Source organism: Myotis myotis, unplaced genomic scaffold, assembly GCF_014108235.1.
Source record: "Myotis myotis isolate mMyoMyo1 unplaced genomic scaffold, mMyoMyo1.p scaffold_m19_p_1, whole genome shotgun sequence".
In the NCBI taxonomy this organism is placed as follows: Eukaryota; Metazoa; Chordata; class Mammalia; order Chiroptera; family Vespertilionidae; genus Myotis; species Myotis myotis.
The window spans coordinates 79,791,327-79,934,737 of record NW_023416313.1 but is presented as its reverse complement, the minus strand read 5'-3'; the positions used below and the strand labels follow the sequence as shown (position 1 = coordinate 79,934,737).

At 47.5% G+C, this 143,411-nt stretch overlaps 2 protein-coding genes and 1 pseudogene across 6 annotated transcripts; 1 reads left to right on the top strand and 2 right to left on the bottom strand.

The window, feature by feature from the left end:
• The first annotated feature begins 23,927 nt into the window (after positions 1 to 23,927).
• Positions 23,928 to 87,083, top strand: LOC118672725 (phosphofructokinase, platelet). Of its 3 annotated transcripts, XM_036342429.1 has the most exons (22): positions 23,930 to 24,123; positions 37,678 to 37,751; positions 56,741 to 56,818; positions 60,362 to 60,551; positions 61,397 to 61,562; positions 62,186 to 62,230; positions 62,426 to 62,534; positions 63,872 to 63,967; positions 66,185 to 66,277; positions 67,009 to 67,134; positions 68,863 to 68,927; positions 69,432 to 69,501; positions 69,688 to 69,834; positions 71,612 to 71,682; positions 72,823 to 72,910; positions 73,700 to 73,852; positions 80,884 to 81,048; positions 83,049 to 83,110; positions 83,479 to 83,590; positions 84,480 to 84,579; positions 86,484 to 86,586; positions 86,692 to 87,083. In XM_036342429.1, the coding sequence occupies exons 1-22, from the start codon at positions 24,009 to 24,011 to the stop codon at positions 86,834 to 86,836; spliced, it is 2,373 nt and encodes a 790-aa protein (XP_036198322.1). In that variant the 5' UTR covers positions 23,930 to 24,008; the 3' UTR covers positions 86,837 to 87,083. The 3 variants fall into 3 exon arrangements, 2 of the variants coding, with proteins under 2 accessions (XP_036198322.1, XP_036198332.1); XR_004973198.1 differs by lacking the exons at positions 86,484 to 86,586; positions 86,692 to 87,083 and adding an exon at positions 84,062 to 84,330 and having other exon boundaries at positions 23,928 to 24,123; XM_036342439.1 differs by lacking the exon at positions 37,678 to 37,751 and having other exon boundaries at positions 23,980 to 24,123.
• Positions 87,084 to 88,210: 1,127 nt separating this feature from the next.
• PITRM1 (pitrilysin metallopeptidase 1) lies at positions 88,211 to 122,664 on the bottom strand. Of its 3 annotated transcripts, none has more exons than XM_036342396.1 (26): positions 122,552 to 122,664; positions 118,759 to 118,861; positions 117,490 to 117,596; positions 116,494 to 116,645; positions 115,592 to 115,803; positions 114,242 to 114,402; positions 111,691 to 111,817; positions 110,501 to 110,589; positions 109,637 to 109,765; positions 108,626 to 108,739; positions 106,069 to 106,165; positions 105,406 to 105,540; positions 104,099 to 104,237; positions 97,952 to 98,068; positions 96,451 to 96,583; positions 95,093 to 95,213; positions 94,919 to 94,995; positions 94,514 to 94,679; positions 94,082 to 94,182; positions 92,676 to 92,796; positions 91,664 to 91,735; positions 91,030 to 91,142; positions 90,223 to 90,348; positions 89,173 to 89,318; positions 88,696 to 88,798; positions 88,211 to 88,617 (listed from the first exon to the last, which is right to left on the bottom strand). In XM_036342396.1, the coding sequence occupies exons 1-26, from the start codon at positions 122,599 to 122,601 to the stop codon at positions 88,524 to 88,526; spliced, it is 3,105 nt and encodes a 1,034-aa protein (XP_036198289.1). In that variant the 5' UTR covers positions 122,602 to 122,664; the 3' UTR covers positions 88,211 to 88,523. The 3 variants fall into 3 exon arrangements, with proteins under 3 accessions (XP_036198289.1, XP_036198298.1, XP_036198308.1); XM_036342405.1 differs by having other exon boundaries at positions 118,759 to 118,858; positions 122,552 to 122,639; XM_036342415.1 differs by lacking the exon at positions 97,952 to 98,068.
• Positions 122,665 to 129,652: 6,988 nt separating this feature from the next.
• Positions 129,653 to 130,979, bottom strand: LOC118664979 (annotated as a pseudogene).
• Between the last annotated feature and the right edge of the window lie 12,432 nt (positions 130,980 to 143,411).

The window sequence follows — 143,411 nt, the reverse complement described above, 5'->3', positions numbered from 1 at the left end:
CTCCCTCTCTTCAGCACAGGTGAGTGTCTGTATCTGAAATGTCCCATGAACAGGATTCAGTGAAAACAAACAAACAAACGCCGGCCGCGGAAACGGGGAAGGCTTGGTTTCTGTAAGCTTCTTCTCTTACCGGGACTGCATGGTCTGGTCAGCTCTTCAGGCTGCCCCCTTTAGGCTCAGTCCTCTGTGATCACAGAACCCAGCTCTCAATTCCCCCGGCGGCGCCAGGAATCCCGCGGTTCTCCTTTCGCCCCGTCAGGGGCTGTGCCTGTCCCAAGGGACGCGGCTGTCTGCCACGCGGTCTCCCTCCGACTCTCTGGGCTCCTTTGTTTGTTTTTTAAAACATATTTTTTATTTATTTCAGAGAGGAAGGGAGAGGGAGAGATAGAAACATCAATGATGAGAGAAAATCATTGGTCAGCTGCCTCCTGCATGCCCCACACTGGGGATTGAGCCTGCACTTCATTACTGCTGTGCATGTGCTCCATGTGAGTGACATAGGTGCTTATGTAGGTGGGTTCCAACTTATGGTGAAAATCACGTTACGTTGCGCTATAGGAACGGATCTCCGACGTAACCCAAGGACCTACTGTATTTGCATATTAGGGTGTTATATATATAGATTATTTGCAGAAGAAAGAGAAAGCTTAAATTAAAAGTAATTTTATATGTTCAATAATTAAATGTTAGTTACTTACAAAAATTTTCTTCTAGCAAAATGTGCTGACTTGAAATTTCAAAGGCATCATGACTGTGTGACCCAAGTACTGCACTAGGACCCAGGACGTCTGGACTTGGAGCTGCCCGCCCCCCCCCCCCCTCCAGTGTTCACCCTTTCCTCACCCTGAGAATTACAGAGCCATTGATCTTGGCAGTTTCCTAGCTCTAACCATCATAATCCTTCTAAAAAAGTGCTGCTGTGTCAGAAAGGAGCTTTTGCTGTCTGTGCTTGAAAAAAATAGACATGCATTTTATGTTATTTAAATTAAAGTCTTCAAAACAATTAAGTGAAAACATAGAATTAATAAAATTTTGGTTTGGATACACTTAGAAAACATTACACTGAGTGAAATTAGCCAGGCATAAAGGACAAATACCGTATGATTTCACTTCGATGAGGTCCCTACCGTCGTCAAATTTATAGAGACAGAAAGTAGAATGTGGGTGCCAGGGGCTGTGGGAGGAGCACGGGGAGTTGGTGTTTAATGGAGACAGTTTCAGTGTGGGAAGATGAGAAAGTTCAGCAGATGGATGGTGATGATGGTGAATGTGTTCAATACCACTGAACTGAACACTCAAAAGTGGTTACAATTTTTAAAATCTCTCTTTGCTGGAAAAAAATGGTTAAAATGATAACTTTTATGTTACATGTATTTTCCCACTATTTTAAAAGCCTGTTTGAAAATTACACACACACACACACACACACACACACACACACACACACACCACATTTTAGCTACATAAACAGGGTTTCCCAAATTCCCATAGCAAGCCCCATGTCAGGTGTCTGCAGTAGGGGGCGGGCTACAGGGTGTCCTGCAGGGGCCCACTCTCCAGCCTGAGAAGCCCTGCTCACTCTTTTTCTGTCCATAAGAAATGCAACTATTGCACCCGAATGCATCATGTGACAAGTAGGAATTCCGTTAAGAAACCGTTCCCGGGAAGTGTCCATGACCCCTTCTCCTGCTGCAATGCTCCTCCCCCCAGTTTCTTAGCAGCAACTTCCCAACACCAAATGAGACCTTAAGTCTGCAGGCACATGTCCCTGGAGGATAGTCAGAGCATCAGTCTGCACAAACTCATCAGTGCTGCTCAGACAGAAGCCAAGAAATCAAAGATTCATACATGCTGCCACCCGTATTTAAAATGCCCTGTGCGTCTGCACAGCAATTATCAAAGTGGCCTTTGGTGCCATCCCCTCCCTCCATTCCTTCTCACCCTGGCAGGGCCCAAAGTTAACACCTGCCCATCCCATGTGCTGCTCGTTCCATGATTTCATTCTCTGGCAGGGAGGAATGATGGGTCAGGGACTGAATTCCTGCTATTAAATTAGGGAGAAAATCTGGTGCACCTTTCAGGTAACCACATGGATTAGCTCTGTGCATGTCACACAGCGCTGTCACATGCCATGAAGAACAAAGTTGTTTGTTGTTTTTTATCCTGATGAAGTGTAATTTATTTATGTTATTTTCTTGCATATGCTTTTGGTGTCATATCTAAGAATTCTTAGAAAACTCCAATGTCATAAAGATTACCTTCTCTATTTGCTATGACAAGTTTTGGGGGTTTTTTGTTGTTTTTGTTTTGTTTTGTTTTGCTCTTACATTTTGGTCTTTGGCCCATTTTGAGTTAATGTAAGGTAGGAGTCCAACTTTATGTTTTACCATGTAACTATTCAGTTGTCTCCACACCATTTGCTGAAAAGACTATTTAGTCCCCACTGATGTGGAAAATCAATTGACCAGAGATGTGAGCATTGATTTATCGACTCTCAGTTCTATTTCACTGACCAATCGGTCTACCCTTACGCTGATACTAGTGTCTTGACCACCATTGATTCTTAGTAAGTGTTGAAATCGGCAAATGTGCATCTTCCAATTTGGTTTTTTTAAAGGGTGGGATTTGTTTGGTTATTCCAGGCATCTTTCAATTTCATGTGAACTTTTTAATCAGCTTATCCATTTCTACAGAGAAGAGAACAGGATTCTGATAGGAATGGCATTGAGTCTGTAGGTCAATTTAAGGACTATTGCCTTTTTAACAATGTTAAGTCTTCCAATCCATACATATGGGAACTTTTCAAATTTTGTTATTTATTTACATTTTCTTGAATGTCTTTCAGCATTGTTTTCTAGTTTTCAAATCATAAGTTTTGCATTTTTTTTGGTTAATTTGTTCCCAATATCTTATTCTTTTTAAAAAAAAAAAATATATATTTTATTGATTTCTTACAGAGAGGAAGGGAGAGGGATAGAGAGCCAGAAACATCCATGAGAGAGAAACATGGATCAGCTGCCTCCTGCACGCCCCGCACTGGGGATGTGCCCGCAACCAAGGTACATGCCCTTGACCGGAATCAAACCCGGGACCCTTGAGTCCGCAGGCCGAAGCTTTATCCACTGAGCTAAACCGGTTCTGGCCCAATATCTTATTCTTTAATGCTATTATGATGCAATTGTTTTCTTAATTTCCTTTTCAGATTGTTCGTTGCAAATGCCTAGAAACCCAATTGATTTTTAAATATTGATCTTGTCTTTTCCAACCTTGCTGATCTCATTTATTACTTCTAGTAATTTTTAGTGGATTCCCTGGGATTTTCTATACACAAATCGTTGATTTTATTATTTTTTTATTTGAACAAGCCTTTCTATTGTGTATATGTTTACCAGGCAGTGCTTTAAGCGCTCTGCAAATCTGAACGCATTTAATCCCCTTTGCAAGCATCCAAGCAGGATTATTTTTATCCTTTCTTCGCAGATGAGGAAGCTATCTCTGCCCATCTGAGGCCAGGGCGCGGGACCGAGAAGCTAATTTCCAGCCCACCCTCTCCTTCAGCCCTGTGCTCACTCACCATCCAGGGCCTCCAGCTTTTGTTCATCTCCCTCCCGCCCTCCCGTGGTTGAAAAGTCTGCTCCCTGGCTCTGCAAGATTTAGCCTCCTCTAGAAAAACAAGCCCTGCACAGCTCGCTGAGAAGAGCTTCCTTCGTGCTCCCAGTGGGGTGTGAGCTCGGGAAGAGGCGGGGTTATTTGCTGCATCATTTTGGGGCCCTTACTTCTGGGAGACTCTCTGCCTTGGCCTGTAAACCAGCATCGCTGTTCTGCGATCACTGAGCCCTGGTGTGAGCTGCCCTGGCACACGGCCAAGCAGTCTAGAAGGTGCCCCGGCCATGTACCCGCGTGCGCAAACCACAGTAGGACCCCTCTTCTGGCCCATCGGGGGCACACATTTTCAAGCTGAATCAACATGTCTGGAGATGTTCGGAAACCTCCCCAGGGCTGCCCAGCTTGGCTTGACAAAGCCAGGCGTGGACTCGCAGGTCTGTGTCATTACAGCTCATGGAAGCTTTTAGCTGCAGGGTGACGCTTTCTCCCACACCCGTGGTGAAATATGTATGATTCTTGTCCGTCATTCATTTGCATTTCCTAATTAGCCCTCGCAGCTGGCGGGCCAGCGGCTGAGACCTGGGCCAGCATCCTGCTAAGGACGCCGGAGAGGGGCTCCTCCGAGGCAGCTTCTGCGGCAGTTACAGTGTCGTGTCTCCCCCTGGTGGCCTCTCGGCTCCATGCAAGCCTGCCCGCCTGCGGCCGGCGGAGGGATACCGCGGCTAAAACACTGATCAGGCAACACTCAGCACGAAGGCCTCCGTGATGGCACGGAATCCCTTGTGCTTCTGAATTGGCGGGGTCGGGGGGTGGGGGTGGGGGGAAAATGTCTGGAGGGGACACTCTTATTCTGAAAGCTGCCTAACAGCGAGGATTAAAGGGCAGTGTATGCATCGGTGCAAGACTTAAAAAGTTGAGAGGATCCTATCAATCCGTCATGACCAAGGATGCGTTTCATTCATGTTGCGCCCTTGCGCTCACGGAGCTGCGAATGGAGAGGTGGCACACACAGCCGGAAACCCTGATGTCATCACGCCAGACTTCATCCTCACAGAGCTCTCTGTGATGCGGTCCTCCTCCTCCTCCTCCTCCTCCTCCTCCTCCTCCTCCTCCTCCTCCTCCTCCTCCTCCTCCTCCTCGGATTCCCAACATGACCGGCTCCACAGAGCAGGCCGGTGGCAGCAGCGCCAAATCAAGCCCAGGCAGCCTCCGCAGGGCCTCTGTCCAGCCACCCGAATGCGCTCTGCTGGCGATGGGACAAGGACACACAGAAGGAGAGTAAGACAGGATCACCCAGGGAACACAGTCACTAGAGGAGTGCTGGTCTCATTTGAGTTCATCAGATCTAAGGAGACACCATGAAGGCGTTAACATAGCCTCTAGTCTAGATGAAAAGTAACTTTAGCCCGCCTGGCCTGGTGACTTATATACCAGGAGGTCATGGTTAGATTCCCCGTCAGGATATACGTCCAGGTTGTGGACTAGTCCCCTGTGTGGGGCCTGCAGGAGGCAGCCCATCAATGATTCTCTCTCATCATCGATGTTTCCCCCTCTCTCTTCCTCCCCCTTTCCCTCTGAAATCATTGAAAATATATTTTTTTAAAGAAAAGAAAAGTAGCTTTATACTTAGGCACACAGAAGGATATTCAGAACCCAGTGTGATGGATTGAATATCTATGTCCCCCAAGTTCATATGTTGACACCTAAACTCTAATGGCATAGTTAGGAGGTGGGACCTTTAGGAGGAGATGGGGTCATGAGGGTGAGACCCCCGTGATGGGATTTGTCTCCTTATAAAAGAGCCCCAGAGCCCCCTCCACCCCCACCCCTTCTTCCATGTGAGGACACAGCGAGAAAACACCATCTATGAACCAGGAAGCAGGATCTCATCAGAACCTGGACCTGCCGTGCCTGATCTTGCACTTCCAGCCTCCAGACCAGCGGTTCTCAACCTGTGGGTCTCGACCCCTTTGGGGGTCGAACGACCCCTTCACAGGGGTCACCTAAATACATCCTGCATATCAGATATTTACATTACGATTCCTAACAGTAGCAACATTACAGTTATGAAGTAGCAACAAGAATAATTTTATGGTTGGGGGTCACCACAACATGAGGAACTGTATTAAAGGGTCACGGCATTAGGAAGGTTGAGAAGCACTGCTCCAGACTGTGAGAAACAAATGGCTGTTGTTTATAAGCCCCAGGCTGTGGCCCTCTGTAATGTCAGCCCAAATGGACTGAGGCAGCAGGTTAATGCGCGCAGAACATGCTTCATGAATTTCTGATTAACTAGAAATGCTGGCACAATTCAGAGGGCTAAGTGCTCTATGATCTACTTTGACTATTTTCAAAGCACAAATTGTCTCCACATTTATTCAATGGCACCTCTGTCTTTAGTGCACGTGGCTGATGGATGAGCCCTCACTCGCCGGAGCCGATTCCACACCAGGCTGACGGGGTCAAGTATCCAGCTGGATGGTTTCTGGAGGTCACTGCACCTGCTCATTCCTCAGGACCCTGGAGGCCTGGGGGCTTGTGTACCTTGGCTGGCTGGGGACCAAGATTTGAGCGTAGGATTGTAGACAAAGTAACTATGTGTTTAAAAAATTAGAGAGCAGAAATCAAAATACTGCAAGGGTCGCCATAGTGGCACCCAAGGACCAGGGTATAGCGGTTAAAGACACAAGTTCCTGCCTGCCCCAGGCTCACACCACAGCCGTGTCTGGGGTGGGGCGTTCCAACAACCCCCAAGGGATGCCGGTGCAGAAGAGCTCACGGACCGCCACCCTGAAGGTGGGAGCGTGAAGGTGCAGGGCCCAGCGAGGCCTCTCCATCGTGTCAGATCAGAGGTGGCCTCAGGGGTAAGTGGGGGAATGCTGACAAGAGCTGAGGGTGGATTCTGAGAGTGCGGACACTGAGTTCAGACAGAGGAAAGGTCCATCGGGACATTTTAATGGCAGAGGTCGGGACACCAACCGAGTCCTCACTGTAGCAACCAGGCCTCCAGCCATTCTCTCTGAAGCTCCAGGAGCCGAGGTTACGCCCCCCACCTTCTCCACCGATTGCTTTTCTCTTTCTCTCAGTTGATAATGGAGACCACATGGATCTCCGAGCTGCCACCAGCATCTAAGTGAGAAAGATAACCACCTCCTTCTCCAGCCCTCACTCACCGAAGGTGCATCCCACCTGTTGTCCTGCTGGCATTTCCACTTCCATTCAATCTGTATTTCTAAGCTTTGTGGCAGTGGCTGCTGCTTATTCCTAACTACTCATTTTTCCTTTCTTCTTATAAAAAGAACCCATGATTTGTAGCTGGCACCTGGCCAGAATACATTCCCAGCCTCCTTTGCTGGTTGGTGTGGAACGAGACTGAATTTAGGCCAGTGGGATAGAAGCAGCAGTGGCGGCTTCCCAGAGCCATTTTTAAAAGCCTTTTAAAATTGTGAGTACCATTTTCTTCAGCCTTTTCTCTCGCTGGCTAGAATGCAGATGTGATGGCTAGATCTTCAGCACTCAAAGGGGGGCTATGAGGTGAGCGTGGGAATGGAGACTGAAGCTGGTAAAGCAGGTGGACAGAAGGAGGCTGGGCCACGCCCGCTCTGGGCTAACTACTGGGATTTCTTGTTCTTTTCAGCCAAATGTCAATGTGCCCGATGCATGTTTCAGCTGTGAGCAAGGCACTATGACATCACAGGACTATGCCGTGAGCAGACAGACACGATCTGTCGCCTGTTATTCTGAGGCCGTTGTGCATACTGTTTGCCCAAAGGAGAGTAAATGCGTAAAAATCTCCTTCCAACAGCCCCATATCCTGAAGTTCGGCCCCACAGCTGGGCCTCGGGTCGCGAAGGCGTGAGGATTGCAGATTCGATACTGCAGCTGATAGGAGACAGATATGGAACATTTATCTTTTTAACAAAATGATCCCAAATTATAATGAACAATGTTGGATAATAATCCCATGGCTCATAAATGAAAACTTGTAGGAAACTAGAAATCTTCAAAGTGAGAAACTGGCATGTAGCTCACGTTCAAGTCATGCTAGAGAAGTGCCCAATACCATTCACGGCTGACTACTGGGCCCGGCATAATTACGGGCGGCAACGACGTTAGACTAGCTCATTGCCAAGTTTGTTACACTGCAGACTCTGTGTTTATTGCACAAAGACCACCGTCATCGGTTCGGGAGGTGTGACTACCTGCTAACAACGCTTAGAAAAGTAGAAGGTGCCCAGCCTGCAAGGCATCCAGGAGGCTGAGGCACGTGGAGAAATTGAGGGACAGAGAGGCTCCAGGGACTTCCTAGAGGCCAAGCCGGCCTTTGCCTTACACGGGGGACACTCACTGTGGGTGCAGAGCACATGAGAAGAAAGTGGGATTGTGTTTGTCATCTCCTTCGCGCTCATGCCATGGCTGCACTCCCAGTATCCCACTTGTAACAGATGAACAAGAGAGCCATCACACATCTTCCTAACGGGGCACATTTGGGGCAATGTGGTCTGAAGCTCGTGGCTGAAACTCTAAGACCGAGTCGTGTGGACATGATACTCTGCTTCTTCCTGGAACTTTGCCCAAACATGACAATTATTCTTCAGTGACCGCAAACTCAACTTAACTTACAATTTATAGACTTCCTGGGAAGTGTTCCGGATAAATGTTTGTGATATTAGCAGAGATGATTAACAAACTGGGAAATTGTTTTGTGCCGTCAATTTATGTAGAAATGCTACTTTCAAGAACTTTAAGAATGATATTGGCATGATCTAAAATAAATACTTACAAAAAGACAAGAAGGCTAAGATTGAAAGAAATAACCCTAATTTCTTTCTATTGTTGTGGTAAAATATACAGAACATACATTTTATTATTTTAAGCATTTTTAAGTGTAGAACTCAATGGAATTAAGTACATTCACATTGTCGCAACCATCAGCATCATCCATCTCCTGAATGTTCTCATCTTCTTCAAACTGAAGCTCTATCCCCATTGAACACTAACTCACAATACCCCCCTCACCCCCCCACCCCAGGCCCTGGTAACCACCATCCCACTTCCTGTCACTAGTAATTTGACAACTTTAAGTGCCTCCTACTGTGGAATCATATAGTATTTGTTGTTGTTGTTGTTGTTTTCTGTCTGGCTTATTTCACTTCACACAATGTCCTCAGGTCCATTCAGTCAGGATTCCCCTCCTTTTTCTTGCTGAATAATAGTCCACTGTGTGCATAGACCACAGGTTGTTATCCATTCACCTACCGATGGGCACTTAGGTTGCTTCTGTCTTTTAGCTCTTGTGAATAATCCTAAATAATAAAAGGGTAATATGCAAATTGACCCTAAAGGCAGAATGACCAGGAATGACCAGTCGCTATGATGCGTACTGACCACCAGGGGGCAGATGCTCAATGCAGGAGGAGCTCCACTCAGCCACAAGCCAGGCTGACGGCTGCGAGCGCAGGGCCTCGGCAGCGCTAAGGTAACTCCTTAGGGAGCGGGCCTCAGCTACATCCCCTGAGGGGTTCCGGACTGCGAGAGGACGCAGGCCGGGCTGAGGAACCCACCCTGAGTGCACGAATTTTCATGCACTGGGCCTCTAGTGCTGCTATAAACATGGATGTACAAATACCTGTTTGAGTCTCTGCTATGAATCATTTTGGATAACTACCCAGTGGTGGAATTACTAGATCAATGGTATTTCTATTTTTAAATTTTTGAGGCACCACCATATGGTTTCCACAGTGGCTGCACCATTTCACATTCCCACCAGCAATGACTGGGTTCCAATTTCTCCACATCCTTGACAACACGTTGTTTTCTGGGTCCTTTAGTCCTGATGTGTATTAAGTTGTACGTCACTGTAGTTTTGACTTGCAGTTACCTAATAAGTAGTGACACTGAGCATCTTTTTGTGTGCTTAATGCTCATCTGTGTGTGTTCTTTGAGAAATGTCTATGAAGTTCCTTCCATTTTTACTTGGGCTTGTTTTCTGTATTGAGTTAATAATGTTAACCCATTAGCACATCTCAAGAACCTGTTATAACATTCTAAATAGTCACTCATGAAAGATTTTTATTCAAAAAAAAAAATCCCAAAAAGTTTAGATGTGAGTTATGAAAGCTTACCTTTATCCAGTGAGAACTGTGTAACCTCAAGCAAATTCAAATGAGGCAATTTAGCACTGAATCCATTAAAAATTCAATTCCCTGTGTACAAGGTCAAACTTATTAAACAATTTTCCTGGGACCAGAAATGCTCTGGTTTGTAATAGTCATGACACAGCAATGATGCCATTGTCTATAGTTCTCTCTCCTGATTCCTCAAAAAGCACATTTTCTAAAACAAAACCTGGCAGATTTTTTCCTAATTATCCTAATAGTGGGGGCCTCTATTCTGTTATACCGGAACAGTTAGAAAGCAGGCTTGTACCATTTCACAGTTTGTTTTGAGATGGGTTACGTGAGCCACACACACTCTCCCAGCCAGGAAAGAGCAGAGTGGACACTCGAGCCCCGGTCAGCGTGACTGTCAGTCCTCTGCCTGGTCCCCTGCACCATAGCATGTGCTCGATGCTGATTCTTTCTGTGTCATTCCTGTCCCCTTCCCACCCACTAAATACCACTGCTATCTTGTTTTCCTAAATATGTTAAATGTTTGAGAAAAGGCCAGTTTATTACTCAGTGTTCCCAGGAGAAACAGAACCAACAGGATGTGTATGTATATATATATTTTCTATGTATATATTGCTATATATACACAGAAATATTTATTTTAAGGAATTAGCTCGTGTGATTGTGGAGGTTTGGTAAATCTCACACAGGGAGGGGGAGGCAGCAGGCTGGAGACCAGGGAAGAGCTACAGCTGGAATCCATCTGCTGCAGAGTTCCCTCTTGCTCAGGAATGGTCAATCTTTGTGCTAGTCAGGCCTTCAACTGATTGGATGAGGCCTGCCACACTGGGAAGGACAATGTGCTATACTCAAAACCCACTGATTAAATATTAATCTTATGCAAAAACTCCTTCACAGGAACATCCAGGATAACATCTGCCCAATCATCTAGGCACCATGGCCCAGCCTAGTTGATGCATGAAATTAACCATCAGAGGCAGCTAGGAGAGTAGTCCCCTCACAGAAATCACATACAGGAGGGGGGAAAGGAAGATGAGAGGAATCCACACACAAACATGAACACATTGTGCTGTATTTCATTTATTTGCTTATGTCCATGGTGTCTGCTTTTGTGGGGTGGACTGAGCTGTCACAAGGAGACAAGCAGAAGTGCATTTGAAGGGAGAGGGAGAAAAGGAGAACTGAAAACCACCAAAACCCCACACCCTTCAAAGTGCGAGGTGAGATGGTTTTCCCAGCCCACAAGGCTTCCTCCCCCTCCCTTACACTCCCCTCTACTGGTGCAATTTTCCTTAGAATCAGGGAGGTGGAAATAACAAGGGAATAAGCTGGTCCTATTCCAGCAGGCTGCTGCCAGAGGTTTAGTAAGATCAGTGGAAATTGGGTAATCCTAATTCCAAGAATGGGAGGAACTTCCGGGAACGCCACAGGAGGGCACTGTTTGACTCTTTGGGGAAACCACTTCTACCTGTGGAGGTAGGGAGGGAGGGGAAGAAGGAACAGGGAACAGCAAGAACAGAGGGCTGGGCGCCCTACACCACCAGGCCCACGTCCACCAAGAAACACTCAAAGTAGACCTGGACTTGGCCTTTTGTAACATTCGGAAATGCGAGAAAATGGCTTGCAGCCCTCTGAACAGAGCCGTCCAGGCCGTGCCGTAGGCAGCATGGGCTGAGCAGCCTGAGAGTCTCCACTTCAGCTGTCAGACACACGTGTCTGGGGCACTAAGACGCACAAGCTCAGCTTTCACTTCTCACTTAAATGTTTATTTTCTTAACCAAGTAAGCCTGCTTCTTTCATTTTCCCATCAGCTGCTCTGAAAGGAGAGGAAATGAGGACATCCACAGTTTAAAGCAAAAGGAAAGAGGGAAATTTGGTATGTACAGATCTTCTGTGGTCTTGCAGATTTGATGTGGAACTCAACTATCTACAAACCTAATGGCAGATAGATGCACCCCCACCCCCACCATGCTCATGTCCCAATCCCAGGAGTCTGTGAATATGTGGCCTAAAAGGACTTTTAGATGTGGTTTTACTAAAGATTATGAGATGGTGAGATTACTAGTATCTGGGGATCAGATGGACCCAATGTGAAGCTACCCTCCGCCTTTGATGATGTGAAGGGCCACAAGCTGAGGGATCCAGTTGCTTCTAGTTTTATATATATATTTAAATATCTTTATTGATTTCAGAAAGGAAAGGAGGGGGAGAGAGATAGAAACATCAATGATAAGAGAAAATCATTGATTGGTTGCCTCTTGCACACCCACTGGGGATCGAGTCTGCAACCCAGTCATGTGCCCTCAGGGTGACCTCCTGGTTCATAGGTCAATGCTCAACCACTGACCCACACCAGCTGGGCACTGGGTGCTTCTAAAAGCTGGGAAAGCAAAGCAAACAGATTCTCTCCTAAAGCCTGGGGAGCAGCCAGCCATGCTGAAACCTTGATTTAAGCCCAGTGAGACCCACTTTGGACTTCTGACTCCTAGAACTTTAAGATACAGTGTGTTGTGTTAAGCCAGTTCATTTGTGGTCATGTGTTAAACAGCCACACCTGAGGCCAGGAAGCATTAAACCGCTTCCCACAGTCACCTGGTCACAAATTAGACCAGAACAAGGGCTGTGAAGACCCCCGAGTGAGCCTGGCTCTAACCTTCAACTGAAGAAAGCTACACATTTAAATGATCTCATATCTGTTCCCGATAAACAACTGCTTTAAGGGGTAGAGAATGAAGTAACAGGTACGTGTCTTCAACTCTTTCATATAAGGGCTGAGAAGGTGGCCCTGTCCCTCTGGCCTGTGGGAGATTGGTCTTTAGGCGCAGGCCCTCTGGGCACCTTCCTCCTGGGAGGAGGGGTGACATTCACTGTTGTTACACTGGGAGAGACACTCCCTCAAAAATAGGTATGGTGGTGCTCATTCAAGAGAAACTGCTTTCCTTAGGAAGTCATGTTTATTCTGTATTTCAACCCCAGAATCTACATTGTTTGGAAATCTATCCTTGAAGCTAATTCTAAAATACCAAAAATAATGGGAATAAAGGAGCACGTAGAGAGATTTTGTTCTTGCTTCCAGATCTTTGTGGCTCTCAGTGGCCACTGTATCACATTTAAACTGTAAAAATGGTGAATGGCTATAGTCGACCCTAAAAAATTGCCAGTCACATGTTTCCCATTAAACCAGACAGGTAAGATATACTAGGTTTTCTGTATGTCAGGCTGTCGAGTAATACTAGTAGACAAGTACCCATTATACCAGCATTTCGAATACGTTGGAACCTAGGTGGTTACAGAAGTGGTAATTTTATTAATTCCTTACAGATGTTCAAGAAGTGCTTCTTAGCTTGAAATGTAACTGACAGCTTTCTTCTCGTTATGGTCCTTTTCTTAAGCCCAGAGGAGGGACTTCCATGTTGGCCTGGGACAGGCTGCAGGCATGTGCCTGACAAAACACTGCCCTTGAGGTGTAGGTTCCTACGGAAATCTAAGTGTTATAGTCATTGCCAAGGCCCCAGGGGTTGGCTTACTTTTCTTCCTAGATAAGGAGACACAGACAGGAGGCAGTTAAATCCACTTGTGAAGGTCACCATCCAGCAGGCTGAGCTAGATCCAAACCACAGTCTGAGTGCAAAGTCCAAGCTCCTTATCAAGAAGTCACTTTTCTTTATGTTTTAAAACACAAAGCTGGCTGCTTACCAGGAAGTTTCAGAGAACCACAGCAGAGCGTGGGGCCCAGCGCACAGGCCAGACTGCCTGGCCCGACCCTCCGGTGTGTGACTGTCGCTCAGTGTCCTTGTCTAGTTACCGGAAACACTAATAGGACTTTCCTCATAGGTTGTTAGATTCCGTGGGTTAGAAATGCTTGAAGGGCTTAGAATAGTACCCGGCACACAGCACAACACTCACTGAAAGTCTAGTCACGGGGATGGATGGATTTCAATCGAAAGACCTCTCTAAGCCTGGCCAGTGTGGCTCTATGGTTGAGTGTCAACCTATGAACCAGGAGGTCACGGTTCAGTTCCCTGTCAGGGCACATGCCCAGGTTTTGGGCTCAGTCCGCAATGTGGGGTCATACAGGAGACAGCCAATCAATGATTCTCTCTCATTGATGTTTCTATCTCTCTCTCTCTCCCTTCCTCTCTGAAATCAATATAAATATATATATTTAAAACTCGCTCAAACCTAGCTATGTTACTGAGGCCCAGCTCTGGTCAGTGTGAGCTTCTTTAATAAGAGGTCCCCAAACTGACCACTGTTAGTTGGAATTACATCATATCAGGATCTGCATAGTAATTGAGGAAAGTGACTTATAAACATAACCATCGTGGGAGAAAAAGAAAAGCTTACAAAAGAGAGTGAACTCATTAATTTTTTTTTTCTGGCCTATAATAGATAACACCCCATGGTTCTGAGCACACATGTGACTCCTGGTGAAAGATATTTTAAGGATATAATTTGTTTTCTGGATCAAGTAAGTATGACAGATATTTAGGAAAAATGTCAATTATCTCTAGGTCGATGGATGAGGCATCGTTGTTCAACAAAGTGGAATCTAAGATATAGTCGAGTTATATTTGGAAGTTCCTCTCAGTTACCATCTAATTTTAAAAATAGACTAAGAAACTTTGAGGAACCTGAAGGAACTGAGTGAGTCAAAGGGACCCCGTTATTCTGATGATTCAGAACGAGAGGAAAGATATCACTCCCCAGTCCTTTTGTTTAACACTGAATCCCATTTCTCATAGCGACTAAAATAGCTAAAGCCAAGACTTCCCTTTCTAAAAAAAATAAAATAACCTAAAGTGAATAAAATCCCCAATGGCCCGAGTGGTGACACCAGAGCCCAGTGACCCCTTTAACCGTTACACTGATTGTTCCCAAGACTCTGGACATGTTCTGTGTGTGTGGTTTTAAATCAGGTCATTCTTTTAGAAACCTTTGGGAATCTTTGTTGCTTCTCCCATCTTACTGCTTCACAGGCCCAATTTTTCTATAAACATGGGAACTCATGCCCAGAAGGAACACTCAGCGTCAGAAGCATTCCTCCTGACTCAGCACCACTCAAAGAGCCTACAGGAGGGGCTCAGAGTAATAATTTATTCATCCCTCTCAAAAGCAAGCACGGCCTTTATTAAAACCAGAAAAACACTTAGGAATGATGCGTGACAGTTGGAAAAGCGATGCGGTAACTTATATAACACAGCACCCTCAATCAGAAGGCACCTTTCTCAGGTCCACATTCTTTTTTAAACCATTTTTTATTTTTTAAATTTAAATATAGAGTTGATAAGCAATATTATATTAGTTATATCAGTCTCAGGTGTACAATATAATGATTTGACATTTTTTTAAATATATTTTTTCATTAATTTTAGAGAGAGAGGAAGGGAGAGGGAGAGAGAGATAGAAACATTGATGAGAGAGAGAATCATTGACCAGCTGCCTCCTGCACACCCCCTGCTGGGGATCAAGCCCAAAACCCAGGCATGTGCCCTGACCAGGAATTGAACCATGACCTTCTGTATCTTAGTTTCCACTTCGGTGCATGGGTAAACTCTGAACCACTGAGCCACACTGGCAGAGAGATTTGACATTTTTGTACCTTACAATGCGATCACCACACTAATTCTGGTAGTCATCTGTCGCTGTGTAAATCTATCACAATATTGACTATATTCCCTTTCATGGTTTTCACCCATTCTCTACCTCCTCCCCTCTAGCAACCATCCTTGTCCTTATGATCTCTGCTTCTATGAGTCCGTTTTTGTTTTGTTTTGTTTAGATTTTACATATAAATTAAATCATATGGTATTTGTCTTTTTCTGTCTCACTATGTCACTTAACATAACACCCTCTGATCCATGTTGTCACAAATATGGCTTTCATATGGCTGTGTAATATTCCATTTTATATATGTACCATGTTATCTTTATCCATTTGTGTATTGATAGACACCTAGGTTGCTTTCATATCTTGGCTATTGTAAATAATGCTGCAATGAACATGGGGGTCACAGTATCTTTTAGAATTAGAGGATTTTAACCTGGTGTTTTATATTCTTTGGCGCCAGATTCTTCACTGTCAGGAAATGTGAGCTCAGCACATCTAAAGCAATTCATGAAGATGAAAATTAACAAGTTATTCAGAGTACTCAGTAGAACCTGAGCCATAGAGACATTCAATAGACTTTGATTCTGGTCACTCACTCCTTCTCAGTAAGGAATAGATCACTGTTATCTACTGTTTCTTTAGGAGCATTCTCTCTGGTCAGGGCTGTGCTTTCTCTGGGTCCTGCTTCACTATCAGATCTTATCCACACAGACATGTCAACCTCTCCTGCCAGGGCTTTTATTCCAAAGTGTAGTCTTTGCTTATAAACTTGTTCCAAGACTAGTCTGTACACTGCGCTTCTCTTCTCTGTGTTCTAGATGTGGGACACGGCTTACAGGAATGAGGCATCTCTCATCTGGGTGTCCTCCCTCTGTTCCCCTTGGGAAATCTGTTTTCCTCTTTCTGTGATGGCACTGAGGGTGGGGTTTTAGGGTCATTTTTACCAGGAAACCACTTCCTACCTAGAAGAGGATTGAAAAGAAACCAATTGTTTGAGTAGCACGATGGCATGGCCTCTCTCCCTCTCTCTGTCTCTGCTTCTCTCTCTCTCTGCCTCTCTCTCTCACACACACCAGTACCTACTCAAGAACATCACTGTTTCATTATTTCAAGCTCAATGTCACGCAGGTTAAACACGATTACAAAACATCTCAGACTCTGTGATTATATTGATATATTGACTGACCAGATGTATAATGAGAACCAGTCAATAGAGGGCTTGTGTGACATTATTGTTTCCATGTCCACCCCCACAGGATGGAAAGGACTTGTCCTAATAGGACAACACCATCTGTGCTGGGAAGCAGCCCACTCCAGAGCCAGGGAGAATGGTCAGCAAAGCTCAGGGTCCTAAAAAGGGAACAAATTCTCAGCATTGGTTACTATTTATACTGAATCCATGCTACCTGGAGAAAGTGCACTGTGTTGAAAGGAAGAAAAGCCATGCCACCCTATGAGGACCTGTAAATCATTTGACCCGCTGCCAAGAACATTCCTGGGAAGATGTCCAACTCTGTTCCTTAGGGAAATTATTCATTGTCTTCTAATTGTTTTTATTGAGGTATAATTGATAAAGATGCTGGTCAAAGGGCACGAAGCTTCAGTTCTAAGATGAATAAGGTCTGAGGATCCGAAGTCCAGTGGTGACTCGACTTAAAATGCTATAATGCGTGCTTCAGGTGGCCAGGGGTGGATGTTAAGGGTTCTCATAATTTTTCAATCTGGGAATAAATATGACTATTGAGAGGGCTGTGCAGTCTCCTGTCTGTGACTTGTCAAACTGTCCAGAAACTAATAAAACCTCAAGTTGTATTGGGCAGGATTTTGCTTTGTCAATATTGCAGTCATGGTAACAGCCACATAAAACTTATTTAAAATTACTCTTTCGATATGTATGTGTTTTTAAATTCCAATGTTAGTTAGCTAGGGGGAAAAAATGATTTGTTAACAGCTTTGCTGAAATATAGTTCACTCAAACTATTCCAACAAAACATCTTCTGTGACCCGCATTACTCTGGAATTGGTTCACGGCGCCACAGCCACTCTTGCTAAATGTGAGGCATCTGGGTAGTTCCTATTTTCACTGTATGAAAGGAAACATGCTGGTCACCTCCCACAAAAGCTGATGTCACCTCCAGGACACCGAGGACTTACAAATCACCCCAAATGTGTCAGCCCGGTTAGTAAGAGCACCCAGAGTGTGCTGCTTTGTGGCCAGGGGGCCTGCAGCCTGAGCCTGTGGGAATACCCTCCGCCCTCCCTGCCCACCCTGGCCCTTGGGATCAGCCGGGCAGCCCCAGACAGTCTGAGAAGTGCAGGGCCCCGCTCACAGCCACCTCAGCTCACACCTCCTGCTCCAGGGCTTGGCCATACAAGGAAGTCTTCTCCAGCCAGGATGACTAAGCCCTGACCTGCCCATGGAGGAGGGGAAAGGGAGCACTGCCTCGCTGTCAGCGCCACCACGTTTGCTCTGGCATGTCCTTTGGTGACCACTGCTATTCCTCCTCCTGGAACCAGTAAAGTGGGACCCAAGGTCTAGGAGAAGGAGTGAGCTGTGAACTAATTTCAGCACCTACCCCTTGGCACTGAGGGGTTGAGTCCAGCTCTGTCCAGCCCCCAGGGACTGCCCTACCTCTATAGTGCCAAGGCAGCCTCTCATCTCTAACTTAACCCTCCAGCTCCTGTAGACTCATACTGAGTCTCAACTTCAAATTCTCAGGGCTCCTCCTTACCCAGAGCCTGCCAGCTCCCTCCCCCTGCTCCCTTCCCCTACTCCCTCCCCCTGCTCTCTCTCCCAGCTCTCTCTCCACCATCCTGCCTCTTCTCCCCAAGCTCCCCTGACCCCCTTGCTGGCTACTCCCCAGCACAGTGTCCACACAAACCTTCCTTTCACCGGGCACACATCCTTCTCTCTCAAGGCCTTTGCTCAGAACATTTCAGCCCTTACACTGTCCCTCTGTTGACCGGTCACATAGCCATTTCTGGAATTGGGCGTTAAACCCCGGGGGACTGAGGTGGACCCCTCCAACCTTCTGCCACACTTTGTGTTCATCGCCCCCAAGAGGAGAGAGCCTTGCAAACCCAGTGCTGGCCCGGGACCACCAGCAGAGAGATGGTGTCTCAAATGTACGACAGGGGAGCATGTGAGACGGAGGAGGCCCAGGCCCAGAATGCTGGGAGTCCCTGTAGAATGTGTCGGATCCTGGGACACAGGCTGCTCTGTGGCTGGGAGCCTCATGTTCCCTGAAGAAGATGCAGGCTGCGCTCCCACTGCCTGGCCTCACGAAGCTGGGAATACAAACGAAGCTCAGTTACTGTCCTACCTACAGTGTGTGTGCACGTGCGTCTACATGTATATAGTAACGAAGAGGACAAGAGCGGTCAGAGAAGAGAGCTCACCCAAACGGGGTTCAGAATTCATAAGCACGATCTGAAAGTAGCCATCTCCAGAAAGGAAAACAGAAGCAACAGAAGCAGGGCTCACAGAAAGAAATGGGGACCCATTTGCTAATAAAGTGAAGCTATTTCATCAGGACACAGATAACAAGTTGGGGGGATAAATGTGAACCACAGAGCCTTGTTTATAAAATGGATGTGAAGAATAGAAGCAGAACAGACAGAGACAGTCACATTCTAGAAAAAGAGCCGCCGCCTTCCCTGTAGCAGAGTCTCCCCAAAATGATCAGGGAGACTCTGGGTGGTTGGCCAGGATCTCTGGGCAGAAGTGGTGAATCATTCCTCACTTTCTCTCTCCCTCTCCCTTTCCGTCTCTCTCTCCTACTCTCCCTTATCTTCTCCCTCCCTCTCCATTTATCACTTTGGTAGAAAATTCCCTTAAGATAATCCAACAACATCCACTGTGCTCCCTCCACATATATCAAACTGACCTCTTACCTATGCATCAGTTTCCTACTATTCTGCCACCAGGAAAAGCCCACACTCCCCCTAACAGATCCTGTTGTGTTATTTCTATGATTCCAAATCACTAGAAGAAGAAGAAGAAGAAAAAAAACCTCTGCAAAACCCACTCACCAAAAAGTGGGAGAATCTTAGCATGTCCTTTGTGTGTGTGTGTGAGTGGGTGGGTTGGGTGCTAGGAAGCTCAGGGCAGAACCTGAGCTGCATGTAGAAGCCATGCGGACTGTTAGCATACGTGTATATGCTGTCTTGGCATCTAAACTTTCTACTCACATTATACTCACCTGACTTTGGATGTGTCCTTTAACTTTTTGTTTGTTTGATTTAAAACAAATCTGAGAGTAAGTCTATAAAGAAAGTTTCTGAACCCTCCACTGAGGTCAAAACATTGGCTTGGAGGCGGAAGACCAGTAGCCAGGCAACCTGAGAAGAGAGGGGCGCCTTCTGCTCCAGAACCAGGCGCCAGGGACAAAGGTTTCTATGTGCCGCTCCACAGTCCGGAGCCTTGGAGAGCAGCGTGTTTTAGTCAAAGAGGCCGAGGTCAAGTGAGGCAATGACATAGAAGGGACTTCTTCCTCCCAGGCCTCTGGGCTGGCTGTGAGAGCCATGGGTCGGGTTGGGGAGTTGGAGCTGGAATCTTCCAGATTCTCTTCACGGGAGAATTCAACTGGGTACCCGCAGGGCCGACCCTCCTCCCCATGTCTGCGAGGACTGCGGCCCTTGTGAAGCTGGCTTATTTAATGTTGTTGACAGTATTGAATGTTGGCATTTAACTGAATCCGCAATCATTCTCAGAGCTGGACAGATTATCTTCATGTTTCTAGTGACCGATTACATTGTTTCCAGAACAATTTAGCTTCCTTGCTAACAGTAATACTGCTTCAGTCTGTTGCCCGCCTCCTTACCAAGTCTAAAGTCACATATTTTTATATCAAATGTGAGAATTGATGGTAGAAGCAGAACAGGTAAGAACTTATTGCTGTACCATCATCACAGAATAAAGAAAGTGGGGACCACAATACTAAGACACTAGAAAGCAGGAGACACTTTGAGTAATATTGAGTAATATTCTAGCTGAAGTATTGGCCGGGGTTTTCCATCTTTGACCAGCAGAACTAGGTTCAAACTCAGGTCTCGACACCAAAATCTTAAGTTTTTTCCCTTACCCACCATTAATTTTGGTGGCGGGGGTGGGGGGTTGTTAACAAAAATATATTTCATTTTTTACTACCGACAGACACTTTGCCAAATCAAAGATAAATGAGAACAGCTATCCAAGAAGAAGAAAGGAAAAGCAGGCGGGCATCACCAGTGTGAAGAGAGAACACCTGTGAGAACTCTGGTGCTCCCACTGGGTGCTGGTGCCGCTGTCCTGTCTCTGCTCACTGCACAGGGGGCGTGGGTTGAAGGCAGCATTTCCTAGTTTAGCACATTTACTCTTGGATTTTCCTAAATCTAGGGGAGAAGGAGAGGGAGTGGGAGGAAAAGGGGGGTGGAAATGTAGCTGGGGTTGCAGATTAGCTCAAAGTTAGCTCCTGATTGGATCCAAGGGGAAATGCCAAGAAGAGAGACAGAGTTTAAGCCTGCAGCCGGTGAAGGACCGAGGCCCTCTGTCCAGCAGCCCTGGGGATGAATCCTGCCCACGGCACGAGTGCATGCAGTCCTTCCCTTCCCCCGACGAGTTTCGGGCTGTGGGCAGACACTTGTGAGACCCTGAGCAGAGGGTCCAGTGAAGCCCACCTGAATTCCTGATCCCTGGAGTGATTGTTCCTATGATATGTGTGGGCTGGCATAAGCCACACAAGTTTGCAGGAACTTGTGAGGCCGCAATAGAGAATTAAGGTGCATCATGTCCTACTGAGGTGAGCGGCACAGTTAACCGGGCATGCAATTCTGCTCTCTGGTATTAGAGAGTTCTCTTCTAAGGCCAGAGTTGAGGTACCTCCAGTTGAACTATTAAAATACATGTATTGCAAAAGAAGAAGGACAGAGAGATGGCTCTGTCTTTCCATGTTAACTGAGATCTCTGTATATTATTCCCTGAGCTTAGTCGGGGCAGAATGACACATTTCCTATCTGAACCACAGCTCTGTGTAATTCGCTTTAAAAAAAATCTTTTGTAAAAACAGTCATAACTTTGGGGGTCTGACAATTCTAAACTTTATTGTTTTTATTTAACTGTAATATTTTTATACCCAAACAATACTAGGTCATAGGAGGAAAAAACAATTCTTGTAATAAGCAAAAGAAAGGAAATAAAAATGTCTAGATTTATTTACACATATATACACACACATATGCACACACACAGGCCTCCATTATTTCTAACCTTGCCTTTTATTAATGTTTCCTGAACGTATCTTCAAGTCAATAGATATTTACCTTTATGACCGAAACAGCAAAAAACCGTGTGTATTTTTATCATAATTTTCATCATTTACTGCCATGTTTGAACACTAATTGAGTTCTATCATTTTCTAAATTACAGACAATCCGATGACAAATGACCAGTCCTCTAAATTATAAAAACATTATATTTTAAGAAGATAAAATTCAGTGTACACCAACTTTTCTAAGTGTAGTATGCTCTAGAAAGGGAGGGATGATTCTAGAGCACAAATTCTGGGCTGGGGGCACTGGAGACCTCTGAGTGGAGGTGCTCAGAGCCTCCTGTCCTTGGAGAGTAAAGGCCACCTGTGTGCCATCGCCAAAACACCCAGTGTCCCTTTCAGCATCACTGGCCCTGCTGGGCTCCATCCATCAGCCAGTTGCTCTCAGACTCTGCAATCATCAGAACAGCTGGGAGCTTGTTAAAAATACATATTCCCTGGCAGCACCGGGAATCTGGGGCTGGGGAGGAGGGGAGAAACCACACACCATTCACCTGGCAGCACTCTAGGAAACTGGACTTCAGTTGTTCTGATGGAGCCAGAAAAAAAAAAAAATAAGCCAGGTGATTTCCATAATCATAGGGGTTCAGGATTCTCCATTAATCCTGGCCTACAGCAGAGATCAGACTTCCAGGCTTGTCCATGGCAGGCATTTTTTTTTTCTCTTTTACAATAAAATTTTGATGCTCAGAGACATGAGTGGGAAGATGAGGTGGAGCGTATTTACACAAACACCCAACCTAAGTCTGTGCACCCCTCTCCCCTTGTGTCTGGAGTGGCCCTATAGCAAATAGCTTGATTGTGTTGCTATCACAGGGTTCTCTAGGATAGTGGTTCTCAACCTTGGCTGCACATTGGGATCACCTGGGAATCTTTTTAAAATACTGATTTCTGGGCCTCATCCTCCAGAAATTGTTTCTTTGTTATGGGGTGGGGCCACAACATTAGTAACAAAGAAACAGAATTTCCGGAGGATGAGGCCCAGAAATCAGGATTTTAAAAAGATTCCCAGGTGATTCTAATGTGCAGCCAAGGTTGAGAACCACTGATCAGGTGGACCGAAGGGCCTTTCTTAATCTCTTTCCCTCTTGTATCCATTCAACAAACATTTATTGCGCATCTAGCAGGCTCAGTTTGTTGTGCCATCCCCACTGTGACCTGCAGATGAATGGGACCTCATATGAAACTCTTGGGGTCACTGCACCCCAGTACCGGTGCCTCCTGAGGCCACGCCCCTGAGGGGTCCGTCTGAGTGTCAGCCGCAGGTAACTGGCCGGAGGTTAATCTCCGCAAAGTGTCAGCTTGTTCATCAATCCCCCTCCACACACACACTGGATGCAAGTATCTTAGATTTGGAACTCCCAGCAGGGCTGAGCGCATCTGGCTGACAGCTCAGGAACTCCGTTTCCTTAGGTAGGAACTTAGGTCTTATCTCCACCGCCAGCCTTTCCTCACCTCCTCCCACCCAAGCCGGGCGCTAAGGTCCCTCTCCAGTCATGTTCCTTCTTGTCCCTCGTGCAGGCAGGCGGGGGTAGGGAGCGCCAGAATCCTTAGGGGGACAGGGGTCAGGACTTTGTCATCGCCGGCAGCGACGCCTACGTTTGCTCACCAACTAGACTAGAGCATCCGTTCCGATTCCTTCCTCTTGACCTGAGGCTGGAGGGGAAAACTGGGACAACCGAGGAACCTCGAGGATTCCCGCGGGTCCGAGCGCCATCTGGCGAGGAATTCTGCAGGAATCAGGGCTCGAACTTTGGCTGGAGTTCTTTCCCTTCCGGATGGTGCTCCCACCCACCAGCGGGGCTCCCCTCAATGAGGTGCTCCCCCAACCTGCAGCTGTCCACCCCGGCCCACCGCCCCCCACCTGCGGTGTTACCAACCCCCGCCCCCCGGAACCTGCGATGCCCCACCCATCTCGTGATGTCCCTCCCACCGGCTGCGAAACTGTAATGTGCAGCTCTACCCACCTGCAAGGCTCCCACAATTGAAATGGTCCCGCCTACCTATGAGGCTCCTCCCATATGCGATACGCCCCTTCTCGAAAGGTTCCCACTCACACACCCGGGCTCTTCCGCCTGGGAGGCTCCCGCACCTTCGAAGCCGGCCCACCAATGGCACGCCCCGCCCCGCCCCGCCCCGCCTCGCCCCGCCCCTCCATCTGCATAGCGCCCTGCCGAGCTGTACGCCCCTGCCCATGGCACCTCCTCCGCAGGCCCCGCCCCGTGTGCCCGCCCCTAGCTTCCGATTGGCGCGCACGGAGTGGGCGGAGCGAGCGGTTCTGAGCGGTGGCACCGCGGGCGGGGTGCACTGGCTGCCTAGCACCCGGTCCAGCGCGGTGTCTGGCCTGTTCGCCATGGACCACAACGGTGACCCCTCGGTCCCCAGAGCTTCCTTCCGAAAGTTCCTGGAGCAACTCTCCGGGGCCGGCAAAGCCATCGGCGTGCTGACCAGCGGCGGGGATGCCCAAGGTGCGCTACCACCTCCCCGGGCCGGGGCGGAGGGGGACATCGGGGAGAAGGGATGGAGGTACCAGGGGGAAAATGTGGAGACCCGGGCAAGCAACAGGGGTACGGGGAGAAGAGAGATGTGGGAGAGCAGCCCGGTGCCCGGGAGCCGCAGGGGTACCTTGCGTGGTTGGAGCGGGCCGGGCAGCCTCCAAGTCCCTGCGGGGGCGCGAAGGGAGGGGTATGGCAGCCCAAGCCGTCATCCGGAAGATGAATTAATTTTCCACCTCCACGTTATTTTAAAAATTGAGGCTGGCGACGGGGTCGTCTGGGCCGCCCTTGTAGGTCATCTAAATCCGACTCGTAGGGTGGGTCCGGAGGCCCCTGCAGGTGGGTGACAGCGCCGCCACCTCCAATGCCAGGAGTCCCTCCCGCCCTGTGCTGCGGAGGAAACGGCAGTACCCGCAGCGCGTCCGGAGGACTCACGCCCCTACGCGGCGCGGGCGGGGTCCCCGCTGCCGATTTCGCGACGCATCGGGGGGCGCGGGGGTCCCCAGACGGGGTGGCCAGGCGTCCGGCACACTGCACGTTTACACCGGGAGATTTAAACAAGGGGTTTCCGCCGCTCTAATCGCCTTTCCCCTTCCGGCTGTGACCAAACCGAAAACTAAAATGGGTCACTCGGCCTCCCCGCCAACCTCTCTTTGGGGGAAGGATTAGGAAGCGGGGACTGCGGGACGTCACCAGCACGGAGCGCGGACTCCAGGCGCCCCACCGCCAGCGTGGAGGCGGATTTCGGGGAGATGTGGACAGGAGTCCGAGGCCCGCGGACGCACCAAGAAAATATTTCCATATAATGGGGGAAGGAGTGACACGGCCACGCCCAGGCTGTGGCGCTGGGTGCACATGGGGGCGCCGGGGTTCCCAGGGAGCGGGTTTTCCAGATCCAGGCAAATCCCTGGGTGGAGCGAGCCAACCGCTAGAAAGTGGATGGGCGTTTTCAGGCGGATGCGGACCTGGAGCCGTAAGAACCATGCAGGCGGGGACGCGTCCGGTAGCTGGTGTGTGGTTTCTCCCCTCCTCCCCAGCCCCAGATTAATTTAAAGACTCTGCGGCCTCATTTCCACCTGTTCGGAGGCCACACACAAGGTGGAGGGAGGCGTGGGTTAAGGTTCTGGCGTCCTAGCCGGTGCCCACCCTCCCCGCGACCTTCCCTTTGCCCTTGAGCGGGGCGTGGCTGGCTCGGGTGCTGCCGGTTGGCGCCCTTGGCGCGCGTACGTGATGCTTGGCCTGTCGCTGTCCGTGTGCCCTGCGCCCTGGGCCCTAGGCACCTGGCGCGCAGCATCCCCAGAGCGTCTGTGCCAGGGGAGACCCTCCCAGTCCTCTTGAACGTGTCTGTCGCAGCGTCAGTCATCGCCCCCGCCCCACAGGCCCACGCCTTTGCCTCCCGGGGAAGCAGGACTGTTCTAATTTGATATCCTGGTAAAATGACTCAGGTTTTCAACATTCCAGAGAAAGAAAATGTTGTGATATAGCAGAGGCCGGGACTGAGGAAATGCAGAGTGAAATCAATGACATCGCCCACCTTACTTAAATGAACAAACACCAGAAAATGTGCCAGGCTGGGTCGTGTGGGGTCCTGGTGGGGCTGAGAGTGGCTTCCCTGTCAAAGGCTTCAAAAGCACGTGTGCCTGCAGATGCTAGCACAAATGAGGAAGCATCTTAAATGAATGGCATCCTGCCCCCTCCAAAGAGCATAAAACAGTTGGCACAGGAAGGGGAACTGGCCTTAAGCCTCCAGGCTTCAAGGTCAGTGTTTCAAGGTTATTTTATAATTAAGGTGCTATGTCTGTTGAAAAAATAATATATATATATGGGTCATTCCTTTGAATCCTTGTCTAAAAATTTGCTTAACCACCTGGTAGTTGGCATACAGGCACTCAGGATAATGGTGCAATAGACAGAATCAGCATTTTCTCTGTTACTCATCCTGGCCCTGCCACTTGTGAGCAGCTATAAAAGAGTTCATTCATTCCGTTAGTCCACACCTCTTCTCAATGGAAAGTATACTTTGAAAACAAAAACTCTAAGAGAAGGTTGTTTGATTGGTGTCCTGTCAGGTTACTAGGAGATGGCAGTTCTCACCTCAGCGGGTAGCATCCTCTTTGATGTCCTGATGCTCCCACCTGGCACATCGGGGCTGCCCTACATTCCTGGCAACCCACCGTGGGCGCTTGTATGCCCTCCCTCCCCCTTCCAGGCAGAGCTGTGGCGGCTGACTGTTTTTTCTTGGACTTCATGCAAAACACCAGATGTTCTATTTTGAGTCCATGTTGGATCTGCCTGAGCGTTTGGGAGCATTTCTTTCCGAGAGAGCTCAACGGAGACATGCTCAGAGAGTCTGTCTTGGCAGTGGCAGATTTACAGACCCTTAGAGTAGGTTATTCCCAGAGATGCTTTGGGCTGCCCACCATTTCCCCACTTTCTCTTGATTCTAAGTTAGATCAGTGTTGGCTTTCCTCTGAGATCCAACAGAAGGATTTTTACAGGTCTTATCTCCAGGCCTAATTACACGGCTCCAAGACATATGTGTCTTCATTTTGGAGGTGGGGACAAAGACCCACAGTGAGATAATTGACTTAGCTAAGGTTATGCGGCTTTTAAATGGCAGTGGCAGGATTTAAGATAAGTTTTAGGACATCTCAATCTAAATGCTTTCAGGCCATGGTGCTCTGAAGGGACCTTTCTCAGAAAATGCCTTTTTACAGTGACAGCAACCACTTTAAAATACAGTGAGAGTGGCTGAAGTGAAGTAACACTTGATTCCAAAGTGATGAAATGCTTTTGATTCCCAATGGAATTTGCATTATATAATCTATTAAAGAACAACAACACCATAAATCCCCCATCTATATTCCTGACTCCCTAGCCCCACTCATTAGGGAAGAGTATTTCTAAAGCTAACTATTCTTTTTCTTTCATTACTTGGGTTTCTTCTGTTGTCACAAGGAATCTGTAGACTTAAACTGATTTTTATTTCAACCTAAAATAAGTTCCCATTGCCAAATGGACAGACATAATCATGACTCAGTACCCACCCTCAAGCAAGATTGTGCCACACACCAAAGGTGACTCATCATCTTAGATACCAGCTGTGGGCTTCAGGAGGGGCTGGTAGGGCTGAGAGTTCTGAGCAATGGAGTGGACCCTAAGGGCAGAGTGAACACCAGGCTGAGTCCCTTTTTGCCCATGGCAGAGTGAATAGCACTCACATAAATCTAGTCGATGTAAGTCTTCCCATTCATGGTGAGAATAGCTAACATTTGGTGACCATTGCTATGTGGCAGGTGCTAATGCTTCACGTTCTAACTCATCCTCATTTGACACGTGAGCAAGGGAGCTGTGAGATGCATGGAGTGTACTTTGTACATCTTAGAAGTTTGAGGTGTCATCTGCTAAGCAGTAGGGCTGCAGTGGAAATGGGGGAGCCAGACACAGGTGCCATTCCCCAGGGCCATTCCCCAGTGCCTTTCTGGTGCCCAGCACAAAGGTTGGCAGCTCACTAAGAAGTGTGGACCAATTCCTTCCTCTAGGCATTCCAGCTGTTTTCTTTTCTCATGAAGTCATGTCAATTAACTAAATCTCTGCTAATCCAATGCACTCTTTCATCCTGAGCAATGTCTGGGGACAGTGAACGCCTGGAGATTTGCAGTCAGAAATGTGAGGTACTTTGGATGGGGCCCAGGCACCTAGTTGGCCTTCACTGACGTGGATTTCTTGAACATTGCTTTGGGGTCCTGCTTGGGGCAGGGGGTGGGGTGGGGCGGGCGGTGGGTTCCTTCTGTGCCGGCCCTGAATTGTGCAGGCATTAGAGCCCGGTAAGATGCAAAGGACAACTGAGAACAGTGGGCATCTCGCCTCACCGCTCCAGCCCCTTACAATCCTGGAATTCTGTACATTCTGTCCAGGGATCTTTTCTTTTCTTTTTTTTAATATATATTTTTATTGATATCAGAGAGGAAGGGAGAGGACAAGAGACATAGAAACATCAATGATGACAGAGAATCATTGATGGGCTGCCTATTGCATGACCCACCCTGGGGATAGAGCCCACAACCCAGGAATATGGTCTGACAGGGAACCAAACCCATGACCTCCTGGCTCCTAGTCAACAATGTTCAAACACTGAGCCATGACGGCCCGGCCTCGGGGGATCTTTTCTGGTTACAGTGTAATAACTTAACAAAAGTGAATGGGTCTAGGAGGCAGAGTGTTAAAATGCTAATGTTAACCTCATGTACACTGTGGGGAGTCTTTGCAATTGCAAAGTTGTCTACAGATGCAAACACAGTTGTGTGACATTTTGTCATCTTCAAAAAGCATGTTTTCCCCTTTGGTTCAAACCTTTGATCAGGGAGAATTGGGGCTATTTGAATATGATGCACCCATCCACTGGGCTGTCAGAAGCAATTCTAATTAGAGACATGAAGGTAGGGCAATGCCATTCTAAAGGCAGACATCAGAACACAACATTGTCCATCCACTACGACTGTAATTGTGCTGAGAAGGTGTCTGGCTAAAGAACAGATGGCCATGTGTTAAGGAAGCAGTTGAGTCACTTTTCCAGTTACTCTTTCACCCAGCTTCCTAGGCTGCTGTGTTTTTATGTGTTACCAAGTGTCTGCCAGCAGGCCCCTTTATCCTATGTGTCTTCCCCCTGATACTTAGCATGTTGGGGATTACAGTCCTTGTGCTTGTCAGGAGGGAAGAGGCGGCCAAGCTGCTGGGGAGCAGTGCCCGGAGCTTCTCTCTGCCAGCAGTGAGACGGGGTCTTCCATTTTTTCATTTGGAAAATGAAAGTGGAGTCACTCAGCTCTTATCTCCTTCCTCCCCTCCCCCTTCCTGTTCCCCTTCTCAGTGAAAGGCTGAAGGCCACAGGAAGACAGGAAGGACAAGGAGAATGTGCAAAAGAGAAAGGCATGTCACTGCTCTGCCTCTGGCCCTGCTGCCCCGGGGCCCACACCTTCCTCTCTGTCCTTGCCACGGTGCAGACTGTGATTTAGAAGGTCTAGGGGACATACGTACTACTATTTGTAATACCTTAAACAATAAAATAAAAAAAAATTAATGTTACCCCAATAAATGGAATGAAAAAAAAAAAAAAGGTCTAGGGGAGGCCTGAGAATCCACTCCAGCTGCTGGTCCCACTGGTCTGCTGAGGACACACTTCAGTTCTGGGTCCACGGGGCGTTTAGGAACCCAGGCAGCTCAGACCCCTCCAGCAGTTTTCTGCGAAGGTTCTCTGACCAGGAGTTTCACTGGATTGTAATATGGGACCCTGTCTATCGAAAGGTGGAAACGAGTCATCAGTGGGGTCAGAGGTTTCTTTTGCTTAGATCAGGGGTGGGGAATCTTTTTTCTGCCAAGGGCCATTTGGATATTTATAACATCATTTGTGGGCCATACAAATCATCTACTTAAAAATTAGCCTGCTCTATTTAGTCAAACATTTACTTAACTCACCCCTAATGCCTTGGCGGGGCCAGACCAAATGATTTCTCGGGCCTTATAGGGCCCGCGGGCCGGACATTCCCCACCCCTGGCTTAGATGATGTGGGGAAGGGTTCCCTGGGGTAACCGGTGCAGCCAATCCTCCCCATCTTTAAGATCTGCTTTAACATTCCAGGTCTGTTTTCATTTAACTGTTCCACAAATTAGCAATGGCCTCGTAGGTGAGGGCAGACCTCAGCCCTCCGGCCCTCCTCTCGGTCAGTGGCTGTGTGACCTGGGGGCAGGTGAACATGGGAAGGAGGCAGACCTGGGGGAAGCCCTGGTCCTTGGAGTGCCCAGGACAGCCTGTGTCAGGGACCCTCCATCTGACCTGGGGCAGTGGCAGCAGGAGGCAGCCTGGGGAGGCGGCAGGGGAAGCCTGCAGGGGCATTCAAGGAAGAGGTCAGAGCCAGATGGGCAAGGTTCCTGGGGAGCGGCAGGTGGGGAGGACTTTGGATTTAGCCTGTGTGACCTGGAAGCCACCTGGAGGCACTGGCTGCCTCTCATAGGGGTGGTCTTATGGAGGGGGGTGGGGGGCAGGGGGAGAAGAGGCCAACTTTAGGATCTCAGGAGGAGCAGGATTGGGCGTTGGGTGGAGGGTTTCGGGGGTGGGGCTGGGCACCTGGCAGGGCCCCCTCTGCTTGGAGGAGGGGACCAAGGAGCATGGGATAGGTTTGTAAATGGAGGGTCCGGCCTCTGATCGGGCTCCCTTTGCAGCAGGAAGCAATGCAGAGTAGCAGGGGAGCGGAGGTGGAGGCAGATAGGGTTGGTCAAAGGACATTCTTTACAGCAGTGCTTATCTGCTTACCAAGGGGGAACCAGCAAACACCAGCGAGGAGACAGGCCACACTGGATACGTGCAGTGGAGTAGTTGCCGCCTTTCAGGAGGAGCTCTGTACTAATGCATGTGGCAGAACTGACTCAGAACTTCCCTCGAAAGGGCATGTCTGAGCTGCTGAGCAGGGGAAATGGGGCTCGGGCGGGAGCTGTTCTATGTGTGACTCACCACATGAAACAAGAAGCAGAAGAAGCAGGTGATGTTAATTTTAAATGTATATTTTAGTCAACCCAATAGTTCAATCCAGAGCCCATATAAAGAGCATTTAGATAGCTCACCTTATTTTTTCCCAGTGACATTCAGGCTTACTCCACAGCGAGGTTCTGGCACAATGTGCTCCTGTTTAGAGGGTCCCTATTGACTGTTTACGTTGGAATAACATGGAGGGGCTGCTGGCCGTGGCCTCACATCTGCAGCGGAGGCTGGGACACAGCGCGGCAGGCATGCTTCCCCTGCCGCTGGCCAGGCGTGGAGCCGCTTTTCCAGATGTCTGCTTGGCTGCCTCCCTCACTTCTCTGATTCCCCGAAATAGCGCTTCTCCTGGAGGCCTGAGGCCAGCACTAGCTCCTGGCGGACAGTTGCAGCCCTTCTCTGCACCCCACGCTCCAGCCCCCCAGCCCTGCTCTGCATTTTATTCTTCCCCTGACCCCCTTCCACCACAGGTGTCATGTGTTTATCCTGTTATTGTTAGCAGCCAGGGCCAGCCCCACCAGGGCCAGGAGCTTCCCCTGAATTTCTCAATGACAGAGAGCAGTGTCTGGTCCAGAGAAGACACGCCTTGCATCTTGGGTGGATGGATGGATGGATGGATGGATGGATGGATGGATGAAAACCCCCCTCGGGATTTATCTAAGTTTTCTGTAGACTTTGAACACAAGACCCAGCAATTTGGATCGTCCATGAATCAGAGACTCTCCCAACTTCATAACTTTGATTCGAGGGGGAGCTAACATTATTATACAGTTCTCCTTAGGATTTTTTTTTCCTGTCAATTCCTAAATTATTAAAGGGGAAAATGTGATGGAGAACTCTAGTAGCAAGTGCAAGTTAAGCTGTGCTTTAAGTTTGTTTTCTAACATATCCCACACCTTTGCTTTGGTATAAAGATGGAAGCCATGTGAATTCAGGAAGAAACCAGTAAGAGGACTGAGCAACCTGACTTTATTTTTCAAAAAAGAGATTAAAGATCAAAATGAATTGGGAAAGGATTATAAGTACTGAGAAATGTGCAGGGAACATGGCTAAATGGGATCCGAAAGGAGGTTTCTCATACTCTTCAGGTCACATAGGAAACGACAGAATGAATCCCAGTTATTTTATCAGAATCAACATATTCCTTGTTTCTTACAAATTACTCAAAGTTTAAATTTCACCAGAACAGAATCTTAGGAAGCATTTGGAAACCTGGAGTCCACCCCACTCCCTGATTCAAGGAAGAAATCACGTAGTGACTAGCTTACCTACATGATGGTTTAGCAAGAAGATGTTAATAGGTAACGTCAAGAATAACCAATGGACACAGACAGTAGGGGGCATGTGCTGGGGGCGGGCGTGGGTGGGGAGAATTCAATGGGGGGGAAAGGAGACATATGTAATATTTTCAACAATAATTTAAATTTTAAAAAAAGAAAGAAAACAATCTAACAATCTATTTCTATTTTACCTAAAGTAATTACCATACACTTCCCACTTAACTCCTTCCAAATTTTTTTCAAACTTTAGTATTGGTTCCCATCACAGCATTGTACATCCCCTGAGGACGGGGGTTTAAATTTTTGCAAACGAGGAGGACATTACTTTCCAAATATGAAGATTCTTACTCGGTGGCAGGATTGCATTGCCCCATGGAAATGATTGTGAAAGCTGTTTTAATTCCCAGGTCTGGCTACCAAAACCAAAACAAAAGCAGAGTGAATGGACCCGGCTGTGTGGAGCTGTCACTGAAAAAGCAGTCTGAGTGCAGAGTGAAAGGCCCCGAACTGTGTGTTCTGAGTGGATGACGCTGAGCCCCCGGACAGTGCTCTGCAAAACAGTGAAACCAGAACCTGGCCCTGCTCACGCAGCAGACTGTCAGGCCCCAGTGCAGGGGCCGGTGTCGATCCCGGCCATGTGTGTGAGAGGCCACGGGTGAAAACGGGCTTTTTCTGTGTTCCTCGGTGTTTGTCCTCCAGGGTGCTCCTCGGAAGGCAGACACCTGGAGGGCCCAGCCCCTGCAGCATTTTGGGTTCCAGCTGTGCACCCAGTTGAAAAGGAGAGCTAGCTAACCGAGTGGGCCCCACACCAAACAACAAAACTGGAAGGGCAGTTTTTTCTTAAAGGTCCCTTTGGTGATTCTAATGCAGAGCACAGCCATTGCCCTAGGGCAGCGGTTCTCAACCTGTGGGTCGAAACGACCCTTTCACAGGAGTCGCCTAAGACCATCCTGCATATCAGATATTTACATTATGATTCATAACAGTAGCAACATTACAGTTATGAAGTAGCAACGAAAATAATTTTATGGTTGGGTCACAACATGAGGAACTGTATTTAAAGGGCTAGAAGGTTGAGAACCACTGCTCTAGGGAATTAGGTCATATTTTAAGGTAAAATAAAATGAAGACCAAGGTTTACACACCAGCTTCGCTTCGCCGTTTATTTTATTTTAAATATATTTTTTACAGAGAGGAAGGGAGAGGGATAGACAGTTAGAAACATCGATGAGAGAGAAACATCGGTCAGCTGCCTCCTGCACACGCCCAACTGGGATGTGCCCGAAACCAAGGTACATGCCCTTGACCGAAATCGACCCTGGGACCCTTCAGTCCACAGGCTGACGCTCTATCCACTGAGCCAAACAGGCCAGGGCCATTTATTAATTTTGCTCATGTGGCTATCAGTTCATCTGCTCAGAGCCCAACCTCCCGGTCTCCCCAGGAGCACCCAGGCCCCTGGGGCTGCCTTGTGCATCAGCCAGCCCAGGAGCTGGGGCACTAAGCTCAGTTTTTCCTGCTCTGAGCAGAGGACGCCCCTCAGGCCCAATCAGGAGGCTGCTAGCTCCCAGCTGGGGGAAAGGCCAGCTGGTTTTACTAAATCACCGGACCTAGGAAGTGAATAAAGCCTGTGAGGCTGGGTGCTACTGCTCAGAGGCAGTTCACCTTCTGGGAGCTTGGTGAGAGGGCGGTGCTCAGGGTGCTCCCCTGCCTGGGAAACTCCTGGGGCCCAAGAGCCCCGGCCTGGGTCCGCTGCAGGAGGAGGGGTGACAGGCCATTTCGTCGTAAGTACAGCTGCACCCCAAGAGGCAGGGGCAGACTGAAGCCAAGGCTGACGTGAGGATTGTTCCCAGGGGTCCTCAAACTACGGCCCGCGGGCCACATGCAAATACAAATATTGTATTTTTTCCCATTTTGTTTTTTTTACTTCAAAATAAGATATGTGCAGTGTGCATAGGAATTTGTTCATAGTTTTTTTTTAAACTATAGTCCGGCCTGCCAACGGTCTGAGGGACAGTGAACTGGCCCTCTGTTTAAAAAGTTTGAGGACCCCTGGTTCAGACGGTGTGGGACAGAGGTCAGTGTTGGGCAGGCTTTATTGCACAGGGTTCTCCTGGGCTCACCTCTGGATCATGTCCCCCTTGTCACAGTTTCACTCTTGCCATTTCTTATCCACTTCTAAAACCCCCAACTTGTCTGTCATCTTTTATCCCACTTTTATGAAGGTTTCCTTTCCCCCACCCTTCCCCCTTGGGAACAGGGGCTTCAGGAAGGGGGTAGTGGGGTATCAACCTTGCAAATCTCCCCGAAACAAAGCATTGGTGTGGTGTAACGTTGGGTGGTTAATTTAGCAGTGACAGTGGCCACAGCAGAATACAGGCCTAGACTCGGAGCCTTTTGGGAGGGACCCCGAGGGCTTGTTTATCAGGTCAGGTCTGAGGGTTGAGGAGGCTCCATGCACACCTGACCCTGTGAGCAGGGAGATGTGGGCCTCAGCTGTAAGTGCCATAAACCTACACAGGGCTCCTTTTTCTCTGCATCCTCGCCAGCACTTGTTGATCTGTTGATGATAGCCAGTCTGACAGGTGTGAGATGGTACCACATTGTCGTTTCGATTTGCCTCTCTCGGATGATTAGTGATTTTGAGCATGTTTTCATATGTCTCTTGGCCTTCCTTATGTCTTCTTTCGAAAAGTGTCTATTTAGGTCCGTTGCCCATTTTTTGATTGGGTTGTTTATCTTCCTTTGGTTAAGTTGTATGAGTTCCCTGTCAATATTGGAGATTAAACCCTTATTGGTGATAACATTGGCAAATATGTTCTCCCATTTCTCCCATGCAGTGGGCTTTCTTGTTGTTTTGTTGATGGTTTCTTTCGCTGTGCAAAAGCTTTTTATTTTGATGTAGTCCCATTTGTTTATTTTCTCTTTAGTTTCCATTGCCCTAGGAGCTGTATCGGTGAAGAAATTGCTTCAGCATATGTCTGAGATTTTGTTACCTTTGGATTCCTCTAGTATTTTTATGGTTTCCCGTCTTATGTTTAAGTCCTTTATCCATTTTGAGTTTATTTTTGTGTATGGTGTAAGTTGGTGGTCTAGTTTCATTTTTCTGCATATATCTGCCCAATTTTCCCAACACCATTTATTGAAGAGACTGTCTTGACTCCATTGTATGTTCTTGCCTCCTTTGTCAAATATTAATTGAGCATAGTGGTTTGGGTCGATTTCTGGGTTCTCTATTCTATTCCATTGATCTATATGTCTGTTCTTGTGCCAGTACCAGGCAGTTTTGAGAACAGTGGTTTTGTAATAGAGCTTGATATCTGGTATTGAGATCCCACCTACTTTGTTCTTCTTTCTCAGGATTGCTGCAGCTATTTAGGTTCTTTTTTTTTTTATTCCAGATGAATTTTTGGAGAGTTTGTTCTAGGTCTTTGAAATATGCCGTTGGTATTTTGATGGTGAGTGCATTGAATCTATAGATTGCTTTGGGTAGTATGGACATTTTAATGATGTTGATTCTACCAATCCATGGGCACGATATGTTCTTCCATTTATTTATGTCTTCCTCTATCTCTTTTTTCAGTGTCCTGTACTTTCCAAGTACAGGTCTTTTACCTCCTTAGTTTATTCCTAGGTATCTTAATTTTTTTGGTGCAATGGTAAATGGGATTTTTTTTTAGTCTCTTTTTTTGTAAGTTCACTTTTGGTGTATAGAAATGCCATAGATTTCTTGGCATTAATTTTGTATCCTGTTACATTGCTGAATCTTCGTGCACTGCTGGTGGGAATGCAGACTTGTGCAGCCACTATGGAGAACAGTATGGAGTTTCCTCAAAAAACTAAAAGTGGAACTCCCATTTGACCCAGTGATCCCACTTCTAGGAATACAGTGGGGCCTTGACTTACCAGTGTCCCGACTAACGAGTTTTTTGAGATACCAGCTGTCTCTCAGCTGATTTTTTGCATTGAGTTGACAGAGTAATTTGAGTTAACGAGCTCCTTAACGAGCTCCCTAACGAGCTCGGTCTTGGAACGAATTAAACTCGTAAGTCAAGGCCCCACAGTATATGCCAAGAAGCTAGAAACACCAATCAGAAAGGATATATGCACCCCTATGTTCATAGCGGCACAATTTACCATAGCTAAGATTTAGTAACAGCCTAAGTGCCCATCAGTAGATGAGTGGATTAAAAAACTGTGGTACATCTACACAATTGAATACTATGCTGTGGTAAAAAAAAGAAGGAATTCTTACCATTTGCAACAGCATGGATGGAACTGGAGAGCATTATGCTAAGCGAAATAAGCCAGTCAGAGAAAGATAAATATCACATGATCTCACTCATTTATGGAAAATAATGAACAACATAAACTTATGAACAAAAACAGATCCAGAGACAGAAAAGCATCTTTCAGACCGTCAAACCTCAGAGGGAGGGTAGGGGAGGGTGGGGGTATGGGGGAGAGATCAACCAAAGGACTTGTATGCATGCATATAAGCCTAACCAATGGACACAGACAACAGGGGTGTGAGGGCATGAGTGGGGGGGGTTGAGCGGCAATGGGGAGATAAGGACACATATGTAATACCTTAATCAATAAAATAAAATAAAATTAAAAAAAACACAAAGATCATAAAAAAACCCCTATATAATAAATGGGTGATATGCAAAGTGACCATCTTCCCTCACAAGATGGCCGCCCCCATGTGTCACAAGATGGCCATGCCCATGTCATCACAAGATGGCCACCACAAGATGGCCAGCAGGGGAGGGCAGTTGTGGGTGATCAGGCCAGTAAGAGAGGGAAGTTAGGAGCTACCAGGCCTTCAGGAGAGGGCAGTTGGGGGCAATTGGGCCAGCAGGGGAGCAGTCAGGCATTGATCAGGCTGGCAGGGGAGTGGTTAGTGGATGATTTGGCTGGCAGACAGTAGTTAGGGGCAATCAGCAGGCAGACAGGCGAGCAGTTGGGAGCCAGCAGTCCCAGATTGTGAGAGGGATGTCCGACTGCTGGTTTAGGCCCAATTCCTGTGGGGTCCCAGATTAGTGAGGGTGCAGGGTGCAGGCTGGGCTGAGGGACACTCCCCTCCCCCACCCCTCTACCCCCCAGTGCATGAATTTCATGCACCAGGCCTCTAGTAAATAAATAAACCTGCACAGGTGTGAGCCAGGGGTGGGGCATCTCTTTCCTGTCCCAGGTTTATCTTGATCAGGTGTTATTTACAGAATATTGGTTTTTGTTTTTGTTTTTTCATAAAATGGCATAACTTGTTTTGTATTTAAGGCCACTGATGAAATTTCTTTTACGCTGGTGATAAAATTGTCTATTTTTCACCTCCTCCTCAAATCCCAGACTGCTGGTCCTTTTTAGTACTATTTTCTTTGAATTTGGCAAACTATAAATAAACACCTGTCCCTTGTGTTGTTTTGAACTGGAAGGAGTTGCCTGCAGGGTTGTAGGGAATCAAGGCAGCTGGTGGCTGAGCAGAGCTACTCTAATTAAACGTGCACCAGGCGTTTCTCCAAGGATGTTCACCTGTGGATGAGCTTGCAAATGCCCAGCCCTCTGCTCTGCGTTTCCCCAAGATCCTGATGCTATCCCAGATGCAGTATGTCAGGCCCATCTTTCCTCCAGGAGACTTCTGAGAGGTCACAATTCCCTGTGGTCATGGCCAGTGCATGCCTGTCTCTTCTCTAACTGCTGTCCTGTCCTTGCCAGGTATGAATGCTGCTGTCCGTGCTGTCGTGCGCATGGGGATCTACACGGGGGCCAAGGTGTACTTCATCTATGAGGTCAGTGTCCCACGGCAGTCCTACCTTCTCTGGCTCCCAGGTATCTGTGCCTTGCACTCGCCCGGAGCTCTCACACCTGCTGGGGTCAGGCCCTGCTGACTGAAACCCAGGGCCAGCAGTGACTGCATGCTGAAGGCCAGCAGGGGAGCCCAGTCCCACCAGAGCTTACCTGGGAGGATGTGCTCCCTGGTCCAGATGTGCCTCTGTGAGATTTGTGTTGGGGAGCAAGGGGTGGAAGGCACGAAATTCCATTTTGATGTCAACTGGTCTTGCAAGATTAATGATCTCAAACTGGTTGTATTTGTAGCTCTAATTCCTTATAGAAGTGATATACGTAGAGTCACTTAAAATGGGATTGAATTCGAATACATTAAGATAATTGGGATAAATTTTCATAAAATGGCATGACTTGTTTTGTATTTAAGGCCACTGATGAAATTTTATTTACGTTGGTGATGAAATTGTCTATTTTTCACCTCCTCCTTCATGACCGCTTTGAGCTTTTCATCCTTAATGTAAAGCCCAATTCCTACTGTTTATCCGTTTTCTTCAAACTGAGGCCTCTGAAATCCAGCAGCAGTCCTGGCGATCTAGGGATGGGTGGTGTTTGGGTGGAAGGTGTCAATATAGTTTGGAGCACATGATTTATTTCAAAAATTACAAGAAAAACTGCAAGTTATGTTTAGATTTTAAATTTATAAAACATAATAAAGCTTATAAAAAGGAAAGAAGAGAATATATTTTTAAATAACTTAATTCCTTCATTATCACTGCTAGTATTTTATGCTGATTCTTCCCAATGTTATATATGGGAGAGACTGGGAGGAAATATGTACATTACTAAAATTACAGCAAAGGAATTTTGTATAGTACATTTTCTACCTACCATTGCACTCTATATGCCATGTACATCCCACAACTATTGCTTTAAATGTCTATATAATATTCTGTCATGTTGATGTCTCAATATTTACCTGGCCCTTTGTTTACTCGGTCATTCCTTTGCCAACCACTGGACTATTTGGGTCCCTGCCCATTTCTCGACTATCATAGCAAGTTCCATATTAATATCTGAGGCTCTTCTATGCTGTGCATTATTATTGTGATCCCAAGGCACTGACTGAATTGGAAGACACGGCCCTCATACTGGGTCCCAATGTGTCTCACCAGTAGTTTCTGAAGCTTGTCCCAGTCCACTCTGCACCCCCATGCGACCTCCAAAAGTGGTACCAGACCCACTGGTTCTGTGTGTGTGGCCCTCCTCTGAGTCACTGGAGTGACCTTTTACTAAAGTCATTTTCTCCTTTTGTGACGTGACTCCCATGGTCTCTGCTCATTGGTCTGAATAACCATTTATCGTTTGCTGCAAAGATGTTTCCTCCCATGCTTTGGTTTGCTTTTCTACATTGTGGTTCTGTGGGTTCGGGGTTGTGTTCAAACGGTGGGTCCCATCAAAGCAGTCCCAGACTATTGTTCTGTCATTTTCCATTTGAATGTGTTGAGGGTCAAATTGCCCTTGTGGATGTCCGTCCAGGCCCTGGCCCGGCAGCCGCTGTCTCCTGTTCACTGATGTGGAATGAGCACATGAGACACAGGGCCACGGGCACCACTTTGCTGGCTCCCCTCCCTTTGATGTTTGAGTTTGCACTCAGATGACTGTTCCACTTCTGCTGAGGAGCGTGCATGCATGTGCCCAGCTTCCTCTGCCCTTTTATTTTATTTTGGGGAGGGGAGGGCATTGCATTCTGCCTTTGAACTGGAGAGAAGACTCCACACCTCCCTGATGGCAATTCCTAACATGTGAACGTGGCTTTAAAAGTCTCTGGGGGGTTGGAGCACTCTCAGGTCAGCTTCTTGTTCTAATTAACAAAATGTTTTCAGCTTTGCTGAAGACGAATTTACTTAGACTTGTGGTGTACAGCATGCTCCCCTGGAAACCTTTGATTGCACTGGCTGCTGCTCCGTCAGTGTCTGTGGCCCTCCCCGGTGATGCTGCGGCCGTGCTGAGCTGGAGATCCCTCCCCACAGGACGCACTTGGTCTTCATGATGACTTTGCAGTGTGTGCAGGGAAGGGAAGGAAGTCATTTCAGTTATTTTATGCTTAAAAGAACTGACTCATCCTCCTGGACAGTTTGCTGGGAAGAGAGCTCAAATCCCACATCAAACACCCCCCAAAAAATTTCTGGAGACTTTTTTTTATGTTTTTATTGATTTCAAGAGGAAGGGAGAGGGAGACAGGGATAGAAACATTAATGATGATAGTCATTGATTGGCTGCCTCCTGCACACCCCCCTACTAGGGACTGAGCCTGCAACCCCAGATTGTGTCCTGACCAGGAATCAACCACTGAGCAACACTGGCCTGGCTGGAGACATTTTGATTGTCCTGTTATGAAGGGTGGAGGCCAGGGATGCTGCGCAACATCACACAATGCACAGGACAACCCCCAACAAGGAATTATCTTGCCTAAATGTCAGTAATGCTGAGGTCCAGAAACCTGCGTTAAACCAAAGGCCAAATCTGTATTGGTTGGTTTGAATGTTGGTAATCTGATGGGGCTAGAGCTGATGGCTGTGTGCCTGTCCAATGTTTGAGTACTGGACCTGACCGTCAGATTTTAAGAGTTTTGTTGCGTGTGATTTATTTTTAATATTTTTTTCAATCATAATTGACAGAAAATATTATATTAGTTTTAGGTGTACAACACAGTGGCTAGACATTTATATAACTTGAAAATGATCACCCTGATAAACCTATTACAAACTGACATGATACAGAGTTATTATAATATTATTCCCTGTGCTGTACACGACATCTCTGTGACCATTTTTATAACTGGCAATTTGTACTTCTTAATTCCTTCATCTTTTTCACCCATCTCCCAGCCCTCCTCCTATCCCACAAGACAATCAAAATGTTCTCTGTATCTATGAGTTTGTTTTTTTTAGCTTGTTCATTTATGTTGATTTTTAGATTCCACATATAAGTCAAATCATATGGTATTTGTCTTTCTCTGTCTGACTTATTTCACTCAGCATAATACCCTCTAGGTCAGTGGTTCTCAACCTTCTGGCCCTTTAAATACAGTTCCTCATGTTGTGACCCAACCATAAAATTATTTTCATTGCTACTTCATAACTGTAATGTTGCTACTGTTATTAATCGTAATGTAAATATCTGATACGCAGGATGGTCTTAGGCGACCCCTATGAAAGGGTCGTTCGACCGCCAAAGGGGTCGTGACCCACAGGTTGAGAACTGCTGCTCTAGGTTCATCCATGTTGTCACAAATGACAAGATTACAATCTTTTTTATGGTTGAGTAATATTCATTGTATATATACTAGAGGCCCGGTGCACAGATTTGTGCATGGGATTCCTCAGCCTGGCCTGTGCCCTATTACAATCCGGGACCCCTTAGGGGGATGTCAGACTGCCAGTTTTGGGTGATCCCTGCCAAGCCTGCGCGGACTGGGCGAAACCTGCAACCCAGCATCCCCTGAGGGATGTAGCAGTGCTGAAGCAGCAGGCAGCTGGGGAGGAGCCCTAGCTGGGGCCAGGCACTGCGCCGCTGCCACTCATCCTGGCCCCGCTGCGCCTGCCACTGCCACTTGGTAGTGCTGCCGCAGAGGTGTGAGAGGCTCCTGCTGCCGCAGCTGCACTCACCAACAGCCTGGCTTCTGGCTGAGTGGCGCTCCTGTTGTGGGAGCTCACTGACCACCAGGGGGCAGCTCCTCTATTGAGCGCCTGCCCCCTGCTGGTCAGTGCACATCATAGCAACTGGTCGACTGGTCGTTCTGGTTGTTCCGGCCATTCAGCCATAACGATCGCTTAGGCTTTTATATGCATAGATACCACATCTTTTTAATTTTATTTATGTTTATTTTTTATTGAATTTTGGGGTGACTGGTTAATAAAATTATATAGGTTCCAGATGGGCAATTCTATAATACATCATCTGTGTATTGTATTTTGTGTTCACCATCCCAACTCAAGTTTCCTTCCACCACCATTTATCCCCCCTGTACCACATCTTTCTTATCCATTTCTCTATCAATAGGTACTTAGGTTCCTTCTATATCTTGGCTATTGTAAATAATGCTACAACTGAACATAGGGGTGCATATGTCTTTTTGGGTTAGTGTTTTGAGTTTCTTCAGATAAATACCCAGAAGTGGAATTGTTGGGTCATACAGTAGTTCTATATTTAACCTTTTGAGGAACCTCCTTACTGTTTTCCATAGTGGTTGCACCAATTTACATTCTCAATAGTGCACAAGGGTTCCCTTCTCTTCCCATCCTCATCAGCACTTACTGGTTTATTAGTGACTAGAGGCCCAATGCACAAAATTCATGCTAGAGTAGGCCTTCCTTCCCCAGCTGCCGGCACCGGCTTCCCTCTGGCACCCAAGACCTGGGCTTCCCTCCAGCCACCAGCAGGCACTGGGGACCTGGGCTTCCCTCTGGCCGCTGGCAGGCACCTGGGACTCAGGCTTCCCTCGCAGCCCCAGTTTCATCCGGAAAGACATCTGGTCTAATTAGCATATTATGCTTTTATTATTATAGATAGCCATTCTGAAGGTGTTAGGTAGTATATCATTGTAGTTTTCATTTGCATTTTTCTGATGATTAGTGATGTTGAGTATCTTTTCATGGCTATTGGTCATCTGTATGTCCTCTTTGAAGAAGTATCTATTCAAGTCTTCTGCCCATTTCCTAATTGGATTGTTTGTGTTTTGGGTGTTACATTGTATGAATTCCTTATATATTTTTAATATTAGCCCCTTATCAGATGTATCACTGGTGAATATCTTCTTCCATTTAGTAACTTATCTTTTCATGTTGTTGATGATTTTCTTTGCTCTGCAAAAATTTTGTAATTCCATATATTTTTCTTTTGTTTTCTTTGCCTGGGGAGACATATGCAAAAAATATTGCTAAGAGCAATGTCAAAGAGTTTACTGCCTTTGTTTTCATCTAGGACATTTTTGTCTAGGAGTTTTATGGTTTTGGGTCTTACATTTAAGTTAATACACTTTGAGTTTATAACAAGAAACATGACTATAATGGTGTAAGAAAGAAGTCTATTTTTGCATGTATCTGTCTAATTTTCCCAAAATCATTTTGTTGTTGTTGGTCGTTAATCCTCACCTAAGGATATTTTTCTATTGATTTTTTTAGAGTGGAAGGGAGGGGAAGAAACAGAGAGAGAGAGAGAGAGAGAGAGAAGCATGGATCTGAGAGAGACACATCAATTGGTTGCCTCCTGCACGTGCCCCCACTGGGGTGAGGATAGAGCCTGTAACTGGGATATGTGCCCTTGACCGGAATTGAACCTGGCACTCTAACCACTGAGCCAAACCAGCTAGGACCCAACATCATTTATTGAAGAGACTGTCTTTACCTCATTGTGTAGATTTGCCTTCTTTGTCATGATTAATTGACCACACAGATGTGGGTTTATTTCTGGGCTCTCTATTCCACTCCTTTGAGCTACATGTCTGTTTTTATGACAGTACCATGCTGTTTTCTTTCCTTTTTTTTATTTACATTTTTTTAAAATAATTCTTTATTGCTGAAAGTATTACATATGTCCCTGTTTTTCCCCCATTGGCCCCCTCCAGTCCATCCCCCTGCTCCAGGCCTTCAGCACCCTATGGTCTGTGTCCATTGGTTATTCATATATGCATACAAGGTCTTTGGTTGATTACCTCCCAGCCACCCACCCTCCCCTGCCTTCCCTCTGAGATTTCACACTCTTTCCATGCTTCCATGTCTCTGGATCCACTCTGTTCATCAGTTAATTTTGTTACTTAGATTCCACATAAGATTGTGATCATATGATACTTGTCTTTCTCTGGCTTATTTCACTTAGCATGATACTCTCCAGGTCCCTTCATGCTTTCTCAAAGGGTAAGTGATTCTTTTTTTTTTACTGCTTCATAATATTCCATGGTATAAATATACTACAGCTTTTTTATCCACTCATCTACTGATGGGCACTTGGGCTGTTTCCAGATCTTAACAATTGTAAATTGTGCTGCTATGATCATAGGGTTGCATACATTCTATATATATATATTGATTGATTTCAGGCAGGAAGGGAGAGGGAGAGATAGATAGAAACATCAATGATGAGAGAGAATCATTGACCGGCTGCCTCCTGCACGCCCCCCACTGGGGATCGAACCCACAACACAGGCATGTGCCCTTGACCAGAATCGAACCCGGGACCCTTCAGTTCACAGGCCGACACTCTACCCACCGAGCCAAACCGGCCAGGGCCATACATTCTTTCTGTTTGGTGATTCGGATTTCTTAGGATATATTGCTAGAAGTGGGATTACTGGGTCAAATGGCAGTTTCATATTTAATTTTTTGAGGAAACGCCATACTGTTTTCCACAGTAGCTGCACCAGTCTGCATTCCCACCAGCAGTGCAGAAGGGTTCCCTTTTCTCCACATCCTCGCCAGCACTTGTCATTCCTTGATTTGTTGATGATAGCCACTCTGACAGGTGATACCACATTGTCGTCCTAATTTGCATCTCTTTAATCGTAAGTGACTTTGAGTTTTGTGGGCTTTTTTTTCATAAGTCTCTTGGCTATCTGTATGTCCTCTTTGGAGAAGTGTCTATTTAGGTCCTTTGCCCATTTTTTATAGATTGCCTTCCTTTTGTTAAGTTGTATGAGTTCCTTATATATTTTGGATATTAACCCTTTATCAGATGTATCATTGCCAAATATGTTCTCCCACACAGTGGGCTCTCTCTTCATTTTGTTGGTGAGTACCATGCTGTTTCAGTGATTATGACCTTGTATAGTTTGCTATCAGGTAGCATGACATGTCCAACTGTGCTTTTCTTTCTCAAGGCTGCTCTGGCCATTCAGGATATTTTGTGGTTCCATATAAATTTTAAGATTATTTCTTCCAGTTCTGTAAATAATGCCATTGGTGCTTTGATTCTGTGGATTGTTTTGGGTAATATGGACATTTTAACAATCTTAATTCTTCTTATCAATGAGTACAGTATATGCCTCCATTTATTTGTATCTTCTTCAGTTTTGTTCTTCAGTGTCTTATAGTTTAACTAGAGGCCCAGTGCATGAAATTTGTGCATGCGGGGGTCCGCTCAGCCCGGCCTGTACCCTCTCGCAATCCAGAACATCCCTCTCACAATCCAGAACCCCTGGATCCTAACTGCTCACCTGCCTGCCTGCCTGATCGCCCCTAACTGCTCTGCCTGCCTGCTTCATCACCCTAACCCCTCTGCCTGCATGCCTCATCACCCCTAGCCACTTTTCCTGCTTGCCTGCCTGCCTGATGCCCCTAACTGCTTGCCTGCCTGATCACCCCTAACCACTTGCCTGCCTGCCTGATTGCCCCTAACTACTCTGCCTACCTACCTGATTGCCCCTAACCCCTCTGCCTGCCTGCCTGATCACCCCTAACCACTCTGCCTGCCTGCCTGATGCCCCTAACTGCTCTGTCTGCCTCATCACCCCTAACCACTCACCTGCCTGCCTGATGCCCCTAACTGCTTGCCTGCCTGCCTGATCGCCCCTAACCACTCTGCATGCATGCTTGATTGCCCTTAACTGCCTCTGCCTTGGCCCCTGCCACCCCAGCTTTGTCCAGAAGGACGTCCAGAAGGTCATTCAGCTGTCTGGTCTAATTAGCATATTAGGCTTTTATTATTATAGACTAGAGGCCCGGTGCACAATAATTTGTGCACTCGGGGGAGGATGGGGGTCCCTCAGCCCGGCATGTGCCCTCTCACAGTCTGGGACCCCTCGGGAGATAACGACCTGCTGGCTTAGGCCTGCTCCCGGGTGGCAGAGGGCAGGCCCAATCCCTAGGTGCAGCCCCTGGTTGGGCTCAGAGCAGGGCTGATTGGGGAGTTGGGGCACCGCCCCCTGTCATGCATAGAGCAGGGCGGATCGGGAGGTTGCGATGCCACCCTCAGTCACGCTCAGGGTAGGGCCGATTAGGGGGTTGGGGCACTGCCCCCTGTCACACTCAAGGCAGGGTCGATGGGGAGGTTGCGGTGCCATCCCCTGTTATGCACAGAGCAGGGCCAATCAGGGGGTTGGGGTGCTGCCCACTGTCACTCACAGAGCAGGGCCCATCAGGGGGGTTGGGGCTCCGTACCCTGTCACGCACAGAGCAGGGTCGATCAGGGGGTTGGGGAGCTCCCCCCTGTCACGCACAGAGCAGGGCCGATCAGGGAGTTGAGGAGCTCCCCCCTGTCACTCACAGAGTAGGGCTGATAGGGGAGTTGGGGCACCGCCCCCTGTCACACTCAGAGCAGGGCGGATCGGGGGTTGGGGCGCTGCACCCTGTCACACTCAGGGCAGGGCTGATGGGGAGGTTATGGCTCTACCCCCTCACACACAGAGCAGGGCCCATGGGGGGGGGGGTTGGGGCATTGCCCTCTATCACCCACAGAGCAGGGCCGATCAGGGGGTTGGGGCACCGCACCCTGTCACACTCAGGGCAGGGCCGATGGGGAGGTTATGGCTCTACCCCGTCACACACAGAGCAGGACCCATTGGGGGTGGGGGGGGTTGGGGTGCCACACCCTGTCACACACAGAGCAGGGCCGATCAGGGGGTTGGGGCACTGCAGCCTGTCACACACAGAGCTGCAGGGCGATCAGGGGGTTGGGGAGCTCCCTCCTATCAGGCACAGAGCAGGGCTGATCAGGGGGTTGGGGCACCTTCCCTGGTCACACACACAGCAGGGCGGATAGGGAGGTTGTGGCCCCGCCCCCTATTACACACAGAGCCACAGGGCAATCAGGGGGTTTGGGCGCTGCCCCCTGTCACGCTGATCCCAGTGCCGGGAGGCCTCTTGGCTCCACTGATCCCGGTGCTGGGAGGCATATTACCCTTTTACTATATAGGATAGAGGCCTGGTGCATGGGTGGGGGCCGGCTGGTTTGCCCTGAAGGGTGTTCTGGATCAGGGTGGGGGTCCCCACTGGGGGGAGGGGCTGAGGGCTGTTTTCAGGCTTGCGGGTGACTGAAGCTCCCAACCACTCCTTTTTTTCCTTTTTATTCTGGGCCAGCTTTAGCTCTGAGGCTTGGCTCCAGCTCTTAGGCCTCAGCTCCTGAAAGCAGGTATCTGGTTTGTTTGGGTTCTATAATCGAAACACTGTTTCAACTCCAGCTCTGAGATCCCGGCTGGCTGAAAGCAGGTTTCTGGGGTTTTGTTTAGCTTCTATATTTGTAACAATGTTTCAAACTGCAAGCGCGGCAGGTGGGGAACGTTGGAGTCCTCCATCACTGAAGCAAGCAAGCCTCATGTTCTCTTCAAGCTGCCTGGCTGCCGACCGCCATCTTGGCTGGCAGTTAATTTGCATATCGCCCTGATTAGCCAATGGGAAGGGTAGCGGGTTGGGTACGGCTAATTACCATGTTTCTCTTTTATTAGATAGGATGCTTGATGTTGTCCCAGAGGTCCCATAAACTTTCATTATTTAAAACATTTTTTCTTCTCTCTGTTCTGATTGGGTGTTTTCTGCTACCTTGTCTTCCAAACCTCTGATTTAGTCCTCTGTTTCGTCTAATGTGCTGTAGCATCATTTCAGTTATTGTATTCTTATTTCTGGTTTCTTTATGTAAATTCTCACTGAGATTATTTACTGCTAAGTTCATTGAGTATCCTTATAACTATGTTAAACTATAACTGATAGATTACTTGCCTCGATTTCATTTAGTTTTTTTCTGGAGTTGTGTCCTGTTCTTTTACTTGGGGGATGCTTCTTTGTCTCCTTATTTTGGCTGAGTCCCTGTGTTCGTTTCTTTGTATTAGGTAGAACTGCTACATCTCCCTGTCTTAGCAGAGTGCCCTTATTTAGTAGGCATTCTGTGGGGCTCAATGGTGAGTCTGTCTGATCACCTGAGCCATGTGCTCCAGGGTGGCCTTTGTGTGGGTTTTGTGTATAGTTGAGCCTTGATTGCTATGGGCATGTCTGTGTTGCATTGACCTTCAGGCAGACTGGCTATTTGGGCTGCCCATGACTACAGTGGATGAGTTGTTGTGCAGGGCCCAACCCCAGAGAATGGGAATCACTTTATCAGAGCTCTCTGTGCTAGCCAAGTCCACCCCTTGTGTATGTCATTTGTGGAGCTGGTTGGGTGGTGTTCTGATGTGGTCTAAAGCTGGCTACCAGGTGTGTTAGTTCTGGAGCTTCTTAAGAGAGGCTCCAGTGCAGGTTAAGGTCAGCCACCACTTGTGCCTGGCTTGGGGCTCTCAGTTGGAACTACAAAGTCATCTGCATTGGTTGTCACTTGTGCTGGGCTTGGAGGTATTTGGGAGTTGCTATGCGGTCAACCAAGGTCGACTGACAGTAGTGCTCCAATTGAGACCCTTTGGTGGACCTCGTGATGTGAGTTGAGGCTTTCTGGTCGCTAGCCTTTAGGAGGTTATCAATGATGGTTTTTCTATAATTTGGTTGTATTTTGATATGGTCATGGGGGGAGGTGAGCACAGCATTTACCTACCCTGCCATCTTGACTGGAAATCTGTTTGCTTGTTTTTTATTGGCACTCTGGCTTGTGGCTGTCTGTCTGTGTTCTGGCAGATATTTAGATGTATCCCGGCCAGTATCTACCAGACTCCCACATTTTAAAACAAAGGCATTGAGATGGAACACATCATCTGGGGTGCCCATGTCTACAAAGCTTTGAGCTCCTATTCTCAACTAGGACAGGAGGGCTGCAGGCTCCACTTCCCTCATAGGTAAAGGGGTCTTCCTCCTATGACTTGTGGGGGCTGCATTCAAGTCCTCTCTGCAGGAGGTGCCCTCTGCTTCCTGCCCCTTCCAGCAGGGGGCAGTGAGGAGGCCTGAGTCTGAGCAGCCCCATCTCCGCTAGGGAAATCCAGGATATTCTACAGTTACTCCATAGGGAAGATGCCATGGTTCTAATTTTCATACTAACTGTTTTATTGGTAATTGGCACATTTGATGGAGGGCATCCCAGGGCGTCCCACTGATTGCAGCGAGTGTGACTTGGCCCTAGGAGTGATCAGGTCTTTGACGTCCTTGGATATGGAGGGGAAAGGGCACAGCTTGCAGATAGAAGCACTTGCGCTGGAATCGCTTGTCTAGAGGTGATGCAATGCTTCTGGTGACACCCTGCCCCCCACTCTTAAAGAGAGAGAACTTCTAGTGAGCGGAAGGGTTTCAGTGTCCGCCCTCCCTAGGGGCTCACCCAGTCCCCTCTCAGCCCCACAGGACTTTGCACTGGGGTTCAGTATTATCTCATTGAATTGAAATCGTTTGGGTGTCATCATCTCTTCTTGAGAGATGTAATGAACCTGTATCTGCTATTCTAAAATATGTCTAAATCTGCCAGTTTTTCCCAAGTCATTTGGGCAGCAAACCTGAGTGACGCTGCGTGCAGTCCTTTCTTGCCCACCCTGTGACTGTCCCTCAAATGGGAGGAGGTGACTCCCCTCGAGACAGTGCCAGCCCACACATGCTACATTGTCTGTGGTGCTTAGGGTTCCAGTTCTGGCACATCTGCCACCCCATGAGTTTTGGGATGTGATTATGAACCTACATACACATCCCAGTGTCATGTCAGGGGATAAATAAACTAAACTTCTGGCCCTGTTTCCTCATCTGTCCAGTGGAAATCTTATTTACCTTCCTGCACTTGGAAAGCATTGAGCACAAGCTGGGCAAAGGGGGTGTGGGGCTGCGGGGTGGGGTGTGATGTGTGTGCCTTTGACTCCATTGGTTTCCTCCAGGCACAGAATCTGGAGAATGTGGGCTCTGATCTGCATTCACTTCTCTAAAATCCCTCTCAGAGCTGCAGCTGTGTCCACATGTTCTGCTGTCTGGGTCCTGCGCTAACGGACAGGGTTGCCTTCTACACCACTCACCAGCGCGCTATTGGCATTTGTAGGGGATGATGGGAGGGTGGTGGTGGGGTGTCATGAAGGGCCGGTTGCTTACGCAGCAGTCACCAACCTTTTGGACCTCATGGACCACCTCACTGGTGGTCTGTGACCACTGGTTGGTGACCGCTGGCTTAGAGCATCCCTGCCTCTGCCCTGAGAAGCCAGCACCCCACAGTCAGAAATGTCTATTGACACTCAGGTGTCCCTCCTGAGCCAACTCTTCCTCCTGGGGGGCCACTGCCCCAGATCTATTTGGGTTCAAATTTAGGAGATGTTTGGTTTTATTTTTTAAAACATCATTCAGTAACTTATCCAACATGTTTATCCATTTATAGTCCAGTTTTTTGGTTTTTTTGTGTTGTTGTTTGGTAATCCTCCCTCACCCAAGGATATGTTTATTGATTTTAGACAGAAGGAGAGAGAGAGAGAGAGAGAGAGAGAGAGAGAGAGAGAGAGAGAGAGAGAGAGAGAGAAACATCGATGTGAAAGAGAAACATCAATCTATTGCCTCCCATATATGCCCCAACCAGGGATCTAACCCACAACGTTTTTGTGTACAGGACAATACTCCAACCAACTGAGCCACTCGGGCAGGGCCATTTATGGTCTAGTTTTTAAGTCTAGCTAGAGTTTTTAAAGTGACCCACACATTAAAACAATCAGCATTAATTATTGAAATGAAGGGGTTGGGATTTTCTTTTTGAGCAGAAAATGTATGGAAAGTGTATCAATCCAAAAACACGGGTGTTTCTGCTGAAGGTCTGGCACCGATTTGTTCTATCTGGCTGGGCGAGCGGTGAATCTGGGGCAGCACTACGTGTGCTGCCTGCCGAGCCCTTGGGCGCCCTTCGGGGACCGGCGGGGTGGGGTGCAGTTAAGCCGATCTTTCCACTTACTGAGCCAGTTGTTGATTTTTTGTTTACCTTTGAGGCTAGGACATTTTCCCCTTAGAAACGTACAAGTAAGTGCCTTTACCTAATTGGCGATGGAGAGGGCAAGCACATCACATGTCTTTGCAGAAGACTGCACTGGGGAGGCCTGCCCTGGGCTTGGGCGGATCAGACAGACAAGGCGGGGGAGCCCTAAGTGACCTGCTGGCGCTGTCTTGTGATTTAGTGTAATACATGGGTTCAGAATCCCATTGGCTAAAGGGGCTTCTGCAGACTTGGGAAATCATTATCATTGCAGCTCTTCAGATGTGACTCCCGGGAAAGCCTTCCCTCTGAAATACCTGGACAGCTGGGCGCTCAGGGAAGGCGCTGGTGAGTGTCAGAGGCCTCGCCTGTCCCTGTCCTCCCAGCATTGAGGAGAGGCTGGGAACAGTGCCCATCACTGTCCGCAGCCGCTCCTCTTGGTGTTAAAAAGGAGGCGTTCTACCTGTGAGAGAGTCAGAATGTCCTATTGTTGAAGAAGAAGGGCATTGGGACAGCCTCAGGAGCCAGCCGTCTGGCTTTCCCAGGCTGGCTCAGGGTCCCGCTCAGTGAGTGGCTTTCTTACTGGGGCTCTCTGCAGACTGTTTTTCTTTTTCTCCCCCTCCCTCCTCCCTATCTCCTTCCCTCTCCATCTCCCCCTCCCTTCCTCCCTCCCTTCCTTGCAAGCTTGAATAACCACATGTAATCCAAGCTGCACTGGGCTGGGACACTGATCACGATGGCCTGACTTACACACTAATAAATCAGTTTTAATTGTCAGTTACTAGATTGGCATCATTCCCCCTTCCTAACAGAAACCCTCTCTCTGCCATGGGGCTCATTATTTCTCTTCTGAGATATGATGTGCCACCTGCTGTCAGTTTTTATTTTTATTTTTAATCCTCGCCCGAGAATATGTTTTTATTGATTTTAGAGAGAGAGGAAGTGAGAGGGAGAGAGAAAAAGATCCATGTGAGAGAGAAATATCTATTGGCTGCCTCCCATATGCACTCACAATCTGGATATGTGCCCTGACCGAGAACCAAACCCACGACCTTTCAGTATACTATACGGGATGATGCTCCAACCAACCTAGCCACACTGGCCAGGGCTTTGGTCGCAGTTTTTAAAGTGAGAAATGTTATGTTGTGTCCAAACAAAATAACAGCAACACGAAAATCCTCCGCCTTTTCCAAGGAGGGCAGCGCAGGGAGACCTGTCGGCCACCCCTCCCCACGGGGGTTAGAGATCTGGTTCCACCTGTGCCTTGGACCCTGTGGGCAGGGTTGGGTGCTTATGTTCCCTGAAGGGACCAAGAACAGGTTAGAATGTCAGGGTTGTCTGGGGACTCAACCTGCATCCCCCCGGCATGCAGGGTTGTCTGGGGACTCAACCTGGTTGTGCATCCTTTTCTCACCCCTCTTGTCACCACCTCCACCTCCCCCAATGATTCCCTGAAGGCCAACCAAGCAAGGTGACCAGAATCGCACGTTTCATCTCCTGGAGGGCTTACTGTTTCTGCATTTTAACTTCCTTAAAGGGAAAGCTACTCACCCATGAAATGTCTGTCTAAAAATAGTCACAGAGATGCTCCAATGTCCAGTTCACTGTCTCTCTGGTAGCTGATGGGCGGATGTTTATGCTAAACTCCTCCCGCCCCGCCCCTCCCCTGCAGGCACATTCCAAGGTTGGTTGAGTTTCTTAAGCTAATGCATGAAAGGCAGGTGACCTCGGTCCCTGCACTACCTCCCTTTCCACGGGAACCTTGGCTGGTGCGCACCTGGAACAGTGAGCAATAATGAGGACAGTGCTAGCTCCCAGCTGGATGCTTCCTGTGGTGCCTGTGACGTGGTCCTCACGCCATCAGCATGGTGCTCTTGACTTCAGACTATATCGAGTGACTGCCAACATTTAGTGTTCAAATCTCAGAGTGGTCATCTCCCTGCCCCCCTCCTCCCCATCCCCCCTGCCTCCGCCTTGGCCCACCTCCCCCACTGCTATCACCATGGGCTGATTAAATGCTTGACTGTGAGGTGACAGGCTCTCTCTGCTCTAGAGGCTGGGGACTGGCTCCGTCCTGCTGTGGCTTTCAGTTTGTGACTTGCTTGGAATTGTGCATGTTAGCTGTAGCTTCAAGAAATCCAGGAATGCCAGGGGGATCAATAAGTCATGTTGGTTTATTCCTGGGATTCCACAAGCCCAGGGATTGGGCTGTACAATGACCTGTGTTGTTCTGACATGTTTGAAGATTTTTGAGTTGATTAATCATGACAAGGACAAATCCAAAGGCTACACAGGCATTTTCCCTGAAGTCATGAAATCAATGAGCATAGTTCCCTGGACCAGAACGTTTGTGCCTTAGAACCTGGTGGGGTCCGTAGGCTCTGGATGGGGGGAGAGGAAATGCATGATTGGAGGTTCTGCACATGAGTTTCCTGTGGGCAAAGTGAACTCATAATCCCTAAACTTGAAAATCATTGACCTGGAGAACCTTGGCCACCTTGTTTTCAGGCACACCTCGTTGTGCGCAGTGGCATTTACTGCATCTGCCACTTGAGAGTGGTGCAGAGCCCACCCCTCCAATTGCTTGCTCTCAAGTTCTGTAAGTGAAAGGCTGCAATTTACTAAGGAATAAACCAGGGAAACCTTACCCTTAGAGGAAACAAAAATATGTGTTTCCTCAGAAGCAGCAAAACCCCTGGAGAAGTCTCTGAATGCCGGTGAGGACAATATCTAGAAAATACTTGTGGTGGTTGGAGTGTTTGCCATGTAAACAGTGAGTTGTTGCCTGAAGGATGCAGGGAATCCAACCCGGAGAAAGCACCACAGAGGTGACGAGACGGGGACACCTAGAACAGACGCATCCTGAAAGAAAAAGCCTACTGTGCGTAGCACAAGGCTGCAGTTTCCCTTGGGTCTTCAATTTAAAACACACACACAGATCTCTTATAAGAGAACTAGAAGCCCAACTCGGCCCCGCCCACCTGCACGTGCCTTGATGTGCACGCAGCCAGTCTTTGGTCGTTATGGCATCACGACCATTGGGTTTTTATTATATAGATGCCACCCACAGACGGACTAGCTCTTACTGGTTTTAGAGTGGATTTGACAGACGTCTACAAACAAGTCAAATTGAACACAGTGTGGTCAAATGAGTCCACGTAAACCATTCTGTGTTACATCTGGCTAAGGGGCTCTTGGGTTCATCCTGTGAATGAGAACCAACAAGAAAGGTAGTGTTACTTTAGCTCAATATCTAAGCATGGCTTTAAAATTTTTATGGTTTTGTTTTTCTTATGTGAGTCATAGAACTGGCTCTGAAGGCAGTTCTTCCACAGGAGAATTTTAGAAAATGCCTTAGGCTCTGGCAGTATTGGAGCCAGTAGTCAGCCTCTTGAGGAGATCACTAGGAGAGACGTAACCTGGGTGTGTAAAGGGCGGCACATTTGTGTAAAATCAGTCTTCCTCACTTAGTAACAGCTCCCTCCTAAAAGGCTGCCCCAAACCAAGGTTGGTGGCTATTTTTCAAATGTTATGTGAGTTTAATTCTCTGCCACTTGAAGAATGAGTCATTCCCTATAACTTGGCCCATGTGTGCAGGAAGGCGGGAGCTGGGAATGCAATCATCACGAAATCCTCCTATTTCTTCTGCATCGCTTGCTTTACCGTATGTGTCTCTGCCACACGAAATAATCACTTATGTCTGGAGAACATTTTACTTTCCAAAATATGTGTTATGGTTTGTGAAACTGCTTTCCATGTTCCAACTCTGGAAACAAAGGACCTCTACATGTTTTGATTGAGTCAGGATTTCCGTTCTGAGGCATTAGGGCACCTACTAAAGGGTCAGATCCTATGTGGTGTCTGACGGGGTATTGTAGGAATAATCTGGAAGGTGAATCCGTCAGCGACATCTGTGTCTTCCCTGTAGGCGATGCTGCAGCCGATGGCTCCCTTGCCTTACCTGTTTAGTTACCTAATGCATGAACGCACAGAAACTGCTGCCGCAGCCATTGGTGTGGGCTGGGAGGTCTCCACTCTCTTCCCTGTCAGAGCCTGTGGTCAGTGTAGTCAGTCGGTTTTCCCTCCTGCTCTGCCCAGGACGGTCTGGTTGAGGCCTGCTGTTCTGGACTAACTAATGGTAGTGCTTTTTCTCCTCAGAAGTATGCAGGTTTGGACGATATAACATCATCTCTCTCTGTAGGGCTTGTTTCAGCACAGGGCTGAGCATCTGAAACTTGGCCCCGGGCCACAGGCCTGCTCACATGCACCTCCCTGCCTCTGGAGCTTCATAGCACTGAGACCAGATCTCAGCACTGCCCCCAAGTGCAGATTCTCCCTAATGGTCTCCAGCCTCAGAGTGGCATGCTGTGCAGTGTCTCAGTGACAGGCACTGTGTTTGGGAGTGCAGGGGTGCCAGAAACAAGTCAAATGACAACCCTAAGACTAATCTCCCTTTCTCTCTCTCTTTCTCATCTATCTCACCTATTATCTACCTACTAGAGGCCTGGTGCACAGATTTGTGCACCGGTGGGGTCCCTTGGCCTGGCCTGCGGGGATCGGGCCAAAACTGGCTCTCCGACATCCCCGGAGGGGTCCTGGATTGTGAGAGGGTGGTTCTTGGGTGACGCACCCCGGAATAGGGCCCCCTCCTCTCTGGTTCCGGGTGTGTCACCCAAGAACTGCAGCTGCCAAGTCACCGCAGCTCAGCAGCTCCTGTGTTGAGCGTCTGCCCCCTGGTGGTCAGTGCGCATCATAGCTACTGGTTGGATGGTCGAGCAGTTGGACGGTTGCTTAGGCTTTTATAGTATATATATAGATCATCATCTGTCATCTGTTTATTATCTATTCATCCATCATATATCTGTCACCTGGCTATCTGTCCATCATCTATTCATCATTCACATATCAACCATCTATTATCTACCTATTTATCTACTTATCTATCCATCTGTGTATCTATCTATTCATTTGCCTATCTATTGTTAAAATCCTGTGAAATAAGATCCTTGGGGATAACTCAGGAGGAGGAGGGAGCTTGGTTTTGCCTATGGTCCTAGAGCTGGGGGTGCTGTGGGCCTGGTGCAGCCTCTGTCCCTGAGATCGCTCACACACCAGGGAGCAGCTTAAACAGTGGCTTTGATAAGTGCTCCTCTCCCAGAGGGAGCCTGGATCCAGTCACTCTCTTGCTTATCACCCCGCTGTCCTCAGCGACAGCCACACTGGCTCCATACTTTAAATGGAATAGGCTAAAACTGCATGCTGTGAGGCTTACACAGCAGGGAGATGGAAACAGAGAGATGGAAGGGGTCCTTAAAGTGACTGAGGTGTGCTTGGAATAAATTGCATGGCTTCCCCATGCAGACAGTGGGAGGTTGTGGCTGTCTGAACCAGCTGTCCTGGGGTCTGAGGACAGCAGGGCAAGCAGGGGCCAGGGGCCAGGGCCTCAGTGACCGCAACCTGCAGAGACACTCTAAGGCAGTGGTTCTCAACCTTCCTAATGCCGCAACCCTTTAATACAGTTCCTCATGTTGTGGTGACCCCCAATTTCATTGTTACAAATTGAACATAATTAAAGCGTAGTGATTAATAAAAAAAAATATATGTAATTATATATGTGTTTTCCGATGGTCTTAGGCAACCCCTGAGAAAGGGTCGTTCGACCCCCAAAGGGGTCGCAACCCACAGGTTGAGAACCGCTGCTCTAAGGCAAATCTGCTCTCCACTTCTCTTAGTTCTTTGTCATCTCATGTTGGGTTTCCCTCTCCTGTTTGTTGTATATGTGACTCAAACACTAGACTGTGCACATGTGTATTTACATATTAAAATATATTTATGTTATATAGGATATAATATATCATCTATACTAATAATAGCCTAGGTGGTTGTCAATCTCTTAGACACCATTAGGCAACAGGCAAACCTCATATTCCCCACGGTGCCCTGGATGAGACTGGACCGACATTCCTACTCTTAGAGATTAAATTCAAGGGGCTTTCCCACTACTGATGACAGTGAGTGACACTTGTGTGGACGGTCTGCAAATGCTGGGCTCCTAGGCACTTACCTTCATTTTTACTGGTATTCACATTTCATGTAGTTTAGGATCAATTAATACTGCAACAATATTTACCCCATTTTTAAAAGGTTTCATTCTCTCCCCCAGGGCTACCAAGGCATGGTGGACGGCGGCAACAACATCATGGAAGCGAACTGGGAGAGCGTTTCCAGCATCCTGCAAGTGGTAGGTGCTGGGTTCCATAGTCTGCTTCTCTCTGTAAGTGAGTCACTCCCTGAGTTTGGAGCCTTTAGTCCTTATAGTCCTCTCAGACTTAAAGCAGATTAGCGTGCTGCCTGGCAGCAGGAAAGAAGACACTCTTAATGTGTCACTTAAATTTTGTAAAAACACTTCCCATCATGCAAATGGAGGAAATATCCCTGCAATAAAAAATGTATGCATGGTAGCTAGCATTCCTCATGGTACTGGGAGCAGATTTGGGGTTTGTACACCAGATTCGTGTTGCGGCAGCTTTGATTTGTTGGTGCTGTGTGTTTAGTGGTGAATACCTGTGCCTGTTGGGTTTTCTTGATAAAACCCAACATCAGGGTATCACAGCCTGGGAGAGACCCCAGCCAGCGGCTCCGAGAGCCCTGGGTTTGTTTATTTATTTATTTTTAATTTTTATTGATTTCAGAGAGGAAGGGAGAGGGAAAGAAAGTTAGAAATATCAGTGATGAGAGAGAATCATTGATCAGCTGCCTCCTGCATGCCCCACACTGAGGATCAAGCTCGCAACCCAGGCATGTGCCCTGACCATGAATCAAACCACGACCTCCTGGCTCATAGGTCAGTGCTCAGCCTCTGAGCCACGTGGGCCGGGTGGGCCATGAGTTTAGAGGGCAGGCGGCGCCCTGCCCTGGCCTGCTCCAGATGGAGAAGATTTCTTTGGTGTGCCCAAACATGAGGTCATCACCACTTCAGGCAAAGAAACAGCTGCTTACTTTTAATGTAAAAGGCGCCTGCCCAGCTATTTTATGCTTATACTTAATTATACCTAGTACATTTCCAGAACACTGTGTAGCTCAGCAAAGGCCCCACACAGCTGAGGAGTGGAGAGCCCACGTGGCGAGAATAAACTCATGAAGCACTACTGTGGGTTTACCTTTGTAGCATATGTATTCATCTGTGGCTCCTGTTGAGTACTCTTTTAAAAATTTATTTTTATTAATTTCAGAGAGGAAGGAAGAGGGAGAGAGAGAGATAGAGACACCAATGATGAGAAGAAATCATTGATTGGCTGCCTCCTGCCTACCCCCCAATGGGGATTGAGCCCACAACCCAGGCATGTGCCCTGACTGGGAATTAAACTGTGACCTCTTGGTTCATAGGTCAGGGCTCAACCACTGAGCTACACCAGCTGGGCCTTTTATAATAGAAGGAATAAAATGCATATACTGCCTGTGAAGTTGCTAGTGCATGGATAAAATGGGTGAATGGATAAAAAAATTATGGGAAAATATATGAATATTATTAGTCATATAACAGAAGGAACTCCTGCAATATGGGACACAGTGGATGGATCTTGAGGGCATTATGTTAAATCAGTGAGACAGAGAAGGACAAATACTCATTGATAGGTAGAATCTAAACTCACAGAAGCAAAGAATAAATTGGTGTTTGTCAGGGGTTGGGGCACGGGGATATGGTAAGATGATGGCCAAAGGGTAGATGAATACATTATAAGATGAATATGTGCTGGCATATCAGTACAGCATGGTGACTGTCCTATATAATAAAAGGCTAATATGCAAATAGACCCAAAGGCAGAATGACCAGTTGCAATGACACACACTGATCACCAGGGGGCAGATGTTCAATGCAGGAGCTGCCCCCTGGTGGTCACGGCTGGTGAGTGCAGCAGTGGTGGTGGAAACCTCTCCCACCTCCACAGCAGTGCTAAGGATGTTCAACTGGGGAGTGGGTCTAAGCCATCAGTCAGACATCCCCCAAGGGCTCACGGACTGTGAGAGGGTGCAGGCCAGGCTGAGGGCCACCCCCCCCCCCGCCCCCCGAGTGCACAAATTTCATGCACTGGGCCTCTAGTAGTGAATAATTCTGTATTGTATACTTGAAATTTGTTAAGACAATAGATCTTAAGTGTTCTTACAGCATACACACAAAAGGTTACTATATGAGGTGAGGGGTGTGTTAATTTATTTGATTGTGGTAGTTATTTCACAGTGTGTACATATATTAAATCATCATGTCACATACTTTAAACAAGTTCATAATGATGTGTTATACACTTGAAAGTTGCTAAGAGAGTGAATCTTACAAGTTCTCACCACAATAAAGAAAGGCAGTTATGCAGACTGATAGATGTATACACCAGTCTTGTTGTGGTAATCATTTCACAGTACATGCACAGATCAACTCAGCACATTGTGCACCGTCAGCTGACATCATGTTTGGGATATGATAGCAGGATGTACGTTTTAGTACCCATCACAGAGCCATAAGTCTGCACGTACACCTTTACCTATTTCTCCTGGAAAGAGACAGAAGGAAAGTTTGGAACCCATCAACACTTAGGTAGAGTGATATTTGCAAAAAATCAGGACAGTGTTGTTTGAATTCCAGACAGTGAGCTGTGTGTGCAGGGAGCATTTCCTTTCTCCTGTTGTGATTGTGCAGAAGACAAGAGATATGGGGTGGCTGTGGGGTGTGTGTGTGTGTGTGTGTGTGTGTGTGTGTGTGTGTGTGCGCGCGCGCGCATGCTGGCTACTTCTCTGCATCTAAGCCAATCCTGGTTTCATACCTGTGGCCCTGGCTGTATTATCTCCACACCGTCTATCAGCTGCTGACTTAACTTCCAGTTGTTAGAAATCACATGACCCTCTAATTGCTCTTGGTCAGATCAAAATTCAGAAAAGCAGCTTACCTTTGCTCTGTGCCCTGCACCTGCCACCCAGGCGCCCTGTGCTGTGCCAAGTCAGAACGCCGGCCCGTCACACTGACAGTTACGCAGGACCACTGCTGATGAGGGAGCTCTGTGAAGTGAGGGTGCACTTGAAGGTTTGCATGCAAATCCCAGTTTTATATGTGCTTCCCAGATACATGTCAGGGAGCCCTGCATTTTTCTAACTGCAGCTAGGAATTCTTCATTTATGAAGCCCCAAGTGGGAAAGCTCACAACTGATCTCTCTGGAAATGGGATGGCCCAGCTTCAGTGTTTGTGTGTGTGTGTGTGTGTGTGTGTGTGTGTGTGTGCATGTGTTTTAATATTTAGCCTTTAAGAAGGGTTGAGATGTGGTTGGAAATAACTCTCTTTGGTGCACAGGTTGCTCTTTTGCTTGTGTGTATGGTGAACTCTGAGTAATGGAGGGGAGCCTGGGGCCTGGGCCTCCGACTCAGCGCTCTCTCACCGAGGCTGATGGCAGCGCTGGGCTGCCTTAGGCTCCGGGTGTTGGGGGAGCTCAGGGTCTGGCTGCCCGACTGCACAGCCTCCGGATGGCTGTCATCACCTTGCAAACTCTTGTCTACATGTTTAGCTGACATTGCTCCTTGTTTCCAGACCCTACTTGGCTCCCCCTGGGCATGGAGCCAATGTCTCTATCCATTGAATTCCAGAAGGAGCTAAAAATGGAGGAATGACAAACTCTCACAGCAGACAGCCTGTGGGAAGCCCTATGTCTGCATCAGCACTCCCATGTGCCGATCTGCCCAGCTTTCTGCGCAGTTGTTAGGAGACAGATTAAATTAACTGGGATTTCGTTTCTTTTTCAGGGCGGGACCATTATTGGTAGCGCCCGGTGCAAAGCCTTCCGTACCCGGGAAGGCCGCCTGAAAGCTGCCCACAACCTGGTGCAGCTGGGCATCACCAACCTGTGTGTAATCGGCGGGGACGGCAGCCTCACCGGGGCCAACATCTTCCGGGGGGAGTGGAGCATGCTGCTGGAGGAGCTGGCCCGAGATGGTGAGTCGCCGCTGCTCTCCGGGGTTTGCTGCCTGTCCCGTCCTCCCTGGCCTGCAGAGAGCTTTGCCTCATACCTGCTGCCTGTCTGACTGTCCCAGAGGTGTTGGTGGTGTCAGACCTTAGTCACTGCCTCAGAATTCAAATTGGACCTCAAATAATAACCATAACTTATTTCCCTGTACTGTGGTAACAGTGTTGTTACATAATTGCAATTTAATACAAAACATGAGCAGGGAGTCTTGTTGCTGGAGGTGGTAGCTGCACCAGTTGCCAGTAGCAGGGGCCTCCCCGTACCTCCTGTCCACCGCACCTGGGCTGACGCAGGCTGGGGGTGATACGGAAGAGGAATAGCCGCCCAGGTACCTGCCTGAGCTGCCCCAGTTTCGACCACTCTGACTGGGTGTCAGCACATCTGCTCACTGTGTCGGAGTGCGAAGTGGACACGACCAACTGGTGGGCTAGCTCCCCAGGGGCCTCTAAGAAATCAATGTAATGGTTATAGAATATCCTTAACCACTTAATTCTGTGATTGTGATATTTCCTTATAAAGAGCCATGCTGTTCTCCCTGGTGTTACCAGGCAGAAGTCAGTTTACCCACTGACTGCAGCGTGTGACCCCTCCCTTCGAGTTTAGCAGCCCCATGCTCTAACCCGCAACAGCTCCCAGCTTGTCCGCGCCTCCCTGTTGTCTGGCATGGATTTCCATGAGGGTATAGGACTAGGTCATGGAGAGTTTTAAAAAAACAAACAAACCGATAGATGGACAACGCATTTCGAGTTGTGGGTTTCTGTCCCCCTGGCCGACCTGTCTCCCAGTGATGGAGCGTGTGGCTGTGTCCTTGCAGGCAAGATCAGCAAGGAGGATGTGCAGAAGTACGGGCACCTCAACATCGTGGGCATGGTGGGCTCCATCGACAATGACTTCTGCGGGACAGACATGACCATCGGCACTGACTCGGCTTTGCACCGCATCATCGAAGTCGTTGATGCCATCATGACGACAGCCCAGAGGTAGACAGAGGTGCCGGTGGGTGGGCAGGTGGCACCGGGCACGCTGACGGGCCCTCATACTGGCTCTGGGAGGGTGCACAGAGGGTGTTCTGGTGCAGCTCTTGTCACTTGAGTGTTAGAAATGGTGCGAGAAAATTGTTCCGGTTCACTTTTTATTTTCAGTTCTATGACGTTACTTCCCTCCCTCCCCGATTATAGAAGAAAAGTATGTTCATTGGAGAGAATTTAGAAGACAAAAATCATCATTGTCTTAAGTCCTGCCGTGTTCTCAGGCAGGAATCGTGGAAGCAAAAGTGTGGGTGCATGTCGCCACAGCCCTTGTTAGAGACGTGGGGAGGCATCCCGTCCCCCATGTTCCTTTTCTAGCCTCACGCACCCAGGTGTGGATGAAGCTGTAAAATGTGGAACTGGAAAGGGGCTGCCCGAGCCCCTTTACTCACAAAAGTTTGAAAGACTCTTGCAGTAGCTTTTGCTTCTGTAGAAAACGGGTGCTGTTTTGGAAGCTGGGGCGCCTGCCATAGCTACAGAGCAGCCTTGCTGTGTGCGTGGCTGACCACGCTTGTCTCCCTGTGTCCCAGCTCTTCCCAGCCGTGGTGAGTGCACGTGTCCTTTCTCTTTTCCAGCCACCAGAGGACCTTCGTTCTCGAGGTTATGGGGAGACACTGCGGGTACGTATGTGCAGACATGATCCGGGTGGAAGGACCTCACACCCCTGGAGAGCCCTGCACCCCGTGCCAATGTCCCGGGAGAGGTTCTCCAGGGCCAGCGCCTCCCGCGCAGGCTCAGCGCTCTGTCTGCCCTGCAGCCCCCAAGCTCTGGGTGCCCAGTGGCAGCCTGACTGCATCCTGGTTATTTCCATGCAGGTACCTCGCCTTGGTGAGCGCCTTGGCCTGTGGGGCGGACTGGGTGTTCCTCCCGGAATCCCCGCCGGAAGAGGGTTGGCAGGAGACGATGTGCATCAAGCTGTCAGAGGTAACTCGCTCTCTGCTTCCGGGCGCTGGCCGTGCCCTGTGAGCGTCTTTAGGGTTTTCAGTTTGGGAGGGTTTAGACAGGTGGGAACGGTCGGATTCTAGGGTGAAGCGAAGCTGGGTGCAGGGCAGCGGCAGGTAGTGGCTGTCCGCAGGGGTCTGTGTCCCAGGGCTGCAGAGTGAGGCGGTAGAGAAAAGCGACAACCGTTCCGTTTTCCATGCAAAGCACCGGTTAGCTCTCACAGAGGAGGTGCTGTGAGGTTGCAGCTACTGAAAGGTACCGGCTTTGGGGGGACACCTGTTTCCTGTTTGATCTCCACCGATCGGTAGGAAGACCTGTGTTCTCACTCTGATCTGAATGTCCCTCCACACTGGCCTGGGCTACGACGCGTGTCTCAGCTGGTGTCCCCTCTGTGCAGGGCTTGGGGTGAGGTTGGCACACTGCTCTGAAGCCGACACTATAGACCACTCCTGTAAGGCACATCTCCCTCTGTGAGGCACGTGAGGTCTCACGTAACACACCAGCTTTCCGGACAGAAACCCCAGTGTGGGGGTTCCCACGCTCTGTTTTTACAGCCCTTATCGCTGGCCTCCAGGAAATGAACGTGAGCCGATGGCACAGGCTCGGTGCAGTTGTGTACAGCAGGCACATCGGCACTGCCCGCACTGGGACACGTGCAGCAACGTCACTGGCACCTTCAGGGTGGCAGATTCAAAGACAGGAATTCACAGAAAATACCAAATAAACTTTGCTGACCTAAAGCCCTGGGAGGAACTGTCAGGCATGCTGCACCTTGGCTTGGTAAAGCCGGGCCCCTGTATGAGGTTGGAGCTCTTAGCCGCGACTGCAGGGAGTGTTCAACATTCAAACACTAGCAGGGAAGTGACAAATGAGCTCATCATTTCTGGGCCTGGCCTGTGCACGTGGTGGTACTCTCCGCCAACCAGCTGGTGCTAGGGGCTACATGGCTGGCTGCAGGAGAGGAGGGTGGCCCGCCTGGACGGGTACGTCTGTGTGCTGCAGAGGATACCTGTGTCATCACCACCGCACGGGACATTGTGGGCATCCTGTCTGGGGAGCGCAGTCAAAGGTCAACCAGCAAAGCCTCCAGCCTGGGACGCCTGGGTGCCAGAAGCTCTGGTGGCACCACTAAATCTCAACCCCCTGCCCCCTTCTTCACCTACTCACCCAGAGCACCTCTTCTCCCCTCCCCGTGTCCTTAGTGAATGGAGTGTGTGACATTAGCTGACCATTTCTACCTCTTGTCCAGTTCAATATACTGGCCCTGGTTTTGTTAAGAGCATTTAGTCATTAGAGGGTTTTAATGTCTGTTTCCTTAGAACCGGGCCCGGAAGAAAAGGCTGAATATCATCATTGTGTGCGAAGGAGCAATCGACACCCAAAACAAACCGATTACCTCGGAGCAAATCAGGGAGGTGAGTGTGTCCGTCTCCCCACCGCTCCTCCTCTGCCTGCCTGCCTGCAAACGGGAGATGCTGGCACACTGGCAGGGGGTCTGGCACAATGCATTATTATTCTGAAACGTTTTTTGTTTTTTCTGATAGTAAAAACTATTTTCATAATGACTCAGAGCTTTAGTGGCATGAGGCTCACACAGCTCCGGCTTCTGCAGAGCCAGTGCTGCTGGATACTGTTGAGACTATCCCCCAGGGCTCGCCCAGGAGAGAGGGGCAGTGGAGAAGGTGGGCATGGAGGGTCCCGCTCTGGGCCCAGCCGCTCGGAGAGCCAGGAGGGTCAGTTCCCAGCAGCACACCCTGTCTGTCCCCTTCTCTCCTTGGGAGCATCCGCTGAGCATGTTCTTAGAGAAAGCCGGATGGTGGACAGGAGTCACCGCCCCTCCCTGCCTGCAGAGGGGCCCCGCCTTGGGTGCTGGCTCGTCAGGCCTGTGACCTGTGACGGGATCGGCCGGGCTCCCCGGTTATGGGGACAACTGGGCACGTTCTGGACATCCCAGGGGGACAGACAGGCTCTGGTTGAAGCTGCCCATCAGGGCAAAGGATATTGTCAACTTGGTTTCTCAGTTTTGCCTTCTCTATTCCTGTGCCAGCTATGCACCTAAATCTTAAAATACTGAGAGTTGGCTGTGAAAGATATCAGCCAACATTTCCTAGTGTTTATGGTGAATGGCCCCCGATGTTAGACTTTGGTCTTTGAGTTTTGGCTAAGAAAGAATTCAGACAGAGAAAGACAAGTATGACATGTTCTCACTCATATGTGGAATCTAATGGACAAAATAGATCCAGAGACATGGAAGCATAGAACAGCCTGTCAGAGCTCAGAGGGAAGGCTGGGGTGGGGGTGGGGGTGGGAGAGATTAACCAGGGAATTTAAATGCATATATTCATAATCCATGGACACAGACAATTGTGTGGTGAAGGCTTGGGGGTGGTGTGCAGGGAAGCCGGAGGGGGTCAATGGGAAAAAAAAAAGACATCTATAATCATTTTAAAAATTAAAGATAAACTTGAAAGAAAGAAAGGATTTAGAGCCAAGACTCAAATATAAGCAAAAGTTTATTTAGAAAGTCACAGCAGTAGAAGAGGTGAGCCTGCTGGGCTGTGTGGGCTCAGGAAACAAGTTGCAGAGGCAAAAGAAAGGCCGTGGAGCTTAGGAGAAAACAGGCAAAGAAGTCACAGAAGCTGAGGAAGAAGGGAGTGGGGAAAGGGTGCCCCGGCCGCGCTGCTCTCCCGGCCCTGGAGCTGAGGTGCAACTGAGGCCCAGATGTCATCTCTGGTTTGACCCAAACGCTGTCTCTGTGGTCAGCAGACCCAAGGCTTTGTTCCTCAGATTAGTCGATGCGGGTCATTGTCCTGAGGCTTAGTGCTTTAGGAGTGGTTGTGCAAGGGCTTATCAGGATGTCCCGTGAGCCTCTTCTCCCGCCCCCTTGTTCCTCCTCTAAGGGGCTCTAGGACCAGCCCAGCGACCCTATGCTAGGGGAGGAAAGGTTGCCCTGGGGGCGAGGCCCATCCGACAGCTGCCTGCTGCTAGGCAGCCCTGGGTGACCTTCCTTACCTGGCTTGTCATTCCTGCTCTGCTCATGCCTGTCTAACTGCCTGCTATCGCAGGAAGTCATCTGGAAAGTGAGAACAAAGCCTTTGCTTTCCCACTTAATTGAAGTGGAGACTGAACCATGAAACTCACGGAGCGAGCCCAACCCCGTTATGTTTACAGAGGAGTGCGTGAGGCCCAGCGGGTAGTGGCCTGTCCCTGCCTCTCAGCTGTGTGCACAGGGGTCCGGCCTGAGAGGACACCTTCACTTACTGGGTCACGCTTTTCAAAGACACTGCAAATGTCGGGCGATTCAGGAAATGTTGACATTTCAACAAAGTATTAATCATGCTTTCAACACAAGCTGTAGAAACTTCATTTAAAAAAAAAATCATGTTATTTATGTTTATTTGCAAGGTAGAAATAAAAATCCTATATAAAAAATTAAAGCATTATTTAAAAGCATTTTCAGTTAGCCATTAGCCTAAGCATTCCTTCAAGAACCAAACTTTAGGAATTAGAACATTTCTCCAGTAGATCTGAAGAAAGAAGAGAAAATTACTTCCCGGCTCCGGCCCGTCTTCTAGTGGGAGCCCATCTGCCCGCACCTGTTCTGTGTCCCCTGATGGAGATATTTCCCGCAGCTGGTGGTGAAGCAGCTGGGATACGACACCCGCGTGACCATCCTCGGACACGTGCAGAGAGGCGGGACGCCCTCGGCCTTTGACAGGATTTTGGTAAGTGAGGGTGGAAGCTGTCCGGCCAGTTCCCAAGGAAAGGGGCATTTCTGGGAGCACCAGAGACGGATAGCTGCTCCCTAGCGCCATCTGGCAAAAGCGTCTGCCTGCAGCACGGGGCGGCCTGTCTCCGAGACCCTCCAGGCCTTGTTGTCATTGGAGACTCAGACCAGAACAGTTCCCAGGCCCCAGTCACCCAGAAGCTAGGAGACCACACCCAATGGACAGTGGAGGGTGACAGGGACTCTAGGACAAAACCCAGGCTGTGGGAGGTGGCATTCACATGCAGGTTTCTAGAAAAAGAACCAGGGACAGCAGAGCCCAGAGTCCAGATCCTGGGTTGTTAATCTTCACTGTTCTTTACACCACAGACTCTCCTCTCCCCTCCCCTCCCCTCCCTCCTCTCCCCTCCCCTCCCTCCCTCCCCTCCCCTCCCCTCCCCTCCCCTCCCCTCCCTCCCTCCCCTCTCCTCCCCACCAGTTCTGAGTGGAGACTAAATCTCTCTGTTGGAAGTGGGTTAAGCAGGAAGGACTTGGGTACCTAACTGTACTCAGTCCCAGAGAACAGAAAGGCAGCTGAGGCGGATGTGTTTAGGACACAGTGGGGCTGTCTGAACCACAGGGGACAGGGGCGCATGGATGCCCCTGCCTGGAGGATCGAGGGGTCTCCGGTGAGAACGCTGCCTTGGCGGGTGGTGAGCCTTCTCTGACTCTCATGAATGTCACTTGCAGGCCAGCCGCATGGGGGTGGAGGCCGTGGTCGCCCTCCTGCAGGCCACGCCAGAGACCCCAGCCTGCGTGGTGTCGCTGAACGGGAACCAGGCTGTGCGCCTGCCCCTGATGGAGTGCGTGCAGATGGTGAGCTGGGGAAGGGGCGTGCAGGCACAGCAGGCACCTTGTTCCTGGTCTGTGGCTGCCAAGCGCAGGGGAGTTAGATGACCTTCACCAGGACGTGTGGCGCTGCCCTGTGGGCGTGGCAGCTGGCTCCGTATCACCCAGATTGGTTGCTTGTCTCAATTCTGCGCTCATTTTTACGGGAGGTTAAACTATCAGGAAGATTGTGCTGGGAGGGTCCTTGAGAGTGGCTGGGAGGAATCTGGGGGGGGCAGAGCTGCCCAGGGCCTCCTTAGCCCCTCAGATTTCGGCTGCTCCTTCCATCCTGTTCCCAAGGACGTTGAGTCTGTGGGGTGACCCTGGCCTGGCTAATTCAGGGGGCATTCGTCCAGGGCCAGGCTGTAATTCTCCACCTGAGTCCACGAGGGGAGGTGGCAGTGAGGTGCATTAGAAACTGTTCTTATCTTTCATTTCTCAAAGTCTGTTCATGACTGTCGTCCTACCTGGTCTTTTCCAGCAGCCCTGAACTACATGCGCTTGATAACATACAGAGGGGTGATTATGTAACGCAGTCACGGGGCTTGTTGGAAGTTACCTTAGACACGTCACTTCAAAGCCTGTGGGAGGGAATTAAGCTGCGTGTCTGTTTGTTATGTATGTATGTGTCCAAAGGTATTTTTTGTTTAAGCATATGTATGTCTATATGTGTTTGCATGCGTGCCTCTGTGTGTGCATACATATGTATTTTTGTCTTAAGCATGTGTGCCTGGACATGTTTGCATGTGAGTGTGTTCATATGTGTACATGAGTGCATGTGCATGTGTGTTTGTATGTGAGGATGTTCGTGTGTGTACATGTATTTGCGTGCATGTCTGTGAGAGAGTGAGATAATGCGCCTGTCCCTTCAGAGATAAACATGTAGGTACAATCTGGCTTGTCCTCCAAATGACCCTACATTACGGTAAACTAGCCAGATGGCTCACTAAAGGCACAGTGAGCCCTTCATTGGCACCTGCTGTGTGCCAGGTGTTTTCTTAAGAGCCTGGTGTGTTTTATAAAATGATTTTTTAAACTGATTTTCAGAGAGAGAGAGAAACATCAATGTGAGAGAGAAATATGGATCCAATCCATTGCCTCCACACATGACCTGCCTGGGGACCGAACCCACACCTTTTGGTGTATGGGAGGAGGCTCCAACTGAGCCTCAGCGGCCAGGGCAAATCTGGCATGTTTTATAGCCACAGATGACACTAGAGGTAGGGGCTGTTCTCCTTATTGTACAGATGGGGAAACCAAATAAATAACTTACCCGAGATCCTCGGGTTGAAGGTCCTACTTGGGTGTGTCGTCTGCACGCCTTTCCCTTTGCCTGCGGAGACCCCTTCCGGGTCCCCAGCTCCCAGGTCCTGTTGACTTTCTCCTTCCCAGAATCCACCTGCGAATTTGTCAGGACCTTGTGCGAGAGATGTATTTCCTTCTGCCTCTGCTCTCATAGACCGAAATCCCGAAGATCTCAGGACCTCTGCCTGGGGTGGCCGGCGGCGCCCCCTCATCCTCTTCAATGACGTGGCCTGAGCTAGTGGCCCTGGTGTCTCCCTCACAGCCAGGCGGTGCCAGGCCAGCTGGGCCCACTGTGGATCCGCCGCAGGCTGCTGAGGCGGGACGTGAGGGAGACGAGGTGGAGGCACCGAGCTGGGCAACAGGCTGCACCGAGTCCTGACCCTGCTCTCTTCCTCTTTCATCTCTTTCAAGACCCAGGGCGTCCAGAAGGCGATGGATGAGAGGAGATTCAGCAATGCCGTGCAGCTCCGAGGAAGGTGACTCTGAGGGGGACTCTGTCCTGGAACGTGTGCTGTTGGCCTGGCCCTTCCTTAGGCCTGGGAAGTTATCCACTCAGAAGGCCCCGCGAGGTGTGCTTGTCCGGTCCCACTGTGAGAAGGCAGGATGAAGATGGCGAGCAGGCGCCATTGCTATTCACCCAGGTTGAGGGCCTGCCTGGGCGAATAGTTAGCGGGGGAAGGTTTATTTCTTTGTTTATTTTGGGCAGGGGGTCATTGAATGTAATGAGATTAAGATAGGAAGTAGCAAATGGGTAGAGTGTTGGCAAAGAAACCTGAGAAGCACTGGGCGCCTTTGTCCCTTAGCCCAGTTACACGATGTATATGCCCCACATACCGTGTCCCCCCCCAGGGCAGCAGGACCCAGGTACCCCCAAGGGACAGGACAGCATTTGCAGACTGCCTGTTCCCTGCACCACTGTTCTCTGCGCCCTACTTCCCTGCACCTTCTAAATTTGTTTCAACAGAGTCATTCTCTTCTAGGAGCTTTGAGGGCAACCTCAGTATCTATAAGCAGCTCGCCATCAAGAAGCCAGACTCCCAGATCACCAAGGTGGGTGATGGCTGCCTGTCAGCTCCCAGGGGTGTTCCTGACGGTTCCTGCTGACCCGGGTCCCCTGCCACCTCCCTGCACTTGGCCGGCCACTCCTGGCACCTGGTGCTTGGCAGGGCCCCCTCCCAGGGGTGCATGGAGCAGTGACACAGCTGTGACAGGTGCCGCGTGCCCCCTGTCTTACAGAGTGGCTTCAACGTGGCTGTCATCAACGTGGGCGCACCGGCTGCCGGGATGAACGCGGCCGTGCGCTCAGCTGTGCGGGTTGGCATCTCAGAAGGACACAAGATGTTTGCCATCTACGATGGCTTCGAGGGCTTTGCCAAAGGCCAGGTGGGTCCCTCTGGAGGTGCCCAGTGGAGGGATGTCTTTGATGGGAAAGTCATGGGCAAGTGGGGGACCTCAGGCCCCACCAGGAACACAGCAACTGTGTGTGTGTTTTTAAATATGATTTTATTGACTTTAGAGAGAGAGGGAGAGAGAGAAACATCAGTCAGCTGCCTTCCGCACCTGTCCTGACCAGGGGTCAAACCCACAACCTTTCAGTGCACAGGATGGCACTCAACCAACTGAGCCACAGCAGCCAGGGCACAGTACCTGCTTTTTAAGGAGAACTTCTGCTCTAGGGTCCCATCCTAAGGAAGGGTCTTTCTACTCCTGTGAGACTGACATGTGCTTGCCCGTGTAGGTCTCACAGTAAATCTGAGATATTGTCCCCATTTCCCTTGTGAGAAAACTGGACAGAGACAGTAACTTGACCGCGGTTGCACTCTCAACTCGGTGCGTCCTGTCCACAGGGTTAGTTCACCTGGTCACTTGGCGACTATTTACTGAGTTCTCATGCTGTGGAATTAAGTTTGTGAAGAAAGCAGACAAAACCACTGCTTCCGTGGAGCTTTCATCTTAGGGAGGGAGGTGAAGGTAAGTGAAAATAGACTGTGTAAGTGTAGAGCAGGTGAGGAAGTGCTAGAGGGGCCACACGGAGGGGCTGGGTGAGCCCTGGGGCAGGGGTGGGCATGTCTGCAGCTGGGAGGGGTCTCAGATGAAGGGCTGAGCAGGTGCTGTCCCAGGCAGGCAGGACACTGCAAAGGCCTGAGGGGCTCAGAGGTGGGAGGGGCTAGTGGGATGCCGCAGGAGAGCAGGTTGGGGTGAGGTGGGGAGGAGACGGGCCAGGATCTTCGTAGGAATTGTAAAGAGTTTGGCTTTTATTCTGAGAAGACGGGTTTTGAGCAGGAGCCTGGCACGTACAGACTATGGGGCAGAAGTGGGAAGCGGGAGACTAGTTGCGAGGCTTCCACTGTCACCCAGGCAGGAGGTGTGGGGGGCGTGTCCAGTCCGGCCACAGTGGTGTCCATGAGACGTCTTCTAGGGTCTTGGGTGCATTTCAAAGGCAGAGCCAATAGAATTTGGTCCCTAAATATGCACAGGGGTGAAAAAAGGAGGTGAGAATGAGCCTGTTTCTCGCCTGAGTGGCAGCTGATGGACGCGAGGAAATGTAAGAGGCGCTGAGATGCCAAGATGTTCAGTGTGTGTCTGGTGGGCATCCCTGGGAGGTGGCCAGTGAGCAGACAGAGGTCATGGTCCAGGTCTTTAAGAGGCTCGGGCTAAAGATGCGTGTTGGGGACACCGGAATACAGGTGGTGCTTAAAGTAATGGCATGGAGAGGGTGTGAAGGGAAAGGGTTTTGCTGTTGAGAGGAGAGAGGAGAGACCTAGCCCAGGAGATGGGCGTGCGGAGGGAGGGAGGGTGCACACACCCAGCTGGCATCATCTATCCTTCTGGTTTTTTAAAATTTTTCATTAAATAAGTTTTTTTTAAATTTATGTCAATTAAAAAAACACACAATGCTGTTCATTTTTCCTTTAATTCCCAATGGTAGAATTTGGCCGACTAAAGTGTCAATCTATTTTACTGATGGAAACGAAGCTGCAGGGATGTCCCGGAGGCAGGAGGGCTGCCATCGCCGGTGGCTCTGTGTGACTCCCTCGGCATCACGATGGACGCCTACAGATAGGCAGCTCGCCCGGAGGTGCCGACCTCTGAGCTGTTTGTAAAACTTGTAATCCCCTTCCTTTCTCACTTGAGCCATCATTCCCTGTTTGCATCTTAGATCAAAGAAATCGGCTGGTCGGATGTTGGAGGCTGGACCGGACAAGGCGGCTCCATTCTTGGGACAAAACGGTAATTTCCCTCCTTGATTCAGACCTACTTTTAGGAGGAAGAAAGGGCCCCATTCTAGAGGAGGAGCTGGGACCCGTGCTGGGAAGGCTCCGCAGCCTGGCCCCGCCCAGGAGGCCCCAGCGGTTAGGGCTGGGGCTGAGACCCACCCTGGAGAAGAGACCCTGTGCTCCCAAGTCTCTCCTGCGCCCGGGGAGAGGAAGCCGGAGGCCGGCAGGAATCCACTTCAGTGGAGGTGATGAGGATGAGGGACATCACTGAGCTGCAGGGACCGTGTGTGTAGACCACGACAGAGCAGGTGGACAGTGGCTTAGTGCCTGGGCACCGAGCTGAGTGGCACCCACACTAGAGGCCAGTCCCAACATGTTTCTGAATCAGTAAGCCTCCGTTTCTCACCATAGCTGTTGGTAGCATATGCATTTTAACCAGGCACCTTTGCTTTATGTGCTGTCCTGGCAAAGCTCTGGGTGAGCTGGCAGCCCCTCCTGACGATGTTTCGAGAGCTTTATCTTAGACACTGGGAGGACCCTTGCTGTGACGCACACCTGCTGGGTGCCCTGACTGCCCAGGCCTGGATGTGTTTGCTGTGTAGCTTCTTCTTAGTCTACCAACAGCACTGGCACGGTGTCCTCCAGGCTGCAAATCAGAACGGCTGGGCCAGTGTTGGGGGGCTCTTGGGAAGAGTCTGTCATTTGTCTGACTTGGCTGTGTGTGAAACAGGTGATAAACAGGAGCGCAAATATGAGTGGGTGTAACTTTAAAGGAGATGAAGTTGGACAAAGTATAAAACTGGAAGTTTCCCTTTAAATAATATTTGTTGTGAATATTTGCAAGTTATTAGGGTGTGTGTTTTTTTCTCATGAGGCTGCAGAATTCTTTTGAGGTGAAGCTCCTGGACAGCTGGGAAGCTTCTCCCTGTTTTCTTTTGCAAATACACTCCTTAGGGACTTGCTCCCTGGCCACCCCGCCATGGGTTGCTCCCCCACGCGGTTGCCCCCCAGCCACAGGGAGGAGGGAGCCGGCTCCCACTGCAGGTGCCTCCCAGCGCCACCCTGAGCCAGGGCAGGCGGCCCACAGGGTGCTGGTGATGCTTGGTCCACCCTGTGAGCCTGTCTGGCCTCATCTCTCCTGATCTGTTTTCAGGATCCTCCCCGGGAAGTACTTGGAAGACATTGCTGCACAGATACGCACCCACAGCATCAACGCGCTGCTCATCATCGGGGGGTTTGAGGTACGTCCCCGGCTCCGTTCCCGGTTGGCTCTTCCACCCGTAGGCTTGAGTGGTGGCCCGAGCCGGCTCCACCCAGCTCCCCACCAAACAGGGTCATAGCGCCCAGGCCCAACTGCCACTGGACAACTGTGAGGCAGCACGTAGCAGGTGGTGGGACTCACCCAGCGGGAGGCGACCCTGACTCCGGGACGGGCCCGTCTGTCCTATGAGTTCTGGTGCTTTCCAGGTCGACAGGAATGAGTCTCCCCTGAGGCTGCAGTCCATGGCCATCCAGAGAGGAAGGGGGTTATGTGGCCAGCTCATTTGTTTTATCCCATATTGGACTGTAGGCCTTAATTTTTTTTTTCCTTTTTAAAAAATAGATTTTCATTTATTTCAGAGAGGAAGGGAGATATGATAAGAGAGAATCATTGATCGGCTGCCTCCTGCACACCCCACCTGGGCATGTGCCCTGACCGGGAATTAAATGGTGACCTCCTGGTTCACAGGTCGACGCTCAACCACTGAGCCATGCCAGTCGGCATTTTTTTTTTTTCTATTCAACCAAGATCAGTCCCGTGATAACCTTATGGTTTCCTTTCAAGAAAATGCAAGAGTCTCAACTACCGAGACACTTGCCAATGAGAGACTTGGTCTTACGTCTACATGACGACATCCCCTGGGCCCCTTGGTGCTTAAAGAACTGCTTGTCCCTGTTGTGACCTTCATGTGTTTCCACGTTGACTTCCTAGTGGTCCTCTCGGTGCCCCACTTCTGCCCGCCCCCCAACTGTGCGCTCTTGTCTCACAGGGCTACCTGGGGCTGCTGGAACTGTCAGCCGCCCGGGGGAAGCACGAGGAGTTCTGTGTCCCCATGGTCATGGTTCCCGCCACCGTGTCCAACAACGTGCCGGGGTCTGATTTCAGCATCGGTGCCGACACCGCTCTGAACACCATCACTGACGTAAGTCTGTGTGGCAGCAAAGCCGGTGCCGCGGGCCCTCGCCGAGGGCGCTGACCGAGGGCGCCTGGCCCGTTTTTATCTACCAGTGCACTAGAGACACAAGCCGGGTCGGGGCGTTGGTTTGTTTCCAGAAAAGTATTTTTTAAAAATCTGACCCTCTCTGATCCAGCTCCCAAAGATGTGTACCACGTCTTTCCCCGGGCTGCGCCCGCACCGTGTCCCTGCGGGACAGCATGGCAGCTCCGGCACTGGGGGGCAGTGCTTTGTGATTTGGACGATCATTCAGATTAGTTTTGTGGGGGGTTTTGGCTGAGCCCCATTTACTTCCAGCCTCTGTCACCTACCTGTGATGAGCCCGGGTCCGATGGCCCTGCTTTGATGTTTGAGGACAGAACCTGAGCGAAATATTTTGTAATTTTATTCACTGACCTGAACCTCCCTTTGGCGTTCATTATTCTTTTACCTGAGCCCGTCAGCATCATTCTCCGCATCGGAGATTGGGGATGTTAAGTTACATCTATAGAATATTGGTGCTATTTAAGGTTTTGTTTTGTTTTTTGTTTTTGTTGTTTTGTTTTGTTAAATGGCAATAACATAGAAATGTATCCTTATTATTGTATTTGCAAGTCACACTTGGGAAATCCCATGTGAGTTTGCAGATCAGCATCTAACATAGAAAGCTTTTTTTAAAAAAAAAATTCAGTGCCTACATGTTTTCAGTAAATTCTGAAGTTTAGTTTTCCTTCTGAGACCTAGGTCTTGTGAACGATTTTCTCCCCCTTAAACCCATGGCATCCGTTTTGTTCCTAGTGCTGGTAAATAAAAAGAAATGCTTTTAAAATAAAATTCACTGGTAAGTAATGCTTACTGCTTGTCTGAGAGCTTCCTAAACTTTCTGCGATCTTTTTGCTAAAAAGCCCCGCCCTGTGTCGCCGTGTCCCCGAGCTGGAGGCCCGCGCTGTGTGCGCCCCTAACTGCTTGCTGGCCCTGCTCCTGCTGCCTGTGACTCCCTGCTGCTTCCCCTGCTCTCCTCGCGGATCTCCCAGCTGTGAATCGCAAGGTCCTGTCTGTCCCCATGTGAACTCCACCTTTGCTTGTAGCGCTCTTTTCCCTGCTTTTGTTGGATTTTGAATCTGATTATGCTGAGCTTGTAGTTGAAGCAACTGGAATTAATTTTTCCTAACTGTTACCTAATCAGAACCCTGGTGGTCGGGGGGGGGGTGGGGGGTGGTGGGGGTGGGGGCGGGGTTTGACCGGCGTTTCTGCTGGTCCTGCCAAGGCTGGCCTCTGTTCCTTGCGGTATCTGATACCCACTTTAGGCACCCACACAGGACTCTCCGGCTTTGTAATTCCAGGCTCCTCTGCTACAAAGAATCCGCACCCCCCCCCCCCCGCCCCAGATTATGAGGAAGTAATACTTACATGTATGTTGTTGAAAATGTGGCACCAGCCGTAGCCGGTTTGGCTCAGAGGATAGAGTGTCAGCCCGTGGACTGAAGGGTCCCAGTGTCAATTCCAATCACGGGCACATATCTAGGTTGTAGGCTTGATCCCCAGCCTTGGTGACGGGCCAGGCCGCCTTTGCCAGGTGAGCCAGGTGGTCTCGGTGGTGCCACGGTTCTGGTTCTGGTTGGTGATCTGGGATGATGGGAAGTCAGAATGCCCCCTCATGGGCCTGCTCAGGGTACCCTGGGGCTGTACGGACCAAGGGATGGGCACAGTGTGTAGAAACTGCTGTTTCTTCCAGAGGTCTGTTTTGTTAAAGCCAAAATGAGGTTGAATCCTTCTCAGGAGGTTTGGACTCAGGCCCAGAATGCCATAGGTGCTCAAGGTGAGAAACCCAGAGGGCCTCGGGTTATCAGCTGTTGTGTCTCTGCATATTGAGTCATCGTCCTCACAGCCATTCTCTCTTGCCAGCACTTAGCTCACAGGTGCATTGCAGGAACCTGCTCTCAGTGCACTTACCCTTCAGAAAGGGGCCAGGTGTCCGGGCCAGAGCTGTGGCTTCGGGCTTTCCAATGGGTGCTGTCCACCCCCAGAGCCAGACACTGTTCAGCCAGAACACAGTGCCGTGTGCTGAGCTCTGTGCAGCCCCTCAGGCCGCGGAGGCAGCCGCAGACACAGCCCTGCTGACAGCCGGAATTGTGAGGGAAGAGATCCAGGCTTGTTTCCCTATAAATCCATCCCGTTTCTTTTCTCGGAGTAGACATCTCCAGTGCCCGGGGTCACTTCATGCCATTGTCACATGTCTCCCCTCGGACCCTGAGGCAACACGGGGGGGCGGGTGATGACAGAGTAGCTGTCAGGCAGGTGAGTGACCCCCTCACCTTCCTCTTGGCTCCCTGGACTAACCCGCCGCAGGCCCACCATCCACTCACTCCCAGGCCATAGGTGACTCGTTTCAGAGAACCATGGGACAGCAGGGTCCGGGCCTGCCTCCCACGTGGCGTCCCTGCTGTGCGCACTGGCTGCACAAGGGGGATACATAGTGACCATACAAGGGGCTGTTGGCCCACACATGTCCACCAAACGCTGGCTGTGTTGGAGCTCCGTGGACGCGGGGATGGTGGACAGTGGACCTACGTAGTAATGAACTGCTTTGTCCAACACTGGAGGCAGGTGATCCAAATCTCTGCATGTCCCCAAGAACACCTGGCTTTTTCGACATCAGAGCCAAACACTTTCTCCTTGGGGTCCCAGAGCAACCTGGGGTTCGGGCTCCTCCGTGCTGCTTGTGTAAGCACTGCAAAGGGCCATGCGGGGACGGTCCCCCTGCACAGGGCAGAGGACAGGACATGGCCACGTGGTGGCCACCTCACTGATGGGGGTCATTTGCAGAGTCTTAACGGGCAGAGCCTCGCCCCACTCCCTGCGGGAAGTCCCCAGACTGGTCAGGCCCTAATTGGTTTGCCTCCCCTTGGAGATGCCTAGAAAGGCCAGCTGTTCCCAACGCCACTTCGGCCCTGCTTTGCTGCCTCCTGATTGAGTCCGTGCTGGGCAGTGAGCACCCTGCCAGGGCCAGCACCCCACACCCCCTGCACTGGTGGTCCCCGTGCCGAGGCCTGTGCCCGGCCCGGTCAGGTTGCCCTGCACCCGCACAGCACTGGCCGCAGTTCTCTCCCCACTGACACGCACGAGGAGCTCGCCCGCCTGCGTATGGCAGGTGAGGCGCCCGCCGCCTGCCGGCCCCATCACTGCTGCTTCAGGCTTCCCAGAGCTCAATCACGTTCACACAGGCACGGGGCAGCCACCAGGAGTTCTGCATCCCCATTTGCATCCTGCCTGCCACCATCAGCAACAGTGTCCCAGGCACAGACCTGAGCCTGGCCTGTGACACTGCCCTGGACTCGCTGGTGGAGGTAAGGACAACCCTGGGGCTGCTTCCCAGATGCCCTCCTCCCCGGGAGCACTGCCACCGGGATGAACTCAAGTGGAAACTGAGAGGGGAGACCTGGCCCGCCCCCCGAATGAAGGAGCCACATTTATGATCACTCCCTTTTGTTCCATTAGTGGGAGGTTATGTCACACTTTCCATGACAGGGCGGTTTTCCCACCTTCATCTCTGTAGATGCTCTGGCACCCCAGTTCTGTCCCTGGAATGATGCCCCTTCCCGAGCTCCAACCCGCCCGGTGCCCATTAGTGTCAGGCCCTGGTCACTGTCAGATGTGCGCGGCTGGTGAGTGGGCACAAGGCCTCTGCTGTGGGCGTGGTCCTCCCGCCACAGGGAGAGGAAAGCGGCCAAGCGGGGCCATGACGGTGACCGCCTGGCAGCGGCACCGGCACCTCCTTCAGACCATCACATCTCGTGAAAGCCCTGACTCTGTTTCAGGGCCCCGCTGAGTGGCACAGCCTCTGAGGCCGAATGAGGATGCGGGGAGAGGACAGGAAGGGCTGGCATTAGGCCCACTCCCCGGAGTCTCTTGCTCCGAACTGATGGGCACGTCTGAGCTTCTTGCTCCTCTTCTCACAAAGCTGTGGCGGGAGGTGGGCTTGCCCTCCGCCTCCAGCAGGGGGATGGCCTCGATCCCAAGCTGGAGGCTCCAATGAGCCTTGCAGTTGCTGCTTTCAGGTAAAATTCTCTCATAGGCAGACCCTTAGAGCAGCCACTGGCCACCCTTGGAGAAGTCACTGGGTGCTGGTGGCTGCGGGTGCCCCCTTCACGCCTCTGCGGGCACCGTCGGCATCTCCCGCTGCCATCCCACTTCTGCCCTCAGCTGCACCTGCATGTCACCCAGCTTTGCCACTGGTGTGCGCTTTGCGGGGGGAACCCTCCTGGCCCTGGCCAGCCTGGTCTGGACCCCAAGTCCAGCCTACGCTCCTCCTCCTGGGAGCCCAAGTCATGGGAGGCCACCTCCTAGCCCGTTAACGGGACAGGACTGACAAATCCACAAATCCACAGATTCCTTTCTATCTTGCCCCATTCCAAGTGCCACTTTATCCTTTCACATTCAACTTGCATTTTTATAAGCCCAGTGTGGCGCAACGTTAGAGGCATTGGACCTGTCACGTGGGGTTTTTCCTCCAGTGGGACAGGACCCAAAGATTTCTCTCGGAGAATCGTCTGTCAGCCACTGGAGGGGGTCAAGGTTCACCAGAGGCCGGAGGGGCTGGTGGAGCTGGTGGGGCGTCCGGGCCAGGCGGGGGCATCTGCCCTCCCTGATTCCTTCCTCTCACCCAGAGCCAGCCCCTCCCCACCACGTGCCACCCCCTCACTTGTCAGGACTGCTTTTAGTAACTGAATGAGACTGGCTGGAATACCGTACTATTTTTAGAAGAAAGGAATTTGGACCCTCAGACACAACCAAAGTGATGCAGAGGGAGGAGTTAGGAACAGCATACCTAAGCTGCAAGCAGTGGCGGAGGGTGCTGGCCAGCGGCCACTGCTGACACTGTGGCTCACAGAGAGCAGGGTCTTGGCTCACGGCCGGGGCCACGAGGGCGCCTGACCTTGGCGGGTTGGTGCAGAGATGCCCATGTTCCTACTGGCCTCACAGGGGAGCTGCTTTGTGGGCATGTTCTTCTGCCAGTCAGTGGCTGTAACCTGCTCCCAGCACCGGGGACAAGGATCTCTGCCTTAGGAGGCCTGCTGGGGGACCCCGCGACTCTGCAGCTGGGGGGGGGGGGGGGCGCGGGATCTGGGCATCCGCCCATGTGGGCAGCCCTGTTCCATCCCAGCCCCCAGGATTCTTCTGAGACAGACTGTGCAGGGCAGTGTAAGTGCTGGGTGCTGCCTCAGAGCCCAGGCGAGCACCGCGCAAGCACCCTCGGGTTCCGCCCTGGCCCTACAGCAGGCGGGCCTTCAGGGGCCTGTCTGGTCCATCCCCCACCTGCGTCAGACAAGAATTGCCCTCAATGCTCTCTCCTCCTCCCATCACAGCTCCTAGAGATTACAAAGCATGTGCTGCCTCTGGAATAATTAGTTACTGTAATTAATTATTAGGGGAAGGTGAGGTTCCAACCAAGGAACTGACAGCCTAGTTAGGAGTGACAACAACTGGCCCCGTGTGTGGAAATCAGAATGCTCTCACAGGTGACGCAAAGTACTCACGTGAAAATGTCCGAGTCGATATACTTTTGTGTACAAACCTCCTCTTCTTGCCCCCAAAGATTCGTGACACCTGCCTCAGGCCCACCACCCTCCAGCCCCCTGTGATTTCCCTGAAGATGCAGGATGGTTTAGTCCCAGGAGTCCGTGCCACAGCCTTCACTGGCTGATGGATGGGTGGGATGCTTTGATTCCAGTCACTGCCAGATATGGACGGAGCCCCAATTGTGTCCCAGGCATATGAGCCCAGCCTGTGACCAGTGAGGGAGACAGCCCAGGTCAAATGATTATACAGAAGGGGCAGGAGGTGGGCTGAGGCGGGGTTTGTGAAGAAAGGCCTGAGTCGGGGGAGCCTGCCTGGGAGCTGTCTCATCCTGGCGGTCAGGCGGTTTCCCTGATGGATGACACTCACGTCTGGGTCACGTTGACCAGGCAGGAAGGGGCTAACGCTGGCTCCTTTGCTCCCAGATGACCGAGAGGATTTCACTGGGCTGAGGCCAAGGTGTTGGCAGGCGTGCACCCTCCATCGGCTCTGAGAGAACCTGTTCTGCTCTCCTGGCTCCTAGAGCTGCCCTTGTTGCGAGCGTGGCCTGTGATCCCTTCTCATTTGCGAGGCCTGCAGGCAGCATCTTGCTTCAGTGTGACCTGACCTGTCCCTGGTCAGCCCTCCCTCTGCGTACCTGGGGGCCATTATCCAGCCCACCATGGGCAGAGTGTGTGAGGGCCCCGGAGCAGGACAGCGCTGGAGTGGGCTGCCCCGGGGGGTCCATAGGAAGGCTTTAAAATACTCGAGGAAGAAGGTGATGTGACTCAATGCTGGGGAAGGCAAGGGTTGCATCAGAGCGTTTCATAGACGGAACTGGTTAGAGGCTTGACAGGCTTGAGAAGAGAGGACAGCAGCCTGGTGGCAGCATGTGGGTTTCTCTGTGTCCTGAAGAGGGTGATGGCTGACATTTCCTTAGGAGACCTGCCATCCGTGTGTCTGGAAGATTCGTGGGGCCTTTGTCTAAGAGCCACTGTCCACCTCAGTAGAGGTGCCCTGGCGTAGGTTGAGGGTGATCAAACCCAAAGGTAATGGGGGGAGAGGGGGCTTCTATTTATTTATTTTAATTTTTTTATTGATTTTTAAAGAGAGAGGGGCAGAGAGAGAAATATTGATGAGAGAGAAACATCATCGATTGGCTGCCTCCTGCACGTCCCCTACCGGGGATCAAGCCCGCAATCGGGGCATGTGCCCTGACTGGGAATTGAACCAGCGACCTTTTGGTTCATGGGTCGACCTCAACCACTGAACCACACTGGCCGGGCTTGGGGAGCCTTTTAGAAGAAAACCAAATAGAACTTCCTAGTGACTGAGGTCAAGACCGAGGCCGGCCGTCTCTGCCCCTGTGTGGCAGACACTCAGGACCTGCCAGGCTCTTGGCCACTCCCGTCCCAGCACCGGCCGGCCACGTGCTGGAATGACCCGTCCTTTTCTGTGTCCAGACGTGCGACCGCATCAAGCAGTCCGCCAGCGGGACTAAGCGCCGCGTGTTCATCATTGAGACCATGGGCGGCTACTGTGGCTATCTGGCTAACATGGGGGCCCTGGCGGCCGGTGCGGACGCCGCCTACATCTTCGAGGAGCCCTTCGACATCCGAGACCTGCAGGTATGTGGTGTGCTTGTCTCCGAGTCCTTCAGTGCTGCCTTTGTTGTTGTTGTTGTTGTTTTTTTTATTTATTATAGATTTCAGAGAGGAAGGGAGAGGGAGAGATAGAAACATCAATGATGAGAGGGAATCATTGATCGGCTGCCTCCTGTACGCCCCCACACTGGGTATCAAGCCCACAACCTAGGCATGTGCCTTGACCAGGAATCAATCCTTGACCAGGAATCAATTCTGGTTCACAGATTGATGCTCAACCACTGAGCCACTCCCCAACCCTGTTGTTTAGATGGTGCGATACACCAGGTCATAGGCACTTACAGTGACCTACCCCCACCCCAATCCAGGTTGTGTGCAGATGCACTGACTCTGTGCTAGAGCTCTATGGGCAGTGACAGCGTGAGCTCATGGGTCAGGCGGCTTCCACTCACTCACGCTTGCGCAGTTCCCTCCACTGGGCAGCCACTGTTTCTGTAGCCATTTGACAAGGGCAGCTAGTGCTTCCCAGGATGAGCACTGGGCTCCCGAGGCTTCTGGTGCCTGTGGTCCAAGTGTGGGAAGGTCCCAGTGGTTAACCCCCTTCCTGGAGCCCAGTGGCCACAGGACAAGCAGCTCTGTCCACTGAAATGTGGGATTTAATGAGAGAACGCGTGGCACCTCCTGCCCTGTGTGGGACACAGCAGTGGACTTAATGCACTTGGTGGGCACTGCCAACTATAAACAAAATGGGCACCAGACTTACCTCCTGCCCTTCCCTGCAGCTCACTTCCTTGTTTTTTTCATTAACCGATTTTATTTTAGAGCAGTTTTCGGTTCACATTAGAGATTTCCCATATATATACACAGGGCAGCCTGCTCACCCAGCACCCCTGCCAGAGTAGGACTGATGATGGAGTCGAGAGACCCACACTGACATGCCATCAGCACCCCACAGTCCCAGTAGGGTTGTCATAAGGGCTCACTCGGGTGCCCCTGCTGCTTTTAAATGGTCACATCACGATGGCTATTCTTCCAAATGGATATGGGTCTCCCAGGGCTCCCAGCTTTCAGTGGAGGCTAGTGGGGCAAGCACAAGTTAGTTTGGTCGCTCAGCCCAGGCATGGGTTGGAGGTCAGCCTGTTCAGGGCAGACATTGATCAGTAAACACAACTGAAATACACAAAAGCACAAATAAAACAACTTTGTAAAAGCTATGATTTTGTTACTTTTGTACCGAATAAATCAAGTAGAGAGATACTTGATGTTTTTACTTATCTGTGATTTTTTTTTAAATCTTGACCTATGAATTTCTCTTCGACACTGAATTAAACATTTATACTTCACACACCTGCCTAAAGATAGTGCCTCACCATCCCATGCCATCGCGCTCGGCACGAAGTAGGTGCTCACAAATGTAGTGATGAATGGGATTTGCTTGTATGTATATATCTCATTTTTTGCATATTTTTCTCTCTCAAGATACAGTATTCCTTTCCTTAGGGAATTTGTGCACACGTTTGAGTCTAGAAAAATTTCTCTTGGCCTGGAAATGCTCGCTAGGCAACCATATGTATGAGATTCTATATAAAGTGAGGTGACAGATATTTTCCCCCAAGATAAAAAATATTGTCATGAAAATAGGTAAGAAGCAATAAAATAAATTTATAAGCTTAGGCAAGGACACAGAATATACGGATTAAGGTTTTAGGATGGAAACCTATTTTGGAAAGTGTTTCCCATGGAAGCTGAGCTCTACCCCCTACATATGCCCAATAACATGACCTTGTTTGTAATCTTCACTGCAGGGCTTGTCACTACCTGATGTATTTTCCGAGATCAGACGAGATCGGGCGTGTTCAGGGTGGTATGGCCGTAGACTACCTGATGTATTTTCTGTTGTGCTCGCCACCAAAATGTCAGCTCAGAGCAGTTGCTACGTTCAGCAGTTTGGGTTGCACGGTGCCTGGCACACAGTAGGTTGCTTAGTAGGTTTCCCGTGTGACTAACGTAGCACTCTTTCCCAGTCCAATGTGGAGCACCTGACAGAGAAGATGAAGACCTGCATTCAGAGGGGCCTTGTGATCAGGTAACAGATCTCAGTTCTCATCTAAGACCTGGCTTCTCAGAAATCACCCACTTTGCGATCTAAAATGGGTGGGTCGGGGGAGGGGGGGGCGGGCCCTGCTTCTCCACCACCATCCTGGGTCCTGCTGGGAGGACGCAGTAGAGATGCTGGGCTTGTGCGAAAAACTTGCATATACTCAAATGAGTGGAGGGTAATCTTTAAAAATTCATTTTTGCTTTGTAATTACTTAAACTACACCGCTGATATTTATAAAGAGAAGAAAATGTGTGCAGTCGTGCATGGGATCAGGACTGAGGTGGCTGTAACATCCTCTCAGTGCCCGCGGGGCAGGCGCCCCCCCAGCCCTGAGCCCGTGCTTCCTGTTTCAGAAACGAGAACTGCAACGAGAACTACACCACCGACTTCATCTACCAGCTCTACTCAGAGGAGGGCAAAGGGGTGTTCGACTGTAGGAAGAACGTGCTGGGCCACATGCAGCAGGTAGGGCCGGCACCCCATCCCTCACGAGTGGCCCCAGTCCCGCAAAACAGAAAGGGGAGCTGTTAGTAATGTGACTTCCTTTTAGATGGATGATTAAAAACATCTGAACTATGTTCCAGTTCCAGTTAGAAGTCATACCAGATATCACCAGCTTTAGGAATTCCGTTGTGAAATTTGGGTAGATGGTCATCTTAAGGAAATGGTCAACTTTCATATAGGAATATCAATTAACTGGAAAACCTTATTCAAAGTATCTCATTCAATATTGGGCAAAAATAAGCATCCAAATAGGAACATCAGACAAGTGATACTTATTTGAGATTTGCACGGAATCAGAGTGAGGTGGAAAGAACCCCGGGCGCACTCTGTAAGTGCCCCGGATGACAAGCAGGGTGGGTTGGAAGCACAGGCCCCGCCTCCTGACCGCACGCCAGTCTTGTCCCATCACCACTGACCCCTCCTGTGTCCTAGGAACTTCTAACTTTGGGCCCATTGTTCACATCCGTGGGTCTCCGAATCTCCTGAATCTATGACGCAATGCTAGGCAGGTGTGTATTTTGTGAAAGGAAACTGGGACCCCCGTCCCCATCCCAAAATAAGGTTAAGGAATCCTGAAAGAATACTGAAAATGATGCCGACCCGAAGGTGACGAAAGCGCTGTGGTTCCTGCCTCACAGGCTCAGCCTCGTGGGCAGCAGTCACGGGCTTGCTTTTGTCTGGTCCCAACTATGCACAAGGAGGTAAAATTTAACAAAACAAACCTTCAAAGCCCGTATTTACAAACGTGATGTGAACTTTGTTGAAGAGTAATTTATTTCTACTTCATTTTTTAAAGTAAACAGCTAGAAAGGTGTGGTTGTTTAATTAACATGTAACTAACCACCCACAGGGAGGAGCGCCTTCCCCATTTGACAGAAACTTTGGAACCAAAATCTCCGCCCGGGCCATGCAGTGGATCACGGGGAAGCTGAAGGAGGCGCAAGGAAAAGGTGCTGAGTGGCGGGGTGGCCTGTGCACAACATGACGCTTTCACTCTTACCAGACTCTATGGTTGCTAGATACGACATTCAAGGTTATGATTAGGTGTAAATGTGATGGATACGAAATGCTTTATTCCCGCTGGTTAGAGATGGGAGGCATCGGTCATCAGTGACACTCTTCTTAGTAAAATTGCTGTTCACTTGTGGGCTCCTCTGCAAGAGCCTACGATGTGATCTCTCCTTGTTTTCTCCCTTTGCCACCTGGACCACTTTGGACTGGCCCTGAAGATACTTTCAGATTTTCTCCTTGACTCATTCACGACTCCTTTTTAGAGCAGGCAAGGAAGGAGCAGAGGTATCCAGACTGTTTTCCCGTCCACCTAAGTGTGTGCTGCTCCCTTACTCCACCCTCCCCGCCCCTCAGCACAACCGCGGATGTGTAACCATCCCGCCACTTCCTTCAGACTTCACTGTCTGATCAAACCTTCCAGGGTGTTATTAGTCCCACTTTGAGTAGGGAATGCCTTCAATACTTTGGGACTACAAATTCTTAGTAACGTTTAACTGAAGTCATTCATTCTTCCTGCTATTTATTGCTTGCTCTTGGATACTCTGTTCACGACATACTTTTCAATCATGAAAGGATCTTACACACTTTTTGCATCACATGGCATGGTCATTTAAGTCTTAAATGCATTTCCTAGTGTTAAGCCCACTTTGCCTTCCTGGGGAACAACCCCCCAACCCCAGCTGGTCTGGGTTTTTGCTTTGGCCATTTCCTGCTCATCCTGTCCATCAGGTGCTAGGTCAGGCTTGTCCTAACTTTCTCAGTCGGGGGGTTCCTCCCAGAAATAATTTGTAAGATGTTTTCATTTTTCGATGTTAATAAACTCCAGACACCTCCATCAAAGCTTCTGTCGCTTTCTCTGTAGGGCAGGGGAGGCTGACCTGCTCAATTTCTTTACTGTTTATAGAACTATCTGTGTTTCTTTTTTGTTTGCTCATTTTTGTCGGTCTTTTTTCATGTTTGTTTCTTGCATCCCTTTTGTAAGTTACGTTCTCTAGGAACTTTTCAAGTTCATCTAAATTTTCAAAAACTTTGCCATGAAGATTTTCTTCATGTCCTCTTTTGTTTTTGATGCTTGTAGCCCTTCTGGTCCCATCACTGCAGGATTAGTTATTGTGCTGGTACCTGTAAGTCCCTCCCCTCCGTTTTCTTGACCAATCTTCCCAGATCTGTGTGTTTAAGTGCATTTCCAGTGTTTGACTTATACAAACACAGCGATGTAAAGTTTCAAACTAAATTCAGTCTTCAAAGAACTGGCTTTGATTTTTTTTTTCTACTAATGTTTTTTACATTAACTTCTACTTTTATATTTCATCCCATAAAAATAAACCTGGATTTATTTTCTTCTTTTCACTGTCATCTAAGGAAGCTTACCTCACTAATTCCCAGCTGCTCACAGTACGTGCAGTCATGAGTGTACTTTCTTACTAGCATGGACCTGAACTCCTGCTGCAGTTTAAGCCAATCTTCCCAGCCCAGTACTTGGTGAGCTATGCATTCACCAATTACTCCCCATGGGGTGTCTCACTGCCAAGCACAGCGAACAGCTCATCTCAGGGCTAATGTGGAGCAAGGGTGCCCCATCATCTCTGCCTCTTTCCCCGAGTCTTAACAGGGACTCACAGGGTGTTCTCCGCCCACCTCGTCACAGCTGCAGGGATCCTGGGAGGCTGGCTTCTGCCCAGGGAGGATGTGAGAAGTCCCAATTCTTCAATCTCCTCACAGGATTCTGCTCCCTCCCGTCAGCAAACCTTCTCTGGCCACTTTGCTGGCCTCACTGGCCATTTCACCTGACCTTTCCACACAACCAAGCAGCCATTCTCAAGTCACTTTCTGTCCTTTATAGGAAGAAAGTTTGTAAACGATGATTCCGTCTGTGTGCTGGGAATATGCCAAAGAAACCTTCTTTTCCAGCCTGTGGCAGAGCTGAAGGAGAAGACAGACTTTGAGTAAGTAAACCTTACTGCAGGTAGAAGGAATGGGGACAAGAGTCAAGGACAGAGGGACGCCACTGTCACAGTCCCTGTTCTCACCCCTGCCCCTCTCATCCGCAGGCACAGAATTCCCAAAGAGCAGTGGTGGCTGAAGCTGCGGCCCCTCATGAAGATCCTGGCCAAGTACAAGGCCAGCTATGAGGTCTCTGACATGAGCCAGTTGGAGCACGTTCACACCGGCCCCGAGGAGCCTGCAGCCATCTAGGCGCCACTGCCCTCCAGCGATTCCTCGGACTTCCTGTTTACCGCCCATTTTTGTAACACGTATGTTATTTATCAGCACTTTATGTGAGTACTGTGGACGTTAATCCCCAATCACACAGCACCGCCCTGTACCCTTCACATCCCCATTGGATCCTAAGCCTCCAGTGAGTTGTCTGCTGTGTCACACACTGTCTCCTGCTTTACCATGTGCATTCCCAGTGGAATTAAACATTTGGCTAAAACTCAGACCACGGTACTAAGTGCCTTCCATTTTTTTCAGTAGGCATTTAAACCTCAATCTGGGGGCAGCTACCAAAGGTTCTCAGGCAGTGTCCTGGGCAGGTGCTAGTCATGTATTTTTATAGGGATCAGTGAAGTGGGCTGCACGAAGCAGTCACAAAGGGAAAGGCAATGCTGTGACACACAGACCTGGGACATGGCAGGTGTGCAGAGAAGGCCCAGACCAGGACCCCAGGGGAGGTGACCAACTCCAGCCACACGGGCTCCTTTAAAAACACCATGAACACGTGCGTCGTGCGTCGGGAAGGTGAGCTTCCACACTCGACCTCAGTCCTCGCTGTGCACTGAGGAGGGTAGGACATGTCACCTAGCGTCTGGAGGGAAAAGCATTTCTGCCTCTTCTCCAGCCTCTGCTCTTGTCTGGGGTGAGAGGAACCAGTTTGTCCACCAGCTGTGGGGGAAGGAGTCGTGCACAGCAGAGAAGGCGGATGATGAGAAATACGGGAAGACCACGCAAAGGAGCCAGTGTCCCAATAAAGCGAGTCACACAAATTCTGGGCTTCCCAGTGCACGTAAAAGTTATGTTTACACTACACTGTAGTCTACTAGGTGTGCGAGAGCAGTATGTCTAACTAAATGTACAAACCTTAACTAAAAAATACTTGATTGCTTAAAAATGCTAAGGATCATCCAAGCCTGCTGGAAAGGGTGTGGACAGCCCTACTGGGCGCAGTGGCCACTGAACTCGTCTGTGGAACGCGCAGCGCAGTACCTGCGCAACACAGAAGGCGCTCTGCCGGTGGCCGAGTTTAGGACGTGAGGATAAATTGAGTTCACTTTCTGTCTGAAAAAAGTAAAGTGAGCAACAGATGAGACAGAGCCCTTCAGCAAAGACAAAATGGGAACAAGTTAATGCTTATTAACACCAAACACACCAGTTCTCGAAAGGGATCCCATCAGGCTGCCTTGCTGAGGGTGTGTCTGTCCAGAATTTCCCCCAGGTCCTTGGTGTGACCACACTTTTTTATAAACGATGTTGGCATACCTTTGTTCACTTATTCATTTCACTCATTTTTTTATTAGAGGTCCTAAGAACTACTTAGCAAAATGTCATTTAAAATGACTAAAGCACAGGTAGGTCAGAGTTGCCTTTTATTTTAAGTATTTAAATAAATGTTCTATCATTATCAAAGTCTTACAACAGTTGTTCATCTCTGGCATTTAATACATGATTATTTCCATTTCTTCATGATCACCCACTTCTTTAAGACAGAAGAGTTTGGGGATGACCTGACAGGCAAGTACATACATACCTTTGGCAACATTTTAAGATTAATAAATGAGGAAGATATTTGGGAAAAACCTTCCAAATTAAACTTGGCTCTGCTTGCTTCTCTGGGGCCTGTGAGCCACGTTAGCCACGTCCCGAGCACAGCCACAGCTCCTTGTCATCTGATGATCCAGGAAGGGTCCTTGGCGATCTTCGTGTTCTCTGGTCCCAGCAGAGCCAGCCCGTGGGTGCTCCTCCCGACACCGAGGTACCTGAAAAGATGGGGGTCAGGACTGTTTCCACATCAGCCGCCCACAGGTTCACACTTCAGGCCACGTGACCGTACTCACTTGTTGCTCACATCAATGAGACCTTCACGGTGGACGGCAAAGAGCTGTTCCCTGTGCGCTTGCTTCAGCTCATCTGAGAGGCCGTATAGGAAGTGGTCCAGCCCTGAAGGAACACAGGTGACTGGGGAAGCTGGCAGGGACAGCATGCGGCGGCTGACCGTTCCACAGACCCTGCTCCTAGGTGGCTGACCCTGACCCAGGCCCCTTTGGGGAAGAGGATGGAGATGAGTGAGGGCCGAGTCAGGATGGTCTCTGCCCCTGCCCAGGGCACTGGCAGTCACTGAAGCTCTGAGGTGGTGAAATGTGACCCCTTTCAAGCAGCCAACCGAGATGCTCATTCTCAAGGTGGAAACTGGCGTGTCACAAAGGAGGCGGCGGCAGGGGGTGAGGTGAGATGGGTACACATCTCGGGAACTCAGCCTGGAGTTGTCTGGCCGCACCATCCATCCAGGTGCTTATGTTTTCTATTCCACGTACCTTTGTCCGAAGGAGCCACAGGAGCGTCCACAGCAGAGAACACGGAGAGCTTGGCCTCGTCAATGTCCTGCTGTGAGAACTTCCCAGACTTGGCCCAGTCCACAGCCTTCGCAAAAGACTGGAGTGTTTCTGTGGAACGTGGATCCCTGGGAGAGCCGAAGAGTTAGTTACTCACATTTACCACAAAAAAATAAGCAATAATCACATGCTGACTTCACAGCTTCAACACTTTACAGCTATTAACTTTATGCTTAGTCCCAAAATCAACACTCTGGAAATTTAAACCTGGCCACAGGCCATCTGACCCTCTCCCTGCCCTTGAAGATGGGGTCTGTTCACCCAGCCTCACACCAGGTGCACCCACTGCGACTTCCTTGGGAGGAAACGTCGGACTGAATGAAAGACTCATGGAGAAACGCTAAGAAAGGTTAAATGAAAACGCTCCTTTCCAAAGGACGCACTCAGAATAGTTGAATAATCACCCAATCTGGGCCGATCCTGGAGCCCCGGCACCGTCTCAGTGGGAAGGGCTGCAGAGGCCTTTGCCCAAAACTACGGACTACAGGGGCCAGGAGACGGGGCCTTAGGTGGTGGTTTCTGTGCTGCAGCTCCCGGCCCGGCCACTAGGAAATGTTCAGAAGTTGCAGCAGTCGGGGGTAAAGAGTAGTGCCTCAGAGGCACACAGAGTCCTTCCCCTAGAGTCTTCAGGCAGAGAAAGTTAAATGGGCAAAAGCAGTCAGGGGAGCCGGGAGCCCAGCCTCTGCAAGTCCATCAGCCAGAACGCTGCTCAGGTCACCTTCTACTGAAATATGCTTGTCGCCAAAGTGCCAGGATTCACTTAAGGCACAAAGTTTCCTGTTCCCTCCTGCTTCCCTGAAACCGAAAGGACAGTGCTGGGGGTGGTTAAGTGCCGAAGAGGTGGGGAAAGTGGGAACAATTGTTTCTCACGCTCACCCCAATGTCAGGTATGATATTGATGATTTTGAGCCAGTGACTGTCAGTGACATGACATTGTGTCCACATGTATGAGATGGTCAGAGAAAAGCTCACCTATATGAATAAAAGGTGAATATTCCATTATGACTGAGTTTAGCGCCTCCACCGTAGGCACCACCTTTTTCTCGAATTTCTGTGTGCAAGAATTTTGCAGTCATCAAACGTGCCAGGATCTTCAGACTGAAATAAATGATTAAGAATGCAAATTAAAAACATGGCTGGCAAGGAAATAATTTTTAAAAATGTCAAGTGTATAATTAGGTGAAGACAAAAATAAAGTAGTGGCTTAAATGACGGGTGGGAGTGGACACACCTTCCCACACACTTCTAGCTCCCTCTTAACCGCTTCCCACCAACAGGGAGCATGTTAAAGCCGCAGCCACAACTCGGACCCCCACATCAGTGTGAGTGTGTGCATGTGCACATGGAAGGCTCTTGACTAACTTTCCACAGGCATCTTCCCTAGGGTTTCCCTTGGTTGGAGTGTGCGTTTTCTATGTTCCCACTAACTTCCATTATCAATGCTAACAGCTGATGCCCTGGAAAGAAAAGGATGGTCTGGAAAGCACCTTCCCAGGGCACAGTGAGCAGGGCCACACCGTGACTGCCATCCGCATGAGTCCAGGTGGCCCTGCTCTGTGTGAGCACTCGGCCCAGCAGGGGACACAGCCTGGTGAGAAGCTGGAGGGAGAAGCGTGTTCCTAAAGACGGGGCAGGGTCGCTGTGCCGCCCTCACGGGCGGGCTCCACTCTGCCCACAGGGGTTTACCCTCCATGTGTTTTTCTTTAGAAACTTGATTCTCCTCTCTGTGGCCACCCACCCGCCTTGGAGTCGCGGTTTCCTTGCCCTCCTCGTTTGTACCTGGCATGGTCAGGGTGCGTGTAGGGGGCAGTTCTGACACATTCACCGACGTAGTTCACGGGGAACGGAAGCAGGAAGTGTGTCTTCATCTGGCAGGGCGTGAAAGTGGGCTCCTGCGGAGGGAAGGGAAGGCCCGGTCAGGCCGCGTCATGGGGAGTGGCCCACGGGTGCTTCCCGTACAGGTGCCACCTGGACTTCTGAATGTCCTAGTTCCTGTGGGCATCACCAGCCACGGTCTCATCTGAGAGCAAGGCACTGACGATCACAACACGCCACACAACCACAATGAAACAGCTCGTTCTACGTCATTTCTGTCGGTCACTGACTGTGCGAGCTTTCCTTTCCTTTCCATTTCTCTCCAGGAACACAGTCAGTTGCCCTTTCTGTGATGAGCCAAACCCAATGCCCAGTTGGTGAATTAACACTGACTCGGCAGTCAAGTTAAAATGGAGGCAGGGTGATGAGACCACGTGGAGGCACAGAGGTCTTCATGGGCACCAGGACGAGAGACAGGACTCCCTGGTCGTGCGTGCCAGCAGTGAGGGACTGACTGGCAACCTGGAATGGGCCGTCAGCCTATCCAGAGTCGAACTGGGCCGGCTGGTTCTGAAATGACAGGGCTGTGTTCACTTACTGTGATCAGCTTTCTGACGATTTGGCATCCACTAACGTGTGCGCTTCCTCCACATCCGTTAGGCACAGCTTTCTGAAAGTGTTTCCAAGAGGAATGAGAAAAATCCTAAACTCACTTCAAATAGCTAAGATGATACATTCCAGAAAACTCATAGAGCTAATAACAAGTGTTAGGGCACATTTGCTTTGGTGTTTTAAACAACGTTTTAACTACATAGATGTCTATGGGTTTTCAGATGGTCTGGGAGCCGAGGCACCACACCCCTTCAGCTGGGACTCTTAGGAGGTAGGGGGGCAGGTCCATTCGGGGATGAGGGATGCATGGACATAACCAAGGGGAAAGCAAAAGTTCATCCTCTGTAGAATGTGCATATTGTCAGCCTTGTACGTGAGGAGTGAGGCTTCTCTGCTGACCCTGGTGAGCGAGATTAGAGCCACTCTGGAAGTTAATCACATGCCTAGCGCTTACTAGATGTGATTACCTGCAGCGGTTCTTAACCTGTGGGTCACGACCCCTTTGGCTATCGAACTATCCTTTCATAGGGGTCGCCTAAGACCATCCTGCATATCAGATATTTACATTACGATTCATAACAGTAGCAACATTACAGTTATGAAGTAGCAATGAAAATAATTTTATGGTTGGGTCACAACATGAGGAACTGTATTTAAAGGGCCAGAAGGTTGAGAACCACTGACCGACAGCCTACCATGCATTGCTGAGTCGGGGGAAAGCCTCTAGCTGCAGCCAGACCGGCCTCCTCAGGGCACCATTTTTGGCTGTTCTTCCAAGAGCATATCTCAGACCCCAGTGTCCTGCCTCATCAGGAGAGTGTGCCCAAGCGCTCCAGGGACAACAGGAGCACAGGGTCCAAGGCCAAATTAGAGGGTTTGAACTCACTTCTAACTGGGTCAGCCCTGGGCCGCACCCAACCTAGTCTCATCAGCAATGCAGACGCCAGCGCCCGCACACAGGACAGTCTGGCACGCGCCTTCCCTGAGGGGGCTCTCACCTCCACCACATGCGGGCGCACCGGCTTCCGCTCCTTCTTGCTTCGCCCCACGCTTCTTAGGAAGTCTCCCACTGCCTGTTCCGTCTGAGACAGCTGCTGCGGGGTCGCATTCACTGCACATCTGTTTAAAAAATCACGTATGAACAGGAAACCCTTACTACATCTAGTATAAATAACAATAAAAAGGAGATAGTATATTGTTTTTGTATAAAATAATGCTCAAAAATATTAAAAAGAAACAGTAGCCAAATATGGAAATATCACAGTTTGATACTTCACCACAATGCTTTCAAGTAATCAGAAAGCCTGTCTTATCTTTCAATAGCTCACAGCTAGTACAGTTGTCAAGATGAAAGACAGCGTTTCTGACTCTAAATATTGTTTCCCTGAAGCTGCCAACACCTTCACACTTCACTGTCATAGACTGGAAACTGCAATTCCTGTCTAGAAGGGAAGTCAACAGTTGGCAGGTGTAAACTGGACATTAAAGTAGGAAATTGCAAGTTGCCACCTATTCTCTCAAAAATGTATTTTTATGTAACCCTTCCAAATTCTACAGAATCACAGATAATACTATGAGTTATTGGAACTATATAGTAAATTGACAATCTATTTTTCTTCTTTTGGCTCTGAATCCTAAATTTATTTCAGTTAAATTACACACCATTATAGTAGTTAACTATATTCCAGGCACTATACTGACTGCAATGCATTCTTTTCTTTTTTGCCATAAATCTTCAAAGTATTGTTTTATGGAGGAGGAAACAGAAGGTCCAAGTGGTTAAGCTGCCTAAGGCATTATGAGTACAAGTGTCCGTGCTGGCCCGAAACTGGCAGTCAGTTCTGCCCAGGGCAAAGCCCCTCACCAAGCTTAGGCTCCCCTCCTGCCACCCAGATGGTCTGGGGAAACCTGCTGGTGAGTCCAAGAAACTGAAGGGGAAGGTCCTGGAACTCTCCATGTAGAGCTACAATCTAACCTAAATCCGTGGCACTGATAACACAACATGTCAATCATTTTGACATTCTGCTCAGGCTCACAAACCTGTGGGCTTCAGGCCACCTGTATGTGGACGGCTCTGCTCCCAGGTGTTTTCCTAAACTATCGTGTCATAATTAATCTCACAAGGACTTTGCATTTTTACTCTGGTCTTGAGCAAGCTAACTGCACTGGGTCTCACGGACAGCTCATTTACAGAACACGTGCTGTTTACTTTTAAGAGCAATACGACTAAATATTTGCAGTAAATCCACCTCACAGTTCTTCCCATATGAAATTTCTTAATTAGAACACTGAAGTCTAGAACCAATTCTGTAACCTACACCTTCACTTGAAGAGCATCTCCACGCTACACTCAATGAAACTGGATGCCTCATTACTATCTTTGCTCAGAACCACAAACCCCTACCTCATATTGTTGCAGTTTAATAAATGCTTCTTGATGCGCGGGAGCTTTCTCAGGATGGGGCTGATGTCTGTCATTTCTGCGATTCTCTTCATCAACCTCACCTAAGCCAAAGGAATCAGCACATAGAGCAGACACCCTGAGCAGAGCAGGGAGCTACTGGGGCAGAGCAGGGACCAGACACTCCTCCCTAGTCTGGAAACCAGACAGATGCCCGATAGGGGAACCATGATGCTGTGACTGTGCCAGATGCACCTGCCTGCCTTGGGGAGGGGTGGGAATGGGGGGAAGAGAGAGGAGGGTAATTCCTCATGAAATTTGGTCAGTTAGAGAGTTAGCTTTTCTGAGATATAAATAATTTAGTACTAGGTAATTTTGTTAACTCTGCAAGACCTGGCTAACCCGGAATACCCAATGGTCCCCTCTGCATATCACCTGGTCCATCCCATTGAAGGTCTCCTGCAGGTCCCCCGCGGGCGTCAGGGTCCTGCTGGCTCTGATGGATGCATAGAGGTGGCCTGAGTCTGGAACTCCGTTGGACAGCTCTTGAGCAGTCATCTTAACCAACACTTTGAAGTGTTCTTCTTCCTCAAAGCATGGGCTATGGACAGGAAGAGTTTGCTAAGTTTCTGGAGCCCCCGCAGTTCCCATTCAATAGCATGGAGAATGTGTAAGTTTTCAGACAATGTACACATCCTGAGAAATTTTACAGTCCATAGGAATTACAAGTGGAATTAGGCTCTGAAATCAAGCCACCAGAGAGTAAAACCTCCCTTTAGCACACTTCAGACCAGCCCTGTGATACGGCCACAGCATTAACATATCTGCAAATCAAGTTACCTGTTAAATATTTCACTCCACAGGTGCATCATGTCTGGTAGGTTTCTCTCGAGGCAGAAAGATGAAAAAAATACACCCTAAACCAGGAAAGAAAAGAAATTATTTAAAAGAAAAAAATATAGACACCAGAGAAACCAACCTTTGAACACCCTGTGATGGAGAAACAAATGGTACCTGCTCGTAGGTGTCCAGGTGGGAGTCGTCAGGGAGCACGTGGGGAGACGCTGTCATCCCACCCGTCTTCAGCTCTATCTGCTGAGCCTGCTCCCTGTAGTCGAGGACTCCACAGCCCAGCCTGTGAACAGCAGGGAGTTCCCTAATCACCAATGTGATCTCGGCCCCATCACCTTGAATTACAAGCTCGGCTCAATCCAAGAACCACGCCTGTACAAACTTCTTACACCTCAAATGTACATGCAGGCTGAGTCGTCACGGGCCCTCTCCCCAGGAGGAACCAGGTCTCCCGTTCAGGGGTCACTCAGCACTGTCCAGTCCACCAGACACCTGCTATCCAGCACTAACGTAAAATGCTGAGCTGCGCTCCCAGTGCTAGGCTTTCAAATGTTCACTGTGTCTTCCCTACTCTGTTCTTCCAAAACATCCGACAGACTATCTGTTCAAATATTTGGTAGTGTTGGGGGTGAAATTCAAAAACTAAGCCTTTTTGCATTTTTAAGAAAAGCTGAAGTCATCACTACCCTGATGTTGCTTGTGGTAGAAACATTCTAACTGCTGTTCCTACTGAGAGAAGTAATTTAAGCCAAGAGACACTGTGAGGTTTTTCTAAAATGATCACAGCCATAAAAGGACAAAGAGACGGAACCATATTTTTTACAAGGGCAGGGAACTGTGCAGTCACTCTGCAGGTGGGCGCTCCCAGTGCATTTAGCTCCTGTGCATATAGGACACAGGGCCCAGCCATTTACTGCGGTGATTTCCCTTCGAAGCCTCTATGTACCTGGATTATAGGAAGGGAACCCAGCTGACAGCTCCCATCACCTCCCGCTCAGCCCACCCCCATCTCAGCCTCCGAGTGCCAGCAGAGGAACAGGGACACAGGACAGACATGCAGCAGTGCTGTGCCTGCCTGTGCTCTCAAATCTGCTCAGGCATCTGCTCACCGAGGATGACAGGACCACAAAACCAGCACAGACAAGGGCATACGGCATGGCGGCTCAAGGACATCCCAGGCCCACATGTCAGACTTAATTGTTTACATTTTCTGACGCAAAACCATCATTCTTTTCACAATCTTAAAGAGCTTAGTTGCTGAGGTAGATATTTTGAAAATTTGACTTATAACCAAGGCTTATAAATATTTAGTGTGCTATATTTTAGTAAGGAAATATGATTTTCATAAGAAAAATCTCAACAAATATTGAACCCTTTATACCCTGTAACAATGCTATGGATTATGAAAAACAAATGATTCACTAAAAAGTAGATTATGAATGCATTAAAACAAAACGAACATAGAGAATATCCACCAATGAAATATACAAATGCGTGCTGAGTGTGCAAACGTGTCTTACTTAGTGAGGACGCTGCAGAAGAGCGGCACGTAGGGCCGGAGCTCCTCGGGCAAGGTGTTGAGGCTGCAGAAGGCCCGGAAGTAGACCACGCCATTGGTGGGCTGGGCGCAGTATTGCACAGGGACGTCTCCAGCTGGAGAAAGAGGTGATTAACTTCCAAAGTTTTACCATTACACTTGTAATCATACAGTCATTGTTTAATATTTTTAAAATGGTAGTGCTTTTCAAGGGTGGAGGTTTAAAATTTATATCAGCAAAGAAATACTACTCATTTGCTATAATTTAGACAAATGTCCCTATTGTACTTTTATATGGTAAAATTTAAACTGTCTTTAACACTAAAGTGCTCCTTGCTTTTTGAAGAATCAGTAGAGAGAAGCAGTGTGCTTCGGGTCAACAAATGCCCTGGCATTCAAGCTGGACCCTGCTGGCCTCTGTGCGCCTCACCTCCTTACTCAGAGTGGATTGTCATTCCTGCAACACAGACCCCACTCTTCACCCAGCCCAGATGCCTCTCATCCTAACAAGTCCCTCCCCAGGACCTGATGGCCCCACTATGAAGCCCCAGGCACCCCCGGTCCCAAGTTCCCCAGGGGGACGTTCTGTGTTCTCTTTCCACATCCCTAGCACAGTGCCCTAAACCAGCAGAGGAACTAAGGTACTCACTGGTGACTGACCTGTCCCCACCAATTCTGATAACAATCCCTTAATGACTTTCAGTGATAAACACAAACTGTGGGGGATTAGATCAGTGGGATGTTAACCCGCTTTCCGGAAGACAGGATCTCCTTTGCATGTGCACACACATGCACACAAAAACTCAGACGTGGTCAACAGGACAGGCCCCGTTACAGACAGAGGGCCAGTGACAGACGCTTCACGGAAGTCAACGTGATGCTCAAACACGCTCTACACTCCTACACTGGCGGAGACAAGTCAAAGTGCAAGGCTGTCGTCAGAATTCCCTCAGGACAGAGCAATGAAGTCACGTCTTGCCATATGAAGCTGAATATCTACTCCGACAGGGAACGTTGTGCCAGAGAGGCCTCTGTGCTTCCAACCAGAAGCTGCTGACAGACCAGGGAGGAAACTCCAGGATGAAACTCGAGATGCCAGGGGCCTGCAACTCCTGTTGGCTCCCCACACCTTGACACAAGGCGCTGTGCGGCGCTTCCCGTCCCTCCACACTAGGCTGTCCCCTGGCCTAGATTGCCGGCTGAGCTGGAGAGCGTCATGGTGGGGACTCAAAGGCTGCCTGAGCCCTTTAAGACCTGCATCTAATGCTGCACAGCATCACTCACACTCTCCTGACTCCAGAGGCTAGGAACAGAGCCCACCACCCACACTGGGAGGCAAGGATAGGCTCCTCCTGGGTAGAGAAGTCTGTCGCCACTGAGCGGTAACAGCACCCAGGGAAGCATCAAGAGCAGGACTACAGAGTCATAGGGGTGCTCCCATGGTTCACATGGCCCGCGCACCATGCCGGCCGGAGCTCACTGACCTGCCAGGGCCACCGCCAGCTCAGTGAACGGGATTCTGGGCTCAATGTCTGACACCTTCAGCGCTGGCAGACACGAGGCATCCTGAGCTTTGCTTTGCTGAGTCTGTAATTCTAAACCTAGGGAGGAAGAAGGGGGGTGGAAATGTATGAACATTTAGGAAGATAATAACCGAAAGATCTTTTGTAATTCATCTCTTCTGTCACTAATTCGCACCCACCCTTGCCGAGTGCTGGGGTGTGAGCACTGCCAGGCCAAAGTGAAGCAGACACAGGAGCATAAGCACTGCAGGTGGCTCTTCCCTAATCCTCACTCTCAATGACCTAGAGCAGCGATTTCAACCTTGTTCATCTCACGGCACACATAAACTAATTACTGAAACTCTGCAGCATGCAAAATTTTTTGTTCATCTGATAAAAAAAAAAAAAAGGTATAATTTCAATTGATTCACACCAAACAGCTATTGTGTTGGTTGTCACTTTTTTATTTGACAACCTAAGGGAAAAGAGGTCAGTGCCCCTGACTAAACAGCCAGGTATTCCAAGTGTGTGCTAAAAATTCTTGTGGCACACGGGTTGAAAATCGCTGCTCTAAAGGAACCGTTGTGCTGGTAGGGGTGGGACTTTGCTCAGACAGGTCCCTGACTCCCAGGTTTTATGCTAGATAGAGGGACTGAACTCATTTTTAGAGCTTTCAAACTATTGTCCCATCGCATACACTTTCCCAACTATAAACATGCTCAAAACACATGTTCTAGGCCTGCCTGCCACTGGTCTGATTGGAGGGGAGAGGCTCCCCTTCCCCAGAGTCTGCACAGACCACTGACTGTCGGGAGGGAACCAAATGGCTCCGCGCATGACCAAGGACAGAGCGGAGTAGTGCACGTGTGACCAGCCCGCACAATCTGTCAAACACCCACTGCATCATGTCACAGGATAACCGATCCCCTGTTGTCGCCGAGCTGCCCTGACCTCCAGGTCCACCTCCCTGAAGTTCCCAGAGAGCCACTGACCACAAAACTGTCCCCTGAGACAGAGGTGGGTTTCTGGACAGCTTGTTAGAGGCTCTGCTGGGGTTGGGCCCCAGGTCCAAGCACAGGCTGACCCACCTCCCCTCGGAGGCCCGTCCCCAGCTCATCCCACAGCACCAGGGGGATGTGGCTCCATGCACCTTACACTCAAACCTCTTGGATATCCAAGGCCCTCCTCACCTGCTTTGTCACCCCCACCCCAATCAACCAAGTCACCCAACCCCTTGACCCTCAGACATTCTCTATTTCTGTGCATTTGGCCTGGAGGTCTTTTGCCTCTTTGCCTGTCAGTCCTGGAAACAGTTCAAAGGCCCATCTCCCTTGTCCTCTGAAACACCCACTGCTCCTTTCTGAATGCACAGAAACTGTTGGCATCGTCTCGTCTGCTCCCAGGTGAACTCCCTCCCAATGGCAGGGACTACAGCCCTTCACAGTACTTAATATGTTACATTATAGACCCCTACACTGGAAGGTTATTTAGAGTTTTAAATCAGATAATTTCCCATTCCCATTTTCCCTTGATGCTTATCTTTAGGCTGGACTTTGCTTTCTCACGCTGAATTACACATGTAAGACTAACTGAGATGAAATAACCACTAAATGCACTAGCACTGTGTCCTACTTAATGAATGCTGCAGTGATCTGTAAAATAAAAGCACACTTTTGTAATACGGGCCCCCATTCGTTCACACACAGGTGTGCACTAGAGTAACTATTTCCTTAAAACAGCACACACCTCCATGGCCAGGCCAGGAATCTGATCACTCAGGGAGCATATGTTCTGTTGCTTAGGCATGCATTACCTTCTGTACAAATGGCCTTAAGTAAAAATGGAAGATGTTTGTTTCTATATCTTGGCTATTGTAAATAATGCTTTCAATATAGGGGTGCATATGTCTTTACAAATTAGTGTTTTCATTTTCTTTGGGTAAATACCCAGAAAACGACTGCTGGACCACATGACAGATCTATTCTTAATCTTTTAAGGAACCTCCATACTGTTTCCATTGTGGTTTCACCGATTTAATTGCCATTTGTGACAGCATGGATGTATTGGAGAGCATTATGCTAAGAGAAATAAGTCAGAGAAAAACAAAAACCATATGATTTCACTCATATGTGGAATATAAAACAAGAAAGCAACAAACTAACTCACACAAAAAACAAACAAAGAAACACTCATAGACAGACAATACAACAGTGGTTACCAAGGAAAGGAGTGTGAGAAGACGAAGTGGGTAAGGGGTCAAATACACTGTAATGAATGGAAACTAGACATTTGGTGATGAGCACAAATACATAGAGTACATAGATGTCAAATTATAATGGTGCATATCTGAAATTTATATAATCTTATTTACAGCAAAAACAAACAAAAAACCCACCAACAGTACAATGGAAAATGGTTGGGAACTCAATCAAACTAAAAACGTTTTGCGCAGCAAAATAAACCATCAACTAAATGAAAAAGCAACATATGGAATGGGAGAAAATATTTGTAAATCATATATCTGTTAAAAGTTTTACATCCAAAATATAAAGAATTCATAAAATTCAATAGCAAAAGATGGGCAGAGGACTTGAATAGACATTTTTCAAAAGAGCATGAACAGATGAGATGGCCAACAGATATGAAAAGATGCTCAACATCACTAATCATCAGGGAATTTCAAATAAAAACCACAGTGAGACGCCATATTATATCCATTAGGATAACTACTATTTAAAAAAACCTAGAAAATAATCAGTGCTGGTGAGGATATCTCGTGCCCCATTGGTGGGATTGTAAATTGGTACAGCCGCAATAGAAAATAGTATAGAGGTTCCTCAAAAATTAAAAACAGAACTATTGTATGAGCCAGCAATTCACTTCTGGGTATTCATTTGAAGAAAATAAAAACACTAATTCTAAAAGAAATATACATCCTTATTTTCATTGCAGCATTCTTTATAACAGCCAAAGTATGAAAGCAATCTAAGTGTCTATCCATGGAAAAATGGATAAAAATGTGAGAAATATATACAACAGAATATTGCTTGGCCATCTATAACAGGGGTCCTCAAACTACAGCCCTCGTGCCACATGCAAATAGAAATATTGTATTTGTTCCCGTTTTGTTTTGTTACTTCAAAATAAGATATGTGCAGTGTGCATAGGAATTTGTTCATAGTTTTTTTTTAAACTATAGTCCGGCCCTCCAACGGTCTGAGGGACAGTGAACTGGCCCCCTGTTTAAAAGTTTGAGGACCCCTGATCTATAATAATAAAAGTGTAATATGCAAATCAACCGAATGACTGAACAGCAGAACGACCATCCAGACGACCTTCCGGACAACCATGCTATGACATGCACTGGTGCCAGGCCAGCCAAAGCGGGTGTGATGCAATTGGTGGGGGGGGGGCTCCCCCATTGCCCCATGATCGCCCCAAAGAGGGAGGCCCAGACTACCTGGCCAGCAGCGCTGCAGTGGGTGGGCAGGTCTTTCCTCTGTTGGGTGGTCAATCGCCCCACAGAGGGAGGCCCAGGCTGCTCAGCTGGCGGTGCTGCAGCAGGTGGGCAGGGCCCCTCTCTGCGGAGCCATCAATCGCAGAGCCATCGATTCTGGAGCCCCATGATCAATTGGCCTGCAGAGGGAGGCCCAGGCCACTGGCCAGCAATGCTATGGTGGGTGTGCGGGGCCAGCCAGCGATTGCCCCGCAGAGGGAGGCCAGGGCCAGCCACGCGATCACATCCCACACCTATCTCCCACAGAGGGAGGCACACCGGTGGCAGGGGACAGGGGGAGCAGCACCAAAGTGGCAGCAGTGGGGTTTGGGCCAGCTGCAGGCAGCCAATGGAAGGAAAGCCCCGATAGGCCCTGATCGCCGGCCAGGCCTAGGGACCCTACCCAAGGGGTCCCAGATTGCAAGAGGGTGCGTGCAGCCAGGCTGAGGGACACCCTCCACCATGCACAAATTTTGTGCACCGGGCATCTAGTAAAAGAATGAAATGTGCCATTTGTGACAGCATGGGTGGGCCTAGAGGGTATTATGCTAAGTGAAATAAGTCAGAGAAAGACAAATACTATATTTCACTTTTATGTGGATCTAAAAAAGCGAAATAAAATAGAAACAAACTCATAGGTACAGAGAAAGTTTGATAGTCATCAGATGGGAGGGGGATTGGGGCAATGGAAGAAAAAGGTATTAAAAAGTACCAATTGCCAGTTATAAAAACGGTCACTAGAATGTAAAGTACAGTGTAGGGAATACAGTTAGTAATACTGTTATAACTGTATGGTGCCTGGTGGATACTAGATATATCACTTTGAAAGGTATATAAATGTCTAACTACTCTGTTAGACTCCTGAAACTAATAGAGTTAACTGTAATAGAAAAATAAATTTAAAAAATAATTTTAAAAAATTATTAATGAAAATATGATATATATACATAATTGGATATCATTCACCCATAAACAAAGAAAAAAGAAATCCTTCCACTTGTAACAACACAAATGAAACAAGGGCATTATTTTAAATGAATAAGTTAGAGAAAAACAAATACCATATGATCTCAGTTATATGTGGAATAAAAAATACAGATACAAAGAAAACCAAGCTCATAGATACAGAAAACAGATTGGTGGTTGCCAGAGGTAGGGGTGGGAGGTAGAAAATGAGTAAAAGGGGTCAAAGGTACAAACTTCTGGTTATAAATAAATAAGTCATGAGATATAATGTATAACAGGGTGACTAAAGTTAGTAACACTATATTGCATATTTTAAAGTTACTGAGTAAATCTTAAAAGTTCTCATCACAAGAAAAAAAATCTATATCTATGTATGGTGGCAAATGTTAACTAGATTTACTGTGACCATCATAATACATACATATAGGAAATGATTTTGTTGTACACCCAAGATTAGTATATCAAATAGACCTCAATTATAAAAACAAAAAAAGGATAGATGGATCTTGTCAACTGGCACTCACAAAAGTTTGTGTTTATTATTCAATTAGCATGTTAAATTTATGGGAAGATCTAAAATAGCCGTATGTCTAAAGAATTCAGAGATAGAATAATAGGTTGCATGTTGACACTAATTTTGCCTTTACTAGATTAAATCGTCTCAAACTTAGCTTGATTAAAATGGGGGTGTTGTATTTCTGTGTGTACTATGTGTATACTTTAATGAGACTTTATCAATACATAATTTACACATGTTGAAATTCACAATTTAAAAGATACAATTCAATAAGTTTTGACAAATGAACCACCACATCATGATACAGAACATTTCCAGCACCCAGGAAGTGCCCTCTTGGCTCACTGCAGGCTATTCCCCGCCCCCAGTCTGGCCTCACCTGCCTTCTGTCGCTGTCCTTTTGCCATTTCTAGAGTTTCATTAAATGTCCTCACTCAGTAGGTATTCTTTGTACTTGGCTAATTAATTTCCCTTAACAAAGGCTTTTGAGATTCACCAATAATGAGTGTGTTCCTCTTTATGACCCAGGAGTATTGCATTTTATGGACAAAGTATGTTGGTGGAAATGTGAGTTATTTCCAGTTTTGTGTGGACACACACTTCATTTCTTCTAAGTAAACAAGAGTATGACCACTGGGATTCCCAGTAAGTATATGTTCGGTGCTGTAAGAAATTCTACAACTTTGTCTTCACGGCACCTGCACCACACAGACCCGAGTGTGCCTTCCCCACAGCTCACGCCTTTCCCCATCACTGAGACGAGACCCGCCTCCTCTGATCTCACAGCTCACACCGTCCACAGTGCTGGGTGGCAGTTCACTACACACTGCAACACAACACACAGGACGGGGCATGTTATAGCACCTGATAAACAGAAGTTCTTATAAAATATGTGAAGTGAATACACCTTCTAAAGCTGCCTCATTTCCACCACTCCTGCCTTTCCTGCCCAACAACAGGGGGCGAATTTACTGAGAACAGCGGCCATCCTATCAGGCCTGAACCCGTAACACCCAATGCAGAACTTGCAGGTGCCCAACAAATACCTGTTGGTCGAAATAAGACTTGCCTGGAACTATATCTCAGTAAGAAGTTCACCAGGGTTGGGCAAAGGCTAAGAAATGACCAGGAACAAAATTGAGAGTCTGACCTTTGTCATAGATCTGCTGCTTGTCCTCCAGGGAAAGAGCGCTGACCTTTTGTTGCAGTTTTTCTGTTTCCATTTGTGCTTGTTTCTCAGAATACTTGTCATCTGGCTTCATTGATAATGTCAACTTATGCTGATTATTCTGCAACAACATCCACAGCAACAAAAGAACCAAATTAAAACAAGATGTTACTAAAGCCGGACATGCTGTACCAGCCTCTCTGCCTGTGTGCTCTTGGTCCCAAGTCCCACGTTCCATTTCAAATAGTGAGGACAGCACTCATCCAAAGATTGTCTTGGAGAGAGTATGTGAGCCAGATAAAATTCTTGCAATCGTACTTGCTTTGTAGAAATTACATAATTCATATATGCTGTTACTACTATTATTAGTGTGATTGTGATGATGTTGCAACCATAAATGTATTAATACTCAATATTTTCTTTATATCTTGGTTGTAGAAGGAAACTGTTTACACTTTCTAATATAAATTTTTAACTTCAGTCTACATTGAAGACAATTAGAAAAAATTTAATTTTTATCTAGTCCTCATTATACTATTAATCTCTCAAAGGCTGAATCTTCATTCAACATATTATAAATTATGACAAAATAGACATCAGCTTAATGTAAAAATGTTAGGTGACTTAACATGTTTCCTTATTTATTTCAACAACTGAAAGCACTAGCACACAAAATGCTCACGTGTATGTAATACTACAGAGAAGTGGGAGAATTAAAAAAAAACCTTTATGCAAAACAAATTATAATAACTTAGAGAGACTGAAGGTCAAATGACCAAATCATGCCCCATGACCAAAACAATGGCATCTAATACAGCAGTCAGCCTTCACGACAGACCCCACCATGGTCAGGGTCTCACTAGAAGTTCTACCATATTGACAACTATCTACCATGGAATTTACAACAAGTAGAAATGCCCAGAAATCTACAGAAATAAGGAGCAAGCATCAAAAGAATCCTTTATAAAAATGACCAGAATATTCACACATGTAGGTGACTTGTTCTCATATTCTGTATGTTCTATTAACAAATGTGCATATGTTTTGTTAATACATACACATTCAAATACTCATACATAAAAACATAACACATAGTCAAATCACATCTGAATCTGGAAAACCGAGTTTTTAAGTTAATATGAGCATTTAAAATTTTGATTAATAATTAAGAAATCATGTCACCTATTTATTAACAGAAACTGATTTACATAATGTAGATTATGTTCCCAATGTTCCTTTCATTATAAAATTCTATTTAAGAATAAACTTAAATTCTCTAATTTTCTTACCTTAAAATATTGTTTCACTTTCTCTTGCAAAAACTTTGGATTGTCCTTAAGGCACTGCCTGAACTGAGCCACCTGACTTCCCAGCTTCAGGAGCTCCACAGGGTCCCCATCGTGGTTCCAGCAGGAAGCTATGTACTGGAGCAGAGGTTTAAATCCACAGAGCGCATTACACAACGAACTCCACATCAGTTCAGTAAATATCAAAGGCAGGGCATTTTATTAAAATCTGTTTCTATGTTTAAAAAATACCACAGATGACTAATTATAATGAAAATTAAGTCATTCTTTGATTAAAAGAAGAAAAAATTAATTTTAAACCTTTTTGTCCCTAAAAAAATTTTTTAAAAAAGCACAGGTTTAAAACTATTTTTAGAAAATATAATTACCAACAGATCAATACTTAGCGATTCCTTTAAAGTGGTCTGAGTAAATCTATTTTACATATAAACATAAAATACACACACACAAAAAAAGCCAATTGAGCAACCTAGTAAAAAGACAAACTAAATTAAAAGTAAAGTTATATCAGATGCAAAATAGCATAACTTTCAAGGTTCAAGGGAAAGTTTCTATGAATTGCAATTATACAGTATTTTTAAGAACCACTAATTCCAAAAGTAACAAAAAAAAAGAAAAACAGGAGATGGCTGAGAAATTACACACAGAGGTCAGGGCAAGTCCAAAGCTGACAGACTGATGCTTCATTTGTATTTCAATTTTATGAAGTAAAGCTTCAATTCGATCATCTTCAAATCCTTTCCTAAAGAAATATTGAAAACAGAGATGCTGAAAAAAATATTTCTTAATACAAAGCTGCAATAATCAAAACAGCATGGTATTGGCAGAAAAACAGACATACAGCCCAATGGAACAGAACTGAGAGGCCAGAAATAGACCCACATGTATATGGGCAATTAATTTTTGACAAAGGAGCCAAAAATACACAATGGAGAAAGAAAAGCCTCTTCGATAAACTGTACTGGGAAAATTGGAAAGCCACATGCAAAAGAATAAAACTAGACTGCTATCTGACACCATACACAAAAATTAACTCGAAATGGGTTAAAGACCTAAATATAAGACATGAAACAATAAAATACATAGCAGACCCCTAGCCGGTTTGGCTCAGTGGATACAGCATTGGCCTGTGGACTGAAGGGTCCCAGGTTCAATTCTGGTCTAGGGCACGTACCTTGGTTGTAGGCTCCCAGCCCTGGTCAGGGGTATGCAGGAGGCAACCAATCGAGGTGTCTCTCTCACATTGGTGTTTCTCTTTGTCTCTCCCTCTCCCTTCCTCTCTCTCTAATAATTAATGGAAAAAATATCCTCAGGTGAGAATTAAAAATCAATAAAATAATAAAATACATAGCAGAAAACAGAGGTACTAAACATATAGACCTTGGTCTCAGAGAGGACTTTATGAACTTGACCCCAAGGCAAGGGAAGTAAAACTAAAAATAAATGAATGGGATTGTATCAAACTAAAAAGGTTCTGTACTGTAAGAAACCATCAACAGATCAAAAGACAACCAACTGAATGGGAGAAGATATTTGCAAAACAATACCTTCAATAAAGGGCTACTACTCAAAATATATAAAAGAATTCATACAACTACACACACACACACACACACACACACACACACACACACACACACAAAAGTTAATCCAATTAAAATATGGGCAGAGGGACCTGATCAGACACTTCTCCCAAGAAGACATACAGCTCTGCCCATGTTCATAGGTTGAGCATTAGCCTATGAACCAGGAGGTCATGGTTCAATTCCCAGTCAGGACACATGCCTGGGTTCGATCCCCAATAGAAGGTGTGCAGGAGGCAACTGGATCAATGATTCTCTCTCATCACTGGTGTTTCTATCTCTCTCTCCCTCTCCCTTCCTCTCTGAAATAAAAATATTTTTAAAATAATAATAGTAAGTCAGAAGGAAAAGGACAAGAACCATATGATTTCACTCAAATGGGGGATATAAAATAAAAAGCAACAAAGAAACAAACAAACTCATAGAAACAGATAACAGTGTGGTGGTTACCAGAGGAGAAGGTGGGTGGGGAGAGGATGAAAAGGATAAAGGGGGTCAAATACATGGTGATGGGAGGAGATTTACTTTGGGTGATAAGGTCACCACCAAGAAAGCAAAAAGCCATATGATGGGAGAAAATATTTGCAAACCAGGTTATCTGATAAGGGCCTTAAATACAGAATATTTAAATAACTTTCACAATCATAGAATTAAAAAACACATAATCCAATTAAAAAAAGGATCAAGAATTTGAATACACATTATTCCTAAGATACACAGTGGCCAGTAAGCAAATGAAAAATGTTCAACATCACTTATCATTAGGGAAGTGCAAATCAAGACTACTTCAGCCCTAGCCAATTTCGCTCAGTAGTTAGAGCACCGGCCTATGGACTGAAGGGTCATGGGTTTGATTCTGGCCAAGGGCACGTACCTCGATTGCAGGCTTGATCCCTGGCCCTGGTCCAGGTGCATGCGGGAGGTAACCAACTGATGTATCTCTCTCACATCAATGTTTCTCTCTCTGTCTCTCCCCGTCCCTTCCACTCTCTCTAAAAATCAATGGAAAAAAATAACCTCAGTTGAGGATTAACCAAAAAAAAAGAGACTATTTCAAATCCACCAGGATGGATATAATAATCATAAACCAGAAAATTAGGGGAAGATCTGTAAGAATTTGATTATCCTAAACATTAGACAATTTGGAGCTCTCATAAATTTTGGGTGGGGTTTAACTTGGTGTAGTGACTTTGCAAAACAATTTGATTTAAAAATTCTGCAAAAAATTAAATATAGAGGTACCACTTGACCCAGAAATTCCACTCTGGGTTATCTAGCCAAGAGAAAAGAGAAAATGTCTCCACACAAAAGCTTATACATACTAGTAAATGTTCATAGCAGCATTATTCATCCAGCCTCCAAAAATAGTGGAAACCCCAATGTCTATGAAGTGATGAATGGATAAACAATGTGGTATGTAACACATGGAATATTATTTAGTGATAAAAATTACTGAAGTACTAAAACAAATGTTTTTGCAACAAGAGAGCAGAGATAATATTTAAGCAACTAAATGTGAGGTTTTGTAGAGATGGCCAATAATGGAGAAGACTGGACCTTGCTGTAAAGTATTTAGGAACTGAGAAGGCTAGCAAATTGGTGCAGAGGGTCATACGTACATGATGACATCGTCAATGGTCCTGTCGATTATGTCTCGGACCATCTGAATGTCCTTCTCGGCGATCCCCTGCAGGCCCACACTGAAGTAGGCCTCCCGTGTGTAACCATTGTATCTAGAATAGGAAAGGTGATCATGCATTACAGTCCGTATGGCTTCCATCACTCACTCACCATGCACTTCTTCATTTCAAGATCAAATATACTGCAGAACAGAGCTAAGAACATTAAACTCCCAAGTCCTCCAGGACAAAGCAATGAAAGCCGTATCCTCACATACCTGTTTCTCAGACATAATTGATCACAGTGACACCACACCTTTTTAACATTTCTAAACATCACTACAACTTAAACTTTAGAGTTATGGCAAAATAAACCTAAAAATAGAGAACTGCTCAGTTTTACAAAACCTTAAGATTTCTAACAATATTTAACAACCTGACTTTTAAAATAGATACCAGTATGCCATTCTGAGATCTTTAAAAAGCTGCTTTTTCCCAGATACCCCCTGTAGGGAACATAAGTTAACACATTGTGGATGGATCACGAGAATTCTCGATTCACATTACATAGTATTTTACAAAGTATCATACTTTAAAAAGATATTAGCTTGTAAGAACATGTAATAAATAACTTCAAAATGCAATGGGTATTTAATTTTAAAGCGTGCCTTTAACATTTATGTAAAATGTTTTTGTACTCGTTCAATAGAAACTTATCTGGCCACTGGGTAAAGCTAGCAATAAGGCCACTGGGTAAAGCTAGCAATAAAACCACTGGTCTACAATGTGTCAGCTTGTACCGGATCCGTACTCTAGTGCACAGTTCTGTGCTGGGGCAGGAGGGGCCATCCTGTGGCTGTGGGATGTGAAGCATCCTACCTCCATGGCCCCACCCACCACATGATAGTAACCCTCCCTCCCCGGTTGTGACAAATAAAAATGTGTCACATTGTCAAATGTCAAAACTGCCCCCAACAGCAACCAATGATCTCATCTGAAGATAAATCTTACCCAACATCAGGAGAAAAGTCTGTGCCGAGTCCAGATTCAATTAAGGCTTTGTAGAAGGGGGAGTTGGGCCCGCCGATCAAGAGTGAAGACAGAAGGTTTAATGTGAAGGCTTCAAATGTGTCAGTGATCCTTCATTTTAAGAGGGACGTGGGTGGGGGGTTGAAGAGAAAAAGAGAAAACCATTGTCCCTTACGTTTTCAAAATCATTATAATCAGTACTACATTTACACTTTTTTCCAAAGAAGTTGAAGTTCTAGTAGAAATTCTTGCATTCCAACCTCTATTTTAATAGTTATATCAGCAAAAGAGAGTAATTATACTAGGACTTTTTTGGGAGTCCAAACCATAGAGTCAGTTTAGCTGCATACTGAATGCTACTGCAGGAGTGTGTGCAAGCACTCTGACATAGTACTACTTCAATTCGAACCGCACCGTCACACGACATGGCAGACAAAACACTGCAGAGATGGGGCAATTCTGTCAGCCTTGAAGCTTCTGAGGGCAGACAACCCTGATGGGTGGAGTGAGGCAGGGTTCCTTGCTGCCCACACCCTTCAGCAGCATTCACAGTGCTCTTCTCACACTCAGCCACCTGTGACCCCAATGGTAACGACTTCTGTTCTGAGCCCGTTTTTTTCTCTAGAATTGAGCTTTAAAATGCAGTGAGGAAGAAGTTACTTTCCTTCAGAACAGCTACTCAGAGATTTCCCCTCAAACTATTCTAGACATTGTCAGAAACCCCACTGACATCCAAGACCTACCTGCTGTAACCCTGAGCCCTAACCACCCAACCATTCATTCCTGACTAGAGAATTAAATCTGACCCTGCTCACCTGCGTCTCCTACTTCCACATGGATACTTACTCTGGTAAGAGGAAGCTGACACTGACAGTTGTTTGTTTAGAGGAACTTGCAGCCATTGAGTCCGGAGCACAGGTGATCTGAAATTCTCTCTGTAAAACCATGAAGCAGGCACAGCACGTGAATGAATGGGTTTAAACTAGTATAGATTACCTAGAGGAATAAAATGGTCCAAGAGATGCTTTTCATTAAATTAACTTTGTTTTAAAACAAAAACAGTAACTTGTATGCATGCATATTAGCATAACCAATGGACACAGACACTGGGGCGGTGGGAGCTTGCCCTCCAGGGTGGGAATGGCGGGGGGAGGGGGCATCAATCAGGGAAAAAGGAGAAAAACTTTAGACAAAAAAAAAAATACAGCAAATACTCCATTTTGCAAACCTCAACTTAATGGACTTCAGACTTAACCCACAAAATTACAGGTCTGCATGTCATATGTGAAAATTAACACCCAGTTGATTTTAAAATGCTTTTAACCAAGACTTGCTTATAGGTAATTAAATTAACAGGTTATTTCTTGTTATTAATTCAGTTATTTTTAACAAATTTTAGCAAATAGGCCATATGTTGGAAAAAACACTGTAGTAATTTCGCTGACAGAAATACTACATGTCTACAACGATAGTCTACATAATTAAATTCAAGAGCCACTGCTTCCAAATGTTCGGGAAAGGATTAGCACGTGATCACACTGCTTCATGCTCATGGTGAGTCTTTCTGCAGCAGTTTTAATTCATGTGGCAGATGTTCTAATGTGCACTAAGCCACGTCCCAACCGTTTACTTGAGATGACAGGTGAATGTTCGCCTATATACTAGACCTATTCAGTATAAATTTAAAATGACAGTAATACATATAGAAAACTTTTCTATGAAATTAAACTTTTCATACATACTTAATTTTAATTACACAAATGTGTCCACATAAGTAAAATCAGGTAAACTAATTTGCCAATTTTTTAAGGTATGCATTTGGAAAACCTACCTTATTATATAACAGACTTTCAGCTTTAATGGACACCCCTCGCCTGAATTAGTCTGTTATAATGAGGCTTTACTGTAATCATCTTTAGGTTTGAGAAGAGCTCACAACCACATTTTAAATCCCGTTATCAACACACAATTGGGGTCTTTGTCTCCACATACTAACAGGCTGGTACAACACTGATTATCCTCTGGGCGGCACTTACCGGCTTATCCCAAGGCTTCTGAGGCGGCACGGTGGTGCGTGGCTCAATTTTCTGAAATTTACTCAGAGCCTCTTCATGAATTTGTTCCAGATGCTGTTCTAGCGGAAAATTACCATAAGTAAAGAACCTAAAAATTTGAGAGAATATATTAGACTATTGTAGTTTAAAAGATTAGAAATCAGCACAGATGGCCTTTTTATATACATACACACGTCCACATATATTAGCTAACAAGAGGCTTCAAAGTGGAAATGAACTCTATAGAGGAACACTTTTTTTTTTTTACACTTAGTTTAACTATAAACACCAAACAGACACTTTTGCTCTTTTTATAAATAGGTGGTTCAAACCAAACAAAAGTTGTACAGGAAGAATTAAATGTAAATTTGGCAATAACTGCTCTTCATTTTAAATCTACTCTAACGGTGATACAAAAACCAAATAGGTTTTATGTTAAACTACTTTGTGACCTTGGCTACAGTAACACAATAATCCATGTAAGACTGAAAGATAAAGAGTTTCACAAAGTTCAATTTTAGGCTACAAATTTCAGATTACACATGTTTTAAAACCAACACATTCACTCAGCCAGGGGGAAAGGGTTATAATCATAGAGTTGATCTTCTTCTTTAATATAATGTCGGTTACAGTTAAAACTTTGGGAATGAGCCCTAGCTGGTTTGGCTCAATAGAGCATCGACCTTCGGACCAAAGGGTCCTGGGTTCAATTCCGGTCCAGGGCACATATCTTAGTTGCAGGCTCCTCCCTGGCACTGGCCCTGGTTAGGGTGCATGCAGGAGGCAACCAATTGATGTGTTTCTCTCACATTGATGTTCCTCTGTCTTTCCCTCTCTCTAAAAGATCAATGGAAAAATATCCTCAGGTGAGGATTAACAAAAAAAATAAAACATAAAAAACATTTGGGGAATGAGTATCTAAAAGATCCTTAAAAAATTTCCACTCAAACAGTAGCGCCGTGCAGACACGAGTCTATAAATGTCTGTCCCCATGAGTCACAGGCCACCTTGGGAAATGACAACCTGCACACCTGGAGCAGGAAGAGCCTGGGTTTGGGTGGGGGGACAGAAAACAAAGTTACTGAAGACTGAAACTGTCCGACAGGATGAGCTTGAGGGAGCTCTCTTGGGCCATACTTGGGACATGTGAACATAAAAAGATTAATTAAAAAAATCCATGTGATCTCACACCTCACATATATACATACATATATAAAAATATGTGTATGAGTATAATGATATTAAAAAATAAAATAAACCAAACAAGGCTAGAAAGAAAAGGGTATCTTTATGGGAAGAGCAACTGCCGCCTTGCCTCTCCCCAAAACTGGACAGCCAAGGGAAACAAGCACCCTGCCTTTCCCCTCAGAATCCTGTCTTCAGGGTAACCCACAGCCCTGCGGACGGGGAGAGCTCTTCTGTACAGAAGCCCAGCTAATTCATGTAGAATTATTATTGAGAAAGCTTTACTAAGTCTACTGAAGGAATTGCTCCAGGCAACAATCGTCAATGAATATGAGAACATGCACAGGTGGATGAGGAACTCAATGTCCACAAGGTGCTAGTTACCACCCCAGCCTACGCCTTGGTCTGGCAGGAACCAGCTTACAGTGGGTATCGCTGTCACCGTGGGGACCCGCAACCAGCTGCAGCTTCCCCCCGTGTAAGCAGGTCCGAGACATCTGGATGCAGCAGGGATGTAGGCATCAACTATGAAGGTAACCAAGTCTTTGAAGCCAAGTCCCCTTTGGGAAACACAGGAACACATCCACCAATGCCACAGAAAGGCAATCAGACGCCCAGAAAGTTTTTAGAAAACCCCACTGGCATAAGTTTTGAGAAAATCCAGAGGCAACCTGCCTACTTTCTTCAGTTTCAATGAAAACAGAGGGGACACCATCCTACACAAAGGGTACTAAAAAGACATAATGATGATGAAAGGCAATTTGTGGGCCTCACTTAGGTCACAAATTTAGGGGACAACTGGAAAGTCTGAATTTGTGGTAGGTGGCTTTGAGCAAGTCTTTATTTTCTTAAATGTGAAGATGGTATTATCTCATGTAAGAAAATATCTTTATATTTTAGGCTCAATAATCCACGTAGTGAGGGTAAACCCTCATATTTGTAGTTCCCTTTATTAGCGTTTAATTTTTAGTGATCTCTGAAATAAGCAATTTATCAAAAAATAAGTATCCAAGGTTTAATAACTGCCACCGCCATACCTGGGGCACTGTTGGGACTGAGGCATGAAGCTATGGGCACCTGTCACTCCGCCCTATGAGGAGGGTGGGCCCAGGCCCTCCTCCAGGAGGTGGGTAACCACCATGTTGGGCTGCAAGAGTATCACTGCAGACCTTTAGACTGAGCGTCCAAGTAAATGAGAAAGGCATTATGAGTGAAGAATCTTGTCTCAATTTACTTGGCTCTTAAGCAAACATTTCCCTGATAAATGTGAGAGAAGCTTATCACTGTGTAAGAAAAAGCAAGTCAACTCATAACCCAACACCATCCAACCTTAAAAACAAAACATCACCTGGCATTACTGGGGTGATAATGCGTAGCATGGAACTGTTTAAGCTGCTCCCACGTGAGGTCTGGGATGCACAATGGGTCACCACCAGAGATCACCGCATACGTGTGGTCAGGAAGGAGGCGGTTCAGAAGGTGCTGTGAGAATATCCTCTCGTTATCTGTCTTCAAATTAAAAAAATACACATATATGTAGCATAGTACACACATTATTACAACACAGCAAGTTAACCACATCCTGGGAGCATGTACCTATAACGCCTCACGAGTAAAACCCTCCCAATGATAAACAAGTGTGTTTAACAAAGTGTTTAACACATAGTGTTTAACAAAGCACCCGGTTCACTCATGATCTGCGCGCAGGACCCAGGGACCGCTCTCTTGGGAGAGAGGGTGCATCCACTTTGCAGTAGACCCTGGGTGATGAACGACACAGGGGAGGCTGTGGGAAAGATGTCCTGGGCTCCCTCTGCCCACGAGCTGTATGGGCGTTCCCATGGACATCCAGAGGGAAAGCAGTCATCCTCACTTGAGTTTTAACGTGTTTGAAAGAAATGATGCCCAAACCGAGAACTGAAGTTAAGACACAGCCGCCAGCCAGCCAGGGAAAGGGAGCAGCACGGATCACACAAGCCATACCACACAGGGCAGGTCTCCAAAGTCAGGGGCTAGGGCAGGGCCCAGGACAGAGGGTCTCAAACTGTCTGGCCGCAGACCCTTCATTCTCCCAAACCTTAGCGAGGTCCCCAAAGAGCTTCTGATGATTTGAGTTTCTTGATCATGTAGAGGTGTGTGTATATAATTTTTCTACATTAGAAATTAAAACTGAAACTGAAAACTATTTAATCATTAACTTAACCCACAAATATATGTTAACCAGTATTTTTTTAAAAATACTTTTCATACAAAACAAAAATCTGTTGAGAAAAATGACTCTGTTTTATATATTTTACAAATCTCTTTAAAGTCCAGCTTCATGGAAGGGAGCTGGCGTCTCTACCTGCTTCTGTGCTGACATCACACACCGTGCACCATGGTCTCGGGGAATTTCCTGCATGCTCAGTAGAAATGAGGTGGAAAAGATGTCTTACTTCTGTCATGAAAATATTATTTTCTCATAGACCTCCTGCAGATCATATGCGGGGTCCCCAGACCACAGAACTGCTCATCTGGAAAAGCGAGTTCTAGGGTGACCGGGAGCCTGGCCTTTCATTTTCCCTCCAGCTAATAAACCTCACACAATGAGAATATTAAATGACATAACAGGATGTCGATTACTTTCCAAACCTACTTATATTTCAATATTTTACAGAGTACGATGCTTTTAATACAATATAGAAAGGAAAAAACTCACAAATGCTCCCTTCATCTCATTGAAGACAACCCCCTTGAAGACCAAGGCTGTCTGGGGGTCACTCGGATTCTCATGTTCCAGTCGCCATCCCTCCTGCCAGAAATCGAGTTCTCGCAAGCAGGGAAAAAAGGCCGCATCCAAATACACAGACAGGAGATTCCGGAAGTCTTTGGGGTTTTGTGTGGAAAACGGGTAGAGAGTATAGTCACTAGCTGAAAACAAAAGGGAAGATTTTAAAATATCAGGAACTATGGTCCAGCACCAGTTACCTCACGGGCCTAGCAAGGCAGCCCACTGAATTTGCTCTTTAACTGCACTTGTAACAGCACTTCTGTGCACACCGCCAGCCTGCTGACTCTCCTATTTCTCCAAAATAAAACTCAAAACACCACAGCAGTCAACATAACATAATGCTACAAATGCCGAAATTCATAGCAATATTCTCCAAAGGAAACAGTTTTGACCTTTTCCAGAAAAACCTCACATGCCTTTTTCCTAAAACTCTAGTTTTGTTTTGCTTTTTTAAAAATCCTCACAGGAGGAGGATTTTTTTAAAAAATTGATTTCATAGAGAGAAAGGGAGAGATACATCAATTGGTTGCCTCCTGTACTCACACCAACCAGGGACTAAACTCGCAACCTAGGTATGTGCCCTGGCCGGGAATTGAACCCCCAACCTCTTGGTGTATGGGACAACACTCCAAGCAACTGACTCACCCATTCAGGGCTAACACTCCAGTTTTTCTAATCCAATCACAATGTGGCTTTCCTAAAGGATTAAATTTCTAACATCTTTCAACTAGACCTGAGAATAAGTTTATTCTTGTCTCCAGGGCCCAACTACCCTCCTTTATCTTAGAAACAGACCCCATCGCAGTCTCAGGCCAAGATGTTAGTCTTACCTGTGAAGGCATTCATAAAAGTGGACAGTGACCTGTTCAACATTTTGAAGAAAGGATCTCTGCATGGGTACTTCTGAGAGCCGCACAGGACCGTATGCTCAAGAACGTGCGGGACCCCGGTACTGTCCATGGGAGTGGTGCGGAACTGAACACTACAGCCAGAAAAGAGCCACCACGGGCATGTTAGCTCACACCGTCCAATAGCTTCCAAATGTGCCACTACCCCGGATTACTGGAATTCATCATTCTAACATGGTAATCTCTAATAAAAATGTTTGCAGACTCTCTCTCTATATAAAAGCCTAAGCGACCGTTCAACCGGTAGCTATGATGCGCACTGACCACCAGGCGGCAGATGCTCCAACCGGTAGGTTGCTTGCTGCTGGGGTCCAGCCGATCTGGACTGGGCGAGATGGGCCGGATACACACTGGAGCCCTCCCCGGTCCCTCCCCGACCACGATTGTGCACCAGTGTGGTCCCTCGGCCTGTCCTGCGCCCTCTCACAATCCAGGACCCCTCAAGGGACATTGGACAGCCAAAGAAAGGCCAAGGGACCCCACCAGTGCATGAATCCATGCACCCGGCCTATAGTAATGAATACAAGCACTGACTGCAAATGTAAACTCTACTGTACATGGCTGAGAATGTAGTCATTTAATCTTTTTTTCTTATATTTTCAGGGCACTGTCAGTATCATTTCTTTAAACCATGGTGATGCTCTAAGGCAGTAGTTCTCAACCTTCCTAATGCCGCGACCCTTTAATACAGTTCCTCATGTTGTGGTGACCCCCAATTTCATTGTTACAAATTGAACATAATTAAAGCACTGTGATTAATCACAAAAACAATATGTAATTATATATGTGTTTTCTGATGGTCTTAGGCGACCTCTGTGAAAGGGCCGTTCGACCCCCAAAGGGGTCACGACCCACAGGTTGAGAACCGCTGCTCTAAGGAGAAATGTTTAAGAATATGTTCTCAAGGTGCCCACTCACCTGAACAGGTTATTCGTGTCTTCTCGGGCCAAGTGCAAGTACCTGGCTCCTGTGCCGTCATGGCTGAGCTTTACGGCGGTCAGGAACAGTTCCGGGACAGACGTTACCTGAATCAACAACAAGAACATGAGGCCAAACTCAACTGGAAAGGCATCCTGAATGGTTACATTAAATCCACTGAGGGATCTGGCTGTACGCACATCAGGCACCACCTGTCCCAACCCCAAATCTTGCCGATGAGGAAAGAAAGAGCTAGGCTGACAATAATACATACATACCTCTCCTTTTAGAATGCTTATTACACCTTAAGCTTATACAGTGATGGGTGTTAATTATTTCTCAATAAAACTGGGGGAAAAACCTTGAAAAATAAAAGAATCCAAATAAGGTGTCATTACCATATTGCAGTAGCAATCCTAATCCCTTTGCATGGTCTTTAGGGCTCACCCTGTCATGCTTCACCGTTCTAGGACCCTGCCTTGGGAGAGCCCCACATCACTGGCTCTACGAATGTGGCCCTACAGACAGAGGGTGACTTTCCTTCTGAACTTAACCACCCCCTTCTCTATAAACACCCCCTTCTCCAGGAACCTTCCCCATCCTGCCATCATGCAGCTCCCCTCCTCTCCTGCCTTCCTTTGGCTCTCCGCACTTCCACCATGACGTTCATCCCACTATGCCTGTATTACCCCTGCAGGGGTCCTCTAGAATGTGAGCTGTTTGCCTTTGTGCATGTCGGCATGTCAAGCACAGCAGGAAGCCAACAGCCAGCCAATCATGTGAAACACATATTTCTCAATTACTGCATTAAAGGAAAAAAAAAAAGCGAAGTTTAAGCAACACAAAAACAAAATTAAAATCCTTTTCAACATAACTTAAGTAAAGATAGGAACATAATCTTTTTCCCATAATTCTGAAACCCACATGGCTCAAAACCAGAAAGTTTTTGCATAACGTTGCAGCAAATATATTTGATGATAAAACGACCTGAATGAATGTGGGTCATTCAGAGTCTTTGTGTATCACACTCAGTGTGGACTGCCAGGTTAGAAACATTAATGAGTTTGGTTTACTTTCTAAAATCAGGAGTTCAGGGATAGGATTGGGGACCTGTTCTTAGGAAGTACTTTCATTGCAGACTCCACACACACACTGCGCACCTACTGTGAAGCAGGAGGAAGCCAGGGCGCGGAAGAAAGATGAAAACAGATCCAGGGTCCACTCGAAGGCCCTCACAAGCTCCATTAAAGAGGTCAGGACAGGCCTTACCTGGCTCACGGTGAATCCATGGATCTTCTCTCCGACTTGGTACTGCAGCGCCCTCTCGCAGGCTTTCGTACTATTCCACCTCCATGCTCTGGGATGGGCACTGCTACAGTTAAGGAAAGTCATCAAAGTTAGAAGATGTGCAGGAAAATTGGGCTCACAGAGTTCAGCTACATAATGAAAATACTGTCATATGACGAAGATAATGCCAAGAAAAATTAAACCTTGAATCTTCCACACACATTCCAGAAAACAAATTTCTAGCAAAGTTCCTTCAATTTTTAATAATCTTTTATCTCAACTCAACTAAATCTTCATAACATCAACTAATAATTAAACATTGAAAACTGGTTTGAGTTAGTGGATAGAGCGTCAGCCCTCGGACTGAAGTAATCTGGGCTCGATCCTTGGCCCTAGGGTGGGACATGTGCAGGAGGCAACCAATCGGTGTGTCGCACATCCATGTTTCTCTCTGTGTGTCTCTCCCGCTTCCCTTCCACTTCTAAAAACCAATGAATTTGGATTAACAAAACAAACAAAAGAAAACCTTTATTTGTACAGGTATATAAATAACTATAGTGCAATTCTGACACCGATTTCCCTGAGTTGTGTGTGTATATATATATATATATATATAATCTCATGTCAAAATGCTTTACCCATCACAGTATCTCAATAAACTCAAACTACAGTGAAGTCCCATGACACACCCACCAAACAGTGAAAACTAATTAGTCTAGTAACACCAAAAGCTCTCTCACTGCTCCTGGGAGTGAAAACAGCAACAGTGACTGGGAACAGCATTTGGCATCACTTAGCTAATAGTTCATGCGCCCTGACATGCAGGTATCCCCCGCTTTTCAAAGTTCACCTTCTGCCACTTCAGTTTAGGAGACCTACATCACTATCTGTTTCAATAACCAAAAGAAATCCCAAAGGGATCTTCTCTTTTACGAAAAAAGGCTGAAATCTGAAATAGCATCCTGCATTTGTTTTGCAGGAGCCACTACAGAGGCAGCACGCACCCAGAGCAGGGAGCGTGGCCCCACCAAGCTCCTTCCCTGGGAAGCACAAGCATCTCGCCACCAGAGCTTTGAGCTGTATCTGTGAGCATCTATACTGAATCTCGACTTACTGTGTGTATTCTGCCTTTTACTATGTGTTAGTGTTATTTTATGGGCTCATTGGTATAATTTGGCAGGTTATTTTGGGGGTTTGGGACCACTCAAAGATGTTCCATATGAATTAATGGTAATTGCTTTTTGCTTTATGTCATTTCAGCAGAGGAGAGGTTTCACAGGAAGTGCCTGCTTTAGGACCATGGGGGAACCTGCAGATGTCCTGGAAACCTGTCCTAAGGCACCAGCACACATGTACAACAAGGCTGGCGGCATTCCTCGGAGTCCACCAACAGAGAGTGGATAAACTGTGCACTGTTCAATCAATAAACTCAGCCATCAGAACAGACTACAGCTACATGTAACAGAAATGTGGGTTGAGTAACCCTGAACCAAAAAAATAAAAATACAAATTCAAAGGATAAACAGTGTTCTCTTAAGCAGGTATTGTTCAAACAGGTTAACACTGTATTGTAGGAATGCTATATACCAGTAGATGGTAAAACTATAAAGGAAAGCAAGGAGATAATTTCTGTAAACCAGGAGAGAAATTACATCTAAGAGGGAAGGAGAGTTATGACGGATTAGGGGTAACCTTAAACTGGGTAACAGGGACACAACTTATTTTTAAATAAAAGTTCTCTCAACTATATTGTGTGTTTTATGGGATTTCCTACATTAACATATCTCACAAAAATATTTCTTTTAAAGATATGTACAGAAAAGAAACAAAACCTCAGGCAATATCATGGAGATATTATAACCAGCCAACATTTTCCCTATTGATTTGGCAAATTCTAGAGTTGTGGGATACTTTAAAAAGTTATGTATCATCAAGAACCCAACCACAAAAAGCAAAACAGCCAACTGTATGACTGTATGAAAGTATGGAATTGGGTACTTTGGGGCAATAAATGTGTTTATTAACACATTAACAAAAAATTAGGGTTTAGGGGAACATGGGCTCGCCCCCCATATTCTTTCTGGTCCGACTACACAGATGACAATGCTCCAAGACCACGAGGGCACCCCGACACATACTCCCCTATTTCTTCACCTCCTAGGCTAACAGTACCATAAATTAAACAAGGTTTTGTGAATGACCATGAAACTAAACTTAGCTTAGTAAAATGTTACACTTTACAAACTCATCGGACATGGCACTCATTCAAGGTTGAAAACCAAATGTAATGTTCTTCCATAAACAGAGTCATTTTAAAAAGTTCTAATCCTGGAGGCTACAATGTTATTAAAAGGCAGCAGCTTAAATTTAAGTACTTCCTGTGGAAGCCTCGGGTCTCTCAAAGACTCTAGGCCAGTGATGGCGAACCTATGACACGCGTGTCAGAGGTGACACGCGAACTCGTTTTTTTTGGTTGATTTTTCTTTGTTAAATGGCATTTAAATATATAAAATAAGTATCAAAAACATAAGTCTTTGTTTTACTATGGTTGCAAAGATCAAAAAATTTCTAGATGTGACACGGCACCAGAGTTAAGTTAGGGTTTTTCAAAATGCTGGCACTCCGAGCTCAAAAGGTTCGCCATCACTGCCCTAGGCCAACAGCAAAAAAGTGGGGCAAACATGTTAATGAGATCCATAAACTGCCACTTTTATCACACATTAAAACCCGCCTCAATGACCACCTTCACTTCAAACGCCTTGACAACCTGCACTTAGGGCCACCCACTTGGAGGTCCCAAAGGAAAGGGGGTCACAGGACAGCTCCCTGGGCCTGGGCCTGATTTACTCCACACTAACCTCGCTGCCATCACCCCAACCCTGGTTCCTGGACAGGAACTCCCTTCCTTGGGGTGGGTGGGGGGCAGGTTGCTGGGCAGGGGAAGTCATGGGAGGGAGGGGGCACGCACTCCCATCAGGGGGAACTAAGGATCGGTCACTCAGGCCCTGAAGGGGTTTTCAGGCTGGGGTGCTGGCTCCTGGAGTCCAGGAGCCCCAGAGGAGGGGTCTGAAGGTACTGGGGCTCACAGGGAGGAGTCCAGGAGTACTAGAGCCCACCGTGAGGGGTCTCGGGGTACAAAAGCCCCAGGAGAGGGCTCTAAAAATACAGGAGCCCCGTTAAGGGTCTAAGGGTACCGGAGCCCCAGGAGCGGGATTTGGGGGTACAGGAGCCCCCAAGAGAGGGGTCTTAGAAGTCCAGGAGCCCCAGGCGAGTGGTCTCGGGTAGAGGACCCGGGGTGAGGGAGCCACCGATGAGGAGTCTCGGAGAGGGATTTCAGGGTGTGAGAGCCCCAAGCGAGATGTCTCGGCGTACTGGAGCCCCGAGGCGTCTAGGATCCCAGGAGAGGGGTTTGGGGGTACAAAAGCTACAGAAGAGAGTTCTCGGGGTACAGAGCCCTGGACAAGAGGCCTCGACCTACGGGAGCCCCTGGCGTGGGCGTCTAGGAGTCCGAGAGGCCCAGGCGAGGGGTTTAAGGGTCCTGGAACCCCAGAAGAGGGGGAAGGGGGAGCAGGAGCCCCAGAAGAGGAGTTTGGGGTACTGGAGCCGACGGCGAGGAGTTTCGGGGGGACGGGAGTCTCCAAAGCAGAGAGCTGTGAGGCGGCACCTTCTGCCCGAGACCCTGAAGCCTCCAGCCACCTCCCCGCCGCCAGGCCCCCGTCCGCCGCCCGCCCCTCTCCCCACCTCCCCTCCTTCCACCGCCCGCTCCGCGTCTCACCAGAGGCTCAGCCGCAGCGCCCGGGGGACCCGCCGGCTGCAGCGCCACATGGCGTGAGTGTGACCAGTGCAGGGTCAGCGGAGACCCACTTATCCCGACGCGCTGTGCCAGCCGTGATCCCATTGGTTGGCGCCTATGGCGACGCCCTCTCCAATAGGCCGGCGAGGAAAAGGGCGGGCTCCTGCTGCGACGGGGCGGGACTCTCGACCGTGGGAGGCAACTCGCAGGAGGTGGGCGGGGCATCCAGGGCCTGCGGATTGCAGAACCTCAGGCTACGTGGAAGGGGCGGAGCCCGGGGGCGAATGCGCTGGGGGCGGGGCGTCGGGGCACAGCGAGGGGCGGGGCTGAATGACTGCACCGGGCTCACCCGAGGAGGGGCGGGGCCCGGCGAGGGGCTGCGCTGTGCAGATGAGCTGGGATTGATCAGGTGCGGGGCGGGTCTCCGGGGCTAAGGGGCAAGCCCACTCCTCGCCTCATGGCCTTGTGTGTCTGGGAAGACAGCACACATGACTTCTAAGACTTCAGAGTTCCCACGGGCCCTTCTTAAGCCCTCGGAGAGGCTTAAGGAGGGCAGAGCATGAGTGGATGGGCCCGCACTGCGCGGTGGGCTCCCAGGGGCATCTGAGCTGAACCACACCTGGGCATTGTGTGGGTGGGTGGAGCGGGGAAGAAGGCAGTACCCATGTCTGAGTTCCCCTCTCAGAGCTTTGGCCTCCTCTCTGTCTCCTTCATTTCTTCCCCTGGCCCACTAACGCAAACGGACTCAAACCCCTCTGCCCCTTCTTCCAGGCGCTAAAGAAAGAAGGCTAAGTAGCCAAGTGAGATCAGTCTCAACATATGAAAGCTTTGGCAGCAATGTAGAGAGGTCCATACTGTGATGAAAAGCCACCAAAAGTTTACCAAAAACTGTCTACAGGGCAGCGGATTCTGCAGTTAACCAATATCTATTAAGACAGTGGTTCTCAACCGTCTGGCCCTTTAAATACAGTTCCTCATGTTGTGACCCAACCATAAAATTATTTTCGTTGCTACTTCATAACTGTAATGTTGCTACTGTTATGAATCGTAATGTAAATATCTGATATGCAGGATGGTCTTAGGCGACCCCTGTGAAAGGGTCGTTCGACCGCCAAAGGGGCCGCAACCCACAGGTTGAGAACCGCTGTATTAAGAGGACAACCCAACTGCACCAGAACAAACAACAGTGAGGATGAGAAGCTACTGACACAAACACACTCCTTGCATATACCTTAATTTTAGTGAGCATTCGGGTGATTATTGTTCCTGACTCACCACAGCAGTTCTGTGATCTTGGGGAGACTGTTGGGTATTATTAACCCTACAGTGATGGTGCAGGAAACGGAGGCACTGGGTGGGAGGGTAAAGTGTTTTGATCTATCTGAAGAACAGATGCTGTTAGATCCAGTAATTGCCGTGTACTAGGATGTTCCCACAGGATACAACCTCACTGATGGCTGGCCTACACATACACACCCACAAAATAAAAATGTATAAATAATTATTTTGAGCAGCACCCAACATGTAGTCTCAATTTATATTAAGATAAATAATTGCAATGTGAAATGAAAAATTGTCTATGCAATATCCTACGTTACAAAAACATATCCCGTGTTATAATGAAACTCATTGCTTCAAGAAGATTAGCAAGTGAGCATTGGTCAGAATAGATTGTGACTGGGACTTAGAAAGGCAATCAAATGAATTTTGGAGTGTTACAGATTGAATTGTGTCTCCCCAGAAAGATATGTTAGAGCCCTAATCCCCACAACCTCCAAAAAGAGCTTCATTTGGAAATAGGGTCTCTATTTCAGAGGTCATCAGATTAAAATGAGGTCGTTAAGATGGGCTCTAATCCAATATGACCCGTGTCTTTATAAAAAAGGGCTATTTGGATACATTGAACAAGAAAGTAAAGATGCATCTACATGCCAAAGCACACCATGGATTTCTGGCAACACCAGAAGCTGGGGGAGAGGCATGAACAGATTCTCCCCGTAGCCTCAGAAGGAACCAATCTGTCAACATCTTCATCTCGACTTTCTGTCTTCCAAAGCCACGACATAGTAAATTTCACTTGTTCTAAGCCATCCACTTTGTGGTATTTACTTATACACATATGTGGCATTTTAATGCAAACTTTAAATACATGTACTCTTTTTTAAAAAAAAGAATAGATTTTTATTGATTTTTTACAGAGAGGAAGGGAGAGGGATAGAGAGTTAGAAACATCAGTGAGAGAGAAACATTGATCAGCTGCCTCCTGCATGCCCCCCACTGGGGATTGAGCCTGCAACCAAGGTACAAGCCCTTGACCAGAATCAAACCCGGGGCCTTTCAGTCTGTGGCCTGACGCTCTATCCACTGAGCCAAACAGGTTAGGGCAATACATGTACTCTTTCAACAGAAATTCACTTCATGAAAATTACCCTACAGTAATATTCTCACAAGGGCACAATGATGTATAAAGATGTTTCCTAAAGCATTTTTAGTTACAACAAATATTGAACAACATAACCTGGCCAGGTGGCTCAGTTGGTTGGAGTGTCATCCCATACACCAAAAAATTGTAGGTTTAATTCCAGGTCAGGGCACATACCTAGGTTGTGGGTTTGATCCCTAATCAGAGTGCATACAAGAGGCAACTGATCAATGTTTCTTTCTCCCTGTCTCTCTCTCTCTCTCCCTTCTTTTCTCTCTGAAAATCAACTTAAAACAACAACAGCCCACAAACATACCTTTTGGTGAGAATTTAAAACAAAAACAAAACAAAACAAAACAACATAAAATTCTATCAAAGAGGAGTTTTCTTAAATAAAATATAACACATTCATATAACTAAATACTATTCAGACAGTAAAAAATAGTGCTGTACATATATATTTTTATCACAAGGGAAAGGAAGCCAGAAGCAAGATGAAGCTTTCACATGAATGGGAAAAATATACTCCCATTTGAATGGTAAGAGTCAAAATGAGATTTTAATGATGAATCTAACATAACATTTTAATGAAATACATTTAGGAAGACCTAAATAAATGGCAATACATTCTATGTTCATAGGTAGGAAACCCAGTATGACAAAGATGTCATCTGTTGCCCCAAAATGCAATGCAATTCCAATAACAATCCCAACAGATTAGGAGCTCAAAGTGATCCTACAATACAGTTGGTGGGGAAGAGTCAAGAACAGGCAAATGAATTTTAAGAAGGACAATGTGGGAAACTTATTTTAGTAGAAATTAAGACAAATCTTATTATTCAGGACTTTTAGACTTATGAAGTCTAAAAACTACAACAAAATAAGACAGTGTGTATTAGCACAGAGAGAGGGGTAAAGAGGCTAAAGGAATACAGAGAAAGCCAGGAATAGACACCTAGAACTGGAACAGAATCTATAAGTTTTGTAATTATATGGGGGTGGGGGGATTAAATCACTACTTCAGATCCCTCTGCACCTACCCGGAGGCCATAGTGGTACTATATTTCTTTTAAGGACTTTAAGATTTACTTTTCTAATTTGTGCTTTTAATACACATGCTTTTAATTTTGTTCTGTTTCGTGTAATAGAAAATCCTCAAGATTGAAATGGCCTTAGAACAACTCATTAAGTTCGACCCTCCAACTTATGGCACAATGTTAGGGTTGGAGTTGAGGTGACCTCCACCCACACATCATCCTTAGCATGTATTTGCTGATGCCTGAAAAAACTTCAGCAGATAGAATTGCGCTCCAAAGAGCAAAATGCTTGGAATGCAAATACTCATTTTCTTAAATTTATGTTGAGAGTAAATGACTTTTATTGAATAATGTTGTAAAGGAAGATTATTGACAGGGAAATGAGATAGCAGGCATCACAGGATATGGGAGAAGGGTATTGTCACCAGGGGGAAAATGATAAAATGATGAAGGGAAAAATAAAACCCGTTAACTCCCAAAGACAATAGTTATTTGCTTTAAATGTTTCTTACCTAAGGCTAGCCATTATTCAAATTCTAAACATTGTGTGTGGTTCAGACATTTTAACAGCAACTCAAATGCTACCTTTTTCTTGTGAATGACTTGGTAGCTGGTGTAACTAATCCACAGCCCACTCAGCTGGTTACAATACGGAACTATTGTGTTTGACCTTGGATTTTCTCTGTAGTCTCGGATTACAGCATTCAGGTGACAATTCATTTTATAACACTGGTGACTGTTTATACTTTTGCCACCGGTTTCCAAGGTAGGACTGCAATGTGCTCAGAATCACTTTGTTTGGACATGTATGTGTAGGCTCCCAGGACACACTACCTAGTTTGCTGCTGCTGAGCTTTGCATAAAAGTTTAGAAACTAGCTCTTCATGCAGAGATTAAAGACATAGTGCTGACGTTCATGGAACCCTTGGTATATCATAGGTTACAGAAAAGTACATGGGAAATTACTGTGCCATCTAATGTGGTGCTCTAGGGGAGCACCAAGGCAAAGACCCCCTCACAAAATGATGGCTCAGCGAAGACTTCCCTGGAGAAGGAGTCGAAGGAGACCTTACAAAATGCTGAATTAATAACAGCGTGCCATGTCTGTATTCATCTCCTGTTGATGCTAGAACAAATTACCATGAATTTCATGGGTTAAAACAATGCAGGTTAATTCTCTTACAGTTCTGCAGGTCAGAAGTCCCACTCAAGTCTCACTGGGCTAAAACAAGGCGCCAGCAAGGGTGTGCTCCCCTTGAAAGCTCTAGAGAGAAAATGTCCTCTGCCTTTTCCAGCTTCCAGAGGACACACACACACACATTCATTGGCTTGTGGCCTCTTTCTCCATCTTTCTTTTGTCCTCCATCCAGTCTTTCTCCCAATGCCATATTTCTGGGCCTCCTGCTTCCCTATTTAATGACTCTTATAACTACAGTGGGCCCACCCAAATAATTCAACCTGATCCCCTTACTTTAGAGTCATCTTATTGGCAACCTTAATTCCATCTGCTACCTTAATTCCTTCCTACCTTGTACCATAGCATAGTTGCAGGTTCCAGGGATGAGGATATGGACATATTTGGGGTCATTATGTTGTCTATCATAATGTTAAAATAAATCTCCTTCCTGCATCATGAAATCCCAGAGGAGTCTTTAAAAATGAAATATTTACTTAATAAAAATTAATGTCTGACTAATCTGCTGTTGATATGTTAGTATAAAATTGTCAGGTTTATCGTCTAGCTTTTCCCCTGAGTGTTTTTCTTTAGTTTCATTTACTGGTCAAAAATCATTATCTCACAGAATAAATGTGAACTTTTATTGCCAACTGTTTGTTGGTCTTTTTGGTAAAAATATTCTAGTTTACTTGTATGAAGGAGGAATTTTAACATGCCAGAAACAGAAGGAAATGAATATTATAATCGAATTTTAAGGCATTGCTTTTTGGAGCTTTGAAACAAATACCTGTCAGTTAGAGAAAAATTAAATGGATACATATCAGAGGACAGAGGAAAGGAAAAAATACTCATGATGGCATTTATACAGCCTTGTTATGCATTATTGTTTGTGGCAGTGAAATAAATATTCATTAGCAAAATGTCTTTTTAGTGGAGACAAGCCAGAAGCAATAGCATACTTGCACAGCATAAAGCTCAAGGGGAGAAAAGCTGTTTTTGTTACTTTTCAACTGATGCTTTTTTAACTTCATAGAACATATTATTAAAGTAGATTCATTTCTATAATCATTAAAATTACTCTTTTGTTGATAATATTGTTAGAAAATATGAACTATTTAGCATGGTGTCTTTTAGATAGTAAGAACTGAATAAATGGTACTTTAAAAGCTTTAAAGCCCAGCCCTGGCCGGGTGGCTCAGTTGGTTGGATTGTAGTCCCATACACCAAAAAGGTTGTGGGTTTGATTCCCAGTCAGGCACATACCTAGGGTGCAGGTTCAATCCCTGGTTGGGGCACCTACAGGAGGCAACTGATCCATGTTTCTCTTTCACATCAATGTTTCTCTCTCTTTCTCTCCCCCTCCCTCCCTTCCTCTCTCTCTAAGGGATGAGGATTTTTAAAAAAGCTTAAAAACACGTATTACCAATTACAACCATTATGATGATAACTAGAGGCCCGGTGCATGAAATTCATATACTGGGGGGCGGGGGGAGGACCTCAGCCCGGCCTGCACCCTTTCGCCAGCCATGAGCCATGTCTTTCTGTGTAGTTGTCTGTAGGCCAACTGCTCTCTTCCTTCTCATTTAGAGTGAGCAGCATGTGAGGGCAGAGAGTACTGTCGAAGGACACAGAGGGCTGCCCGGAGCTGAGGGGTGAGAGGTGGACACAGAGGATGCTATCTCACCCAATTGTGGGGTGAGCTGGCCGGCCTTCACCTGCCTGACCCACTCAGGGAGGGACTGAGCAGGGTGTCTGCCTCTCCATCCTTCCATCTGTGACAGCTGTCACCCTTGCCAGGCCTCCCCTAAAGTGAGTTCAGCTCAATCCCTGAACATAAAAGGGCACGGGGAGGCGGGGGGGAGGGGGGCGATTCCACTCCAGTGCCCCCTGATTCCCAGCAACAGAACCTGATCTCAGGATGGTGGCCACAGCTACAGAACATAGATCTGTTTCAAGAAAAGTTGGGAATGCAGACTTTCGTATGAGCCCCTATTCCAAAAGGTGACAGTTTATTCACATTGTAGCAAAGGTGGGTAACGTCAGTGGGTAACGTCAGGGCCAAGCCGGGCCATTTCCTCATCCAATCTCTCTGAGGTGCGTGCACAGAACCAAGTCTCAGCTCTTTGCAGGACACTTCCAGGGTTTTTTTTTTAAGCCTAAAGGGCAGTAGTCTGTCTCCATTCTTGTTCTTTGGGATTTTTTCATCATCGGATAAAAGGATACGTACATTGGGGCAATCCTCTTGAGTTACAGTATTCCAGTTGCACCCATGTGAGGACGACAGTGCTCCTCAGAGGGAGGGAGCCAACAGATGGGGAGCAGGGAATTCTAAAAACCAAAGCGATGGCAGAGATGCTAAGCCTTTCCTTTATGCGTCTGACACCCCTCCTCAGGCGGCTTGCAGGACCTTTACCACTTGATGTCCTGGCAGGCTGCCCTGGGCCCTGCTAGGCGGTGTGCAGGGCACCCTGGGCCCAAGGGGAGTTGCCCCCCCCCCCCCCCCGCCCCAGCCACTCCTGGTACAGTTCCCGCACATGGGCGCTGGTCTCTTTGGGCCACACCGGGATGGCAGCATAGATGCCTTCCATCTGCTGCAGCAGTGCCCTGTCTGCACACCCATCATCTGCCTGGGCCTGGCCCCTGCTGCTTAGGCACGCCCTGCACAGGCCAGGACCTCCACAAAGTAGCAGGCGAACTTGCCCCTCTACAGCTTCAGGACCACTTCTGGATGTTCCGAAAGCTGTAAGCAGCCTCAAAGCGTAGCAGAACCTCTCTGTCCCTTTTAAGGGTGACCTCCTGGAAGTCTTTGTTCCTCAGGGTGCGGCAGGTGAGCATCCCCACATCCTCACTGAACAGCTCCTTGGCCATGTGCCTGAAGATGTGCGCCAGGTACCCCTTGGAGCTGGCACCCTCACGGAGCCTCACCTCCTCCTTCATGTCTCCAAACAGAGTGTCCACGGCGGCGTCATTCGAGGCGAGGTCACTTTGCTCCATTATCTGGACAGTTTCACCTGAGGTTAACACACAGTCAGCCCCTGGGAACTGTGTGAAGCTGTGAGAACATCTTCTCTAAGGGCCTCCAGTTTCTTGTCATAACCCGGGGCCACAATGACGTGGAAAATCTTGTCTGGGGACAGGTTCTGCTGGCTGGCGAAGTAATCCTTCACCAGAGAGCCCATGATCTGCTGGGGAGACTTTGCCATTCAGAGGTGGGGGTGATGGGGTGACCCAGCACGTGCTCTGTATATCGGACCCAGCCGGGCAGGCGGAGGTCAGCATGGGTAGCCAGGCTCTTCCTCACGGTGCTGGCAGTACTGACGCACAAATGCCTTCTGACTCTCCAGGATGCTGAAGTCCGCAGCTATCTTTATGTGACAGATAGTGCACCCCAAGGCTTTTGAGGAAGCCGCAGTGCCTTCTGGATGCATCAGTGACACTGAGGCTGAATTTAGCAACAAAATAAGGCAGAGGCTGAGGACACACAGACACTGCCAGCACCTTGTGTTGCGAAGTATCACATTTCTTATTAAGGTTCAGAACACGGAAGAAGTCCTTGGTGTTCTGTTGAGAAACTTGGACTCCTTCCTCTGCGGTCACACAACTGTCACACGTCAGGCAGTCACTCAGAAATATCTTGGCATCGGCCAACTTATGGAATTCTCCCTTCTCTCCGTTCTCCTGAGCCGGACTCTGGACGTTGACTGCAGCATTCTCTTGGTCATTGGTTTTTGGTTTTTTACTACATTCCTTCCATGTGCAGTGCTCACACTTCATCTGGAGCTCGAGTGACCTAGAGGAAGCACAGGGAGAGCAGTCACCACTGGTCACCCCTGGCACTGCTGGTGGTATCTTTTCTTCCTTGTGGAGTGTCTAGGGAGGGGAAGCAGCCACAGTGCCCAAGGTCAAATTCCAGGAGGTCAGCAGCGCTGTTGGGATCATGCCAGGGGCGCTGGTCCATTGGTGCCTGGCCTGTCCTCTGGAGATTGAACCTGCAGAAATACTAAGAGAGCCAGTCCCCACTTCTGCCCCATCTCCACCACTGATTGATCAGAGTCTGAGGGCTTAGAGGAGGGACCAAGTGGTCTGCTTTCTGCCCGCCTGCTCACCAGTCACTGCTGCCATGGATTCATTAGAGCCTGAGGGACCCCAGTTTCCCCATTAGCCATCCCCTGATCAATGGGAGCCTGCGGGCCGGGGAGGGACCAAGCGGTCTGCCTTCTACCTGCTCACCAATTGCTGCTGCTATGGATTCATCAGAACCTGAGGGGCCCCGGTTCCCCCGTTAGCCATCCCCTGATCAATGGAGCTTGCTGTTTGGTCGTCCATCTAGTCATTTAGGTCGTGACGGCCCCTGGTTTTTTATATATTAGGATTGTTACTCTAATAATCTAACTTACTCCAAACAGATTTCTTACAGGTTCTACTGGTTAGTAAAGAAATCACTGTAAAATACATATACACAGACACAGCCATTTATAATCAGTTGTTTCTTCATATTTTTGATAAAGGATAAAAAAGTTTCTTTCCTTGGAAATATTTACATTTAAAATGTATATTTTAGAGGTAGTTTTAATTAACCCAAAGGAATAAATTGCTGCAGCCTTCCCAGGACGTATAGTTAGCCCTTTAAACCTCTTATGGAAACCTGCTCTCCTTTGTAAAATGAGCAGGGCTAATGATCATAGAACTCACCCCAACTAATTTTGCTAAAAGGAAAGGAGTAATGTGCCTGAAGTGCTTACCAAACTGCCCCACAAATAGCTCTCATAATAATGTTTTATTTGTTACCCTGCTCAGAGTCTTTGGTGATCATCCCTTCTTCTGGTATTTTAGGTTCTCTAAAGGGTGTCCACTCCATGAGGGTCTTTACCAAGGCTTTGGAATTACTTTCTGCTGCTTTGGTGATGATGTTAGCATACAGAGGGTGTATTTAGAAAATTACCCAGATTCAATAAATTGCTTCCCACTAGGAATACATATGTAGCCCATGTAATGATCTCCACTAAATGGGTGTCCATGCTCATTGTTGTGTATTTATTTATTCATTTGTATTAGATTATCTAACCATTGACTTGATATACCTCAGGTTTTTCTTTTTCAAAATCAATTTTATATAAATGATTTAAATAGAGTCTGGTTTTAAAAGAGACCATGGATATTCAAATTCTTATAATATAACTAGAGGCCTGGTGCACAAAAATTTGTGCACTTGGGGGTCCCTCAAAAGAGCCTGTGCCCTCTTGCAGTCTGGGACCCCTCAGGGGATGTCCACTTGCTGGCTTAGGCCCACTTCCCAGGGGATCGGGCCTAAGCAGGCAGTCAGACATCCCTCTGGCAGCCTGGGAGCCCTCAGGGGATGTCCACTTGCCAGTGGGGAGCATGCCTAAGCTGCAGTCGGACATCCTTAGTGCTGCTGAGGAGGTGGGAGAGGCTCCCGCCACGACCTCTGTGCTGGCAGCCATCAGCCTGGCTTGTGGCTGAGCAGAGCTCCCTCTGTGGGAGCACACTGACCACCAGGGGGAAGCTCCTGTATTGAGCGTCTGCCCCCTGGTGGTCAGTGTGTGTCATAGTGACCAGTCATTCCCAGTCGTTCTGCTGTTAGTGTCAATTTGCATATTACCCTTTTATTATATAGGATAAAGAGGAATATGAAAACCAATATTCAGAGAAAGTATGTGTGTTTTTGATGAACCTGTTGAGCTATCTTGGTTGTCATTCCAAATTATTTGGACCAACTAATTGTTATCAAATTAATTACCCTGGATCTTCTAAATAAACTCCAACAGAATTCCTTGATTGCATTGTAAAAACAGCCTCCAAATCAGTATGCCATAGGTTTATAGATCTTGGAAAACCTGATTAGGATTCCATTGCTTGTCTGTAATCAGTCGTTATATGTAATGAGACTGGATTTAACAATTTTGATTTATTTTCATTCAGTAGGTCTGGTCTCTGATTTAGAAATGGACCTCTGAACCAATGGTTGTCCCCTCACAGGCAGCCTCAAGTCTGTGACAGGATTTGATGCTAAAGGCTCCACCCAAAGGTTATTAATTGGTAGTTATTATCTGAGCCTAGCAGAAGCCTTCTCCCAATAATTATATTGAAAACCTAAGTCTAAGCCAGCAGGAAGTAAGAAAAAGTGTGTCAGAATATACTGAGGAGCTGAATTCTATTAATACGGAGTTGAGACCCGGGTCCCTCCTTGAACTATAACACAACTGACTTTCATGCACTCTGGCCCTTGTATGATTTTTTAAAAAATGTCTCTGAGTTTCAATTTCTTTATTGCCTCTCACACATGCTCACAATGGAGCCCTCCTTACTTGGTCCAGTGGGAGTAACTCTAATCCTTTTGATCAACATAAACAAACTGAACCAACTATCAAAGTCGGCACTGAGTCAGTCAAGGGCACAAGGAGCTATCCTCATTTTGGATGAAAGTGTTGCAGTTTTTTCAAAATAAAGGCGATGGAAATCATTAATTCTTTCTCCTTTATTAAATTTTTATATACCTCTAATAATAAATGTTTAGCCTAACCTATACTAATAAAAGCCTAGGTGGCATCACGCCCTCACGTCCTCACAAGATGGCTGTCACAAGATGGCCACACACACAGTGGAGAGGGGTCCAGTGGCCACTCCACACAGTGAGGCCTGGGGGTCCTGTGGCTCTGCGTGGCACAGAGGAGGCTGGTCCCAGCATCTCTGCTGCCTAGTGCAGAGGAGGCTGGTCCCAGTGGAGGAGGGTGGTCACAGCAGGGGAGGGAGGTTGGGGGCGATCAGGCCAGCAGGGGAGGGCAGTTGGGAGTGATTAGGCCAGCAGGGTTGCAGTTAGGCACCAATCAGGCCAGCAGGGGAGCAGTTAGAGGCAATCAGGCAGGCAGGCAGGTGAGTGGTTAGGAGCCAGCAGTCCTGGATTGTGAGAGGGATGTCTGACTGCCAGTTTAGGCAGTCAGACATCCCCCAAGGGGTCCCAGATTGGAGAGGGTGCAGGCCAAGCTGAGGGATACCTCCTCTCCCCATGCATGAATTTTGAGCACCAGGCCTCTAGTGTTTTATAAAAACATAGATGGCCAGTCTATATGAATGATGAGCATATATTATCCGGTTCCTTGCATTCAGTATCACTTTATTTTCCATGAATATTGACTATGATACACTGTCTCTTTTATGAAGAGATATTTTGTCACATTTCAATGATGAATGTTTATACATCCCATGGGATAGTTGATAAACAACAGTTTATATAAAATCTAATATAGGCAATCTAACACCAATAGATGTGTAATTTGAAATATTTTAGCAAAACATTCAATATGGAAAAGTACTCTGTGAACTGTAAATTTCTTTCAGTTCCCTAAAAACTAAGCTGTTCCATGAACAGCATGTGTGTGGTTTGTGTTTTCACAGGTAAACTCTTCTCTCTCAGGGTTTTGGCAGGCATTTTCTAAGTGTCAATTGAATGTTGACAAGGTACAAAACAAGGTCATGGACATAATTCCAATATTGGGTTGTTGTTGTCAGGGGCAGCACAGCGTGCTTCCACAAGCACCAGGCACCTGGTTCAATCCCATGCCCTGCTCCTGCCAAGCTGTGTGGCTTTAGGAAATGCACATGCCCTCTCTGGGCTTCAATTCCTTTTCTGAAAAATTCATGCAGGCCTCTAAGGTCCCTTTCTGTTCTACCATTCTGTTATTCTAGGAATTTATTGTGCAGCCATGATTAGACTGGGGGAGAACCCCAACTTAAGAACAAGCACTATTCTTACCTTTGAAACCTTTAGCAGGAAATGAGCCATGCATCCCTCTGACCTCCATCTCTCCTGAAGCTGCTTTAATCTGTTTTACCATCAGACACAACACAAATTCTGCTGAGAAACAGACTCGGTGGATATATTGTAGAAATATATTTTTATTTGTGTATTTTGTATTATTTTAAAATCCTGAAAATAATAATTTTGTTCCCTGATAATATTCCCTCATTCCATGACCCATGAAAACTATTCCCTTGCATTACCTTTCTCAAATTTTTATCACATCTGTATGTCATCCTAAAATATATGTATTTCTTATTTGGGTTGATTTTAACCCTATTTTTCATGATGATATCATTTAAAATGGTATAACATGGTAGATAAATGTTGGAAAATTGCCCTCTCCACGGAATATTATATTACTTAGACTTTTTCACTTGGTTAGCTATCCAAGTCAAACCAGTGGTGGCATTTTTGGGTCAAATGAATATGAATGAGAAACATGCCTATAGAATCAGTTAAATGTAGTAGTTGGATACTTTTCCAGTCATAGATTAGAAATTTCAGCCATTGATAGTAAACCAGGGACAGAGTTTAATTCATCATAGACACAATGAAGTGAATAACAATAGTTTCTGTAGAACTATTACATCAGTGAATTTTCTCATTGTTCTCAGATACATCTCAGGTTTTCTTAAAGGTGCAAAATAATGCCCACTCTTCAGTCATTTTATTCCTTTCACTGATAAAATGATCTTCCCAAGAGAGCTGATTTCCTAAATCCTCTAATTTGATTTTCAGCAACAATGTGAATGGACACAGCCACTAGATGGCACCTTTCCCTTTAATGTCCACATTGTCCTTGGCAAGGATTCTGCTTTGAGTAAATCTATCCTATAGGTGGTTTATTTATTTTTACTGAAATTGCTTTCATGACAGCTATTCAAACTTACAACCACATCATGGTGCTTGGTTGAGATTTTATTTTTCAATATATTTTTATTAATTTCAGAAAGAAAAGGAGAGGGAGAGAAGATAGAAACATCAATGATGAGAAAGAATCATTGATTGGCTGCCTCCTGCACACTCCCTACTGGGAATTGAGCTGGCAACCCGGGCATGTGCCCTGCCCAGGAATCAAACTGTGATTTCCTGGTTCATAGGTAGATGCTCAACCACTGAGCCACACCAGCCAGGCTGGTTGGCTTTTTAAAAAGAGTGAGTGAAACAAAGCAATTGTCCCTGCAAATAAATGAAAAGTGACAGGGAGGCTGGAACTTGTGGCGAGCTTTCTTGTTTGACCTTCTCCAATAGTTAATAAACTAAACATGCAGAGCCCGTGTTTCATGATGGAGAAACCTGGACCTGAGGTCTGAAGGGAGAACCCACTTGCTCCTGTGCCGGGTTCTTGTTCCAGCATCTAGAAGGGCTCAGGAAATCTGGAGAAGGCTGTGCGTAGATTAACTAGGAGTCCAGAGACGAAATATAATTGTGAAAGGCATTTGGGGGTCAGAGGAGCTTAGCTTAAAGGAAACTAAGATCTAAGTTCTAAATTCTAAGTTCTCCTCATCTCAGGACCCCATGGTTTTTATTAACACAATTTGTCCTGAGGCAAGGCAGAGATATATACTTCAAAGGGTATACACAAGCATTGTCAGAATGGAGGAATTAGCCTACGGCTGTTCAGGTGTTTGGCCAGTAGGAGGCAATAACATGTAGATTAAGATGTCTGAGCTGTCTGGCAGCAAGCAATCATCCCTTTTCAGGTTTGGGGAAATGCCATCAGCCATTCTCAGATTCAGCCCTGCTGTCATGCTGGAACTGGAATTGGTTTCCGGCACTCCTGTCCCTCCCAGGATGCATCTTCCCCACTCATGATGCAGGTAGAGCAGCGGTTCTCAACCTGTGGGTCGCGACCCCTTTGGGGGGTCGAACCACCCTTTCACAGAGGTCGCCTAAGACCATCGGAAAACACACATATAATTACATATTGTTTTGTGATTAATCACTATGCTTTAATTATGTTCAATTTGTAACAATGAAAATACAACCTGCATATCAGATATTTACATTACGATTCATAACAGTAGCAAAATTACAGTTATGAAATAACAACAAAAATAATTTTATGGTTGGGGGTCACCACAACATGAGGAACTGTGTTAAAGGTTTGCAGCATTAGGAAAGGTGAGAACCACTGAGATAGAGGTTGTCTGTCCCCACGCCTAGGCCTGGCGCCCAGAGCAGTTCACACCTCCTGTGGCAGGAACCAACAATGACTCAAGCCAAGTCAGTAGAAACTCATTTTTCTAGTACTGTTTTGGGGAGACTCTAATCTAAAAGATACTTCATTCTTCACTCTGGGGAAGAGAACGGCCTCTGGCTCCCTCCGTGAAGCTGCCCTGATGTTCTTTGCAAACTTGCATTTAGCTGGGGCCTGAGCAGCTTCTACTCATGGTTTTTACAGTTTTACTGTTTTAAGCCAGTTTCTTTTTTTAAACTCTCTCCTGAGGATATGTTTATATTGATTTTGGAATGAGAGGAAGGAAGAGGGAGAAAGAGAAACATTGATGTGAGAGACAAACATTGATCAGTTGCCTCCTGTATGCACCCCGACCAGATATCGAACCCACCAGATATCGAACCTGCAACTTGGGTATGTGCCCTGAATGGGAATTGAATCCTCAACCCTTTGCTACATGGGATGACACTCCAACAAACTGAACTACACTGGCCAGGGCAAGCCAATTTCTTTTAAAGGCAGCCCCAACTCCTGGGGATTCAAAGTCAAAATCAATTTGTTGATTTTCTGACTACTTTCTTGCTGAAATTTTGAACAAACAATTTTGTTCTTGGAAATGCTACCCCTTCTCATCCTTTACTCAAGTTCTCAAGGTCCCTGGTGTGTCCTGGGTAACAGAACAGGTGTGAATGTGCAGTGCTCCCTCTCACCACCCTGGCAGCTTTGTATCCCATGAAGCATGAGGGGAAGTAGGAGAGATGAGAGTAGAGAGGTAGAGAAATGTCCTTTGCATGTGGAGGAGCTTGTTTTCTGGGCCTTGGATCTTTATCTCATTAGCTCTTGGTTTTGGTCATCTGACTGACACCTGAAAGCCACCACCTGCATTCTGACTTTTTGGTGACAGCCTAGATTCTTCAAAATAACTTTATAGGTAGGTCAACATAATTGCCAAGCACACTTGGCCCAGAATAATCTTTTCCCAGTCAGCCATGCCTGACTCCTTCACTTTTGTCAGGACTTTCCTGAGCTGCAGTGCATCCCTGGACACCCTGGAGATATCGCCACTCTAAGCCCTGGCCCTGCCCTGCTATTTTGTTGTTCGTTTCATCTGGGCTTTCACCAAGAAAGAAAAGTGTAGGAAAAGATAGAAGCAGAGGTTGAAGGCACAGTGGTTTGTTTTAGTCCCATATTTCCTGGGGACACCCTAGCAAGTTGCCCCCAGCCACTAACTCCCTGAGAATCCAGTAGCTCTGATAGGTCTTGCACCCCAAGGCCTCCAACAGGTGTCCCTAGGCTTTCCAGAAAAAAGGACACTAGGTGGCAGCAGAGACCCAGCTAACTGGCTGCTGTCCAGGGTGCCGGCAGGGAGATGCTGGGAAAAATCTCAGGTGGGACTTCTGTGATCCTAAGAAGACTAACTTGTGCTGGGTCCTCCTTCAGGATGAAGGTTAATTCTTCATTAATCTTCCAGGAAATAGTGGGAAAAGATGTTTCTAGGAAGGCTTGAAGCAACTGTGGCTCAGGATTTCCCCTAGGACCTTCTCAAAAGTGAGGTGATTTCAGAGGCATTCTCCTGTTTGGGGATTTCTTAGAGTTGAGTCATGATGACTCCCAAGGCTTTTCAGGGACAAAGATCTGTGTTAGGGGTCAGTGGAGTTAAGAAGGGAGTAGAGGGCCTTCAGAATGAGCTCATTCTCCCGTCATCACGACTGGGGCAAATCCCACTGTCCTTTCAATTGTTTGATTATTTGACACAGGCTCTAAACTGAGTGCAGGTTAAAAGGCCTCATAAAGTTGCCTCCAGTTGTCACAATTCCCCAAGGATACTTAGAACTACTGTGTGTGCAATCAAATATTTATTTGAGAATGTGAAAATCCAATCAACTGGATATCTGTGGGCTATTGATATAAATCAAACTTTATTTTCTTCTTCTTATTTTTTAAATTAAATTTATTGGAATTATATAGATTTCGATTAATACGATTATATAGGTTTAAGTATACATTTCTATGATACATGATCTGTATATTGCAATATGTGCCCATCACCCAAAGTCAAATAATCTTCCAGCCCCCTTTACCCTTGACTACTCCTTTCCCTCTGGTAACCACCCTACTGAATTCAGTGCCCGTGATTTTTGTTAGTTCATTTGTTATCACATTTCCCTGTTTATTCTTTGGCATGTAAATGTGATCTAAGGTACAGTTGCCTCTTTGCTACATGGGAATGGAATAACCAGTTTTTCAGTTGAAAAGCTGAGGGCCAAGCTGGGCTCCAAGAAGACTGGTTTTATCATGTAAATCATTACCTTTGAGGTGGTTGGTGTTCTCAGTCAGTTTATAACAAAATACCTCCCGTGAAGGGGGGAGGGGATGCATTAAACAACAGACATTTACTACTCACAGTTCTGGAGGCTGCAGTCCAGGCTCAGGGTGCCAGAAGGGCCAGGTTCTTGATGTGGACCCATTTCCTGATTTACAGATGGCAGCCTTCTCGCCATGTCCTCACCTGGAGGAGAAAGAGATCACTGATGTCTCTTCTTAGAAGGGCACTAACGCCATCATGGGAGCTCCACCTTCAGGACCTCATCACCTGACAAAGGCCCCCACCTCCTAACACCATCAATTTGGGGTTAGGGCTTCAATACATGGATTTTGTAAGGACACAAGCATTCAGCCTAAGGCACTGGTGAACACTGAAGGGTTGTGTTATGGGCTGAATTGCATCCCCCCCTTTCCCTGCAAATTCATATGTTGAAGCCCTAACCCCTAATGTGGCTGCACTAAGAGATAAGGCCTTTAAGGAAGTGACTAAGGTCAAATGAGGTCATAAGGTGGGGCCCTGATCCCATAGGACTAGTGTCCTCATAAGAGGAGCTCAGTACACAAACACATGCAGGAAATACAGACGTAAATAAGCCAGTTCCTGGTGTACAGGAGCTTTCCTTCCAGCAGGGAAGGGGGAAAGCTTTGTAAAATGAGATGGTAACTGAGAATCTGACTGAGGCCACATTAGAGAGGTGTGCGAAGTGCTTGGGAGGCCAGAGAAGGTTGTGATTGACTTGGAGAAAGTCTCAAGGCTGAGACTCCTACAAAAAGCACTGATGGTAATGAACTTCCTAGCTATGCTGATTGCTTATTCCAGAGGTGACAGCTAGCCACCCCTCCACAGGGATCACACCAATCCTGTTCTACAGTCGACCTGTGGAGACCACAGCAGAGCCGTGACTGCACAGCACACTGCCTTCCCCAGGCTGCCCCAGGCCTGAGCACAGTCCTCACTTTGGTCCTCATTCGGCTGCCACAGGACAAACTGTCAAGCGAGTGCAGTTAAAATATCTGATGGGGAAGCACAGGTGAACCTACATATTATTTTTGAAAATGTTTGCCATGAAATCTGAAATGCAATATTGTTTGCTCTTCCGAGGACTCGGGGTAAACAGCCCGAGTGACTATCGGGACACTCGCAGACAATGAAGTGTCACTGATGGGAAATGGTGACACAGGTGAGCCTGGGTGACACACATTCAGACTCTGGTGCAGCTCAGCTCTCTGTTCTCAAAGGCTCTTCAGCTGCTTCGCAGGAGGTTGTGGGTTTTCTTTTTCTTTTTTTTTTTTTCTTGAACTCCTGTCCCCTGGGTAGACTTCATTTCATGGAATGGCCACCAAAAAGTTTGTTAAACAAAAAGATACAAGAGCTGAATATCTCCCAGGTTTCTCCCTTTTTGGAAAGTGACATTCACCAGCTTTCCACGCTAAGTACAGGAATGAGGATGTTTCTCTCAGGTAATAACAATGGGGTAGCTGGGAACCTTGACTGCAGTACAGACCTCGAGAAGATACAACCGTGCCGGGGGGAGGGGGGTGGTGGGGGGAGGGGGGGAGTAATACGATCTCAGGCATGATTAACGTGATGAATGAGGAAGGCCATCCTCAGAGGCCAGGCCAGTCCCTTGACAAAACCTCCAGGAAGTCAGCTGATCATCTGTCCAATTTTCTCTCTGCTAAGAGATGATTTTATCTACTCTGCCAGGCCACAAAAAGAACACGAAGAAACCAAACACAGCAAAAAAAAAAAACAGATGCTGAAATAGATGTAGTTTGTTCAGTTTTATTAAAAACAAATATTTTGCTAACTGAAGCTGCAGAATTAAACACCTTTCTTAAAAACATGCGAAGTCCTAATCGCTATAAGGATCCAAGTAAGTAAACATTGTGCTAGAATATTATTTTTATAGCTTCTTTCTTAGGTTAGAAAATGCTTTGAAACCCCAGCTGGTTAATGATTCAGTTTTCCACCCACAGTCTTGTCTCCCAACCTGAGGGTATCTTAAGGACATAAATAGAAGACCTAACACTCTGTGGTCACGAAGAAGATTCAGCAGCAGAAAGCAGAGCAAATTCTTCCAGGATCCCTGCACACTCAGACAGGAGCTGCGCAGTAGCTGGCAGCCCCGGGAGCACTTTTCCTGGGACGCCCACCTGCTCCCGCCCCCCGTGCAATGATTGCGGCCAGCAGAGCGTACAGTCTCCAGCAGCCGCCGCCATGTTTCAATAGCTGTGCATGGCTCAGGGCTGTAATTCTCCACAGCAGGTGGTTCTAACACCTCCCAGGCAACAGTGGAAATGAGGGTTAATTAGTGGGTAGCAACCAGCTAACTGTTTATTGTAATCCACTGTTAGTCCACAAAAAACTATTGAGCAAAAATTTTCCATAAGTTTTGTAGGGGTTTGGAATTTATTTACTCAATTTATTTCAACATGGAAATTTTAAAAACCATTCAAACTTCAGTGGTCTTTGAACTTCCTAAAGTTAGCTGCATGTTGTTTATATTTACATTTTTCTTTAAAAAAAGGCCAAATAGCTTTAACCACAGTCAAAAATCAGTGCTCCCAGGCCCGGCCAGAGTGGCTCAGTGGTTGTGGTTTGATTCCCAGTCATGGCACATGCCTGGGTGGTGGCTCAGTCTCCACTGTGGGGCGTGCAGGCACCAGCCAATCGATGGTTCTCTCTCATCATTGATGTTTCTATCTCTCTCTCTGAAATCACTAAATATATATTTGTTAAAAATCAGTGCTCTCGGGACTCACCAGGACCCTAGCAGAGATAACCAGTGTGGCAGCAGCCGAGTGGTGTCCTAGCCTCCGGTTGCTGAGGTCCAGGAAGGTGCTCTGTTAGAACTACTTCCTCCTCGGCTTTGGAAACCCTGCTGCCTTCCTGCACAGGGCAGTGAAGAGCTGTCCCAAGGACCCCGGGCATGTCCCCAGTGGAAGATGATGAGCGCTTTCCCCAAGTGGACCCCTTCACTGGAATCCCAGTGCAGGGAGGTGCCCAGTCATTCCTCCCGAAGACAGAGGCTGATTGGCTTGTCAGCGCTTTTGTGTCTGGATGTCTAATGAAAATATCATTAAAGCAGAAGAGGGCATATTAAAATCCCTTTGAAAGAAAACAGGAGTATCCAAGACAAAGGTAAATGAGGGCATTGAAAGAAGTGTTTAATAGATTCCAAATCAACCAGGAAACCACAGCTACGTGACCTCCATGTGAATAATACACAGCTATAGAAGCCGGTTCTTTACATCACGTACTGCACATGGGATTACACAGCTCCCACACTGTGTTTTGCTTTGAACATGTTGGTCACATTCTCCAGACAGCGACACACCTGGCCTCATGTGAGAGTAAGAAGGTGGGTTGCTCTGTATTCACTTCTGCCCCTTGATGCTGTACATCCTTCACATTGTTGACTGTTTGCTATGGGGGCACCATTCAGCTTCAGGATTCACCATAAAATGCAGCTCTCAGGTCAGCCCACAACAGAAAACACTGTCAAGCCTTATGGTCAAGGTTAGGCATCGCTTCTGAAGGCAAGGCTCACCTCTTCCGTGCTCATAGTGCCCCAGTTAACAGGACCGAATTCTCAAGTTGAGATAGGGTCTCTGCGTTCTAGCAAAACCTTCCATGTGGTCTCATCAGGCCAGTTCTGTCAACAACACACAATAAAACCATGAACGAGGCCCCTGCAACGAGTCAAACTGGTTGAACATGAGGCTGAACCTCAAAGCTTCAAACCTTTGAAGCTTCCTCAAAATCCTGAATATTTTCTTTTAGAATTAACAGCGTTGCTCTCAATTGCTTGCTGGTATGGGACAACCTTGGTGAACGTATTCATCAATTCATTTGTTTTCTGGGCAATTGCATCCTTCA

What these genes read in the sequence shown, in the direction of transcription:
- LOC118672725 (XM_036342429.1), top strand. Translation starts at nt 24,009, where the DNA reads ATGGACCACAACGGTGACCCCTCGGTCCCCAGAGCTTCCTTCCGAAAG. An exon ending in GGAGGAGCTGGCCCGAGATG is followed by an intron (nt 60,552 to 61,396) that starts GTGAGTCGCCGC and finishes GTGTCCTTGCAG; the next exon opens with GCAAGATCAGCAAGGAGGAT. An exon ending in TGTGCATCAAGCTGTCAGAG is followed by an intron (nt 62,535 to 63,871) that starts GTAACTCGCTCT and finishes CTGTTTCCTTAG; the next exon opens with AACCGGGCCCGGAAGAAAAG.
- PITRM1 (XM_036342396.1), bottom strand. Translation starts at nt 122,601, where the DNA reads ATGTGGCGCTGCAGCCGGCGGGTCCCCCGGGCGCTGCGGCTGAGCCTC. An exon ending in GCTGGCGGTGGCCCTGGCAG is followed by an intron (nt 96,584 to 97,951) that starts GTCAGTGAGCTC and finishes CTCTTTCTCCAG; the next exon opens with CTGGAGACGTCCCTGTGCAA. An exon ending in TCGTCAGAAAGCTGATCACA is followed by an intron (nt 91,143 to 91,663) that starts GTAAGTGAACAC and finishes TTCCCTCCGCAG; the next exon opens with GAGCCCACTTTCACGCCCTG.